Source organism: Sceloporus occidentalis, unplaced genomic scaffold (genome assembly GCF_023333645.1).
Source record: "Sceloporus occidentalis isolate IW3139 unplaced genomic scaffold, rSceOcc1.0.p SCAF_59, whole genome shotgun sequence".
Taxonomy (NCBI): Eukaryota; Metazoa; Chordata; class Lepidosauria; order Squamata; family Phrynosomatidae; genus Sceloporus; species Sceloporus occidentalis.
This window is the reverse complement of record NW_028317039.1, coordinates 432,527-576,705: the sequence shown is the minus strand read 5'-3', so window position 1 is coordinate 576,705 and position 144,179 is coordinate 432,527.

The following is a 144,179-nucleotide window of genomic DNA, read 5'->3' as shown; positions in this document are numbered from 1 at the left end:
AAAAGAACAGTGCATAAGTTATTTCTACCAGTGGTATCTACTTCTCAGGCCCAGAGCCACAAGGCTCTACTGGCAGCAGTGGACAGGGCTATGGACCTGGCTAGAGTCCTGACAATGTCTACAGATAACTCTGCAATAAACACTTAGCCACTCTTAAGTCCAGAATAGAATCAATAATATGAGTTCTTCTCACTAATTTCTCCAAGATGTATACCATAGTGATGATCTATACATTCATGTCTCTTGAAAGGACCATAAGGGCAATAGCCAGCAACCACAAAGGTTTTAGCCAGATTCACATCATGTCTGCATTCCTTAGGATATTTCAAGTGTGTCACACAATTTAGAGGGAGAGGTATTGTTCTCACCAACTTATTAATGTCAATAGCAGTATTAATTTTAGGAGGTACAGCAAGCATGCCAAATGTTGCTTTAGGAATAGAAAAGGCAGGAGTAATTACCCTGAAGGCAGACACTGACACAATGGTGGGTGTAAAAAGAAAGTGTCTCTTAAAATCAGTAAAGAACCTGGCAGATGAACATGATGCGGACCATTCCTCCTGTAGTTCCAGTGAAACTCTCATTACCCTGGTAAAACGATTAACTGCCTTCTCATCCAATGAGTCAGGGAATCTGCCATCATCATCATCATCATCTCTACATTTAGACTTATGCATTCGAATGAATGTATGAACTACAATTTTAATGAATGTTGTCTAACTTGTGAATTACTACACTCCAAAACTGAGGAGGGACCCCAACAAAAATAACAAACACAAATGGAAAAGCTCAGATTTTTTGCTTTCTTTTGTCTGGGAGCACTCCCTCTCCCATTTTCTGGGAGCATTTCCAGGAGGTTAGATTTCAAAGCTTAATAGGATGTAATTAAGTGTTGGCAGCCCTCCCAGAAAATAATTAGAACCATGTTCCCAGAGGCTACCTATAGGGCACTGGGTGGAGAAAAATATTCCAATACCAGAAATATATATACTTAATCGTATCTCAAATCACTCTCACATTTCACTTTTAATAATATGTTAAGGATTAAATATTCTATGTTAGGGCAGCTAAGTAGGGCAACATTAGCTTTCTATTCAAGCTACTTTTTGTTATTTTTGGGCTTTTTTGGAGGGAAAGTCCAGGGGTGTTGCACCACAATTTGCTATTTTGTTATATTAATTTTGGCGTGCCTCTCTACAGTTTTTCTGTTTGTCACAGTGAAGAGAACTTAACCCTAATTTCAATATGTATTTCCCTGTTGCATCTTTTTTAAAAGGAGTAAAATCACTACACTTTAACCTGTTTATTCCTTCTTTTCTTGCCGTGCGCCTGACCGGGTCCTAGCCACAATTTCCCTGGAACTGTTTAGTGGCTAGGACCTACAGGAGTGCCCTCTGAAGTTTGACCTTAGATATTTTGGGCATCCATTGCCCCACCAGAGCGCTCTTTTATGGATCTGTGCACCAATGCGTAGGTAGATATTACATATCACAATAACATCCACATGAATGGCAGAACACAAGGTTTCTCAGCAGAACATTGCCCGAAGCATCACACTGCCTCTGCAGGCATCCCTTCTTCCCATAGTGCATCGTCGTGCCATGTGTTCTCCAGGTAAGTGATGCACCCGGCCATCCACATGATGCAAAAGAAAACCTGATTCATCAGACTAGGCCACCTTCTTCCATTGGTTGTGGTCAAGTTCATGTGCTCACATGCCCATTGTAAGAGCTTTTGACAGTGGACAGGGTTCAGCATGGGCACCCTGACTGGTCTGTGGCTACGCAGTCCTATACGCAATAAACTGTGGTACACTGTGTGTTCTGACACCTTCCTATCAGAACCAGCATTCAGTTTTTTCAGCGATTTGAACTACAGTAGTTTGTCTTTTGGATTTGACCACACAGTCAGCCTTGTATTTGTACAATGTGATCAGATCCCCTCTTAGATGTCTCTTTTCAAGTGAAAACAAGTTAAGTTTTTCTAGTCTTTCTTCATAACTAAAATTCTCCATTTTTTTTTTGTATTTAAGTTTATTATACAAAACTGATTATGATAAAACAGACATCACCCTGTTTTAGCAGGAATACATACATCGGTAATATCGATACAGGTTGACGATAAGTAGTACTGCGACGCAGCGCAGGGCAATACACGTTACAGTACGACTTCAGTTACGGAAAGCTCAGTAGAAGCAGTGTACAATTACATTTCCAGACGTGGTGCATATGGTTAGCACTTGGTGGAACATAACCTGGGGAAATGGGGGGGGGGGAGGGGGCCGAGGAGAATGGGGCTAGTCTTCAGCCTCTAGACTGTCCTTGAGAGAGTAGTCTCTCAGCAGGCTGTGGATAAGCCTGCGGCAGTCACGGACTGTGACCTGCTCCCTCCTCAGCACCAGGCGGTTCCTGGCAAACCATAGAGCGTCCTTTACACAGCACATGAGACGCCATGCATCCTCAATGGCGCTCTCCGTGTGTGTTCCTGGAAAAAGTCCGTAAAGTACCGAATGGTAGGACAGGTACTTTCTCTCGATAGAGTCCTTGAGATCCAGCTCCAGCTCCAGGGCTCTGAACAAAGCCTGTGCAAACGGGCACTGCCAGAACAAGTGAAGGGAAGTCTCCTCCTCCACAATGCACTGTGGGCAGTGTCTATATCTGCACAGCCCCCTGGCATGCATAAATGTCCTTAGGGGGAGGCCTCCCTGAATGGCCATCCATGCCATGTCCTTATGCCTGTTGGTTAGCCTGCTCGACGACACGTTAGCCCAGACAGTCTTGGCTGTGGCGTCGGGGAGCCCTGGGATGTTCTCCATAGTGTCTTTGGCTCTGATGAACTTGTGGATCACACGGGGTAACCACAAATCTGGTTTAACTCCCTCCAGTTGGTGCTCCCTTACAAATTTGCCCACGTCCGAGTAGAACCAGGGCATGGTCCAATTGTAAGGGACGGAGCTGTCCCACTTTTCCCACTTGAGCTGCCTCCACAGGGGCAGCAGGAAGAAGCGAGACATGGAGTTTCCAGCAGAGCCTTTCACTACGTCTCTGAGAGTCCTGCGCACGCAGTTGCACACAAAGAAGGTCCTCAGCATGGTAGGGATGTCAGGCACTCCTTTGCCTCCCTTGCCGGGTTCCTTGTACATCACTGCGCGCTTTACTCTGTCCATTTTGGAGCCCCAGATGAAGTGGAAAACTGCTCGGTTGATGGCTCGGTGAATGGTGACCAGCAAGGGCCAGGCCTGAGCCACGTACTGCAGCACGGGAAGAATCTCGTTGCGCAGCACCAGCACTTTCCCTTCGATGGTAAGGTCTCTGAGGCTCCACAGCCCAAATTTCTGCTTTACTTTGTTGAGTCTCTCCTCCCAGCTTTTCAGGGCCGCGCCGTCTCTGCCGAACCAGACTCCCAGGATCTTTAGGAAGTCGGTTTTGACGGGAAACGGGATCGGCTCAGAAGTCAGGTCCCACTGCCCGAACAGCATGGTCTCCGACTTCCCGCAGTTGACCTTTGCGCCTGAAGCTCGGCTGAAGTCCTCGCACGTCTGGACGAGCGCTCTCACCGACCGGCGATCCGCGCAGAAGATGGTCACGTCGTCCATGTAGAGCGAGCACTTTATCTCCTTCTTGTCTCTGCCCGGCGCGGTGATCCCTCTGATCTCTGGGTTCCGTCTGATGCACTCGGCGAAGAGCTCTATACAACAGACAAAAAGAAGAGGTGAGAGAGGGCAGCCTTGTCTGACCCCAGAGAGGACCGGGAAGGGGTCAGTCTTCCAGCCGTTCACCAGCACCGAGCTGCGGATATCAAGGTACATCAGGTTAGCGTAAGAACAGAACATCTCCCCCAGCCCAAACCTCCGCAGTACCTGACCCATAAAACCATGAGACAGTCGATCAAATGCCTTCTCTTGGTCTAGGGTGACCAGAGCGGCACGGACGTTGCGGTCCTTGATGTAGTAGATCGTGTCCCTGATGAGGGCCAGGCTGTCCGCGATCCGGCGCCCTGGGATGCCGCAGGTCTGGTCGGGGTGGACGATCTGCCCGATGACTTTCTTCAACCTGGTGGCTAGTACCTTGGCGAGGATCTTGTAGTCCACGTTCAGGAGAGATATGGGACGCCAATTTTTCAGGTCGCATCTCTCCCCCTTCCGCTTATACAGGATCGTGATCATTCCCTCTCTCAGCGTGGGGGGCATCCTGCCCTCCACCACCATCTCCTCGTACAGGTCGAGGAGGTCCGGGCCGATGAGGTCCCACAGCGTTGTGTACAACTCGGCTGGGAGACCGTCACTGCCCGGTGTCCTGCCCTTCCTGAAGGATCTGGCGGCAGAGTGCAGCTCCTCCAGCGTCAAGGGGGCGTCCATGGCTGCACGACCTGCGGGATCAATGGTGTTAGTGATACCTGACAGGAACCGTTCGGCAGCCTCCGGGTCTGTGTCTTTGGGGGAGTAGAGATCTCGGTAGTAGTCGACGACCACTTTCTGGACCTCCTCCTTCCCCTGTCGTACCACGCCTTCGCTGTCTCTCATTTCCGTCAGGGGCGTGTGGGCGGAGTGGAGCTTCCTGAAAAAGAAAGAGTTACATTTCTCACCCTTCTCCAGGTTCTCCACCTTGGAACGGAAGACGATTTGCTTGGATTCCTCCTCAAAGTGCCTTTTCAGGCCCTCCTTGGTCTCCTCCAGCTCCTCGTCCACGTCCCATCCGCACTGTTGGAGGTCCAACAGGGACTGCAGCTTGCGTTGCAGCCGTCTGAATTTCCTCTTCCTCTCACACGCCTGGAGTCTTCCTTTAGCCTGAAAGAAAGAGCGCAGCTTTACTTTAGTAAACTCCCACCACTGGGCTACAGTGGGGAACAGATACTTGGTACTGACACAATCAGAATATACATTACGCAGCTCGTCCACGATTTCCTGCCTCTCTAACAAGGCACAGTTCAGTTTCCAGGAGCCTGGACCGGGAGGAAACCCTTTGCCCAGGGCACACTGGAGCCGAACAGCCCTGTGGTCTGAGAAGTAGCAGGGCACCATGGAGCACTGCTGATGCTCTACCGCTCGAGAGGTGAACACAAAGTCTATCCGGGAACGCACAGAGCCATCCGGCCGGCTCCAGGAATAGTTCACGGAGCCGGTCCCGATGGAGCCCATAGCGTCCTTTAAGGATGCCTCTGTGACAATCTCTCTGAGCAGTTTCGAAGTCACGTCCAGGTTTGTTGCGTGGGTGGAAGTGCGCCCTCCTTCCTCGATCGGGCAGTTGAAGTCCCCGCCTATCACTATGGCCCTGGCGGTGGTCAGCTGGGTCCGCAGGTTCTGGAGTAGCTCCAGGCGTTGCTTCTTTTCGGGGGAGGCGTACACGGTGATGAGCCTGACAGGCTCCCCCCCCAGGATCCGTCCACGACTAGAAGTCTGCCGCAGACCATCTCCTGGACAGCGTCCACCGTGAAGTTGGCTCCCCGGATCAGGATAGCAACCCCCGCCGACTTGCAGCCGTTCCCACCGGACCAAAAGGACGGGCCGTGAGGCCATTCCCTGCATAGATGGCGATAAGAACGAGAGAAGGGTAAAGCACATTCCTGCAACATGTACACATCACACTGCTGGGAAGAAAGGAAGGTTAGTAAACCGCGCCTCCGGAACTGGTCCTTCATGCTCCTCACATTAATGGAGAAAATAGAAATTGACGCCATTAGTTGGGAGAAAAAAAGAAGGTTAGCTCAAACAGAGGCACTAGTTACCGCCTCCTCCCCCTGGTGGGGGAGGATCTTCCCCGCCGTGGTCGATGGGGTTCACGGGGGTCCAGACGGCCTCGTCTAGCAGCTGTTCCAGGAGGGAGACCTGGTTGTCGATCTCCAGCTGGTTGAAGATCTGGGCCTCGGTCTCGGTGGCTGGCTCGTCCGACGGGGTCAGGTCCTGGACCATCTTTTCTAGCGTGTCGTCGTTGTCATTAGCGGGCTCGGGAGGAGAGGTAGAGGGGACGGTGGGGGCTGGTGGTGGCGCCCTCTTCTGGACAGAGATCCTGGTGGGGCTTGTCTCAGTCTCGCTGTCCTCGTCCTCCTCCTCCTTCTTGCCGCTGTGCTTGCGTTTTCTAGCTCCGGCTCCTTTTGGCGGCATCTCCAGGGGGTTGTCTGCAGCGGAAACAAGAGGGGGGAAAGGGTCGGGGTCTGCAGCAGCTAGGGACGGGGTTAGAGCTGCTGCAGAGAGAGGGAGGAGGGGGGGGGAGGGAGAAGGGGGTGAAGCAGGGAGGGTCGGAGGCAGCACAGGGGAGGGATGGCGCTGCCTCTGGGGGGGGGGAGGGGGAGCCTTGACAGCGGGCAGGGCCACGACAGTCTTGGCAGGGAGGGGGGCTGCTTTCTTACCTTTCCTGGGTGCCGCTTTCGGGGTTGCCGGAGGGGGTGTCTGCGGTGCCGGCGCCTTGGCTGGAGCCTTGGTCGGGGCCGATGGCGGGACCTTGGCCGGGGCCTTGGCTGCTGCTACCGCTGCGTATGACCTTGATCTTTTGGGGCAATCCTTGTAGATGTGCTCAGGATCGCCGCACAGGTTACAGGTCTTCTTTCGTGGACAGTCTTTGGTCTCGTGCCCCACCACCCTGCAGTGCCTGCAGGATTTCTGTTGGCATTCCTCCGCCTTGTGACCCAGTTGACCGCATCGTCTGCAGGTTGTGGGTTGACCAGGGTAGAATAGCATGCCTGTAGAATTTCCCAGGGCGAAGCTCTGCGGTAGGTGTTGGAGCCCGTCCGGCGAGGTGGAGTCTGCCTTCAGACGGATCACGAGGGACCATCTTCCTGTCCAGAAGCCGTACTGGTTGAGGATCTTGGTCGGTTCTTTTACGATGTGGCAGTATCTTCCCAGAAAAGTTGCCACGTCTTTTCCTGGGGTGTGGGGGTTCCGCATCGAGACCGTCACGGGTCTCTCCTCCCTGTGGATGGGGCTGTTTCCATAGAAACGGGAGAGGACCTGATCCGGTTTCGCCGCCCTGAAGGCTTCCCAGAACCTTTTGCAGACCGCCGCTGAAATGAACGTTACGTAGAACATTCCCTTCAAAAACGACTGGACGCTCAGGGTCTCTGCTGGGCTGAAGCCTGCTCCCTCGTGCACTACCTTCTTGCTGAAGGTGTCCACATCCAGGTCAGGGGTGCGGCCCTCCACTTCCTTCAGCTTTAGGACCACCGTCTGCCTCATCCAGTTCTCCAGGGGAGGTGGGCTCCCTGGGGTCGCAGCAGGCTGGACTCGGCTTCCGGTGGCCTGGCTGGGTCGTTGGGCTTCGGAGGTCTGGGTTGCCATTTTCGCTCCTCGTCGGGTCTGGCTGGGAAAGTGTGGAGAACTGAAAAAGAGAAGAGGGAGAGATTAAAAGCACAGGGGGGAGAAAGGCAGGGGAAGGCACTAAAAAAAGGCCAAAAAGAGGGGCAGGGGAAGGTACTAAAAATGGCCAAAAAGAGGGGCAGGGGAAGGCACTAAAAAAGGCCAAAAAGAAGGGAAAAAAGGCACTAAAAAAGGCCAAAAAAAGAGGGGCAGGGGAAGGCACTAAAAAAGGCCAAAAAGAGGGGCAGGGGAAGGCACTAAAAAAGGCCAAAAAAAGGGGCAGGGGAAGGCACTAAAAAAGGCCAAAAAGAAGGGAAAAAAGGCACTAAAAAAGGCCAAAAAGAAGGGGAAAAGGCACTAAAAAAGGCCAAAAAGAGGGAAAAGGCACTAAAAAAGGCCAGAAGTGAGGGAGAAGGCCGCCTCAAAAAGAGGGGGGGGCCTTTCCCAGCACCCAAAGGTAGACCGTGCGCTCAAGCCTCACGAGTGTTAGGATTTCTCCAGCATGCATCCACTCGGTGTTGGGGAGTCCACAACGGGTTTCCTAGGGTCTGCAGGCCCGGAGGCCGAGGAGCGAACGCAACCGTGACCGAATCTCGTTTCGTTCAGAAAGGCATCAGTTAGAACCCCAATAGCAGCATGTCTACATAAGTAGAAAGGCCGAGGTCCAACAACAACCAATCGTCACGAGCCTCAGGCAAGACACTTGATCTTAGCCAAAAGGCCGAGAAGCGATCTAAAATTCTCCATTCCTCTAATTAATTTTGTAGCCTGCCTCTGCACATTCTCCAGTTCTATAGCATACTTCTTAAAAACTAGTGTCCAAAATTGCACTGCATATTTAAGGTGAGGCCTCACCATTGCTTTATAAAGAGGTAAAATTATATTTTCATCTCCTGATTTAATACTCTTCTTTATGCATGTCAATACCTTACTGGCTTTTGCAACTGCTGACTGGCACTGCACTTTGGTGTTAAGTCTATGGTCTACAATTATACCCAAGTCCTTCTCATTTTCTGCTTTTCCCAATGCAATGCTCTTGAGAGTGTCAGTTGCATACTTATTTTTGGTACCAAAGTGCCTTATACTTATCTATTGTAAGGGCTTATCTTCCGCTCCAGTCCCCTAGTTTATCCAAATAATTCTGAAGAGACGCTACATCCTGATCAGACTTTATAACCCAGGGGCGTACCTAGAGTATTTGGCACCTGGGGCGGATCCTGTATGTGGCACCCCCCCCCACACACACTTTAAAATTGCATAGCTTCTTCCGTTATATACCGACGCAGACACTGAAGGTGGTACAGCATAACACTTACTGTTATCATTATATACTGAGGCAGACATTGACGGTGGTACAGCATAACACCTACCACTATATACTGAGGCAGACAATGACGGTGGTACAACATAACACCTATTACTCTATACTGAGGCACACATTGACGGTGGTACAGCGTAATCCCTATCACTATACATTGAGCCAGACATTGACAATAGTGCAGCATAACTCCTATCACTATATACTAAGCCAAACATTGATATGGTGTAGGCCTACCACTTCATTAGTAGTATGGATGCACCGAAACGAATTCTGGACTGAAACCGAAAATGCAGCATTTACCTGGCCGAAACCGAATATGACCCCCCCCACACCATAAAAAAAAATCTAACACTTTTATTTAAAGTAAGTAACACACCAAAATAACAAAACACAACAAAACAATTAAATAACAATATTAATATATATATATATATATATATATGATTGTTAACAGCAATCACATTCCTATCATGCCCAGGCATCCCAGATTCCAGGATGTACTCGCAGACTTGGCATGATAGGAGTATGATTGCCCTATCTACCCCTTCTCACTCCCTTTTGTCCTACCTACCCCTTCTCACTCCCTTCTCCCTATCTACCCCCTATCCCCCCGTCTCACTCCCTTCTCCCTATCTACCGCCTCCTAACTATCTACCCTCACCCCCTTTGAAGTTCACTTACCTTTCAGGAGTCCTGCGGTGGGGGTGCAAGGCCTCTGTCTCCCAGCTCTGCCACTGTATGGAACAGTATAGAGTGATGGGAGTTATGATGTACTAGAGCATAATTATATAATGAAAAAGACATTGGAAATGGTACAGCATAACACCCATCACTCTCACACACTTACCAATCCGCACATATACCAATCCGCACATACACCAATCCACACACATACCAATCCACACACATACCAATCCACACATATACCAATTCACACACATACCAATCCACACACATACACCAATCCAGACATATACCAATCCACACATACCAATCCACACATATACTAATCCACATATATACCAATCCACACATACCAATCCACACATATACTAATCCACACATACCAATCCACACATACTAATCCACACATACTAATCCACACATACCAATCCACACATATACCAATCCACACTCACTGAATGCTTTCCTACCTTTCCTCTTTTCTCCTTACAGCTTCTTTTCCTCCTCTTCGCTCCTCTTCTTCAGTTCTTCTGTCTTCTTCCGGTTCAGTGGGCGCGGCTTCATCGTTGTGCGCCGGGATCTGACAACAAATCCCGGCGCACAGCAGCTGTTGCCGCGCGGATCGCAAGGGAGCGATATCGGAGGTCTTTAACAGACCTCCGGCTCCCTTGAGTGATTTAAAGCCGGGTTCAAGGGTTTGAACCCTTGCGAGCCTGCTCCTCCAGCGGTGGACATTAATGTCCGTCTCTGGAGGGGTGCCGGGACCGCCCCCCCCGCCCCCCGCTAGGTACGCTACTGTTATAACCTTACCTAATTTTGTGTCATCAGCAAACACAGACAAGTGACTTCCAATATCTATTTCAATATCATTAATAAATAAGTTAAAGAGAACTGGACCCAAGACAGACCCCCGAGGCACCCCACTTAACACAGTTGTCCAGCTTGAGAATTTACCATTAACAACTAGACTTGGGCACCAGGGGGCTCTTCGTGTTCGTCTTCGTGCTCGTCTTTGTCAAAAAAAAAATCTTCGTATTCCGCGAATATTCGCCCGTTCCTGTCTTCTCTTCGGGCGAATATTCATTTTTTCTTCGTTTTTTCCGGTTAAGGGGTTAATACGGGGTTAACGCGTACCGCAGCAGCTCTGGCGCCAGTAGTTTAAATGTGCATATCAGCAACTCTATTGGTCACCAGCAGGGGGCCTCCTGCTGGGGACCAATGAGCTCACTACCATATATATAGCTAATATATTCTAGGGTAGAATATTATGCTACTCAGTGTAAAACCAACAGAGGGCAGCATTGTGTCCGAACATATATTAGCCATATGTGGCAGTGTGTTCATTTTCATTTATTAATTATTTAAATAAAATATATCCCCATGATCTGCTGGTCTCCCCGCTGCAACAGTTAAATGTCCGCACTCGCAGACATTAATTCTGTCGAACTTGCAAACTCTTTTTTTCTATTTATTTTGGGGGGTTTTTTGTATTAAACCATTACACGAAAGGATCATGGGAATATATTTTATTTGAATAAATGCAAATGAGCACACTGCCACATATGGCTAATATATGTTTGGACAGAATGCTGCCCTCTGTTGGTTTTACATTAAATAGCATAATAACTGGATTTCTTTCAAGCATATGGAACAATGCTACTTAATGTAAAACCAACAGAGGGCAGCATTCTGTCCGAAAATATATTAGCCATATGTCTTCGGAACAGAATGCTACCCTCTGTCGGTTTTACATTAAGTAGCATAATAAATAACTGGATTTCAAGCATATGGAACAATGCTACTTAATGTAAAACCAACAGAGGGCAGCATTCTGTCCGAACATATATTAGCCATATGTCTTCGGACAGAATGCTGCCCTCTGTTGGTTTTACATTAAGTAGCATAATAAATAACTGGATTTCAAGCATATGGAACAATGCTACTTAATGTAAAACCAACAGAGGGCAGCATTCTGTCCGAACATATATTAGCCATATGTCTTCGGACAGAATGCTGCCCTCTGTTGGTTTTACATTAAGTAGCATAATAAATAACTGGATTTCAAGCATATGGAACAATGCTACTTAATGTAAAACCAACAGAGGGCAGCATTCTGTCCGAACATATATGGCTAATATATGTTCGGACAGAATGCTGCCCTCTGTTGGTTTTACATTAAGTAGCATTGTTCCATATGCTTGAAAGAAATCCAAAGTTATTGTGCAACTTAATGTAAAACCAACAGAGGGCAGCATTCTGTCCGAACATATATTAGCCATCTATGGCAGTGAGCTCATTTGCATTTATTCAAATAAAATATATTCCCATGATCCTTTCGTGTAATGGTTTAATACAAAAAACCCCCAAAATAAATAGAAAAAAAGAGTTTGCAAGTTCGACAGAATTAATGTCTGCGAGTGCGGACATTTAACTGTTGCAGCTGGGAGACCAGCGGATCATGGGGATATATTTTATTTAAATAATTAATAAATGAAAATGAACACACTGCCACATATGGCTAATATATCTTCGGACAGAATGCTGCCCTCTGTTGGTTTTACACTGAGTAGCATAATAACTTTGGATTTCAAGCATATGCTACTTAATGTAAAACCAACAGAGGGCAGCATTGTGTCCGAAGTTATAGTAAGTTATTTATGTTAAATGTCCGTACCGGCGACTTTGTTGGTCGCTGGCACTGACATTTAACTGACACAGCGGGGAGACCACTGGTGTCCCTGCTGTGTCAGTTAAATGTCCGTACCAGCGACTTTGTTGGTCGCTGGCACGGACTTTAAACTGTTGCAGCAGGGTCCCAGGTTGATTTTTTTTTTCTGTCTAGCAACTAGTGGTAAGGGGCCGTGCGAGTGAGCCTATTGGTCGCTTGCACAGCCCTTTACCCTACGGATTTCTGCTCCCGTTATCCAACGCAGCATCGCAGGGGTTAACGGGAGTGGAAATCAGGAGTTAAAAAGGCCGTGCGAGTGAGCCCTATTGGTCACCTGCAGGGTCTTCCTCTGGCATCAACGAATTGGTTGATGCCAGAGGAAGACCCTGCAGGTGACCAGTAGGCTCACTCACACTGCCCTGTAACCCCTGACGACGAACCTGCGGATTTCCACTTCAGTCAACTCCCGCGATGCTGTGAAGATAAGGTAAGTTAGATGGGGAAGGGACCGGGGAGAATAGTAGATGAAGGCGAAGATTCTTCGTGCGTGAGTCTTCGTCTTCGCCTACGTTTTACCAGCACTGTCTTCTCTTCTTCATGTCTTCGGAACGAACACGAAAACGCACTCTTCGTGTTCGTTTTCATGTTCGCCCGAAGACGAATGCACAAGTCTATTAACAACAACTCTTTCCACCCTGTCACTAAACCAATTTCTAATCCAAACACAGGAATTGTCTCCAAGACCTATTTGTTCTAGTTTATACAATAACTGCTGGTGTGGAACAGTGTCAAATGCTTTTGCAAAATCAAAATAAACAACATCTACAGCAACATCCTTATCTATACATTTACTCACAAAATCATAAAATGCAATTAAATTGGTCTGACATGATCTGTTCTTCACAAAACAGTGCTGACTCCTACTGATGATATCATTGTTCACAATATATTCCTGTATGCAATCTCTTAATAAACTCTCAATTTCCCCACCTCAGATGTTAAGCTTACAGGTCTGTAGTTCACAGGCTCAGATTTGGATCCTTTTTTTAAAATGGGAACCACATCAGCTTTCCGCCAACCCTTTGGTACAAATCCCAAGAAAGAATCTTTGAAAATCAAAAACAGTGGTCTGGCTATTTCTTGACACAGCATTACCCTGCTGTGCAGCTTTTTCAATTTGTAAAAAATATCCTGGTCGCTGTTTGGGGGTTTGACCCACAATTCTTCTACATTGTCAGTAATCTGACATACAGAATCCTTAATATGAGGCTCTGGCTTAACATAAAGGCACACACCTCCCCCTTTCCCAATTCCTCTGTCCATCCTGAACAGTGTATAACCTTTAAAATGTACTGTCCAGTCATGGGATTCCTCCCACCAAGTTTCTGTAATGTCAATTATATCATAATATTCCTCATGTGCAAGTACCTCTAATTCTCCCATTTTGTTTGCCAGGCTTCTTGCATTAGCTAGTAGACAATTTAGTTTGCCATCAGTTATTTTCTCATGAAAACAATCTGCATCAGGTGCAACCTTATACTTTATGCTACTACTATCTTTAACCCATGGGCGTAGGAACCGGGGGGACGGGGGGGACAGATCCCCCCTAGTAACTCATGCGGGGGGACCGATAATGAAGAAATCCACCCAGGGCCGTAGGACTCCCCCCCAATAGAAACGCAGCAAATGCGGCCCGCGAGACCTCGAGGTGCGGCCCGTGTAAGATCGGCAGCCCTACAACAAGAGTCCTGCTACTTACCTGTGGGAGGGTCTTCTGTACTGCACAGAGGAAGCGGAAACCAGCAGAGTTCACGTGACATCACATCACATCCTGCTTCCTCTGTGCAGTACCAGAGAACGCAGAGGGAGGCCGCGCCCCCTGCTGAAGTCTGTGAGCGGCATCGAGGAGCTGCAGTGCAGGTAAGGGGGTGGGGAGGGTGTTTGAATCAGTATGCGTGATTGAGGGAATGAATCTGTGAATGAATGAGTATATGAATGAATGACTGTGTGTGTGATAGCATGGATGTGTAAGTGCTGGAACCTAGGCATGATGGGACTGTGATTGCTGTTAGCAATCGCACTCCTATCATGCCAAGTCAGCCAGTACATGCTGAAACCTAGCTAGCTGCCCCCCTTGTGTATTGATGCTGCCAGCAATATGGGGTCTGCACATCACTTACAGCCACCCTGTACCAGCATGTACTGGCTGCCTGGGTATGATAGGAGTGTGATTGCTGTTAGCAATCACACTCCTATCACGCCAAGTCATATTGCTATTTTTTTTTGTCCAATTGTGGTGTGTTACCTACTTTTATTAAAAATGTGAGTTTTTATTATTTTTAAAGGTGGGGGGTCATTTTCGGTTTTGGCTAAGTGAACTGTGAATGTTTTGGTCCAGAATTTTCATTTTGGTGCATCCCTAGAATAAATAGAACTATTTCATTTTTAATTATCCTGAGTCCTGAATTTGTAGTCACAAAACTTTCTAGGCCCAGAAATCAGTGAGAGGAAAAGTAAAGGTTTTGTGTCATTTACTTTATTTTAATCTGCATATTTTATTAAAGGCCATATTTTCTCACAGTGAAAAATGAGTGTGGCCCATGCACGTATACAATTCTGATGAAGTGTCCAACTGCAGAAAAAACTTGGATACCCCTGGGGTAGACAGTGAGAAGGGGGGGTAGGGAGAGGGTAGCTAGTGAGAAGGGGAGTAGGGAGAGGGTAGTTAGTGAGAAGGGGGGTAGGGAGAGGGTAGTTAGTGAGAAGGGGGGTAGGGAGAGGGTAGTTAGTGAGAAGGGGGGTAGGGAGAGGGTAGTTAGTGAGAAGGGGGGTAGGGAGAGGGTAGCTGGTGAGAAGGGGGGTAGGGAGAGGGTAGCTGGTGAGAAGGGGGCGGTAGGGAGAGGGTAGCTAGTGAGAAGGGGCGATAGGGAGAGGGTAATGTGAAGAACCCTGTCTGATCTTCACTGTTATTATTATTATTATATTTATGTGTACCCTGTTTGAATGTGGCTGCAGCTCCGGCCTTCAAAGAGACGATCCTATAATCTGGCCGAGGCTCTTAATCAGCCAGCACAGCCCTGTCCGCCAGACGGCACCCGCACTACAGGGGGGATAACACAGGTGGGGGAACCCATTGTATCCCTTAATCCCGTCACCTGATACATCCCCTGTATACCGATGGGATTTGTGAGGGGATGTGGCTGATAGGATTGGGGGTTGGGTTCGGTGCACAGTGAATGAAGATTGTATATAAATTCTGTGTGTTTGTTTTAACCTCAAAGCATGAAGTCCTGTCTCATGATTGAGGGAAGTGCTGGTCTGTGACTGCTTTCTTCGGACAGCCACAGCGTGTCCGCTTACTGGGAGAGGGAAGGAGCTGACGGGCGGATGTGTTGAGTCTGGGGCACAGGACGATCCGTCACAGGTAGCTAGTGAGAAGGGAGGGTAGGTACACAGGAGCAGGTTAGCAGACAAGGCCGGGTCGGTACACAGGAGCAGGTTAGCAGACAAGGCCGGGTCGGTACACAGGAGCAGGTTAGCAGACAAGGCCGGGTCGGTACACAGGAGCAGGTTAGCAGACAAGGCCGGGTCGGTACACAGGAGCAGGTTAGCAGACAAGGCCGGGTCGGTACACAGGAGCAGGTTAGCAGACAAGGCCGGGTCAATACACAGGAGCAGGTTAGCAGACAAGGCCGGGTCGGTACACAGGAGCAGGTTAGCAGGCAAGCCGGGTCGGTACACAGGAGCAGGTTAGCAGACAAGGCCGGGTTGGTACACAGGAGCAGGTTAGCAGACAAGGCCGGGTCGGTACACAGGAGCAGGTTAGCAGACAAGGCCGGGTCGGTACACAGGAGCAGGTTAGCAGGCAAGCCGGGTCGGTACACAGGAGCAGGTAAGCAGAGGTACAAAATCACAAAGGCAAAAGGGAGGTTAAGCAGGCAAGGGTCCAAAAACAAAGATCAGCAGCAAAACTCAGAGACACAGGCAAAGACCACAACAGGGTGCCTGTGAAAGGACAGCAAGGATTTTAAATCTGGCGCCAAACAGAAGATCCCGCCCCGAGCAGAGTCAAGGCCACGCCTCCAGACGTCCATCACGTCCACGGCACCAGCCAGAAGGAGTAGCTGCGCCCCTAGTGGACGGACCGGCGGCCGGACAGCAGGTAAGGGAACCCCTCTGGGAACTCCTGCATAGACAGGATTCCCGGATCCGACCCTCCTTCTCCCGTGTCGGCGGTCGGTCTGTTCGCCGCCGGCACGGAGAGAACGTGTACGTCCCTCGGGTGCCCGTGCGCCGCGAGCGGTAGTCCGCTCGCCGACCACGGGTCCGGAGAGAGAAGTATCGGGTCCCCGTGATCTGCGAGCAGACCCCCACCCGCGGCTAACAGGACCCGAGGACGTGACAGTGACAGTAGCTAGTGAGAAGGGGGTAGGGAGGGGGTAGATAGTATGAGAGATGGGGAGAAAGTGGGGATCTGATGGGGGAAAATGCTGTCCCCTCCAGATTTTTAGGGGTTCCTACGCCCATGCTTTAACCCCACTAACTGCCTTTCTATCAACACAAATATCCCCCCTCTTGGTATAAATGCTGTATCTGGAATATCTACAACAGCATAATTAGTAGTCATGGATACCCCACCCATTACTTTGCTCTGGCGATTTAAATATTTTGTAATTATGGAACAAAAGGTAACCTTTGGGCACAGCTCCAGTACATTGTTATTGTCCATAACATCAGTTACGTGCCTACAGTCTGAGCTTCCCATCCCCCCTTCTCCACCCTCCTTGTTTCTATATAAGGGATACTCCCTCTGTTTTCCTCCTATCCTATTTAATTTCCTTGGTCCCTCCCCCATTACCTAGTTTAAATACTCTTCCAACCTTCTGGCTATCCCCTTACATTCAGGTGCAATCCTTCATGACTTTATAGATTGTACCCAAGCCAAAGGCTTGCAGACAGATCCTAAAAAATTAGATGCCATCACTGCTTGGCCACTCCCGCAGACATTAAAGGTGGTTCAACGATTACTGGGTTTCGCAAATTACCGTATTTGTTCGATTATAAGATGAGGTTGTCTTCTAATCAGACCTCAAATAGAGGTCTGACTATGAGATTGAGATCCAGATCCCCTGCAGCGCTTCAGGGGACCTAGACCCTCCTGTCTAGTAACATCAGCTGCTGCCGGCACTTCCACTGGAGGTTCTATCACCGAGCGCCAGCGAAAGCGTGGGCAGCAGCGGAGGTTGTCTACGCTCATACCTTCCCCGGCTGCCAGAGAGGAGAATTTCCTCCAGCGGTGCAGGGAATTTTCTTCTCTGGCAGCTGGCGAGTGTCCGCTCGATGGATGCAGACAACCCCCGCTACTGCTGGCACTTCCGCCGGGGGTTCTATGACGGGGCACCGTCACATGATCTCCCGGTGCTCAGTCATAGAAGCACTGGCAGAACTAATCCTGGCCTCCACCTGTTGCCCGCAACCAGACACCAGGGAGTCAGAAGCACTGGTAAGTCGGGGGGAGTGTTATATCGGGGGCATAAGGCTTTTCTGGAGGCAGAGTGCCCCATGATATGCCTTTTTAACCCCCTTTATGCCACTCTGCCTCCAGAAATAGCCCCCTAAATGCCACTCTGTCCCATGATATGCCTTTTAACGTATAACGTATAAGGTATTTCTGGAGGCGGAGTGGCATATCATGGGGCAGAGTGGCATATAGGAGGGTATAAGGCATATCAGGGAGGCAGAGTGGCATATAGCAGAGTATAAGGCATATCAGGGAGGCAGAATGACACATAGGGGGGTATAAGGCATTTCTGGGGACAGAGTGGCAAGCCTGGGGGCAGATGTGCATAACTGGGGCGGCAGGTTGGCATTAAAAACAATTTTTTTTTCTCAATCATAGCTTTTGTTAAATACGAAAAAATAGTTTACATGAATTAATATTTACTAGTAAAACTTTTTTTCCTGTAGGTTTGTCTTATATTCAGGCTTTTTCTTTTTTCCTAAATTAATATTCAGATTTTGGGGGGTCGTCTTATAATCGAGCAAATACGGCATTATCATCGTTTCATCCATCATTACGCCAGTATCGCAGCGCCTATACCAGCCTTAACCCCTAAGGTCTGGCTATCAAAGCATTTGAACACGTTAAAAAAGCCTTTGTTTCCACTCCTATCCTGCAACACCCTGTCCAACAATACCTCCTGGAAGTCAATGCTTCTGAAAGTGGTGCTGGTGCGGTTCTTTCTTCACGTAACATGCTCACTTCCAAATATCATCCCTGTGCATTCTTCCCCCATGGATTCACACCTGCCGAACCGAATTATGACGCGGGCAACTGTGAATTACAGTATTTGCTCGATTATAAGACGAGGTTTTTTCCAGAGGAAATGCTCTGAAAAATACCCCTTGTCTTATAATCGAGGTCATCTTATAATCAGACCTCAACTAGGTCTGACTATGAGACTAAGATCCAGATCCCCCGCAGCGATGCAGGGGACCTGGATCCTCCTGCCCCCCCCCCAATTTACCGGTACTTCTGAGTCCCCGGTGCTTAGTCCGGGAAGTGTGTAGAGCGCTACGTGATCCGCTGCTGTGTCTTATAATCGGACCTCAACTAGGTCTGACTATGAGACTTAGATCCAGATCCCTCGCAGCGATGCAGGGGACCTGGATCCTCATGTCTCCCCCCCCAATTTACCGGTACTTCTGAGTCCCCGGTACTTAGTCCGGGCAGCGTGTACAGCTCTACGTGATTCGTGTAGAGCTCTACGTAATTCGCGTCGACAACTTCCGCTGCAGCCGGGAGGAGGTGCGGTTAGCAGCGGGGGTTGTCTGCGTCCATCGCGCAGACCTTCCCCGGCTGTCAGAGATCAGAGTTCCCCGTGATCTCGGACAGCCGGGGAAGGTCTGCGCGATGGACGCAGTCAACCCCCGCTGCTAACCGCAGCTCCAACGGGCTGCAGCAGAAGTTGTCTACGCGAATCGCGTAGAGCTCTACACGCTGCCCGGACAACACACCGGGGACAAAGAAGCTCTGGTAAGTTTGGAGGAGGGAGGGGGAGGGAGTGTTAAATGGGGGGGCATAAGGCATTTCTGGAGGCAGAGTGCTCTGTGAAATGCCTTTTAACTCCTTTAATGCCACTCTGCCTCCAGAAATGCCTTTTAACCCTCTATACGCCACTCTGCCTCCTGAAATGCCTTATACCTCCCTATATGACACTCTGCCCCATAATATGCCTTTTAACCCTGTCAGATATTTTATCACAGAAAACATGTATTTCTATATTCTGTGATTTTACACAAAATGGAGTTAGAGCCATTTTATTTTATTTAATCATATAGTGATTATTTCTTTTTGTCCTTGTTCCCTCTATAATTGAGAACAAAGGAGTATTCTTGTATAATGATGTTTCAGTGTATATATGATACAATTAATGTTATCTTCCATGAGAAAGTTAAGGAGTAGACACTGCATATCTTTAGAAATGTAACTTGGAATGGGGGATACATGGTAAGACTACCAAGACCTGAGTTACTATCTAGGAGGTAACACCTGGCGATTAGGGTGACCAAGGATAAATTCCAAACACATATGTAATGGTTTTAAGTTCATTCTTAGACCAGAGTGTCTCTCACAGGTAAATTAAGAAATTACAACGGTGTAAATATGAGTAGAAATCCTAATTATAATATTAACTATCGTGGCGATATCTATCTAATTTGAATTATAATTTTCGGCGATCTGAAAGAATTTAGGATCGGAGATAAAATATAGGGTATCTCCTTAAATTAATATTGTGGATGTGGTACTACAATATTTGGTAGTGTTGTTATTTTGTGTGTGTGACGAAATATTGGTTTTGCCTATTTTGTCTCATTAATATCCCTAACAACCCCCTAAATGCCAGAGTGGCATATAGGGGTATAAGGCAATTCTGGAGGCAGAGTGGCACATAGGGGGTCAAAAGGCATATCATGGGGCACAGTCGCACATAGGGGGTCAAAAGGCATATCATGGGGCACAGTGGCATATAGAGGGTTAAAAGGCATATCATGGGGCACAGTGGCATATAGGGGGTATAAGGCATTTCTGGGGCAGAGTGGCAAGGCAGGGGGCAGATGTGCATAACTGGGTGGGCAGGTTGAAAAAAAGGAAATAAAAACAAAATATTTTTCTCAATCATAGCTTTTATTAAAAAAAATGTTCACCTAGTTTATATGAATTAACATTTACTGGTAAAACTTTTTTCCTATAGGGTCGTCTTGTATTCAGGCTTTTTCTTTTTTTTCCATAAATTAATATTCAGATTTGGGGGGTCGTCTTATAATCGAGCAAATATGGTACTAGCGGTTAAACTCGCCTTTGAGCAGTGGCGAAATCTCCTCAAGGGTACCGAACATCCCGTCATCGTGATGACTGACCATAAGAACCTACAGTACATTGAAGGAGCTCGACGGTTAAACCCACGTCAAGCCAGGTGGTCCTTGTTCTTCACCAGCTTTAATTATGTCATGACCTACCGACCTGACTCCAAAAACACCAAGGCTGATACTGACGAGCCTGTCATACCCCAGACCTGTGTCATCTCGACTCTCTCCTCTTTTGTGATGTTCAAGATCTGCATGCAGCAGGCCCATATACCATCACCTAATCACCCTCCTCTGGGATGTCTCTATCTTCATCCTCCTTTTCGCTCTGATGTACTCTGATGGGGACACAACTCCTCCCTCGCCGGACACCCAGGTTTTCATAAAATGGAGTTTCTTTTCAGGAAAACATTGTGGTGGCCTTCTTTGGCTCGAGACATCTGCACATACATTGCCACCTGTCCTCAAGGCCTTTTGCTACTTCTTCCTATACCCAAGACACCATGGACGCATAAAGCCTTTGGACTTTGTGGTCGAACTGCCTACATCACAAGGCAATAATACCATCTAGACTTGGGCACCAGGGGGCTCTTCGTGTTCATCTTCGTGCTCGTCTTCGGGGGGAAAAAAAACCTTCGTATTCCGCGAATATTCGCCCGTTCCTGTCTTCTCTTCGGGCGAATATTCGCAGACATTCTTCGTGCTCGTTTAATCTTCGTTTCCTTCCCGGTTGCCTAGCAGGGGTTAATACGGGGTTAACAACACATCGGAGCAGCAGCAGCTGCCGTGAAGGAACGTGTGTGCAACTCTATTGGTCGTTTCGGCAGGGGGCTGGTCTGGCATCAACGAGTGAATTGCAGAACGCACTTCATTCGTTGATGGCAGGCCAGCCCCCTGCCGAAATGACCAATAGAGTTGCACACACGTACTGAGGTGTACTGTACACAAAATGATCTAGAGACAAATGCTCCAAGGAACTTGGCCTCCGTTTATCATACACAAGATCATCATCCATAGATGTTTAATAAAAGAATAGGGATTATTTTACATTTTTAAATTAGTTTTGGACCACTTGTAATACATGCCTAACATTTGCTACCTATTCACAATGGCATACTTTGCAACAACCCAACTTTTACTGGACAGGACTGGAAAAAAGCAGGACTGTCCACCAAAATCTTAGGTGTGTTGGCAGGTATGCGGATGGAAAAATGTTGGACAAGAACTAAAAAATAGCTTAGGGTTAATGTACGGTTATGTTTAAGATTAGTAGCAGTGCACTGGTTTGGTTAAAGATGTATTATGTCTAAATAATAATTTAATTTTAATTTTAATGTTTTAAAAAATTAAGGGGTTTATTTAAATGTATTTTAAAGTTAGATTTATTATTTAGTACTTTATTATATTTATTTAATGTTTATACTAGTGCTACCTACCGAGCTACAACTACCAACGTGTATTTGCATACCTAGATAGCTAAATTAGATGTTGAAAAAGTTGGGTCTGTTGGCAGGTATGTGGATGGAAAAATGTTATAGTATGAAGTGTGAGTTATAGCGTTAATGCTAGTGAGTGTAGAAGTGAAGGCCAGGACAAATAACAAGAAGGGCTTGTGATTTGTGCATTGTACGTGTATGTGTTATGTGTGTTATGTGTGTTGTCACTGTGTGTTATATGTGTTATGTGTTATGTCACTGTGTTATTTGTGTTATTGTGTGTGTTATGTTTGGTTGGTTGGTTGTGTATCAGAAGGAAAATAATGAAATGGAAATGGAAAAGGAAATGGAAAAGGCGAATGAGTGGGCAATTGGCGACCCACTCACCTGTTTCACCCCAGAGCAAAGCATCGAAACACTGTCAGTCCTAGACGTTTGGCAGCGGACTTCCAGAGCTGTAAGCTGGCTACACCGGCGGAGGTAGCAGGCGTTGCCACACCGCAAACAGACGCAGCCAGGGGGGAGAAACTACCCTCTCCATTAGGGACATTTAAGGCATGACACTAGCCAGGAAGCGAACTGGCAGAGAAGAGACGCTGGCACCACCACCAGCAGCAGCAGCATTGGAAAAGGCGAATGAGTGGGCAATTGGCGACCCGCTCACCTGTTTCACCCCAGGGCAAAGCATCCAAAGACTGTCAGTCCTTGGCGTTTGGGAGCGGACTTCCAGAACTCAGACACAAGGCCCTAGCGTATGCTGGCTTCACCGGCGGAGGTAGCAGGCGTTGCCACACCGCAAACAGACGCAGCCAGGGGGGAGAAACTACCCTCTCCATTAGGGACTTTTAAGGCATGACACTAGCCAGGAAGCGAACTGGCAGAGAAGAGACGCTGGCACCACCACCAGCAGCAGCAGCATTGGAAAAGGCGAATGAGTGGGCAATTGGTGACCCGCTCACCTGTTTCACCCCAGGGCAAAGCATCCAAAGACTGTCAGTCCTTGGCGTTTGGGAGCGGACTTCCAGAACTCAGACACAAGGCCCTAGCGTAAGCTGGCTACACCGGCGGAGGTAGCAGGCATTGCCACACCGCAAACAGACGCAGCCAGGGGGGAGAAACTACCCTCTCCATTAGGGACATTTAAGGCATGACACTAGCCAGGAAGCGAACTGGCAGAGAAGAGACGCTGGCACCACCACCAGCAGCAGCAGCAGCATTGGAAAAGGCGAATGAGTGGGCAATTGGCGACCCGCTCACCTGTTTCACCCCAGGGCAAAGCATCCGAAGACTGTCAGTCCTTGGCGTTTGGGAGCGGACTTCCAGAACTCAGACACTAGGCCCTAGCGTAAATTGGCTACACCGGTGGAGGTAGCAGGCATTGCCACACCGCAGCAAGTGCAACCAGGGGGAGAAACTACCCTCTCCATTAGGGACATTTGAGGCATGATTTCAGCCAGGAAGCGAACTGGCAAAAGATACTGGCACCACCACCAGCAGCAGCGTTGGAAACGGAAAAAGGTGAATGAGTGGGCAATTGACGACCCGCTCACCTGTTTCACCCCAGGGCAAAGCATCCGAAGACTGTCAGTCCTTGGCGTTTGGGAGCGGACTTCCAGAACTCAGACACTAGGCCCTAGCGTAAATTGGCTACACCGGCGGAGGTAGCAGGCATTGCCACACCGCAGCAAGTGCAACCAGGGGGAGAAACTACCCTCTCCGTTAGGGACGTTTGAGGCATGATTTCAGCCAGGAAGCGAACTGGCAAAAGATGCTGGCACCACCACCAGCAGCAGCGTTGGAAAAGGAAAAAAGTGAATGAGTGGGCAATTGACGACCCGCTCACCTGTTTCACCCCAGGGCAAAGCATGAAAGTCTGTCAGTCCATGGCGTTTGGGAGCGGACTTCCAGAACTCTAGGCCCTAGCGTAAATTGGCTACACCGGCGGAGGTAGCAGACGTTGCCACACCACAAACACGTGCAACCAGGGGGAGAAACTACCTTAAACATTACAGAGAAAAAAAATTAACTTTCCAAGCTAAGAGCTGGGTAACCCAACTTGGGCAGATTGAATTTAAGAAAGGCAATCTGCTCCATCAGATGAGGTGCCATGCGTGAGCGCTGTGGACTCAGTATGTTTCCAGTCATAGAAAACACGCGCTCACTTTGAACAGTGGTTGGCGGACATGATAGTAGCTGCTGCGCAACCCATGAGAGTGCAGGCCACACACTCTTCTTTTCATCCCAGTAGCTAAGAGGATCAACATTAGGCGCAGAAGGAACTTCACAGAGGTAAAGTTTGACCATTTCAGCAGCACTACTCTCCTTTCTGCTGCTAGCTCTGTCAGATGGTCCAACTATACTCCCAAGTGCCTCTTCCCAAAACGCAGCTGCTCCACTCAGCTGTTTTGTGCTGCTTGTGGCACTGCTGCTGATGCTGCTGCTAGGAGTAGCAGACCACATCATCTCTTCCTCCTCCTGCACCTCTCCCTCCTCGGACAGCATTCCCATTTTACGCTGCCAGTCACGCACCTTGTTGACCAATTTCTCCCGGTAGCTACTGAGAACATTAAATTTCAAAGCTAGCTTTCCCTTAATTCTTGGATCGCAAAGGCACGCTAGCATCATTTCGGGACTCTCTTCCATTCGTTTGTGAAGGTGTACTTTTAGCAGATCCTTCAGCTTCCTGGCTATGGCTGCTACGTCAGGATGTAGAGTGCCACCTTGAACAGCCTCACGGTTTCCAAGGAACACATCCATCTTGCTGCCTAGATGGGAGAACACTAGGATTACCTGGGCCAGACTGGCAGTGTTTGAGCTTAAATTTTCTGTGGCATCCCTGAATGGTTTAAGGACTGCCACTAGCTGGGCGATCACTGTCCAATCCTCCCTATTCAATGGAGAGGTAATCCCAATATTGTGCTCTGAGGCAAGATTATGGATTGCCCTCTGCTGCTCCAAAATCCTCTCCAGCATGTCTAACGTGGAGTTCCACCGTGTACTGACATCCTGGCGTAGGCAGTGTACGGGACGACCTGACCTCTCTTGCTCTTCTCTCAAAAGTTGGCTAGCCTTAACACTATGGTAAAAGTGCCCAGCGATCTTTCTGCAGCGGGACAGAACTACTGCTGCCACATTAGTTCCTTCTGACATTGCTGCCTTCACTACAAGATGGATGATGTGGGCTGCACAGCGCACACCAACAATATGACCATCTCGCAGCGCTTTCACCATATTGGCACCTCCGTCAGTTACCACAAAACCAACTTCAACATTGGTGCCCGCCTCTGCTCCCACCCAAAGGCTAAACATTTTCCTCATTGCATGCAGAATATTTTGGGAAGTGTGCTTTTCATCCATCACTTCTGCATGGAGAAGGAAAGATCGGTAGCCTGCTGCAGCAGCTTCCTTAGACACACCGGGCTGCCACCAGTGTGCTGTCAAAGAAAGAAAGGCATGCTGGCCGCTAGGTGCACTCCACAAATCTGTAGTGAAATGAACACACTGACCAGCAGCCTTGGAAAGCTCCTCTTTCACTGCTGCAACACAGGACCGATACAATGAGGGGACAATGTTCCTGCTGAAAGTGGAACGTGACGGAACTGTATATTGTGGAGCCACAGCCGCCATCAATTGTTTGAAAGGCTCCCCTTCGATCATAGAGAAGGATGCCCCTCCAACAGCAATGAACTGACCAATCAGTCGCTTTACTTTATTGGCCTCCTGTTTGGGCATTGACCTTTTGGATTGGAATGCCACAAATTGTTCCAGGGTGGGCTGGACATGCAGTGCTCCAACCTGCCTTGGTCTCTGGCTGCCAGCACTAGCTGCTGCTGCTGCTGCTATTGGCTCAGAAGAAGAAGCTGTTGGGGTTTTTCCACGGCCACCAGCTATGCTGCCTGCACTAAGTTTTACTTCTGCATCTTTCCCCAATAGCACAGCGTTGTGTTGAGTGCTGAGGTGATGCTTCATGCTAGCACTGGTAAAATGGCCAGACACTTTCCCTCTGCTTATTAGCGTCCCACAATGTTTGCACTTTCCATAGCGCCCTTCTTCAACATTTTCAAAGTGCTCCCAAATTGGGGCGCGCATAGCCTTGGAGTGTGCCTTGGGTGCTGCTCCTACTGCTCGGGGTGGATGAACAGAGGCAGAACTAGTGGTGGTGGGACTGGTGGTAACAGTACTGGCCATAGTGGGACTGCTAAATGCTTTAGATTTGCTAGCTTTTGCTGCTGCTGTTGCTGGTGGTGGTGGTGATGGTGATGATCGTAGCGGAGAAGGTGGAGGCTCAGGGGAAAATTGTGCACTAGTCATTTGGACACTGCTCCCTGAGGAATCTGATTCCTGACCACTCATCTCCTCTACTTCCTCTGGCTCATAGTCTAGCTCTTCATTAGCCAGATCGAATGGAATTCCTGCTAGGCTGGAGCTAAGACTGATATCGTCGTGAGACTCGTGACTAGTAGTAGTGCGAGCAGGAAGAATAGACTCTGCACTTGGCCTCTCAGTCTCAGGCTCCTCTGCTACCTCGCTAGGTGGAGTTCCACTATGTGTAACCCTCTCTCTAACTGTCTTTACAAAAATTTTGTAAGGACTTGGTGGCTTGCTAGAGGTACTAGGAGGACATGGCGTGGCGGTACCAGTGGGAACAGTAGGCGCAGCACTAGTGGTGGTAGAGGCGGTGGGGGTGGTGGTGGTGGTGGTTTTCCCTACAAAGGAATGAGATCGCTTTTGTTTGAGACCCCTCTGAGTCTTGCTGCTAATTTGGCTCTGCTTGGTACCTTGCATGCTGCTTGTGGATGGGGAAGATGCTGCTTGGGGCAAAAGGCACTTCTTTTTAGTCACTGTTCTGGTACTACTTGTGCTACCCTTTAACTTTGAACGTGCTTCTGGTGCTTTAGGCTTTCCGTAAAAAACCATAGAGCTTGTGGGCCTAGCCGCACTACTACTGCCTGCTTTTGGTGCCTTTCCTTTACTTGATGATCCTTCAAGCAATGCTTCCCCAAATGATAAGCGAGAGCTTGGCCTACTTGGCCGACTAGACTGACGCAAAGGCTGCATCTTAGAACTGGTGGTGGTGCTGGTGGTGGTGGTGGTGGTGGTAGATGGAGCTTGTCCCTCCTTAGTCCCAAAAGGAGGATCCATTTCAAATTTTGTGTTGTGTGTGTAGTGTAGTGTTTAAAAAACTATAAAAAAATAAAAAAAAAATAAAAAAAAGGAAAAACGAATTAAAGACAAAAAAATTAGAGGAAGTTCTCTTCAGTGCTACTGCTTAAAAAGTTAAACTATGTACTACTGCACTGTGCTGTTGTGTGCAATCTGGCAAAGTGCTAAAGTTATTTAAATTATTAACTCAAGATTAACTATTTAATAACTAGCAGTATTTTATTTTTAATTTGAATTTACACGGGCCTAAGAGCTTAGCCTACTACTATGCTAGCCTAAAGCTATATTTCCTTACTATAAGTCTACCTCTAGGCAGACGCTCTCAAACCCACTAAGCTAAAGTGAGGTTAAATCAGATTCAGTATGATTTATTAATTAATATTAAGTTATATAATATTAATAGATTAGAAATAATTTACTTATATATTATGTATTATAGATAGAAGAATATAGATTATGAATTAGAATTTAGAATTAGAATTACTTATATTATAGATTATGAATTAGAATTGATATTGTTATATATTATTTATAATATATTATAGATTAAGATTAAAGAAGATTAGAATTATTTTAGTACTACAGCTAGTAGCTTGAAGCTTTGCTTAGTACAGCTCGTCACAGTCAATTTTTCTTGAAAAGAATTAGAAATAAAATAAAATGTCACAGCAAAACAGTTAGCTTCACTGCTTGCTGAACAAAAACACACAGCACTTATGCGGCTGCACTCACTAGCCCAACAAGTTCACTTCACTGATGGACTGAGGTGAGCAAAACACTAAGGGTACTTTTAATAAAATTGAAATAAAATGTAAAATAAATGAGAAAATCTTTGCAAAACAGTTAACGTCACTGCTTGCTGATCAAAAAAAAAACACAGCACTTATGCGGTTGCACTCACTAGCCCAACAAGTTCACTTCACTGATGGACTGAGGTGAGCAAAACAAATGAAATAAAATGAAAGATTATTAATTAAGAAAAATTGACTTGGTCTCTTGCTGTTGCTAAAACAAAGCACAAACTATAGAGCTGCAGCACCAGTACTAATAAGATTAGCTGAACTATACGCTAGTAGTAATTAATTAATATTATTACTTTTATTTATAGCTAATTTATTAATTATATTAATTAATATTACTGATTTTAAATTAGACACTAGTAGATGAATGTCTACAGTACACTCTACACTAGTATACTATAGTATATATATATATGACTGACAAATATATATATATATAATATTATAATGAACTATTAAATTATAGACTCTATTAAATTATTATTTATAAATTCTATTTAATTTATTTAAGCAGGACAGGCAGTAGGCACTAGTGCCAGCCCAGGGCAAGGGCACCCCAGTGCCACTGAGACACTGGGTGCACTGTCAACTCAACAGCACTTACACTACAGTTGATGACAAATTAAATTAAAAAAAATTAAATTAATCAAATTATTATTATTAATTATATTAAGTAGCACTGAAGTGAGGATGAAGTACACTGTGAGAAATGGCAGGCTAAGGCTTACCAGTCTCACACAGAACAGAACAATCTCTCTGTAACGCTCGGATGCAGCACAGCAGTGTTGCCAAAGCAGTCACAGCGAAAAATGAATGGATCTCTCAGGCAAGCTCTGGTCTTATAAAGGCGCCTTCAGAATTCAAAAAACAGCAGCACAGGCATTGGACGAGACCCTTAGCGTGACGTCACAAGAGTGAGCTGATTGGACAGACGAGATCAGCTCACTCCTGTTTGAAATTTTGGCGGCTGCGCGGCAAAAACGAAGACGATCACGAAGAATCGAAGATGCCTGCCATTTCTCACAGTGTACTTCATCCTCACTTCAGTGCTACTTAATATAATTAATAATTTGATTAATTAAATTTTTTTTTATTTAATTTGTCATCAACTGTAGTGTAAGTGCTGTTGAGTTGACAGTGCACCCAGTGTCTCAGTGGCACTGGGGTGCCCTTGCCCTGGGCTGGCACTAGTGCCTAGGTTGTGAGTCTTCGTCTTCTCCTACGTTTTGCCGGCACTGTATTCTCTTCGGCGTGTCTTCGGAACGAACAAAAAAACGGCCTCTTCATGCTCGTTTTCATGTTCGCCCGAAGACGAATGCGGAAGTCTAATACCATCCTTGTGGTGATTGACAGATTATCGAAATAAGCTCAATTTTTTTGCCCTGCCTTGCCTCCCCACGGCTTCCCAATTGGCCAATCTTTTCATCAAAGACATAGTTCACCTACTTGACCTACCTCTCCATGTGGTATCCGATAGAGGCCCCCAATTCATTTCTCGTTATTGGAGCACTCTCTGTCAGAAACTGGGGGTTCAACTACACCTGTCATCTGCCTACCATCCACAGTCCAACGGACAAACGGAGCGAACCAACCAGACGGTCAAACAATACCTGCGACCCGCGGACAAATCCAGGTCGACTCCTTCAGTCTACAGGGTCGGTGACTACGTCTGGTTGTCCACCCGGTATATCACTCTCCGTCAGCCCTCCAGGTCTTTGGGCCCTCGCTTCATCGGCCCCTTCCGTATCCACAAGAAAGTCAATAATGTAGCCATGTCTCTCGCGCTTCCATCTTCCATGAGTATTCGCCGCATGCTCTATGTGTCCCCCCAGAAGCCCTGCATTTCCAACTGCTTCTCTGTACCACTCCGTCCTCCTGCTCCGGTGCTTGTCCACGGACACAAGGAACATATTGTTCACTGTATACTTGATTCCTGCTGGCATCATGGGTCTCTTCAATATCTAAAGAAAATTGAATGGTGCGCCAAAAATTATTGATATGTGAATAACAATCAAAAACAAATAACAGAAGTCTCCTTAAAGACCAAAAAATCATACATAGGTAACCGTGCCCCTCACACCAAGTGAGTGTGAAAAATAAATAAATTGATATATATAATACCAACAGAATCTTATTCAAAGGGATCCAAGTAGTATATCCGGCAAAAACATGTAAAAGAAAAAATTATAAAATAAGTTAGTGTGGTATGTCAAACAAATATATTAAATAGTAAACAAAGAGATGAACCCTTACGCTTAACCCCTTAACGACAAAGCCAGTACATGTACGGTCTTGCTGTGCAATGTAATAAAGACAAAGTCCGTACATGTAAGGGCTGCTGTTAAACAGCTGCATCGCCGTGATCGGCGGCTTTGCAGCATCCACGGAAGCCTCACCGTGACTGACCGTGGATCTGGGGAGGAAAGCCCTCCCCACAAGAAAAATGGCTAAAACAGCTTAGGAAGCGATCGGAATTGCTTCCTAAGCATAAACAGTGTTGCTGACCTGCCTCGATATCTTGGAATCAGCTTCCAATCCTTAGGTTACTTTATTCAGAGAAAGCAAAACAAAAAAAGCAACATTTCGGCCAAACAGGGCCTCTTGAGCTTGACAAAGGCACTGTTTGGCCGAAACGTTGCTTTTTTGTTTTGCTTTCTGTGAATAAAGTAACCTAAGGATTGGAAGCTGATTGGAGTGCTGGGGTTCTTTTCTGTGTTCGTACACACACCAGGACAGGCTCTGCCACACCAACACCCAAACACACACCCCAGGACAGGCTCTGCCACACGGACACTCAAACACACACCCCAGGACAGGCTCTGCCACACTGACACCTGAACACATACACCAGGACATGCTCTACCACACTGACACCCAGACACACACATCAGGACATGCTCTGCCACACTGACACACAAACACCAGGACAGGCTCTGCCACGCTGACACCCACATCCAGAGGGTTTCCACGGACGGTTTCACTTTGGTATTGATTTATGTGATGGTCGCTGCCCCCAAAACAGCTTGCCTGTGGCATGTTTGCCCCCAAAACAGCTTGCCTGTGGCCTCTTTGCCACCAAAACAGCCTGCCTGTGGCATGTTTGCCCCCAAAACAGCTTGCCTCATTTAGATATTCATTTACATATACTCATTCAGAAACATTAATTCACTCACTCCTTCACAGATACTCATTCACTCTCACATACTCCTTCATACAGCCTCCCTCACCCCCTTACCTGAACTGATGATGTACGCGCCGCTCGCAGACTTTCGCGGACAACCTGTTCTACTGCACAGGGGAAGCAGATGCGCAGCAGGGTCATGTGACGTACCTGACATATGTAACGTGACTCCGTTGGATTCCTTGGCGGTAGAAGAGACGCTACTCGCGTGCGTCTGCCAGGTAAGTAGCGGGCCCGCTACTAGAGTGGCAGGCCCGGTCGCAGTTGCTGCGGGCTTCCCTGCGTTAAAGATGGCTGCATATGCCCAGTCAGTCTGGTCCTGACTGGGCCTATTTTAAGGTAGGGGCCTGGAGCTGCAGCTCCATCAGCCCCTACGTCAATCCGGCCCTGCCGCTACCTGGCCCACCGGGCCTGATCCTCAGCCTGCCATTTCTCACAGTGTACTCTTACTGAAGTAGGATTTTTTTCAGTGCTTCTGTCAACTGTGTAGTGCTGTTGAGCTGACAGTTTGCTGCACACAGTACCTCACTGACACTGGGGTGCCCTTGCCCTGTGCTGGCAGTGCCTACAGTCAGTCACTAATTTAGTTAGTTTAGCTGAACTGTTGGTATTAGTAATTAAATAATATAATTTATAAATTTAATAGTAATAATATAATATATAATAATATTGTCATACAGTAGCGTACCTAGCGGGGGGCGGGGGGGGGCGGTCTGCACCGGGTGCCGCTCAACGGGGGGTGCCAACTTGCCGGCACCCCTCCAGAGACGGACAGTAATGTCCGCCACTGGAGGAGCAGGCTCGCAAGGGAGCGGTATCGGAGGTCTTTAACAGACCTCCGGCTCCCTTGAGTGGTTTTAAGCCGGGTTCAACCCTTGAACCCGGCTTAATATTACTCAAGGGAGCCGGAGGTCCGTTAAAGACCTCCGATATCGCTCCCTTGCGATCCGCGCGGCAACAGTTGCTGTGCGCCGGGGTTTGTTGTCAGATCCCGGTGCACAACACTGAAGCCGCGCCCACCGCTATCCGTGCCCTCTGACCCGGAAGAAGACAGAAGAACTGAAGAAGAGAAGCGAAGAGAAGGAAAAGGAACTGTAAGGAGAAAAGAGGAAAGGTAGGAAAGCATTCCGTGAGAGTGAGAGTGGATTGGTGTATGTGTGGATTAGTGTATGTGTGGATTAGTGTATGTGTGGATTGGTATGTGTGTGGATTGGTATATGTGTGGATTGGTATATGTGTGGATTGGTATGTGTGAGGATTGGTATGTGTGTGGATTGGTAAATGTGGATTGGTATATATGTGTGGATTAGTGTATATGTGTGAATTGGTATACGTGTGGATTGGTATACGTGTGGATTGGTATGTGTGTGGATTAGTATATGTGTGGATTGGTATATATGTGTGGATTAGTGTATATGTGTGGATTGGTATACGTGTGGATTGGTATAGGTGTGGATTGGTATGCGTGTGGACTGGTATGCGTGTGGATTGGTATGCGTGTGGATTGGTATGCGTGTGGATTTATATGCGTGTGGATTGGTATACGTGTGGATTGGTATATATGTGTGGATTAGTGTATACGTGTGGATTGGTATATGTGTGGATTGGTATGCGTGTGGATTGGTATACGTGTGGATTGGTATACGTGTGGATTGGTATGCGTGTGGATTGGTATACGTGTGGATTGGTATATGTGTGGATTAGTATATGTGTGGATTGGTAAGTGTGAGAGTGATGGGTGTTATGCTGTACCATTTCCAATGTCTTTTTCATGATCTAATTATGCTCCAAAAGTACATGATAACTCCCATCATTCTATACTGTTCCATAAAGTGGCAGAGCTGGGAGGCAGAGGCCTTGCACCCCCACCGCAGGACTCCTGAAAGGTAAGTGAAAGAGGGAAAGGGTAGATAGTTAGGAGGGGTAGATAGGGACAAGGGAGTGAGACAGGGGAAAGGGGGTAGATAGGGAGAAGGGAGTGAGAAGGGGTTGATAGGGTAGAAGAGAGTGAGAAGGGGTAGATAGGGCAATCATACTCCTATCATGCCAAGTCTGCGAGTACATCCTGGAATCTGGGTATGCCTGGGCATGATAGGAATGTGATTGCTGTTAACAGTCATATATATATATATATATATATATATTAATATTGTTATTTAATTGTTTTGTCCTATTTTGGTGTGTTACTTACTTTAAATAAAAGTGTTAGATTTTTTTTTTATGGTGTGTGTGGGGGGGTCATATTCAGTTTCGGCCAGGTAAATGCTGCAATTTCGGTTTCAGTCCAGAATTTGTTTCGGTGCATCCCTACTACTAATGAAGTGGTAGGCCTACACCACATCAATGTTTGGCTTAGTATATAGTGATAGGAGTTATGCTGCACTATTGTCAATGTCTGGCTCAATGTATAGTGATAGGGATTACGCTGTACCACCGTCAATGTGTGCCTCAGTATATAGTGATAGGTGTTATGTTGTACCACCGTCATTGTCTGGCTCAGTATATAGTGGTAGGTGTTATGCTGTACAACCGTCAATGTCTGCCTCAGTATATAGTGATAGGTGTTATGCTGTACCACCGTCAATGTCTGCCTCAGTATATAATGATAACAGTAAGTGTTATGCTGTACCACCTTCAGTGTCTGCGCCGGTATATAACGGTAGAAGCTATGCAGTTTTAAAGTGTGTGTGTGGGGGGGTGCCACATACAGGATCCGCCCCAGGTGCCAAATACTCTAGGTACGCCCCTGTTGTCATATAGTATAGTAGTGGAGACTAATAATGTGTTATTATAATATTAATATTTAATAGTAATTATTATTATAATTCATTTTAGCTAGCTAAATTAGCTATATTATATTAGCTTAGTGTGCTTGAGACATTCTGTCAGGTAGAAGAGTTAATTTATCCCACATAAAGATTATCCAGTCCACTACTACCCTTAAACTTAAGCCAAATGTTGATAATTAATTTAATTGTTAATTATATTAATATAAGAAATCCCTAATAATGTATTACTTACTTAGTTAATAATTTACTTAATAATAATTTTTAATTTTAAACTTAAGCTAATCTTACTAGTACTGGTGCTGCAGGTCTTTAGTTTGTGCTTTAATATTATTAATTAATAATTTTATTAAATATATTTTTAATTTCATTTGTTTTGCTCACCTCAGTCCATCAGTGAAGTGAACTTGTTGGGCTAGTGAGTGCAGCCGCATAAGTGCTGTATGTTGTTTTGTTCAGCAAGCAGTGAAGCTAACTGTTTTGCTGTTACATTTTTTCTCTACATTATTTAAAAAAAAGATTGACTGTGTGACGACAGCTGTACTAAGCAAAGTTTTAAGGTAGCTGTAGTACTTGTAAGAAAGAAAATAATTTAGCAAATTTTTGTAGACTTAGCAGAAGTAGTACAACTATATCCGTCTGCTTCTGTATCTAATTTGAAGTTTAAGTTGCTTAACCCCATAATATAATAATTAATTATAATGTATAATCTATTAATATTATTGTCCCGAGACACGAGACACTGATACAGGTAGGACACAAGGAACGGATAAGTTCAAGGTCAAGATCAAGCCAAGGTCAGGGCACCAGAGATCACAAAATACGAATAATGATAAACAAGTCGAGGGCAAACACAGAAGACACAAACCAAACCACACACTGAGGAGTAGCACTATGAAACATAGGCACAACCATCAGAGGGCAAGGTCTTGATTTCCACTGAGAGTTTATAAAGGATAAGGAAGTGACTAGGCACCAATTGGAGCTTTTGGCGGCAAAATTTGGAAAATCTGATGTCACTTCCTGTTTGGTGGAATCCGGCGACCATCTTGAGTGTGGCTAGACCGTAGCCTATAAGATAAAGTTGAGTTAATAACACCATTTAGTGGCTTTAGTTAACGTTTAAATAACTTGAGCACTTTGGCAGACTGCACACAACAGGACAGTGCAGTCGTACATAGTTTTTCTTTAATAAGCTATTTTTCCTGGTCCCCTACATTTAAACACAACATAAAATCTGAAATGGATCCTCCTTTTGGGACTAAGAAAAGGAGGGAGGGACAGGCTCCATCTACCACCACCACCAGCAGCAGTTCTACGATGCAGCCTTTGCGTCAGTCTAGTTGGACAAGTAGGCCAAGCTCTAGGTTATTATTTGGGGAATCATCCAGTAAAGGAAAGGCACCAATAGCAGCAGGGCTAGGCTGGGAATGAAAAGCATCCCTGGAAACATTTGGAGTCTAGCCCCATATAGTTTATCTTGTACCCACACACCATTTGCCATACAAATAGCTATTCTTTTTATCACATTTGTATTAAAATGCCAGAAAGCAAATGTGACGGATCGACCTGTGCCCCAGACTGGACACATCCGCCCGTCAGCTCCTTCCCTCTCCCAGTAAGCGGACACGCTGTGGCTGTCCGAAGAAAGCAGTCACAGACCAGCACTTCCCTCAATCATGAGACAGGACTTCATGCTTTGAGGTTAAAACAGAACTCTCTTTATTACAAACACACAGAACGTATATACAATCTCCATTCACTGTGCACCGAACCCAACCCCCAATCCTATCAGCCACATCCCATCACAAATCCCATCAGCCACATCTCCTCACAAATCCCATCGGTATACAGGGGATGTATCAGGTGACGGGATTAAGGGATACAATGGGTTCCCCCACCTGTGTTATCCCCCCTGTAGTGCGGGTGCCGTCTGGCAGACAGGGCTGTGCTGGCTGATTAAGAGCCCCGGCCAGATTATAGGATCGTCTCTTTGAAGGCCGGAGCTGCAGCCACATTCAAACAGGGTACACATAAATATAATAATAATAACAGTGAAGATCAGACATGGTTCTTCACAGCAAATGTGTTAAAAGGCCCTAATAAATTAACCCCTTAACGACAATGCCTGTACATGTATGGGCTTGTAATGCAACGTGATAACGTCAAAGCCCGTACATGTACAGGCTGCTGTTAAATCGTTTTTGCTGCAATCAGCAGCTTTGCAGCATCCACGGAAGTGAGGCTGACTGTGGATCCAGGGAGGAAAGCCCTCCCCACAAGAAAAAAGGCTGTCACCGTACCGATCATCAACGATATCAGCGGCGCCCGGCTAAAAGCCTACCCTGATAGCCTTGTGATTGCTCCAAAGAGCAACCACAAGTGCCATCATGCAAATGACCTTGCGCCATTCACAAGATGGCATCAACAATAGAAAAAATAATGAGTTCACAGAGAGTCTATCCAGACCCTCTTGAGAACTCTCGAGCTCCTCCCGCAGGTTGAATGCAGGTACTATGCAAGGTCAATGGAGTTCACTAATCAGTGAGATTCCCCACTGTCACCAAAAAATAAACAAAAATATTTTTTTTATTAACAAGTCCTACAATATAGGCTATAGCTTCACAAAAATTCCCACATGGAAAGAGTTAAAATATTGGCATTATAAATGCCCATAGGGTGCCTAGTTTAAAAAAATGTATGATTTGATGGGGTAAATTGAACGGGCCGGCTTCAAAGATGTCCCAAATGTGGGACGTGGGCACAGACTGACCAGATGTCTAAATGGCAAAAAATACACACCTCACAAAGGTGGCCTTTTACCTCCCAAATAACCCCCCAAAAAACATTCATGTGGGGTATCACTGCGCTCAGGAGATGTTAATGAACACATATTGGGGTGTTGTTTGACACGGACATATACCAGGAGCGGTAAATTTATACCTGAAGTACAATCTGTGTGAACAAACAAAAAAAAAATTACTACCATAAGGTTTGACAAAGGCTGGTGGGAAAATTAGTGCATGGAAAGGGTAAAAATACCAGCATTTCAAATACTTTGTGGTGTCTAGTGTTCAAAAATATTTGGTTTGATGGGGTAAATTGCCCCCCACTGCCATGTGTATTACCCCCATCCACACACCCCCTGATTTTATTGATTTTGTGATGCGAAAACCCAGCCACCCCCTCCTTTTGTATTATTCAATTTTAACATTTAATGAAGGCAACCCCCCCCTCCCTTGAATATGCATCTGCTTTCCTTTAACCCCCTAACTATACTTTGGTAATACCGGTACTTAAATTTTTGTGTTTTGTTTTTTTTGTCCTGTGCTCCTCGACGATGTGACAATCCTTTCCCTGTCACAGGGAACACTTGCCGCAGCTCTTCGTCCCACAAAACTGGGACGAAGAGCTGCGGTAGGGCCATTGGGCGGCGCGGTGCATGCACACCAGCCACTTTAATCTCATTAGTGGCTAGCAGCCGGTGGAGGCGGACTGACGGCTGTGCAATGGTCTCTTTGAATCTTGCTCGCAGCTGCTCAGCGGCTGTCTTACGTTGCCGGGCTGCGGCTGTTCTGAATTTACAACATTTACAGTAGACTTGTGCATTCGTCTTCGGGCGAACATGAAAACGAACACGAAGAGTGTGTTTTCGTGTTTGTTCCGAAGACACACCGAAGAGAAGACAGCGGCGGTAAAACGTAGGCGAAGACGAAGACACACACCACGAACATCTTCGTGATCGTCTTCGTCTACCAGTCTCCCCCCCTTCTAACTTACCTTGGCATCTTGGCATCGCGGCAGTTCACGGAAGTGGAAATCCGCAGGTTTGCCGTCACGGGTTACAGGGCAGTGCGAATGAGCCTATTAATCGCCTAAAGGGACCTCCTCTGGCATCAACCAATTGGTTGATGCCAGAGGAAGACCCTGCAGGTGACCAATATGCTCACTCACACGGCCTTTGTAACCCCTGACAGCGAACCTATGGATTTCCGCTCGTTAACCCCTTCGATGCTGCGTTAGATAATGGGAGCGGAAATCCGTAGGTTAAAGGGCCGTGCAAGCGACCAATAGGCTCACTAGCACGGCCCCTTAACCCCTTAAGGTGCAACAAGTGCACCAGGAGCCTAAAAGTCTGTACGAGCGACCAACAGAGTTGCTCGTACAGACTTTTAAAACCCCAATGCTGCAACTTACCCGGCAGATCCCACTGGTCTCCCTGTTCTATCAGTTAAATGTCCGTACAAGCGACTTTATTGGTCGTTCGTACAGACATTTAACTGATAGAACAGGGAGACCAGTGGGATCTGCAGGGTAAGTTACAGCACCTGGAGCCTAAAAGTCTGTATGAGCGACCAACAGAGTCACTCGTACAGACTTTTAAAACCCCAATGCTGCAACTTACCCGGCAGATCCCACTGGTCTCCCTGTTCTATCAGTTAAATGTCCGTACAAGCGACTTTATTGGTCGTTCGTACAGACATTTAACTGATAGAACAGGGAGACCAATGGCATCTGCCGGACAAGTTATGGCACCAGGAGTTTAACAGTCTGTACGAGCGACCCTATTGGTCACCAGCAGGGGGCTCATCTGCCATCAACCATTGGCAGACGAGCCCCCTGCTGACGACCAATAGAGTTGCTCAGAGCTGCTGCAGTACGCGTTAACCCTGTATTAACCCCTTAACCGGAAAAAACGAAGAAAAACCGAACACGAAGAATGTCCACAAATATTCGCCCGAAGAGAAGACAGGAACAGGTGAATATTCGCGGAATACGAAGATTTTTTTTCCCCCGAAGACGAGCACGAATACGAACGCGAAGAGCCCCCTGGTGCCCAAGTCTAATTTACAGCCGCTTTGAATGTTGACCGGCCGGCCCAATAGCAGGCAGACCTCCACCACCACTAGTGCTGCACCTGCTGTTTCCACCGGTGCCGCCACACCATTTCCTCCTAGCACCACCTCTAGCAATCCACCAAGTCCGTACAATATTTTTGTAAAGACAGTTAGAGAGATGGCTACACATAGTGGAACTCCATCTAGCAGGGTATCAGAAGAGCGTGAGACTGAGAGGCCAAGTGCAGAGTTAGGCTCTGTTCTTCCTGCTAGTACTACTACTAGTAGTAGTCAAACTAGTCATGATATCAGTCTTAGCTCCAGCCTAGCAGGAATTCCATTTGATCTGGCTAATGAAGAACTTGACTTTCATGGAGCGATCAGGCACCAGGGGAATGTTGTGGCAGGTCCCCACACTTTCATGGGGACCCAATCAACACACAACACCCTTCCCTGAAGCTGGCTGTTCCAGCTGAAAACGCCATTGCTGGTTTACCGGCGATTTTGAGCAGCACTGCCCCCGCGATCACCATGATTGTGACCGCTGAGCCCACTTGGGCTTGGTGCACCTGGTACGTCGACAGGTACTCAAATGTACACCGAATAAGGGTCTAAATGCCTTTATTTTGAGAACCTAAACCTATTTAAGAATATTAAGAATCAATATATTTGATAATTTTTGATTTAGCTCACCGCTGCTGTTGTGGGCTTGCTATCTGGCGCTGGCTCGCGGGTTTATTTGGTCCGCTGCACTCTCTAATCTACTCCCCGGGAGCTGTGTGCAGACCGCACGTGTTAGGCCTAGAGTGAGGTGTTACCTCCACTCTGCCTTTTTGGTTCCAGCCGCACCGTTGGGGCCGTGCATCAACATTGCATCTGGCCATTCCGCCCTCCCTGGCCAACGGGCGGGGGGCTTGGGCTCTACGCCTAGGTTGGCTCCTGGACTTTTCCGCTGTAAAGCAGTGACCCCTCCGCAAAGGAGTGATCGTCAGGTAGGCCTCGGCAGTGTAGCTGCAGGGCTGGTTTCATTTTGTTATTTTACTTTCAGACTTCTGAGGTTTTAGTTACTTTCATCAGCTATTAGTTAGTAAAGGGTACGGGAGGGTCATAGTTAGGTTGGGAAGGTTTTTTGTTTTTTTTGGTACATATTTTTGCTCTTCATCTCACTGATCATCGTAAAACCTGTCTGTTTTACCTGTGCCTTCTGGCCCCCATATTTTGTCTCCAAGTGGTCACACTTGGTTGGACTATCTGGCTATACATCACAAGCGTGTGCTGCCATTTCTTCTGCTGTTTCCACTATTGGGATCCATCATTAGTTAGATAAGGGTTAAGGGTGGGCTAAAGTTAGGTTGGGTGGTTTGGGTTCGATTTGGGAGGGGTGTGCATCACAAGAAAAGCAGAACTACAACAAGCTTCTAGTGTACAAGGCTACATAACACTAAGACTATATCTGTCTTGATTTCCTGATATTCCTGTCACTTAGTTAGACCGGGGGATAGGTTGGGCTCTAGTCAGGTGGGGAGGTCGGGTACGGGCTTCTTTATTCTTTTTGAGGGTTGTGTTCAGTTTTTTGTTTATCTGTGGTTGCTGTGCTAAGCTCTCTGCTTCTCTGGTATATTTGTACGTGTATATATATGCTCTGCTACCCTATATTATCAAAAGATCTGTGACCAGGTTACACTTTCTGTGTCCACCCCCCATACTATATTTTTTCTTTCTTGTGGTAACCTATTCTCTTCTACTCTTGGGGGTGAGTTCCTCACGGCCCATTGTCTACACATGGAAAAATATATGGTTTCGCCACCTAAAACATCCACCCGACAAAGCAAGACAAGAGATAAATCCACGGCGACCTTCAAGCCTGCGCCTCCTCTTGGGTCAAGCTCTGCTACAGCGGAGGGGCACTCCGTGTCCGGCACTTCCTTAAAAGATCAACTGACGACTCAAGACCTTATTGGAATTATATCTCCGCTCTTGGATGTCAAGCTTGAAAAATTGTCTGATTCTATCAATGCTGTTCTCTCTGAGTTGGTTTCTCAAGGACAGAGGATCACTACTCTAGAATCCAGGGTATCTGACATAGAAGATGAGAGTGTCTCCATGGCTACATCCCTCCGCTCGCAAGATCAACTAATCAAATCATTACAGGAACGTATTGATGATCTTGAAAATCATAGTAGACCCAATAACTTGCGCCTAGTTGGCCTGCCTCAGGAGGTTAACAAGATTACATGTGCCAAGTTTTGGTTTATGCAAAAAAAATGGGAGAAGCATAGCACTTTACAACTAGTGATGTAGGATTTTATTCTATGTATCATCCGTAGGGTGTTGGGGGGGGGCTGGCTGGGACCTCCCTAGACCAACATGTTCAAGCTCACTCTATGTTTTATCTTTTCCTCAATGGGGCATCGGGTGAAAAGCTGGCTCTGTTGTCATAGTAGCTATGATGCAATCAGATAGTAGGTGCGATGCACCATCTTCCTTGCGTATTCTATCATGGAATGTAGAAGGTTTAAATACACCTGTAAAAAAGTACTTGCCCATCTCAAACGTATGCGTCCAGATGTTATTTACCTCCAAGAAACCCATTGGTGTGACCCTCTCAAAAATATGCTAAAAGCTCCGTGGCTCCGTGCTTGTTACTCTGCTATGTACACCAAGAAATCCAGAGGTGCCACTATCCTACTCTCCAAAAAGCTGCCTTTTGTTGTCAAGTCAGAGATTACTGACCCGGAAGGGAGATACATTATTCTTACAGTCAAATTGTTTAATGAATCTTTCACTTTTGTCAATTTATACGCTCCGAATTCTGACCAGTCCGCTTTTTTGGCCAAACTTTATTCGCTGCTGCAGGAAATTTCGGCCCTCAACCTAATTTTGGGGGGTGACTTTAACTTAGTGGCCAATGTTTCTTTAGATGTATCCGGCCCTTCCTCCCACCCTATCGGGCTCTCCTCCCTACCCATGCTGGATCACTTCCATTTGCAGGATGCTTGGAGGTTTCTTAACCCAACGGATAAACAATATCCGTTCTGCTCTCATCCCCATAATTGCTTTTCCAGGCTGGACTACCTGGTCATACCTGAATTATTTCTACACAGGTTAAAAGATGCCCACATAGGTCAAATAGTAATCTCTGAACATGACTTCCTCATATCAGGTGTCCCGTAATTGGAGGTTTCCTAGTTATTTATATACTTCGGAGGCGCTTATGCAATTCCTGAATGGTATAATTATGCCGATGATAACCATGAACATCTGGACGACCCCGATTTATTTTGGGGTGCTTTCAAACCGGTTCTGAGGGGCCACATCATTGCTTATGTTGTGAGACGCAGGAGAGAGGCCGAAGCCAAACTTGTCCAGCTTACAGATGATCTCTCTACGGCGTATGTTGCCCATAAAACCCATCCCAGTCCTGATACCCTGAAAACATATAAAGAGATGAAATCCCTCTATGTGACGTCTTTTTTCACTGGGGCAATAGGCCCAGCAAGCTTTTGGGCAACCTTATCCGCCACTCTAAATCTAAATATCATAATGTAACTCAGCTCCGGGATAGTTCTCAATCGGTTGAACCCAGTAAAATCACACAACTCTTTGCTGAATATTTTGAGGACTTTTATTCCTCAGAATCCAATGATCCTGACATGAGGCTTTAAATATTTTGGCAGGCTAAATTGACGCCTGACAGCCGCGAGCGTTTGGTCAAACCGTTTACCCCTCCCCGAAATTGCCGCTGCCATAAAATCCCTTCCTAACGGTAAATCCCCGGAACCAGATGGCCTGGGAGCCGAATACCATAAACTACTCTACCGACACATCTTACTGATGTTTATAACGGATTTCTACAGGGGAAGGTACCCCCGAGGAATTTACAGCTTCCCGCATCATAGTCCTTCCCAATCCAAACAGGGACCCTACTCTACTCTCCTCCTATCGCCCCATTTCCCTATTAAACCAAGATCTAAAAATATATGCCAAAATCATGGCTTCTCGACTACACCCTATTTTAATGAAACTTACTCTCAAACGGGTTTTGTTAAAGGATGCCACTCTACACAAAATATTAGAGGCCTTATCTCAGTGATCTTTACTGCTAAACTTACAAATAGTAAGGCCTCTATAGTAATTAGTTGTGATGCTGATAAGGCATTTGACAGAATTTCCTGGCCCTACCTCGTTAGTTTTTTTAAATTCCATCATTTTGGTTTACCCTTTATGAAGACAAAAAAATATATATATATATATATGTACAAAAAAGTATATAAATGGAGTGAAAAAACCAGTGCACCCAAAAGAAAATAAAGTGAAAATAAAAAAATAAATATATATATATATGTATATACTTCCTCCTTCAATTCTTACAGCTTCCACCCAATCACAACACTCTCCAAATGTTGAACAAAAATATATGGGGGGCGCACATATAAGAAAAAAGAAAGAAGAATAAAAAACAACAATAATAGTGCAGACCGTTTTAACCAATAATATAATATTCCCGTATGTTATTGCACTTTTATTAACTTTTATTGTTTTTATTTAATTGATTTTACCTCTTGAATTAGGGTTAGTCCCATAATAAATAATATCTTTCTCATACAATCTGTATCGTAATGGATCCGGAGGGAAAGGAACAGCACCATCTTAAAATCCATTTGGAAATAATTATGCTGATTTGCACATGGTCGGATGTGCAACATCTTATGTGAGTGCAACTTTATTTTTATTTATTACCAGAGAAGCATACTGCACCATTAGGTTTCTGGTTCTCTTTTCCAGTATATGCCGGAGAATACAAGACATATCCAAAAAGCTTGAATATCCAATTATTTTTGTGAGTGGATCTTTTTTGCTGGTTTACCCTTTATACAGATGTTTCGAGCATTGTACCATTCGCCTATGGCTCAAGTTACAGTGAATAATGTGAATTCCCGTTGGTTCTCTCTAGGCAGGGGTACTTGTCAAGGCTGTCCCCTGTCCCCTCTACTTTTTAACCTGGGGACCGAACCTTTAATACGTGTTATTGAGTGTTCCGCCGAGCTTGAGGGAATTAGGGTAGGTGATGTTGAACTAAAGATTGCCGCCTTTGCTGATGATCTTTTATTATATCTTTCTAACCCTAAAGCAGCAATGCCATTCCTACTTAACTTATTTGATCAATTTCATTAAGCCTCAGGATTTTTAATAAATAAGCTTAAAACCGAGGCGCTTCCCATTTCCCCCCAAGCTAAACGTGGATGGGGAGGGACGTTCCCCTTCAATTGGACTCAACTTCCCTCTTTGAAGTATCTAGGCCTCATTATCCCTACGAATTTGGCACATCTTTACAAACTAAACTTTTCTCCTCTGTTGCGTCAAATGGAGGATTCTTTTAAAACTTGGTCCAAATTTAACCTCTCCTTTTTAGGTAGATGCCACTTATGCAAAATGGCCTTTTTCCCCAAACTATTATATCTGATCCACATGTTGCCTATTACCTTAAAAAAAAAGGATATCCAATATCATAATGCACTGCTGCGTAAGTTCCTGTGGTTCAATAAAAAAGCTAGAATTTCATTGGTTAAACTCCAACAGCCTGTTCGCAATGGAGGGGTGAATTTACCGAACCTATTGGACTATAATCTGGCATCTAACTATCGTTTTGCGGCAGATTGGCTGCGTGGCGGATCTAAATACACTAATGTGACTCTGGAGCAACACCTATCTCCAACCATTTCTTTGGGATCTCTTGTGCATCTATCTAAAGTTAACTTGCCTCCAGATGTTGTCTCCAACCCGGTGTATCATACTTTGAAGGCCTGGGAGAGTGTTAGATGTCGCCTGGACTTGGAGGTTCGCTATTCTCAGTTCATGCCCTTGGTTCGTAACCCGCAATTTCAGCATGGGAGGGAGGATGTTGTCTTCCAACACCTGGCCCGGGTGGGGGTCGCTCCATTGGTGACTTCCTTGACCCACGAGAGGGTAAATTATTGTCTTTCTTGCTATATCTGTCTTGATTTCCTGATATTCTAGGGACTATAGTGAAATGTTCCTTATGATCATGCATAAAGCATATGTCATCCCCAACTTCCGGTTTTTAATGGGCTTAGCAGATCACTCCCGATGTTTAAAATGCCAATTACCCAAGGCCGATCTTCTTCATGGCCTATGGTCCTGTGGCTCTATTGTCCCATTTTGGGAAGCACAACAATTGAACATCACAAACACTCTGGGCATTCGTTTTGTAATTTCTGCAGAATGGGCAATTTTGGGTATATTCCCCGAACACGTCCCCCCCCACCCGCCATAGCGAGGGCTAAATTTATTTGCTCATTCTTTCCGCAGTGGCAAGAAAAGAGCGCAAAGTCTAATATCTTTTTATTTTATTTATATAATATTTTATTAACAAAATTACAAATATTACATATTGCAGATTATACATTATCCATAATTAAATGTTTCCAATTAAAACATATTACAGATTATAAATTTTCCATAATTTTGCATTTCCAAATTGAACATTATATGAAACTATCAGTAGCCGTATTCACCTGGCTACTGCCTTCTAACATATCATTCATCCTTCATTCATTCATATGACTTATCCCCGGAAGAGGCAGTTAGACAGGGTATAGATAACCTTAGTAAAATTTTAAACATGCTTTTCTATTATTACATACAGGGTTTTTACAAGATATACTCAGGAATATTAATCTTCACTTTCCCCTGGATTGCCTCCTAAATAGGATATCCATGGTTCCCATGTTTTAAAGAACTTTTTAAAGTTCTTTTGTTTATGATACTATCCTTTTTCCATTCTATATTGGAATTGAATTTGATTGATAATATTCTTCCAATTACTTGGGCCTTGTTTTTTCCAATCTCTAGCACGGCTCCAATTTCCTCTGGGAATGAAACAATGTATTTAATAATATCTCAGTATTTTCCTTAAAGTTATAGAGTTGAGAGCAGTCCCACCACATATGCACAAAAGTCCCCAGAGAAGTGAGACAGTGCCAACATCTATCTGAGTTTGTATGGTTAATTTTCTTTAACCTATTTGGAACTAGATACCATCTATAAAGAATTTTAATGTAGGTCTCTGTTAAGTTAGTTGAATGGACATTTTTTTTTATTATTTGTAAAGGTTGTCACCATTGTTCCAACTCAAAGTTCCAACTCGAATTCTTTATTTAACTCTCGTTCCCATCTCTCAATCAGGGGATCTTTTTTATCCCTATCCATTTTCTGTATTAAATTATTTATACTCGTTATTTGCTTCTGTCTTTTATGTAAAGCTAGCCATTGGTCAATGTCTGGGTGATTTACTATTCTTATCTGATTAGTAAGATTCTTCACCCTTAAATATGTATATAGCTCTGAAGATGGGAGCGAAAATTGTTCCACTATTTCAGGAAAGGGTATTATCTTATCTTGATTCAAGATATTTTCCAGGCTGGTTATACCACAACTTCTCCATTTTCTTAAATCTATGTCTCTTATATAGTATTTTATCAAATCTATAGGAAATTAAGTTAGTAATACATTATTTAGTCTGGCTTTTCGTTTGAACCTGTCAACAGACTTAATTGTATCCTGAATAATAGGGTTCCATTTATAGACATCTTTTAGTTGAGAGGAGTCAACCCAAAAAAGGGAGTATAAATCGATATTTTCTGTATAAGATTCCTCAATTTGCATCCATATCGGATAATTATTTGATCTCTTATCCCAAGCTAAAAAATGTGACACCAAGATATCTCTAGGTTTCTCCAACCAGACAGCAGAGCTTTAGTTTTTACTAATAAGTTCTTATAATTACAATCTATTACAGATCACCCTTAATTTTAATTCCTAAATAATCTATAACCTGAGCTTCTAAGTCAAATTTATAATAAGACAGAAGATCATCTCTTTCTTTTTCAGACATGGAAATAGTAATTACCTGAGTTTTCCCTAAATTGATTTTATAATTAGATATTGAGCTATATTGATCTATCAATCTAAATAGAGCCGGAATAGAGATTCAATAGTGAGAGAAGAACATCGTCAGCATAGAGAGATATTTTATAAGGAACGGAGTTTATTTCTACACCTGTAATTTCTGAGGATTGTCTAATCGCTTCTGCCAGAGGTTCAATACTAACCACATATAGTAAAGGAGCCAGTGGGCATCCTTGACGTGTTCCATTTTTTATCAGAAACCAATCGGAATCCAGCATACGTCCAGTTACTTTGGCTGTCGGATTAGAATATAATATCATAACTTTAAAGATACCATTAATACTGAAGTTTAATAATACTGCCTCTAAATAAGACCAGTTGACATGGTCAAATGCTTTTTCAGTAGCAAGGGATAAAATTGCAGATTTAATTTGATCATTATTAACCTTATGGATTATATTCAGAATTTTAGGAGAGTTATCGTCTGCGCTTCTTCCTTCCACAAACCCTGTTTGGTCTCTGTGCACAATGGAGGGGATAACCTGTTTCAATCTTTGGGCTAGAATATTCGAATATATTTTGGTATCTAGATTTATTAATGAGATGGGCCTATAATTAAGGGTTGAACTCGGGTCCTTCCCCTCTTTCAAAATTGGAATTATAGTGGCTTGCAGAACTTCTACTGGTGGTTGTTCCATTAGTGAAAGTGAGGTAAACAGTCTCAAAATTATTGAGATTATTAGCTTTCTCTAATTTTGCTAACTTTGTATGTAGTTCAGATAAGGAAGCACCCTTTTGTCTCTTTTCTCTAGCGCCTATCCTTATGAGAACTCCTCTCATATATGCTTTAAATGTGCTCCATAAAGTAACCTCCGAAACTTCTCCATTGTCATTATTCTCTATAAACTGTTTGGCCTCTACAATTAACTCCCGCGTGTTTTTAGGGTTTGTCAATAGTAATTAATTTACTCTCCATTTATTTCTAGTTTTATATTCTAAGTTATTATTAATTTCCAAAAATAGAGGAGCGTGGTCCGACCATGTAATGTTTCCTATCTTAAAATTTCTTACTATATTCAGTGTTAACTTTAGTCAGGAAGTAGTCTATTCGAGAATAAGATTGATGGACGTTAGAGTGGAAGGTATATTCTCTCTCTAATGGATGAAAGACTCTCCAACAATCATAAAGCGAATTCCTTAAAAGAAAATCTTGAATCCCCTGATCGTAACCTAATCGACCTTTCTTATCCATCTTAAAATGACTATGATCGATCTTGGGGTTCTGGACCACGTTAAAATCCCCTCCCATAAGTAAATTACCTATCTGATGTGAATCTATTTTTGTTATCAATGAATCAAAAAAACGTAATGAGACTCTGTTAGGGGCATACACATTAACTAGAGCAGGGGTGTCCAAGTTTTTTCTGCAGTGGGCCACTTCATCAGAATTGTATACGTGCGAGGGCCGCACTCATTTTTCACTGAGAGAAAATATGGCCTTTAATAAGATATGCAGATTAAAATAAAGTAAATGACACAAAACCTTTACTTTTCCTCTCACTGATTTCTGGGATTTCTGGGCCTACAAATTCAGGATTCTGGATAAGTAAAAATAAAATAGTTCTATTTATTTTAGGGATGCACTAAAATGAAAATTCTGGACCAAAACCGGAAATTCAGGGTTCACTTAGCCAAAACTGAAACTGACCCCCCCCCCACACACTTTTAATTAAACTAAGTTACACACCAAAATTGCACAAAAAAATTATACATTATGATTGTTAACAGCAATCTCAGGCATACCCAGATTCCAGCATGCACTGGTTGGCTGGGCATTGTATTTTTTGTCCAATTTTAGTGTGTAATTAAAAGTAACACACCAACATTGGACAAAAAAATCAACAATATGACTTGGCATGATAGGAGTGTGATTGCTAACAGCAAACACACTCTTTTTATACCCAGGCAACCAGTGAATGCTGGAACCTAGGCATGATGAGACTGTGATTGCTGTTAGCAGATTACTTTTAGCAATCACACTCCTATCATCCCAAATCAGCCAATACATGCTGGTACTGGCTGATTTGGGATGACACTGTAAGTGCAGACCCCATACTGCTGGCAGCCTCAATACACAAGGGGGGTAGCTAGCCAGGTTTCAGCATGTACTGGCTGACTTGGCATGATAGGAGTGTGATTTCTAACAGCAAACACACTCTTTTTATACCCAGGCAACCAGTAAATGCTGGAACCTAGGCATGATGGGACTGTGATTGCTGTTAGCAGATTGCTGTTAGCAATCACACTCCTATCATCCCAAGTCAGCCAATACATGCTGGTACAGGGTGGCTGTAAGTGCAGACCCCATACTACTGGCAGCATCAATACACAAGGGGGGGCAGCTAGCCAGGTTTCAGCATGTACTGGCTGACTTGGCATGATAGGAGTGTGATTGCTAACAGCAATCATAGTCCCATCATGCCTAGGTTCCAGCACTTACACATCCATGCTATCACACACAAATTCATTCATTCCCTCAATCAGACATACTCATTCACACAACCTTCCCCACCCCCTTACCTGCTCTACAGCTCTCGGTGCCGCTCACAGACTTCAGCAGGGGGCGCGGCCTCCCTCGTTCTCCCCACAGAGGAGGCAGGACTGGAGCAGAGAATAGACCCTCCCACAAGTAAGCAGCAGGGCTCTTATGATCCTGGCTGCCGATCTCACGCGGGCCGCACCTCAAGGTTCCGCGGGCCGCATTTGGCCCGCGGGCCGCATGTTGGACGCCCCTGAACTAGAGTATAAGATTAGCCCTGATTAGCTTATCACTCCCATAGTCATCATTCATACTCACCATACACTCATTATCATTTAAGCACTCCATCAGGGTTACACCCAGAATATTAACTGATGTACATAACCCTAATATTCCTGTAGCCACCACAGGAACTTAGTGAAATGGGGGAGGGGGAGTTAACTGTATTACCGTTTTTTAAGAAAAAACAAAACAAAACAAAAACCACCATGTGTGTCATGTGGTTAATTAAGATAAATAAGGTGAATTATATTGTTGGTGAAAATAATCAGTGTAGTGTGAAAGTATATAAATCATTACCCTGTGAAAGTGTAACACATGTCGTGACCCATGTGGAGAAAAAAAAAAAAAAGTAGTGTTAAGATAATGTAAGAATAAATAAAAGTGTAAAAATGAATATGTGTAAAGTACATATAAGATAACTAAAATATCTAAATTTATCCAGTATGCATGTTCCTCCTTAGGCTTCTTACCCTTAATTACGTGCCGCTATTAGTGTAAGGAGTGCTTAATGTGATTATTAAATAGATATGTAAAATATCTATATTTATCCTGTGTGTATGATACTCCTTGAACTTCTTCCCATTAATTGTGTGCTGCTATTAGTGTAAGCAGTGCTTAATATAATTATTAAATAGATATATAGAATATCTATATTTGTCCAATGTGTGTCTTCCTCCTTGATTTTCTTCCCTTTGATTGTATACTACTAAGTGTGAACGGTGTTTAATGTGAGTGTTGGTTTGGTGAACCTATATATATATATATATATATATATGTATATAAAAAAAATAAAAAAATCGCAAATTATGTAACAGCTGGTATCATGCCCCAAAGAATTATTTTATCCCTAGCTGAAGCCTTGTCTCTAAAATGATATACATTATTTTTATATGTTATGATTAATGCAGTGGGGTATCCCCATCTGTAATTCACATTTTTAGATCTTAAGATTTGAGTGAAATCTTGAAAAATTCTCCTCGCTATTCTTGTAGCCTGGGAGAGATCTGGAAAAACTTGTATATTCTTGTATTGGTCCAGTTTTATCTTAGATTTTTTAAGCTCTTGCATTATTATATTTTTGGTGTGATATAAAGAAAATCTCACAATGACGTCAGGCGGATATCAGAATTTTCCGTAATCTATAATATCGTTCAAAAGGGTAAAGACCTAATTCTTGAGGTGAGATGATGGATGAAAAAAAATCTTTCAAGAATTGTTCCAAAGAGTGGTTCTGCACATTTTCTGGTATACCCCTCAATCTGAGGTTCTTTCTACGAAATCGATCCTGTATGTTTGTAATATTTGTTTCCAGATCTTTCACCTTGTTCTCTAATGTAGCATTTGCAAATTGTAGATTCTTATTCTCTTCCTGAATATTAATAATACCGTATTTGCTCGTCTTATAATCGGGGTCGTCTTATAATCAGACCTCAAATAGGTCTGACTATGAGACTAAGATCCAGATCCCCTGCAGCGATGCAGGGGACCTGGATCCTCCTGTGTATGCCCCCCACCAACTTACTGGTGCTTCTGAGTTCCCGGTGCTTAGTCCGGGCAGCGTGTAGAGCTCTACGCGATTCGCGTAGAGCTCTACACGTAATAGTGTAGTGTAGTGTAATAGTGTAGTGTAGTGTAAGTACAGTAATAGTCTCTTGTTTAGCAATTGTTTCTAATATATGAAGGACTTCTGATCTAATCTGGATCATGTTATCTTCTAGATCCTGTTTAATTTTTTTGTAGTATTGTTCCATTAGATTTTTTATAAACTTATAATTTCATGATGAACCATAGAAGGAGGACCAGTAAATGGTTCCAACTGAGCTACTTCAGGGTTTCTAATCGGAGTTGCTTCCCTATAGATACTCAGATGAGGTCTGTTAGAGTCCGGCTGTGATATACCTGATTTAGGAGACGAAAAAATACTAATTGATTTATTTTTATCCCTTTCTTTTTCTTTATCCGTTTTTTGGAGGCATTATGTCTCATAATATCCGAAAATCCTATAGATTATTTGAGATACTGAAGTAGCTTAGAGTTTTCAAAATTTCAGAACACTTTGCTTCTTCCAAATATTTCTTTTACACTCTTGAATCTTCTTATTAAATGAATTAAGGGAAACCTTCAGAGTTCAGAAGTCGCCTTAACATGATCCAAATATCTTATTTATAGTACCGTATTTGCTCGATTATAAGACGAGGTTTTTTTCAGAGCAAATGCTCTGAAAAATACCCCTCGTCTTATAATCGGGGTCATCTTATAATCAGACCTCAAAGTCTGACTATGAGATGACTAAGATCCTCCTGTCTCAACCCCCCCGCCCCACTTACCGGTACTTCAGAGTCCCCGGTGTGCAGCTGGGGCAGCGTGTAGATGTCTACGCGATTCGCGGAGACAACTTCCGCTGCAGCCGGAAGGAGGTGTGGCTAGCAGCGGGGGTTGTCTGCGTGCATCGCGCAGACCTTCCCTGGCTGTCAAAGATCAGAGTTCCCCGCTCCGGTGTGGCACCGCTGCTGACGCGGGGAACTCTGATCTCTGACAGCCGGGGAATGTCTGCGCGATGCACGCAGACAACCCCCGCTGCTAGCCACACCTCCTTCCGGCTGCAGCGTGAGTCTACACGCTAACCCAGCTACATGACAGGAGACTCAGAAGTACCGGTAAGTGGGACGGAGGGGGAGTGTTAAATGGGGGGCATAAGGCATTTCTGGAGGCAGGGTGCGCTGTGAAATGCCTTTTAACCCCCTTAATGCCACTCTGCCTCCAGAAATGCCTTTTTAACCCTCTATACGCCACTCTGCCTCCTGAAATGCCTTAAACCTCCCTATATGCCACTCTTCCCCATAATATGCCTTTTAACCCTCTAAGTGCCAGAGTGGCATATAGGGTTAAAAGGCATATCATGGGGCACAGTGGCATATAGGGTTAAAAAGCATATCATGGGGCACAGTGGCATTTAGAGGGTTAAAAGGCATATCATGGGGCACAGTGGCATATAGGGGGTATAAGGCATTTCTGGGGCAGATGTGCATAACTGGGGGGCAGGTTGGAAAATAGAAGGATATAAAACCAAAATATTTTTCTCAATCATAGCTTTTATTAAAAAAATAGTTTAAATGAATTAACATTTACTGGTAAAACTTTTTTCCTATAGGGTCGTCTTATATTCAGGCTTTTTCTTTTTTTTTCCTGAATTAATATTAAGATTTGGAGGTCGTTTTATAATCAGGGTCGTCTTATAATCGAGCAAATACGGTATATTAAAGTCATTACTCATAATATCATGTAGTAATAAGTATACAAAAAGAGATCATTTTTGAATCTGCAGCAAGATGAATAAATATTTTCAGATTCTCACCGCATTTTTGCTTCTTCCAAATATTTATCTTACGCCAATTTCGTATGTAATAATAATCCACACGGCGTTTAATCATATTAATCAATTTTAAAACGGATTTTCCACATGACCATGTCTTAATCTCTTAATCCAGCCGGATCACCTTCATTTTCCTCTGATCTTTGCTCTAATCTTTGCCCGGGAACATCGATTACCCGAATCCGCCCCTCCTGTCACGTCTGCTACACCAGAGGCACTCACCGCAGAAGTTATTCTGCCGAGAGAAACGCTGAAGAGAGAGGGGCCCTCGACAGCGATAATCCAGGACTTGATGATCCCAACAGTGAGGAGGCCTCTGTGTAGGCAGAATGTAGGTATGCACTGAGTTTTATGCAAGGTGAACAGCAATATGCGGTATACCAGCAGATCAGAACAGAAGGGGTTAATCACAGAAGAATGGTCAGGGTAGCCAGGTCGGTAACGAAGCAATTTTGGCTGGGTTTCTATTCCGTATTCCGCATCACATACCATGTGCAAACATATCTAAGCAACACTGTGAACTGTGTGAATGAGTAAGAGAATGAATTCATGTGTGGATGAATTGTGTGAATGAGTGAGAGTATGAATTAATGTGTGGATGAATTTCTGAATGAGGGAGAAAATTAATGAATTTGTGAGAATGCATTAATGAATATGTGTAAATGATTTGTGTGAATGAGTGAGAGAATAAATGATTGTGTGAATAAATTATGTGAATTTGTGAGTGACTGTGACCGTGTGTCTCATAGATGTATTATTGATTTGTGGAAATGCAAAGATGGCACAAGCAGGGTGTTTGAGCCTTGGGGACCAAGATGGCACAGGCAGGGTGTTTATGGGACAAAGATGGCAGAGGACGGGCTGTTTGGGGACAAAGTTGACTCATGCTGGGCTGTTTGAGGACAAAGATGGCAAGTCCTATGTGTGTTATCTGGGTGCTGCCAGATTCTATGTGGGCAATGTGGACACCTGGGCTGGCTTTCGGGTGTGCAACCTGTGATCTATGCCTGTAATTTAGGGGGTTTTATCTATACCTTTAATGCTGAGTTTTTATGTGAATTCCAATTGATCTATACCTGCAATGCTGTTTCCATGTGTTTATTTGATCTATACCCTCAGTGCTGAGTTTACATGTGATTTCCAGTTGATCTATAGCTGCAATGTTGGGCTTGTGTGTTCTGTTGATCTATACCTGCACTGCTATGTTTCCATACATTATTATTGTATACCAATACAGGATTTGTATGTCTGATTCTATGCCTTCAGTGCTGAGTTCACATGTGAATTGATCTATACATGCAAAGCTGGGTTTGTGTGTTAATGTGTTGATCTATACCTGCAATGCTATGTTTCCATACATTATTTATGTATACCTGCAAATATAAGGTTTGTATGTCTTATTCAGTTGATCTATACATGCAAGTGCTGTTTTATGTGTTGTTTATTTGATCTATACCTATTGTGGTGCAAGAGCGGAGTAATTGCATGCTAGGGAGCGTGGAGCAGGGCCCAAGGAAATGCTTGCATAGGGTCCAGTTTTTTCAATATAAAATGTATTGGCAGCAGGATCTAATATTGATATATATTGGCAGCAGGGGCTAATAGTAATGTATATTGCCAGAAGGGGCTAATATTAAAGAAACTGCCAGTTCAGCTGTTATTTTGAAATCAGATGCACTAGGATTTACAGATGATTTAGACTTTTTAATTACACAGGAGAGGGAACTGGAAAAGGCATATAAAAAACTGTTCGACTGTGTTCAACAGTATGCCCCAGTGTCCAGGGATTTTGTGGATGTTATAGAGTGGCCATCTGAGGATGTTGACCCAGGCGCGGTGGATGGGACTGCGGTCTCCACCCCTGAGTCACAGGGATACTGGGCAGCTAATCCAGATCTGATACCAGAGCTATGTGACTTTACACCACAACCGGATCCAGAGATTGTGGATCTAATTGATTTTACATCTGAGGATGTTGGTCCGGGAGGGCTTGCAATTGGCTTCCCTTCCCAGAGAAAGGAAGAAAGTTTTCTGGGTGTAGTGGATGGGACTGCGGTCTCCACTAGTCCCCACCCAGCTGAAGTGCTGGCAACAGGGTAGAGTTAATCAGGGTATAATTAACAGCAATCACATTCCTATCATGCCCAGGCATACCCAGATTCCAGGATGTACTCGCAGACTTGGCATGATAGGAGTATGATTGCCCTATCAACCCCTTCTCACTCCCTTCTCCCTATCTACCCCCTTTCCCCTGTCTCACTCCCTTCTCCCTATCTACCCCCTCCTAACTATCTACCCTTTCCCTCTTTGAAGTTCACTTACCTTTCAGGAGTCCTGCGGTGGGGGTGCAAGGCCTCTGCCTCCCAGCTCTGCCACTGTATGGAACAGTATAGAATGATGGGAGTTATGCTGTACTTTTAGAGCATAATTAGATCATGAAAAAGACATTGGAAATGGTACGGCATAACACCCATCACTCTCACACACTTACCAATCCACACATATACTAATCCACACATATACCATTCCACACGTATACCAATCCACACGCATACCAATCCACACGTATACCAATCCACACGTATACACTAATCCACACATATATACCAATCCACACGCATACCAATCCACACGCATACCAATCCACACGCATACCAATCCACACGCATACCAATCCACACCTATACCAATCTACACGTATACCAATCCACACATATACACTAATCCACACATATATACCAATCCACACAAATACTAATCCACACACATACCAATCCACACGTATACCAATCCACACATATACACTAATCCACACATATATACCAATCCACACATATACACTAATCCACACATATATACCAATCCACATTTACCAATTCACACACATACCAATCCACACACATACCAATCCACACAAATACCAATCCACACATATACCAATCCACACACATACCAATCCACACATACACTAATCCACACATACACTCATCCACACATATACTAATCCACACATACACTCATCCACACATACACTAATCCACACATACACCAATCCACTCTCACTCTCACGGAATGCTTTCCTACCTTTCCTCTTTTCTCCTTACAGCTCCTTTTCCTTCTCTTCGCTTCTCTTCTTCAGTTCTTCTGTCTTCTTCCGGGTCAGAGGGCACGGACAGCGGTGGGTGCGGCTTCAGTGTTGTGCGCCGGGATCTGACAACAAACCCACAGCACAGCAGCTGTTGCCGCAGCTGTTGCCGCGCGGATCACAAGGGATGTTAAAGACCTCTGATACCGCTCCCTTGCGAGCCTGCTCCTCCAGCGGCGGACATTACTGTCCGCAGATCGCCCCCCCCGCTAGGTACGCTGCTGGCGGCAGCGGTACGCTACGGTGGCGTCGGACCCCGCGGCGGCGGCGTCAGACCCCGCGGAGGCGCCCCCTGGAGTGTGGCGCCCTGTGCGGTTGCACAGGTCGCACACCCCAAAGGCCGGCCCTGTCAATGGCTACAGGGATCCAGGGAGATGTGGCAGCCGGCCCATCTCCCCAACGGCAGCTGACATGTCCAGGACCGGAGGAACCGGTCCTCCCTCCCCAGCGGCAGGCCGACCCAGAAGATTCCCTGACCCCAGCTAAAGCGCTGGCAGCTGGGCAGAGCATCGCTGGCCTCTGCCCTGCACATACAGAGATACAGCAGCCGACCCACCTCCCCAGCAGAAGCAGGGAGGTGGAACAGCCGGTCCATCTCCCCAGCGGCAGAACCTAATTCCGGGACCAGAGGAACCTGACCTCCCTCCCCAACGACAGCAGGAGCACCAGGGAGGGGATGCAGGCGGCATCACTCCCCAGCGGTACCCAGGAGATGGCGCAGCCGGCCCATCTCCCCAGCAGCAGCAGGAGCACCAATTATGGGAGGGCATTGATGGGCCAAATTAACTGACTGACTACGGAGTCAACCCCTTTGGGGTCTCCTCCTGGGTCAGTCCCATTCGGGAGGGGGAGAAATGTGACGGAACCCTCCATCACTGGGACCACTGGAGAGGCCTGACTGACCCTATTGACTATGGGCCCTGGGTTTGTAAAGACTTCTGTGGCTACCCCCAGCAGTATATCATGTCATCACTGGCTGAGGGGATTATCTCTGTCAAACAGCCAGGATCTGCAACCAGGGAGTGACTGCCAATATTTTAATTTAATATCAGGCCCCTCCACCCCATGGTGCATTATTATGTTGTATAAATCAGCCCCCCCCCATTGTATTGTTAATCCCGTTACTGCCCCTGTTGTCTCTGGGAGGCAGATTAAGGGGGCGGTTTGTATCCCGATATCTTGTTTTATGTAAATGTGTGTTTTGCTGGATATATCCAGCCCTGTGTGTCTAAAATAAATCAGTCTTCGTTTGGTTTTACCCTACACTGAGTCTCGGCTAGTGACTGGGGAACCGGGGAAAGTGTGGTGTCCCAGGCTAAGGGAGCAGAAGACAGCGGAGGTAGTCGGTCGGACTAGCCAGATCCGTGACACCAGTCATACCACCTCTTCTGCCTACGTTGAGCGTGGAGGTTAGCTCGCACCTGATCCGTTAACTTTTGGAGCCTGTCTTTGAACCCAAACACATAAGCTACCACAGAAGGATCCTCCGTAGCTAGGGCTCCCTCCCAGTGTTCCCTCAACAGGTCTAAGGGCCCCTCACCACCCATAGAGTAATTCAAAGGGGGAGAAACCAGTGGCCTCTTGGGGAAATTCTCGATAGGCAAAGAGGATGTGGCGCAAGTGGCGAATCGTGTCGCATAGTCTACCACGGTCAGAATATATTTCTTTCCCGTAGAACTGGGGCTGGTTAGGGGTCCGACAATGTCTACAGCAACCCAGCTAAAGGGCTCCCCAACTCCGGGTAAGGTGCTAAGCTTAGCCTTCCACCAATACCCTTTACTTCTGACCTTCTGACAGACCTCGCAAGTCCAACAGTACTCTCGCACATCCCCCAAAAAGACCAGGCCAGAAGAAGTTCTGAGTCAGGTGGTGCCGTAATCCCAGATGTCCAGACAAGCAAATATTGTGACTGATTTGTAGCAATTCAGCACGATATTTCCGAGGCACTACCAGTTGCCTAGTAGGAAGTTGGGCAGCCCCTCTTCCCAAACCTTTGGTAACCTGGTACAACCGACCCTGGTCCCACTCAAACCTTATGTTCTCCAAACCCCCGGGTCTGTTCCTGCATTTTGTTGTTATGGGGCCAAGGTCTTGTCCTGCTGTACCTCACGAAGTTCTCTGGGGAGTCCCAAGTCAGATCATTGTTAGGGGAATCAGGCTTACCTGGGTCTTATCTGAGTGCGGGCATTCCGAGCCTGAGAGCGGGTAAATGGTTGGCGATCGCTTTCTGCACCCAAACGGTGTTGCTGAAATGCCTCGACCTCGAGGCATTCAGCAACACCACGATCGGCACTAGGGGCCATGTCTGGCCCCTCCCCGGGACGTCAACATCCGCCATACATTGTATGGCGGCGGACGCCCATTTTAAAAGCGTTAAAAACTTAAATGGTGTCGCCGGAATGCCTCAATCAGGACATTAGACAATTTTTTTAGACTGGGTTTCAAATTGATTAAAGTCGGTGCAGTTCCTTCTTACTCTTAAGAATTGAGTTTTGGGAACATTCGAAAGCCAAGGGGAGAAATGACAGCTTTTTTGCTCTGTGTAGCTGTTGACATCCACCTTTTTAAAAAAAGTTCTAGTTTTTAATTGATCATTTTCAACATAAATTGTTTTGGTTCGGTGACAGTTTTTATTTACAAGTATGCGGCACTGCGATGGGCACTAGGTTTGCCCCCAGCGACGCTAATTTATTCATGTCATATTGGGAGGAATCTTTTATTTACAGTGGGCATGCCTTGGGGACAAACCTAGTGTCATATCGCAGATATATCGATGATATATTTGGAGAGGCACAGAGCAAAATCTTTTAACTTTTTTAAAGTATCTCAATTCAAACAATTGGGGAATAATACTTACCTCAACATATAGCCGCGACCAAGTCAATTTTTTAGACTTGGATATTTATGTTGAAAATGATCAATTAAAAACTAGAACTTTTTTTAAAAAGGTGGATGTCAACAGCTACATAGAGCAAAAAAGCTGTAATTTCTCCCTGTGGCTTTCGAATGTCCCCAAATGTCAATTTTTAAGAGTAAAAAGAAACTGCACCGATTTAAATCAATTTGAAACCCAGTCTAAAAAAATTCAACAAGACATTTTAGGAAAGGGCTATGATGGAGATCTTTTAACTAAAGATGTGAAGAAGCAGCCAAAAGAGGTAGACATAGTATACACAGTAATACTAAAACCCCCATACAGGATTTTAACAAACAGATTCCTTTTATTTGTAATTTTAGTTTTAATAGTCATCGTGTCAAAATTATTTTTAAAAGACACTGGTCTATTTTACAGAAGGATCCAGATTTAAATAGGATCCTGTCTAGTGAACCCAAAATTGTGTATAGGAGTGCACCTAATTTAAAGAAGCATTTCACTAGCAGTTACATTAAAAAGGATCCCAAGAAGCACTTTCTTAATGACTCAGTAGGTTTCTTTGGCCGCGGTGTCTGTTTGGCTTGCAGATCCACGGGAAGTGGGAAACGTCACATTTCAACGTATAAGACGGAAAACACCAATACCACTTTTAAAATACACAACTTAATTACATGTTATTCAAGAAATGTTATATACCTTATAAAATGTCCATGTAATAAGTGCTATATAGGTAGAACCACTCGTCCATTGCATATCCATATAGAGGAACACATTAGGAACATCAGAAACAGGTATGACAAGCATAGTCTCTCCCTTCACTACAAAAAGATACACTCCAGTAACCCACAGAGTTTACAATTTTGGGGTATAGAATCTGTTATTAGAGATCGGAGGGGAGAGGATTTGATTAAGAAACTTGGAGCTACAGAAATGAGGTGGATTTATAAATTATGCACTTTAACGCCTCTAGGACACAATGCTGATTTTGAGCTTTGCCATTTTTTATAACCTAACGCTAGGTTGTTTTCGACTATTTAACTGTTTTTATATAGAACCTATTTATTGCATTTTATAATGTCTTATTATAATTGATGTATGTAAATTAAAAGTATTGTTATGATTTTTAATGTATATTTTTATTTTATTTATAGTATCATTGTATTAACCCAAGTACTGCATTTATACTAGGTTTTACCACTCATTTTGTACCATTTTCATTACCTAGGTATTAAACATGTTGCCCCCCCTTACACATGTTCCCCGCAAGCTCAGCACACTGCCTTTAGTGCAGATTACTCGTGGGGATGTTAATTTGCTTCTTTCACAGACAGACTATATTTTCAACTGCGGGATGTATGCACGTATGCGCGAAAACCTCAAACTTTTGGGGGGGGCAGTGAGAAGGGGCAGAGGGGGGGAGGCAGTGAGAAGGGGCAGAGGGGGAAAGGCAGTGAGAAGGGGCAGAGGGGGGAAGGCAGTGAGAAGGGGCGGGGGGAGGCAGTGAGAAGGGGCAAAGGGGAGGAAGGCAGTGAGAAGGGGCAGAGGGGGAAGGCAGTGAGAAGGGGCAGAGGGGGAAGGCAGTGAGAAGGGGCAGAGGGGGGGGCAGTGAGAAGGGGCAGAGGGGGAAGGCAGTGAGAAGGGGGTACATAGTGAGAAGGGGCAGATAATACGAAGGGGAGGGGTAAATGGGGAGATGAGGTAGTGTGAATGCATACGAGAATGAATGAATTAATGTGTGGATGAATTGCTTGAATGATTTGTGAGACTGCATTAATGAATATGTGTAAATGATTCGTGTGAATGAGTAACTGTGTAAGTGTTTGTGTCTATCATGGATGTTTAAGTGATTTGGGGAAATGCAAAGATGGCACATGAAGGGTGGGCTGTTTGCCGACAAAGATGTCTTACACTGAGCTGTTAGGGGACAAATTTGGCTCTGGCTGGGCTGTTATATGTGTGTTATCTGGGTGCTGATCAGGTTCTATGTGGGCAATGTGGACACCAGGGCTGGCTTTGGTGATCTATGCCTGTAATTTAGGGGGTTATCTATACCTTTAATGCTGAGTTTATATGTGGTTTTCAATTGATCTATACCTGCAAAGCTTGGTTTTTGTGTTGATTCTGTTGATCTATACCTGATTTATATATAAATATGTTTCCATACATCATTTATGCATATCTATACCAAATATAGGGTTTGTATGTGATTTATACATGCAAGTGCTGTATATATGTGTTTGATCTATAGCTCACAGGGAGGAAGGAAAGAAGAGGTATGGTTTAGTGGATGAGGGACAAAGGGACTGGGAATGATTTCAGTGGAGAGGACCTCTCAAAGTCATGGTGTAACGTTCACCCTTTGCTGTATGGACTTGGTTAAACTTTGTATTACTCATTTTACGTTTTCAGCCACTAGTGGCCGCCCTTGCCACTCAGAACCACTCAGACTGGTTATCAGGTCCAGCTGCAGTTGATTTCATGATCAAGACAGCCTTTATAAACCTGCCCAGCCCTGCAGTCTGGGCCTTGACATTGAGGTTTGAGGACTACCTGCTTTGGTTCCTGCTTTGGTTCCTGCTTTGGTTCCTGCTTTGGTTCCTGCTTTGGTTCCTGCTTTGGTTCCTGATCTGCTCCTGCTTTGTCTCTTGCCGTGTTCCTGAGTTGCGGCCAGCGCCCCACTAAGTGGACTCCCAAGTCGAGTGCCCTGTAAGTGGGCAACCTGCCGTGTGCCCTGCAAGTGGGCAACCTGCCGTGTTCCTGAGTTGCGGCCAGCGCCCCTCTAAGTGGACTCCCAAGTCGAGTGCCCTGCAAGCGGGCAACCTGCCGTGTGCCCTGCAAGTGGGCAACCTGCCGTGTTCCTGAGTTGCGGCCAGCGCCCCACTAAGTGGACTCCCAAACCGTGTGCCCTGCAAGTGGGCAACCTGTCGTGTGCCCTGCAAGTGGGCTTCTAGCCGTGTGCCCTGCAAGTGGGCTTCTAGTCATGCCGTGTGCCCTGCAAGTGGGCTTCCTGCCGTGTGTGCCCCAACGAGAGGGCTTCCTGCCGTGTGTGCCCTGCAAGAGGGCTTCCTGCCGTGTGTGTGCCCCATCCCGAGGGCTTCCTGCCGTGTGTGCCCCATCCCGAGGGCTTCCTGCCGTGTGTGCCCCAACGAGAGGGCTTCCTTCCGTGTGTGCCCCAACGAGAGGGCTTCCTGCCAAGTGACTTTCTTTGTATATATATATTGTACCATCATATGCAATACAACTCTTAATCCGCATCTTCTGTCTTTGAGTTATTTCCTGCGCCTGTCTGTACCAACCCCAAGCCATCATGCATTGTGGGGTACAGACAGAGCCCCTCGTATCCCCTGCACCTGGGCTCCTTATCTACCTGTGTCCTCAGTTCGTGACACATGGTCAGGGTGAGAAGGAGGGAAGACTGTCTTCCCTAATCTGCCGTCAGTATGGCAATTTCTTTTTGGTGTGATAGCAGAGGGAGTGATTGCCTGCTAGGGAGCGTGGAGCAGGGCCCAAGGAAATGCTTTCTGGGGTCCAAATTTTTTCAATATTTAAAAAAATGTTTTTGTTACAGCAGATTAGCTGTTTTTTCATTGTATTTAATGTATATTATTGTTTCCAGTTATATGTTACTGTACTTGTTTGCACTTGCACATAAACTATCTTTAATGAAAGCTAGTTGTTTGTTTTTTTTCATTTCTTTTTTGGGGGGATGGGGGGCGCCAGAGGAGTAATCCGCACAGGGCGCCAGAACACTTAAGGCCGGCTCTGTAATGGAGTACCATGCGAGCAGCTGTTCTTTCACTCACTCATAGATAGCACAGTCATCATCAGGTACAGCCCGATACACCTTGGCAGCTTGTCCGGTCAGCTTACCCACCAGGAGAGGAACCCAGTCTGCTGATTGGATGCTGTGTAACATGCATTGGCGTTCAAGATCCTACAGGAAACCATCAATATCCTCATTGGTCCGTAAAGAAGTGTATGGTATTTTCCGCTTGCTTGTGGTGCTGGCAGTGACCAGGGATACAGAGCCGGAGGAGCCCTGTTGTATCTCCGCTAGGACAAGGGAGACTACCGTACAGTGCCAGCCCCCACTGAACCGCCCGCTGAAAATCATTCACATCCAAAGCCTCTGAGGTTGTGTTGCTGGTCCTATCGTCCTCCATCAGTTCTGAGATGAGGGCAACTTTAGGCTTGTTGCTAGCAACTTTTCCCCTGAGCTTCCAGCAGGTTCTTCAGAGTTGTCGGCTTGAGCTTCCTATAAAACTGTTCCATTGGCTGTAACTCATTAGAGGATGAGGAAGGTATTTCGGTGGTGGTTTGAATATCCCTCAGCAAGGGAGGACATCCCACTCCTGCCACCAAATGTGACGGAGACCCGTACTCAGACTGAGTAGCTCCGCCGTAGAGATCTTCCATGCCGCTAAAAGCTTAATTGCTCAAGGGATTAACCCTTCATATTCCCCCAAGCATTAGCCGAGATTTAGTGTAGGGGTAAAACAGGTATAATCCCATCAACCACCAGACATCCTGGAGCCGCCATATAGTTCTATGGCCAGCAATGCCCACCCGACAAAGAGCCACTATTTCGGAGTGATCCAGAGGGAGCCGCGTCAATCCCGGGATAGCAATGGAGAGCTCAGCGTCGGAAACATCCCTGGGAACAGTCCGCACGGTAGCCGGGCCAGAGTTCTATAGCTGTGCCTGGGTAAACCCCGGTCCCAAATATTGGTAATAAAACCAGGGTTCCCGAACGAGCTCCCTCTCTGTAACCACCACCGAGTATTGCCCACCACGTGCTTAAAGTACCCTCAAAAGAGCAACATGGTGGGTCAAACGGCGTCCGTAGCGGCGCTCTTCCATTTGTCGGCGGGCATTGTCATGGTTCCTAACCGCCACACAGTTCCATGAATTTGCGGAACTGTCGCCCATTTTGTAAAGTAGCTAAATGGTTACGTAAAGTTTACATTTGCAGTAAGAGCTCGGGAGACTGAGTAACTTTGTTGGATCTATTATGTGTTGGATCTATTATGTGAGCAACAAGTATAGTCTAGCTCTTGAGAATGCTGCGCTCTCCAGACATCCACCAGTTGATTGAACATCAATCGGCATTTAATCTTGAGTATGATATATGAGATGTTTTGCCAGAACAATCTATAAGAGGGTTAAGAACCATATTTAGGTCTCCACCCATGACTGTCAGCTCTTCTTGGAAGTCAACAAATTTGTCTAGAATATGTTTCAGGAAGGTTTTATTAGGGGCATATACACTCACTGGCCACTTTATTAAGTACACCTGTTCAATTGCTTGTTAACACAAATAGCTAATCAGCCGATCGAGTGGTGGCAACTCAATGCATTTAGGCATGTAAACATGGTCAAGAAAACTTGCTAAAGTTCAAACTGAGCATCAGAATGGGAAAGAAAGGGGATTTAAATGACTTTGAATGTGACACAGATGGGCTGGTCTGAGTATTTCAGAAACCGCTGGTCTACTTGGATTTTCACAGAAGCATCTCTAGGGTTTACAGAGAATGGTCTAAAAAAGAGAAAATATCCAGTGAGCGGCAGTTGTGTGGACGAAAAGGCATTGTTGATGTCAGAGGTCAGATAAGAATGGGCAGACTGGTTCAAGATGACAGAAAGGCAACAGTAACTCAAATAACCACTTGTTACAACCAAGGTATGCAGAATACCATCTCTGAATGCACAACACGTCGAATCTTGAAGAAAGTGGCCTGCAGCAGCAGAAGCACCAGGTGCCACTCCTGTCAGAAAACTGAGGCTACAATTCACAGAGGCTCACCAAAATTGGACAATGGAAGACTGGAAAAATGTTGCCTGGTCTGATGAGTTTCAGGTCTAGCTGTGACATTCAGATGGCAGGGTCAGACTTTGGCGTAAACAATATGAAAGCATGGATCCATCCTGCCTTGTATCAATGGCTCAGGCTGGTGGTGGTGTAATGTTCATTTTCTTGACACACTTTGGGCCCCTTAGTACTAATTGGCCAGTGAGCGTATGCTAACTAAGGTAGTTTTTGTTTTGCCCAATGTAACCTTTTAGAAAGAGGCATCTTGAAATCTCCAGAGTCTCCCGAATAAATGCTATTTTCATTTTATAAGACTGTAGGATGAACAATTATTTAGATCTTTGGGGATTTTTAACAATGTAAATTCAACCTCAATAGGCGCAATGTAGAAGGTCCAGAGGGATCCACTCAGACAGTGTGCCATCGCCGCCCACAGGAAAGATACGGAAGCGTAAAACAGTGTCCAAATAAAAAAAATAACTGAAAAAAAAAAAGCCTGGCTGAAGCATCAAAAGGTGAGCCAATAGACCGAATAAATGTACGTCTCGTACCAAAGCCCCTAATCGGGATTGACGAGGAAAGTTCGGCTCTGTTAGGGGTTGAAAAAACTGCCTACTTGTAGAAAACCCAGTTAGCTTGAGTAAATTAAATGAGAGAGCAGATATCCCGTAAGTGGTATAAAACTGAAACAGGTAAGATTAAGATACTATAAAAAAGAAAGAAAATCACCAATTCAGTGAGTGAAGAAAAGAATTAAATAATTAAGTGATGTAAATCTCCTACACGTTCTGCAGCACCCAACGAAAAAACACTCCTCATAAGTGTTCAAAACAGAATAGACTTCACGGGATTGGGGCGCAAGTACATGTGGAGAAAAATGAAAAACAACAATAATAGTGCAGCAGAAGGTGAACACTAAATAGTGTAAGTGTGCGATGCACTCACAAAAGTTGTAGTATTGGGAGCTCTTCAACAAAAAACCAACGGGCTTACAATCTTCTTTGAGTCTGGAAGCATATAAAGCAGAAACCCAAATGGCGCAGAATCTTTTTAGCCAAAATTTTAATAAAGTAAAATAAAACTTACAAGACTGGTGGCATAACTCAAATGACGTTATGCTAGATAGACCATATATTGTAAAAATCCTGAGAGTGGGACCGGAGATCAAGCATCCAAAGATATATCAGGATCCAGGAGTAGCAGCATACACAGCCATATGCTCAAATATAATACAATAAAATAGATAAAATAAAACAAGTTCTCAACGCGTTTCGCCGTGTAAAAACGGCTTCCTCAGGAGAAAAATATAAAGTAAATGAAGTCCATAGTAAAGTCCGTTATATAGGCACTTCCTGGTAGCGTAATGGCGTCATTCCGTTTCGTCATCAGGTAACCGCACTCAGACGTCCTCACGATCTTCTAATTCTATTTGTACTGTCTCGTTTTCTTTGATGAATAAAGTTTTTGTGTTGTTCTCGTGAGCTGGGGGCAGTACTCCTCCTCGCGTCAATATGGTTATGCATGAGTGGGGGATGACGAGCCGCTCGTCATACAACGGAGTGCCGAACGGAGAAAAAAGGTTTTGAATAAAATATATGTATATTATTCCAATGTATTATTGTGTTATCATTTTGAAACGATCATATAAACAATAGGATCAACGAGAGAAAGAGATGTAAGATTACAAACATAATAGAAAGTGCAAGCTGGTGAGTATAATAGTACCCATAGTATAAATAGATCAAAATAGAACCAAAAGGAACATAAAACGGGGTGTGATAATCATAATCAATTATAATCAATTAAATATGAATTAATATAAGTAAATTAGGAATATTATTTATAAGTCAGACCATTACTAAATATGATAGGAATATAATTATTTCATCAATTTAATTAATGTGGATAAAAGTAAATAAATATATTAATATCTATTAAAAATTCTTGAATATATTAATATCTATTAAAAATTTATTATGTCATTAATTATTAATAAAAAGATAAAAATGAACAAATAAATATGTGTCTAAAAGATTTAATAAATAGAATATATCCTTTTGTAAAAAGTTATATAAATAATTATTAAATATGTATAACTTAATCTCATCTATTCAATCCATAATATTATAAATATCAAATATAAAACTATAGATACTAATAAATATTTAAATGAATATTTAAATAAAAGTTAAAATATCCAAATCTACATTAAGACCATCTTTTTTAAAAGTCTGAAATTTAAAAATCCACTCTGTCTCTTTTTTTGATAGAGACTCTTTTATGTCTCCACCTCGCCAATGGGGAGATATCTTATCGATTCCTATCATTTGGAAACTTGAAACAGAGAATTTTTTACAGTTTATACAGTGTCTAGGTACACTGTGTTTTATGTTTTTATTTCTTATACCTCCTAGATGTTCAAGACCACGTATTTTTAGTTCTCTAGATGTTCTTCCTATATACTGTATTCCACATTTACACTCTAGTAGGTAAATTACATTTTTCGATCTGCAATGAATGAAATGCCGAATTTCGTACTCTTTTTTTTGTAATGGTACATATGAATGAATTTGTTTTTTTCTTCTGTAGAGTACATGTATTGCAAAACTTACATCTACCACATCTAAAGAAACCAGAAGGTTTATACGATAAAAAAGATTCCTCTCTGGTAGGGTTTTCTTTTGGAAGAGCACTGGGAGCTAGAATAGTTTTCAAGTTGTGTAATTTCTTATAAATTATTTTTGGTTTTTGTGGAAGGTGGTCTTGAAGTACAGTATCACCTAGAAGTATAGGCCAGCATTTATTTATGGCTTTTTTAATGTGATATGCCTTATCATTGAACTGAGTCATAAAGGCAAAATTAAAATCCTCCTTTCTTTTTTGTTTCTTGTTTCCATTTAAAAAATCATCCCTTTTTTTACTTTCAATTTCTCGAAAACTTTTTGTTAAAAGGTCTTCAGGATAATGTCTCTCCTTAAACTTACTTATAAGATGTTCACTTTGGGACTGGAAATCTATATCAGAAGTACAATTTCTGCGAATACGGGCTAGCTGGCCCTTAGGGATATTATCTAGCCATTGTGAGTGATGGCGACTGGAATAATGTATGAACCCATTCGCATCCGTAGGTTTAAAATATGTTTTTGTGTTAATTTTTTCGTCATTAGTCCCTATTAAAGTTAGGTCCAAAAAATCAATTGTGTGTGGATCAATATTTGAAGTAAATTTCAAATTATAAGTGTTATGATTTAAATGGGAGATGAAAGCATTCAATTCCTCCATGGAACCTTGCCAAATTATAAGAACATCATCGATGTAGCGTTTCCAGAGAACCAGATTTGCACCAAATGGGTTATTTTTCCAGATGTAATTGGCCTCCCAATCTGCAACATACAGATTGGCGTAACTTGGTGCAAATCTGGTTCCCATGGCGGTACCACATATTTGCAAATAAAATTGATCATCAAACAAAAAATAATTATGTGTTAGGATAAATTCAATGCATCCAAGAATGAATTGGTTCTGTAGTTTGTCCATCTTTTCATCATTAGATAATGTATTCAGGATGGATTGTAGTCCTTGTTGATGTGGGATAACCGTGTAGAGTGAAGAAATATCTACAGTTGCCCAAATGTAATGGTTAGACCATGTAATCTCATTTAATATTTTAATAATATGTGTGGTGTCTTTTATATATGATGGAATCAATACCACATATTTTTGCAGAAAAAAATCTACATATTGTGATACATTATTTGTCAAGGAATTTATCCCGCTTATTATTGGTCTGCCAGGTGGAATTTTTGGTTCTTATGTATTTTGGGTAAAAAATAAAAAATGGCTATTTTCGGAAAATCCACATTTAAAAAATTAAATTCATTTTTATTGAGAACCCTCTTGCAAAAGTTGTGTCAATTTATTTTTATAGACTATGGTTGGATCCTCTGATAGTCGTGTATAAGTTATATTATCATTTAGAAGGCGATAAGCTTCTTCCATATAGTACGATCTATCCAGGATAACTGTGGCACCCCCCTTGTCTGCTGCTTTGATGACAATCTGTTTATTTTCCTTAAGGGTTTTGATGCCATTTTGTTCTGCTCTACTCGAATTGTGTCGTCTCTTATTACTATGTTCAAATTTGTTAAATTCTCGAAGGAGCATATCTGAAAATACTTCTATGTGCTCTCCTTTGTTTTGTTGTGGAAAAAATTTTGATTTTGGCTTAAATGTTGTGTGTAAAAAAGAGGGGGAATCTGTAGTATTTATCTGGTTGATATAGTCTCTGTTTTCACTATTTTTCTTTAGAAAAAAACGTTTCACAGTTAATTTCCTAATGTATTTTTGTGCATCTATAAAAAGGTCAAAACTGTTTGGTCCTTTATTTGGGGCGAACTTCAAACCTTTATTTAATAAGGATAGTTCAGCCTCACTAAGTGTATGTTGGGATAGATTGACAATTTCATTTCTAAATTTTGGTAAAACAGGATCTATCTTTCTTCCCTTTCCTCTATATCCCCTGAGTACCTTCTGGTTTTTCTTTTCTTTAATGGGGAATAAAGTGCCATCGGAAATTTCTTCTCGTTCAGATACTGTGGTGGATCTTTCACTATGGGCCTTTTTCTTGGGGATAGCCCCCTGTCTAAAAAAACCTTGTTAAATTCATTATTAACATTGTATCTATTTCTCGTCAAAATAGGAGAACGTATGTTAGTGATATTATGTGTATTTTGTGAAGTATGTTTAGTGGGTGTCCTACTATGTTGCGTGTGCTCCCTAGTGTTAGTTTTTGGAGGAGATCGGGCATGTAATGTGTATCTTTCCCTATGTTTATCTGAAGAATGATATCTTTCTTTGTAGTTATCTGAAGGTATTCTCAATCTCATATGATACTGGGACTGAGTATTAAATCTTCTGTTCTGATGTGAATTATAATTGTATTTATTTCTCAAATCATTTTGATATGGTTTCTTAATATTATTATGTATTCCTATAGAATGGTCATTTTTATCTCTCTGGAGTTTTTTACTTTTAATTTTAATGATATTTTCTTCCATTTTTTGTATTTTTACTTTTAGATTTTGATTATTAGTTTCTATCTCAGAGGGATCAAATTTTTGGTGTATGATATCTTCAGTATCTTTAATCTCTTCCTCAAGAGAATTTAAATTTTCTTTTTGAAAAGAAACTAATAATTTCATCAGATCTATAGAACATTGGTCTAAAATATTGTTCTATTTTTCCATAAACGTTTCATTGTCGCTTCCAAAGGCTGGATGTTTTTGTACTCTTAAACCTCTAGGAATTAAATTGTTGTTAATATAATGTTCTAGGAAGGTAATTTCCCACCACTTTTTGAGTTCCCTTTCTGCTAATTTTTCTAGTTTATTATATAAATTGTGTGGTACGTGTTCATCAATTTTTTGAGAAAATATAGTGTTAAACCTTTGTGACCGAGAATCTCTCATGTCAATATAATAACTTCTATTAGAAGCCATAACCTGAATATGGTGAACAAATGAGGAACAAATGTGTGTATAAAAAAGAAAGAAAATCACCAATTCAGTGAGTGAAGAAAATAATTAAATAATTAAGTGATAAAAAATCAAAAAATCTCCTACACGTTCTGCAGCACCCAACGAAAAAACACTCCTCATAAGTGTTCAAAACAGAATAGACTTCACGGGATTGGGGCGCAAGAAACAAAAAAGAAAGGAGGATTTTAATTTTGCCTTTATGACTCAGTTTAATGATAAGGCATATCACATTAAAAAAGCCATAAATAAATGCTGGCCTATACTTCTAGGTGATACTGTACTTCAAGACCACCTTCCACAAAAACCAAAAATAATTTATAAGAAATTACACAACTTGAAAACTATTCTAGCTCCCAGTGCTCTTCCAAAAGAAAACCCAACCAGAGAGGAATCTTTTTTATCGTATAAACCTTCTGGTTTCTTTAGATGTGGTAGATGTAAGTTTTGCAATACATGTACTCTACAGAAGAAAAAAACAAATTCATTCATATGTACCATTACAAAAAAAGAGTACGAAATTCGGCATTTCATTCATTGCAGATCGAAAAATGTAATTTACCTACTAGAGTGTAAATGTGGAATACAGTATATAGGAAGAACATCTAGAGAACTAAAAATACGTGGTCTTGAACATCTAGGAGGTATAAGAAATAAAAACATAAAACACAGTGTACCTAGACACTGTATAAACTGTAAAAAATTCTCTGTTTCAAGTTTCCAAATGATAGGAATCGATAAGATATCTCCCCATTGGCGAGGTGGAGACATAAAAGAGTCTCTATCAAAAAAAGAGACAGAGTGGATTTTTAAATTTCAGACTTTTAAAAAAGATGGTCTTAATGTAGATTTGGATATTTTAACTTTTATTTAAATATTCATTTAAATATTTATTAGTATCTATAGTTTTATATTTGATATTTATAATATTATGGATTGAATAGATGAGATTAAGTTATACATATTTAATAATTATTTATATAACTTTTTACAAAAGGATATATTCTATTTATTAAATCTTTTAGACACATATTTATTTGTTCATTTTTATCTTTTTATTAATAATTAATGACATAATAAATTTTTAATAGATATTAATATATTCAAGAATTTTTAATAGATATTAATATATTTATTTACTTTTATCCACATTAATTAAATTGATGAAATAATTATATTCCTATCATATTTAGTAATGGTCTGACTTATAAATAATATTCCTAATTTACTTATATTAATTCATATTTAATTGATTATAATTGATTATGATTATCACACCCCGTTTTATGTTCCTTTTGGGTCTATTTTGATCTATTTATACTATGGGTACTATTATACTCACCAGCTTGCACTTTCTATTATGTTTGTAATCTTACATCTCTTTCTCTCGTTGATCCTATTGTTTATATGATCGTTTCAAAATGATAACACAATAATACATTGGAATAATATACATATATTTTATTCAAAACCTTTTTTCTCCGTTCGGCACTCCGTTGTATGACGAGCGGCTCGTCATCCCCCACTCATGCATAACCATATTGAGGCGAGGAGGAGTACTGCCCCCAGCTCACGAGAACAACACAAAAACTTTATTCATCAAAGAAAACGAGACAGTACAAATAGAATTAGAAGATCGTGAGGACGTCTGAGTGCGGTTACCTGATGACGAAACGGAATGACGCCATTACGCTACCAGGAAGTGCCTATATAACGGACTTTACTATGGACTTCATTTACTTTATATTTTTCTCCTGAGGAAGCCGTTTTTACACGGCGAAACGCGTTGAGAACTTGTTTTATTTTATCTATTTTATTGTATTATATTTGAGTATATGGCTGTGTATGCTGCTACTCCTGGATCCTGATATATCTTTGGATGCTTGATCTCCGGTCCCACTCTCAGGATTTTTACAATATATGGTCTATCTAGCATAACGTCATTTGAGTTATGCCACCAGTCTTGTAAGTTTTATTTTACTTTATTAAAATTTTGGCTAAAAAGATTCTGCGCCATTTGGGTTTCTGCTTTATATGCTTCCAGACTCAAAGAAGATTGTAAGCCCGTTGGTTTTTTGTTGAAGAGCTCCCAATACTACAACTTTTGTGAGTGCATCGCACACTTACACTATTTAGTGTTCACCTTCTGCTGCACTATTATTGTTGTTTTTCATTTTTCTCCACATGTACTTGCGCCCCAATCCCGTGAAGTCTATTAAGATTAAGATACTGACAGCCTAGATACTGTCATTAAACAATGTCACATCAAATAAGACGGGCAAATAAACACCATATAACTCAGTAGTTATAATATAGTACCTCAATAGAACCATGTAGCACAGTCAATTACCAAAGAAAAATGGAAAACTACCGGAGCTAGTAGCCCCAGATGAAGTAACCATTGCAAAGGAACAGTGGTGTCGCTACAGGGGGGCAATTGCCCCCCCCTGTTGCCCCCCCCGTCGAATTTGGGACCACCCAACGAATTGGGTTTTTGTTTATTTTTTTGAAGCGGAAGAGAGGGGCGCCTAGCAGCCACTCGGCCCCCCCTCAGTCTCCTCCACAAAGCCTCTACATCCATCGCGGTGCCGGCGTTTCATGCTGAGCGCCGAAATAGGACGTCATATCCGGCACTCAGCAGTGAAGAAGCGAGCGCCGCGGCAGAGCAGGAAGACAGAAGCCTCGTTCTCCCACCGCAGGACTTAAAGGTGAGTGAACTACAAAGGGGGAGAGGGTAGATAGTGAGTAGGGAAAGAGGAGGGAGAGGGGTTAGAAAGTGATAAGGAAGGAAGAAGGGGTAGAAAGTGATAAGGGAGGGAGAATGCGTAGAAAGTGATAAGGGAGGAAGAGGGGGTACATAGTGAGAAATAGGGTAGTAAGCATATTGAAATAAGTAAAGTGTGAATGAGTGAGTATGAATTAATGTGTGGATGCATTGTCTGAATGAGGGAGAGCATGAGTTAATATGTGGATGAATTGTCTGAATGAGGGAGAGCATGAGTTAATATGTGGATGAATTGTCTGAATGAGGGAGAGCATGAGTTAATATGTGGATGAGTTGTCTGAATGGAGGAGAGCATGAGTTAATATGTGGATGAGTTGTCTGAATGAGGGAGAGCATGAGTTGTCTGAATGAGGGAGAACATGAGTTAATATGTGGATGAGTTGTCTGAATGAGGGAGAGCATCAGTTGTCTGAATGAGGGAGAGCATGAGTTAATATGTGGATGAATTGTCTGAATGAGGGAGAACATGAGTTAATATGTGGATGAGTTGTCTGAATGGAGGAGAGCATGAGTTAATATGTGGATGAGTTGTCTGAATGAGGGAGAGCATGAGTTGTCTGAATGAGGGAGAACATGCGTTAATATGTGGATGGTCAGATTCTATGTTGGTAATGTGGATGCCAGGGCTGGCTTTGGGGTGTGCAACCTGTGATCTATGCCTGTAATTTAGAGGGGTTTTAAATATACCTTTAATGTCGTGTTTTTAAGTGAATTCATATTGATCTATACCTGCAAAGCTGGGTTATTGTGTTATTCTATAGATCCATATCTGCTATGCTATGCATTATTTATGTATACCTGCGAATACAGGGTTTGTATGTCTTGTTCAGTTGATGAATACCTGCAATGCTCTTTCCATGTATTTATTTGATCTATACCTGCAATGCTACATTTCATATATTATTATTGTATACCTGCAAATACAGGACTTGTATGTCTGTGTCATGCCCCTCTCACCCTTACCTGCTCTCCCCTGCCGTCCTCTGTTACAGCATGCCATCCAAAATCGGTAGGCCGAATCCGCGGCCTAAAGTTTCAGCAAACCCCAGGGAGGACTTCCAGGTGTTACCCAAGCATCAACACAATGCAGTACACCTGTAGCAGGGTGGTAACACCTGTAATCCTCATTAAGCATCCACCAATGAAGGCCACATACAACACTAATGAACCAGGTGCTAGGGATTTACCCCTGCCTGGCAACCAATCCAGTAAGGAGCTTGTTCAGCACAGGGGAGGAGTAGATACCTGCAGCACTATAAAAACCCCTCCAATTGTGAATACTTTACTCCAGTGTTCCAGAACTTTGGTTCCTTTATGTCCGTGGACTTCAGCTTCCTGTTCTCCTCTGCTCGCTCTGCTACAGACACTCTTCGTTACTTGACCTTTGGCTTCCCTATTGGACTACCCCATTTGCCTGTTACCTGACCCTTGCCTGGACTACCATTTATTCTGATCGCCGCCTGCCCTTGACCTATTGCTTGTTTAATGACACCTGTTACCTGTAAAGAAATATTGCTATGCTTATTCAAGTGATGAACTTTGAATTAGTAAATATAAATTAACTAAAAATGTATAAGTGATAGCATACTGATGTGACATGCTATATAGTAAACACAGTGCCAAACATAAATAAAAATACCATACATGTATACATCCGTGTATCGGATGATCAGAAACTGACCTTATGCAATATTATATAATATTAAAATAACTTTATTTGCATCTAAATACCGTATTTGCTCGATTATAAGACGAGGTTTTTTTCAGAGCAAATGCTCTGAAAAATACCCCTCGTCTTCTAATCGGGGTCGTCTTCTAATCAGACCTCAAATAGAGGTCTGATTAGGAGACTAAGATCCAGATCCCCCGCACCGCTGCAGGGGACCTGGATCCTCCTGTCTCACCCGACTCCCCCCCCCCATCATACACACACTTACCGGTGCTTCCTGCTGTGTTGCCGGGGCAGCGGGTTGACGTCTACGCGATCCGCGTAGACAACGTCCGCTGCAGCTGGAAGGAGGTGTGGCTAGCAGCGGGGGTTGTCTGCGTCCGTCGCATAGACCTTCCCCGACTGTCAGAGATCAGAGTTCCCTGCACCGGTGCGGGGAACTCTGATCTCTGACAGCCGGGGAAAGTATACGCGACGGACGCATACAAACCCCCGCTGCTAGCCACACCTCCTTCTGGCTGCAGCAGAAGGCGACGTCAACCCGCTGCCCCGGCTGGAAGCACCGGTAAGAGAGGGGGGAGAGCGGGGGAAGGGGGGGGGAGAGTGTGTGTGTGTGTGTGTTAGTTAGTTAGTTAAATGGGGGTATAGGGTGTGTGTGTTAAATGGGGGCATAGGGCATTTCTGGAGTGGCGTTAAGGGGGCATTTAATAGAGCACTCTGCCTCCTGAAATGCCTTATACCTCCCTATATGCCACTCTGCCCCATAATATGCCTTTTAACCCCCTAAATGGCAGAGTGGCATATAGTGGTATAAGGCATTTCTGGAGGCAGAGTGCTCTATACAATGCCTTTTAACTCCCTTAATGCCACTCTGCCTCCTGAAATGCCTTATACCTCCCTATATGCCACTCTGCCCCATAATATGCATTTTAACCCCCTAAATGCCAGAATGGGATATAGGGGTATAAGGCATTTCTGGAGGCAGAGTGGCACATAGGGGGTCAAAAGGCATACCATGGGGCACAGTGGCATATAGAGGGTTAAAAGGCATATCATGGGCCACAGTGCCATATTGGTGTGGCAAGCCTGGGGGCAGATGTGCGTAACTGGGGGACAGGTTGGAAAATACAAGAAATAAAAACAAAAAAAATCTTTTTCTCAATCATAGCTTTTATTAAAAAAAATAGTTTACATGAATTAACATTTACTGGTAAAACTTTTTTCCTTTGGGGTCGTCTTATATTCGGGCTTTTTCTTTTTTTCCTAAGTTAATATTCAGATTTTGGGGGGTCGTCTTATAATCGAGCAAATACGGTAATAATCACCCCAAAAAATATATAAATATATCGCTACGTCGATGATATTTTCATTGTCTCGACAGAAGGTAAAGAAAACCTCAAAAAGTTCCATAATGCATTTAATACATTTCACCCATATATCAAACTTAAAATGGACTTCTCCACAGAAAGTGTAAACTTCTTGGACACACAAGGACACACTACATACATCTCTATAAAGAAAACCCACAGACCGATCCAACTATCTGCACAAATCCCACACAAAACAAGGCATCATTCATAGCCAAGCCACCAGGTACCACCACATCTGCTCCAACACTGATGAATGAGACATTCACACAAAAGGGATACAAACCAAGGATAATCAATAAAAAAATTAATTCTGCTCTACAAACATCCTGACGCATACCTTTAGTGTCACTCCTCCGGATGCCACCGGGAGGAGGACCGGCCGCTGCGTGCTGCTGGGGAATTGATGGACGGCCGGGTGGCGTGGTTTTGGTTATTGTCCGGGAGGGGCTTGTGGAGTGGTGCCAGTTTTAAAAAGCCGGCTGTGCCTCTCACAGGCACCTTGTTGTGGTCTTTACAGTTTGTGAAATTCGGCTCTTGCTATCCCTTATCGCGTTTTGACCTTTGGCTTGCCTGACACTCCTTTTGCTCTACGATTTGGTACTTCTGTTTATTGACCCGGCTCGTCTGACTCCCCGCTCAGTGAATCTGACCCCTGGCTCGTCTGACTACCCGCTCTGTTAATCTGACCTCTGGCTCGTCTGACTACCTGCTTAGTGAATCTGACCCCTGGCTCGTCTGACTTCCTGCATTGTGTTCCTGTTACGTGCTGCGCCTTTCTGCTTCTGTTCAGAGCCTATCTCCAGCTGGCGGGAGGTTGTCCACTGTTGGGATCATCTAAGTCCTGGACTGCTGTTGCCGGGAACTTCCCTCTATGCAGCAGTAGTTTGGGCAGAAGAACTTCTGCGGTGAAGACCACCCTTAGAGTCCAGCATAATAGCGACATTTAGTAGCCACGTACAATCCTGCCCTAGAAGAAATACGTAAAATCACCAATGCTAGCAGAGGATGAGGTGTTAAAATAAATTTTCCCTGAACCCCCCATCTTGTCCTTCAGACAACCAGCTAATCTTAAAAAAAAGCTGGTTAGTAGGAAACTACATACTGAAACAACACACACAGATAATGGAACCAAACCTTGCAACAAAGCTGAATGCAAATTCTGCCAGCACATCTGTACCAGCAACACAGCCACCCACCCAGGCATTTCAATTTAAAAATTAAAGCAGAAAATCCCAAAACACTGCTTCTATCAGGTAGTCCTCAGGTAGTCCTCAACGCGTTTCGCCTTTCTGCTTCCTCAGGAGAAAATTGGTAAGTCTAGCTTTTGATCCGCAGTGAAATTTTATCATATACTTAGTTTAGCTACAACTAATACATGAATGGTTATTATACTTTGTTCTTTTGTCATGAAAGGAAAATTCACAAAAACTTAGCAGGTTCGAAATCCACAATTACTCCCACTATTTCTCTAAGTTGTATGGCAATTTCTTGCCAGAAGCTTTGTAATTTGTAACAGGGCCACCAGATATAAGTAAAATTTCCTTGATCAGCCTCACATCTCCAGCACCTCTCTGGAGCTTGCGAATACATTTTGGCTATTCGTGGAAGTGTAGTTCCATTAAGTTGAGACAATGAACTGATTCCCTTTTTTCAATGACCTATTCCAGTCTTCCCTATTGGATGATAACTTTAGGTCATCTTTCTATTTCTCCAATGCTGGACGTGTCGGGTTTTGTTTAGCTAGGGCCCGTCCCGGCCCAGAGACTTTTTTGTTTTAATTCATCAATGCTTAAAACTAATTCGTCCAGAGTAATAGAGGAATTTATTTTGAATATTATATAATTTCTGATATAATTATATAATATTCCCAAATACATCTCCTATTTCATCTGGTTTGAGAACTGTATTTGTACCGTCTTTGATTTTATCAATACACTTTTTTGCTCGCTGTTTCTTTCATCTTAATGACATTAAATTATCCAAATGTCAAGTAGCGCATTTTGCTTTGTCAATTCCTTAAACCTTTTAGCAGAACTATAAAGATTTGTATCTTTCTTTTTAATCTTAGCAGATTTTTTGTCAAGAATTGGATCAAGAACACAATTAAAGTATCATGGCTGACCCGTGAGCTAAAAAGCTGGTGGTTCCTTATAGCAAATGGCAACTCACACACACAAAGTCCGAGCGAGGTACTGAAGAAGAATCCAAATATCAAAGTCAGGTCACACGCAAATGGTCGGGGCAGGCTGCAAGGTACGCTGGTCAAAATTCACAAAAGGAGGTCTGGTACACGGGTAGATAGAAACAGGAACGCTTAGGTATAGAGGCAACAATCAGCTTATACTTGAGCACTAATTCCTGGGGGAAAGGGGCTTTTATTATTTGAATTTGGGGCCAAAATGACGTCGTACTGAGAGACTACGTGACTCCTTCGTTGCCGGCGTCTATCTGCCGGCAGTGGAGGGGGCGTGCCTGCACGAAGACTCTGCTCGTGTCTGTGTCAGCGAGCAGAGGGGGAGAGGAAACCCGATGCTGCATTCTGCCGACGCTGGAGCCGGGGAGAGGGTGTGTAGATTTATGACATAAAGTCACCCAGCACTATTATTAAGGTGCCTTGTTTGACTCTGTTTTTTTTTTAAAACCTTATTGATATGTTTTAATGGAGATTTGTTGGGGGCATAGAGATTGGTATCTCTATGCCCCCAACTGTGTATAGTGTATAGTTCTAGTGTATAGTTCTCCATTTAATTTACACACCATAATTATGTACCGTACATTCCGGCATATAAGACGACTGGACATATAAGACGACCCCCAACTTTTCCAGTTCAAATATAGAGTTTGGGCTATACCCTTTCTCCCCATCTCTTACCTTTCTCATCTTCTTTCTTCCATCCAGTTGTGGGAGCGTGAGGTCTGTCATTTCAGACCTCTGTTTACTGCTCCCTCATCAATATGCGCCAGCAATTGATGCCGAGCGCCGGGAGATGACCTCATCCCCACGCTCGGCATCAAGAGCCGTCGCGTAGTGATTAGGGAGCAGGGAATACGAGGTCTGAAGTTCCAGACCTCGAGCTCCCTAATGTTGGGCTAGTTAGAGGGAGGTCGTGATCTCCCCAACCAGCCCTGATCAGGGCTAGTTGGGGAGATCACGATCTTGCACCTACCTCGGCGCGGCCCTGAAGACCGGCCCAGGGGAGGCGGCTTCTCCACTCGCCCCTCCCCTAGAGATTCGTGGCTTCGTGGGGAATCTCCGGCTAGGTAAGTAAATATACCCGGCGTATAAGACGACCCCCGACTTTTGAGAAGATTTTCTCGGGTTAGAAAGTCGTTTTATACGCCGGAATATACGGTATATGCCTGCTGGGTCTATATTGAGGTGAATTGTTTCCAGGTCAATTGAGTCTGAAATCATAATAGCTACTCCTCTTTTCTTTTTATTCTGTAAAGCAGCACTTATTATAATTGGATATTTCTTAGACTTCATTTTGTGGGTGGGGTGTAAATTCCAGTGTCTTTCTTGAAGGGCACATATCTGAATATTTTTTGTTCTTTAGGAAATGTAGTAAGTTATATCTCTTCTGTGGGGAATTAAGACCTTGTATATTAAAAGAAGCTAACTTAATATTCTAACTTTAGACCTTTATTATACTTAGCCAACTCCCTAATCCCCAGTTATACCATGTCTTAATGAGGAAGAGCTAGACCACACCTGAATCCATATGTTACAAACTACATATAAAAAAACATAAACCCTCCCATCCCTACTCCCAAAAATAGAGCACATGTCTCTGTGGGAGTACAGCTGTCACTCGACTCTGAGCTGTGACTGTATTAAGGACACTCGCAACCCATTTGCGAGGGACCTGACAGGAGTCGCGTCGATAGAAGTATGCATATTAAGGGGGGAGAAGAAAGAGAGAGAAAAAAAAAATAAAAAAAAAAAATATATATATATATATATATAAATTGGAAGGGAGAAAAGTAAGTAATCTCTAGTACCCTTAATTCACAACCTGTACTGTAACATGCCCCTGAACTGTCCCGATTTAGGCAGGACAGGCCTGATTTTGGGTCTCTGTCCTGCCGTCCCGCCTATCCCTTCCTTTGTCCCGCTTTGCAGGGGCAGCGGAAGGGTGAGGCCAGGGCCGAACTGGCCCACTGGGATACCGGCGGCCGGAAGAGGCTTTCAATCCCCTTCGCAGCCGACAGACCAACATTCAAAACAGCCGCTGAGTGGCTGCGAATGGGATTGAAAGCCTCTTCAGGCCGCCCGCGTCTAATGAAATTAAAGGGGTTAGTGCACGCACCGCGCCGCCCAATGGCCGTGCCTCAGCTCTTCGTCCCACCCCTTTTAAGACGTGGGACAAAGTGCTGAGGCACGGCCACTGGGCAGCACGGTGTGTGCACGCCGTCCCCTTTTAAATTCATGAACGGCCTCCACCCGCTGCCTCCACCAGACATCAGGAAGCAGTGGTAGGTCGGGGGGGGGGGTGATTTAGTGTTATATGGGGGGCATAAGACATTTCTGGAGGCAGAGTGGCATATAGGGGGTATAAGGCATATAGGGGGTTAAAAGGCATATCATGGGGCAGAGTGGCATATAGGAGGGTATAAGGCATTTCTGGGGGCAGAGTGGCAAGCCTGGGGGCAGATGTGCATAATTGGGGGGGCAGGTTGGCAAATAAAAGGAAATAAAAACAAAAATTTCTCAATCATAGCTTTTATTAAATTTGAAAAAATAGTTAACATGTATTAATAAAGATATAAAAGTTTCTTACAAGAATATTGTGAAGAATAATGTGATCACTGTTTTGTTCCACTGAATAAAATTGAACTTTTTCATCTAAACATTGCCTATTTTGTGTCCCAGTCCGGGCCTGAACACCAGTATATATCTTCAGATGTGTATACTATGGGGGGCTTTGTTAGTACTCTTTTAAGTTTAATACATTTCAGCTCTCAATGAGCCTTTCTCAAGAACAATAAGTGATGCAATCTGTGGCAAATTTATAGCTGAATAAATTAAGTTAAGTGTACTAACCTGTGTAGGACGTGGTCGTGTAGCCAGGTTATGGTGTAATGTGTTCAGGTAACCAGCTGTAATGAGGGCATGCTCTAATCAAAACTGACGTGGGGTGACCGAACGTGCTGAAAAAACAGCAGAAACAAATGTGCTCAAAGGTGTAGTGGATAACTGGATTTGAGTGCTAGAGTCAGTGGTATGAACTAAATAAAAAGACTGACTAAACGAATAGTTTGTGCGTGAAAGCAATGTTACGTGGTGTGTATGTGATGAGAAAAATAAATATATAAAACAGAATAGAACATATAATACTATGTGGTATGTAAATAATCCACATGTTAGTGCTCATACATGACCCTAAGTGACAATATAATACTAAGCTAAACGAGTGTTTCAAGATACATGATACAATATCATAAAAGAGGCTGAACAATAAACACTGTCCATAATGAAAACTCCATAGGAAATGCCTATGTAAATTATATTAAAAGTGTATTCACGTGTAAAAAAACAGATGTAATTGCACCAAACACTATATGTAACTGTAATGCTAAAGAATACATACTCAAAGCGAGAAACTATTATATCCAAAATTGTTGTGATAAAAAACTTCAATATTAGAGAAACCTAGAAAAACAAATGTACTCATTGAGACCCTTAGGTGTTGATAAACGTGGGGAGCAAGGATGGCCCATGTGGTCAAATCCAACAGACGAGCTACTGTAGCTCAAATTGCTGAAAAAGTTAATGCTGGTTCCGATACAAAGGTGTCAGAACACATTGCACATTGCATTGCAGTTTGTTGCGTATGGGACTGCATAGCCACAGATCAGTCAAGGTGCCCATGCTGACCCCTGTCCACTACCAAAAGCGGAAGAAGGCAAGCTGGTGGTGATGCTTTGCGCAATATTCTTCTGGAAAACCTTGGGTCCTGTCATTCATGTGGATGTTACTTTGACATGTACCACCTACCTAAGCATTGTTGCATACCAGGTGCACCCTTTCATTGACACGGTATTCCCTTATGGATTGGCCTCTTTCAGCAAAGCAAAGCAAAAATGGTTCAGGAACGGTATGAGGAACACAACGAGTTCAAGGTGTTGACTTGGCCTCCAGTTTCCCAGATCTTAATACAATCAAGCATCAGTGGGATGTGCTGGACAAACTGCTTCTAATGTCTAGGTGCGCTTATACTTAGAAAGTGGATCTGAAAGAAAAAGGAAAGAAAGACTTCACCTTTTCTTTCTTTACCAAGTATAATACACAAGCAAATAAAATAAAAAAGATACTAGGCAACCATTGGCACATCCTGAAAAATGATGTTTTAGGAAGGATATTACCTGATAAACCCCAAATCATCTATAAAAAAGCGGACACCCTTAAAACAATATTAGCCCCAAGTGAACTACCAAAAATAATCAAAACACAGAAACCTGACAACTTACTAGGGGCCAAACCAGAGGGCTTCTTTACTTGTGGACGCTGTAACATGTGCACTTACCTACCTAAAAAGACAAATAAGTTTATAGGCATAAATACTAGACTTGGGCACCAGGGGGCTCTTCGTGTTCGTCTTCGTGCTCGTCTTCGGGGGAAAAAAAACCTTCGTATTCCGCGAATATTCGCCCGTTCCTGTCTTCTCTTCGGGCGAATATTCGCGGACATTCTTCGTGCTCGTTTAATCTTCGTTTCCTTCCCGGTTGCCTAGCAGGGGTTAATACGGGGTTAACAACACATCGGAGCAGCAGCAGCTGCTGCTCCGAACGTGTGTGCAACTCTATTGGTCGTTTCGGCAGGGGGCTGGTCTGGCATCAACTAGTGAATTGCAGAACGCACTTCATTCGTTGATGGCAGGCCAGCCCCCTGCCGAAACGACCAATAGAGTTGCACACACGTACTGATGTGTACTGTACACAAAATGACCTAGAGACAAATGCTCCAAGGAACTTGGCCTCCGTTTTTCATACACAATCACACATCCATAGATGTTTAATAAAAGAATAGGGATTATTTTACATTTTTAAATTGATTTTGGACCACTTGTAATACATGCCTAACATTTGCTACCTATTTACAATGGCATACTTTGCAACAACCCAACTTTTACTGGACAGGACTGGAAAAAAGCAGGACTGTCCACCAAAATCTTGGGTGTGTTGGCAGGTATGCGGATGGAAAAATGTTGGACAAGAACTAAAAAATAGCTTAGGGTTAATGTACGGTTATGTTTAAGATTAGTAGCAGTGCACTGCTTTGGTTAAAGATGTATTATGTCTAAATAATAATTTAATTTTAATTTTAATGGTTTTTAAAAAAAAAATTAGGGGTTTATTTAAATGTATTTTAAAGTTAGATTTATTATTTAGTACTTTATTATATTTATTTAATGTTTATACTAGTGCTACCTACCGAGCTATAACTACCAACATGTATTTGCATACCTAGTTTAGCTAAATTAGATGGGACAGGACTGGAAAAAAGCAGGACTGTCCCTGAAAAAGTTGGGTCTGTTGGCAGGTATGTGGATGGAAAAATGTTATAGTATGAAGTGTGAGTTATAGCGTTAATGCTAGTGAGTGTAGAAATGAAGGCCAGGACAAATAACAAGAGGAAAGGTCCTTGTGATTTGTGCATTGTACGTGTATGTGTTATGTGTGTTATGTGTGTTGTCACTTGTCACTGTGTTATATGTGTTGTGTGTTATGTGTTATGTCACTGTGTTATATGTGTTGTGTGTTATGTGTTATGTCACTGTGTTATTTGTGTTATTGTGTGTGTTATGTTTGGTTGGTTGGTTGTGTATCAGAAGGAAAATAATGAAATGTAAATGGAAAAGGAAATGGAAAAGGCGAATGAGTGGGCAATTGGCGACCCACTCACCTGTTCCACCCCAGAGCAAAGCATCCAAACACTGTCAGTCCTTGGCGTTTGGGAGCGGACTTCCAGAACTCAGACACAAGGCCCTAGCGTAAGCTGGCTACACCGGCGGAGGTAGCAGGCGTTGCCACACCGCAGCAAGTGCAACCAGGGGGGAGAAACTACCCTCTCCATTAGGGACATTTCAGGCATGACACTAGCCAGGAAGCGAACTGGCAGAGAAGAGACGCTGGCACCACCACTAGCAGCAGAATTGGGAAAGGCGAATGAGTGGGCAATTGACGACCCGCTCACCTGTTCCACCCCAGGGCAAAGCATCCAAAGACTGTCAGTCCTTGGCGTTTGGGAGCGGACTTCCAGAACTCAGACACAAGGCCCTAGCCTAAGCTGGCTACATTGGCGGAGGTAGAAGGCGTTGCCACACCGCAGCAAGTGCAACCAGGGGGGAGAAACTACCCTCTCCATTAGGGACATTTGAGGCATGACACTAGCCAGGAAGCGAACTGGCAGAGAAGAGACGCTGGCACCACCACCAGCAGCAGCAGCAGCAGCTTTCAGAACTCAGACTTCCAGAACTCAGACACTAGGCCCTAGCGTAAATTGGCTACACCGGCGGAGGTAGCAGGCATTGCCACACCGCAGCAAGTGCAACCAGGGGGAGAAACTACCCTCTCCATTAGGGACATTTGAGGCATGATTTCAGCCAGGAAGCGAACTGGCAAAAGATGCTGGCACCACCACCAGCAGCACCGTTGGAAAAGGAAAAAGGTGAATGAGTGGGCAATTGACGACCCGCTCACCTGTTTCACCCCAGGGCAAAGCATGAAAGTCTGTCAGTCCATGGCGTTTGGGAGCGGACTTCCAGAACTCAGACACTAGGCCCTAGCGTAAATTGGCTACACCGGCGGAGGTAGCAGACGTTGCCACACCGCAAACACGTGCAACCAGGGGGAGAAACTACCTTAAACATTACAGATAACAAAAATTAACTTTCCAAGCTAAGAGCTGGGTAACCCAACTTGGGCAGATTGAATTTAAGGAAGGCAATCTGCTCCATCAGATGAGGTGCCATGCGTGAGCGCTGTGGACTCAGTATGTTTCCAGTCATAGAAAACACGCGCTCACTTTGAACAGTGGTTGGCGGACATGATAGTAGCTGCTGCGCAACCCATGAGAGTGCAGGCCACACACTCTTCTTTTCATCCCAGTAGCTAAGAGGATCAACATTAGGCGCAGAAGGAACTTCACAGAGATAAAGTTTGACCATTTCAGCAGCACTACTCTCCTTTCTGCTGCTAGCTCTGTCACATGGTCCAACTATACTCCCAAGTGCCTCTTCCCAAAACGCAGCTGCTCCACTCAGCTGTGTTGTGCTGCTTGTGGCACTGCTGCTGATGCTGCTGCTAGGAGTAGCAGACCACATCATCTCTTCCTCCTCCTGCACCTCTCCCTCCTCGGACAGCATTCCCATTTTACGCTGCCAGTCACGCACCTTGTTGACCAATTGCTCCCGGTAGCTACTGAGAACATTAAATTTCAAAGCTAGCTTTCCCTTAATTCTTGGATCGCAAAGGCACGCTAGCATCATTTCGGGACTCTCTTCCATTCGTTTGCGAAGGTGTACTTTTAGCAGATCCTTCAGCTTCCTGACTATGGCTGCTACGTCAGGATGTAGAGTGCCACCTTGAACAGCCTCACGGTTTCCAAGGAACACATCCATCTTGCTGCCTAGATGGGAGAACACTGGGATTACCTGGGCCAGACTGGCAGTGTTTGAGCTTAAATTTTCTGTGGCATCCCTGAATGGTTTAAGGACTGCCACTAGCTGGGCGATCACTGTCCAATCCTCCCTATTCAATGGAGAGGTAATCCCAATATTGTGCTCTGAGGCAAGATTATGGATTGCCCTCTGCTGCTCCAAAATCCTCTCGAGCATGTCTAACGTGGAGTTCCACCGTGTACTGACATCCTGACGTAGGCAGTGTACGGGAAGACCTGACCTCTCTTGCTCTTCCCTCAAAAGTTGGCTAGCCTTAACACTATGGTGAAAGTGCCCAGCGATCTTTCTGCAGCGGGACAGAACTACTGCTGCCACATTAGTTCCTTCTGACATTGCTGCCTTCACTACAAGATGGATGATGTGGGCTGCACAGCGCACACCAACAATATGACCATCTCGCAGCGCTTTCACCATATTGGCACCTCCGTCAGTTACCACAAAACCAACTTCAACATTGGTGCCCGCCTCTGCTCCCACCCAAAGGCTAAACATTTTCCTCATCGCATGCAGAATGTTTTGGGAAGTGTGCTTTTCATCCATCACTTCTGCATGGAGAAGGAAAGATCGGTAGCCTGCTGCAGCAGCTTCCTTAGACACACCGGGCTGCCACCAGTGTGCTGTCAAAGAAAGAAAGGCATGCTGGCCGCTAGGTGCACTCCACAAATCTGTAGTGAAATGAACAGACTGACCAGCAGCCTTGGAAAGCTCCTCTTTCACTGCTGCAACACAGGACCGATACAATGAGGGGACAATGTTCCTGCTGAAAGTGGAACGTGACGGAACTGTATATTGTGGAGCCACAGCCGCCATCAATTGTTTGAAAGGCTCCCCTTCGATCATAGAGAAGGATGCCCCTCCAACAGCAATGAACTGACCAATCAGTCGCGTTACTTTATTGGCCTGCTGTTTGGGCATTGACCTTTTGGATTGGAATGCCACAAATTGTTCCAGGGTGGGCTGGACATGCAGTGCTCCAACCTGCCTTGGTCTCTGGCTGCCAGCACTAGTTGCTGCTGCTGCTGCTGCTGCTATTGGCTCAGAAGAAGAAGCTGTTGGGGTTTTTCCACGGCCACCAGCTATGCTGCCTGCACTAAGTTTTACCTCTGCATCTTTCCCCAATAGCACAGCGTTGTGTTGAGTGCTGAGGTGATGCTTCATGCTAGCACTGGTAAAATGGCCAGACACTTTCCCTCTGCTTATTAGCTTCCCACAATGTTTGCACTTTCCATAGCGCCCTTCTTCAACATTTTCAAAGTGCTCCCAAATTGGGGCGTGCATAGCCTTGGAGTGTGCCTTGGGTGCTGCTCTTACTGCTCGGGGTGGATGAACAGAGGCAGAACTAGTGGTGGTGGGACTGGTGGTAACAGTACTGGCCATAGTGGGACTGCTAATTGCTTTAGATTTGCTAGGTTTTGCTGCTGCTGCTGGTGGTGGTGATGGTGATGATCGTAGCGGAGAAGGTGGAGGCTCAGGGGAAAATTGTGCACTAGTCATTTGGACACTGCTCCCTGAGGAATCTGATTCCTGACCACTCATCTCCTCTACTTCCTCTGGCTCATAGTCTAGCTCTTCATTAGCCAGATCGAATGGAATTCCTGCTAGGCTGGAGCTAAGACTGATATCGTCGTGAGACTCGTGACTAGTAGTAGTGCGAGCAGGAAGAATAGACTCTGCACTTGGCCTCTCAGTCTCAGGCTCCTCTGCTACCTCGCTAGGTGGAGTTCCACTATGTGTAGCCCTCTCTCTAACTGTCTTTACAAAAATTTTGTAAGGACTTGGTGTCTTGCTAGAGGTACTAGGAGGACATGGCGTGGCGGTACCAGTGGGAACAGTAGGCGCAGCACTAGTGGTGGTAGAGGTGGGGGTGGTGGTGGTGGTTTTCCCTACAAAGGAATGAGATCGCTTTGGTTTGGGACCCCTCTGAGTCTTGCTGCTAATTTGGCTCTGCTTGGTACCTTGCATGCTGCTGGTGGATGGGGAAGATGCTGCTTGGGGCAAAAGGCACTTCTTTTTAGTCACTGTTCTGGTACTACTTGTGCTACCCTTTAACTTTGAACGTGCTTCTGGTGCTTTAGGCTTTCCGTAAAAAACCATAGAGCTTGTGGGCCTAGCCGCACTACTACTGCCTGCTTTTGGTGCCTTTCCTTTACTTGATGATCCTTCAAGCAATGCTTCCCCAAATGATAAGCGAGAGCTTGGCCTACTTGGCCGACTAGACTGACGCAAAGGCTGCATCTTAGAACTGGTGGTGGTGCTGGTGGTGGTGCTGGTGGTGGTGGTGGTAGATGGAGCTTGTCCCTCCTTAGTCCCAAAAGGAGGATCCATTTCAAATTTTGTGTTGTGTGTGTAGTGTAGTGTAGTGTAGTGTAGTGTAGTGTTTAAAAAACTATAAAAAAAAAAAAAAAAAAATAAAAATAAAAAAAAGGAAAAACGAATTAAAGACAAAAAAATTAGAGGAAGTTCTCTTCAGTGCTACTGCTTAAAAAGTAAAACTATGCACTACTGCACTGTGCTGTGTGCAATCTGCCAAAATCCTAAAGTTATTTAAATTATTAACTCAAGATTAACTATTTAATAACTAGCAGTATTTTATTTTTAATTTGAATTTACACGGGCCTAAGAGCTTAGCCTACTACTATGCTAGCCTAAAGCTATATTTCCTTACTATAAGTCTACCTCTAGGCAGACGCTCTCAAACCCACTAAGCTAAAGTGAGGTTAAATCAGATTCAGTATATGATTTATTAATTAATATTAAGTTATATAATATTAATAGATTAGAACTAATTTACTTATATATTATGTATTATAGATAGAAGAATATAGATTATGAATTAGAATTTAGAATTAGAATTACTTATATTATAGATTATGAATTAGAATATTATTATTTATAATATATTATAGATTAAGATTAAAGAAGATTAGAATTATTTTAGTACTACAGCTAGTATCTTGAAGCTTTGCTTAGTACAGCTCGTCACAGTCAATTTTTCTTGAAAAGAATTAGAAATAAAATAAAATGTCACAGCAAAACAGTTAGCTTCACTGCTTGCTGCACTCACTAGCCCAACAAGTTCACTTCACTGATGGACTGAGGTGAGCAAAACACTAAGGGTACTTTTAATAAAATTGAAATAAAATGTAAAATAAATGAGAAAATCTTTGCAAAACAGTTAACGTCACTGCTTGCTGATCAAAAAAAAACACAGCACTTATGCGGCTCCACTCACTAGCCCAACAAGTTCACTTCACTGATGGACTGAGGTGAGCAAAACAAATGAAATAAAATGAAAGATTAATTAAGAAAAATTGACTTGGTCTCTTACTGTTGCTAAAACAAAGCACAAACTATAGAGCTGCAGCACCAGTACTAATAAGATTAGCTGAACTATACGCTAGTAGTAATTAATTAATATTATTACTTTTATTTATAGCTAATTTAATTAACTATTAAGACAAGAAAGAATTATAGAATTATTGATATTACTGATTTTAGATTAGACACTAGTAGATGTCTTGAATGTCTACAGTACACTCTACACTAGTATACTATTACTAACTATAACTGACAAATATATATATAAGTTTATAATGAATTCAATTATTAATTATATTAATTAATATTACTGATTTTAAATTAGACACTAGTAGATGAATGTCTACAGTACACGCTACACTAGTATACTATAGAATATATATATATATGACTGACAAATATATATATATATAATAAATGAACTATTAAATTATAGATTCTATTAAATTATTATTTATAAATTCTATTTAATTTATTTAAGCAGGACAGGCAATAGGCACTACTGCCAGCCCAGGGCAAGGGCACCCCAGTGCCACTGAGGCACTGGGTGCACTGTCAACTCAACAGCACTTAAACTACAGTTGATGACAAATTAAATAAAAAAAATTAAATTAATCAAATTATTATTATTATTAATTATATTAAGTAGCACTGAAGTGAGGATGAAGTACACTGTGAGAAATGGCAGGCTAAGGCTTACCAGTCTCACACAGAACAGAACAATCTCTCTGTAACGCTCGGATGCAGCACAGCAGTGTTGCCAAAGCAGTCACAGCGAAAAATGAATGGATCTCTCAGGCAAGCTCTGGTCTTATAAAGGCGCCTTCAGAATTCAAAAAACAGCAGCACAGGCATTGGACGAGACCCTTAGCGTGACGTCACAAGAGTGAGCTGATTGGACAGACGAGATCAGCTCACTCCTGTTTGAAATTTTGGCGGCTGCGCGGCAAAAACGAAGACGATCACGAAGAATCTTCGATTCTTCGTGGTTGTGAGTCTTCGTCTTCTCCTACGTTTTGCCGGCACTGTATTCTCTTCGGCGTGTCTTCGGAACGAACAAAAAAAACGGCCTCTTCGTGCTCGTTTTCATGTTCGCCCGAAGACGAATGCGCAAGTCTAATAAATACGGGCATAACATACAATATTAAACACTTTATCAACTGCAACTGCAAAAATGTGGTGTATCTTTTAGAATACGGTTGTGGCTTACAGTATGTGGGTAGAACCATTCAACCCTTAAAAGAACGAATTTTGGAACATCTAGGCAATATTAGGAACAAAAGCATTAAACACAGCGTTCCCAAACATTGTAACGCTTGCCCCCGGTTCTCCCTAGAAACATTGAAGATCATTGGGATAGATTGAGTTCCCCTCAACTGGAGAGGAGGCAATAATGTACAATATCTCTCAAAAAGGGTGGTTTAAATTTAGAAATTGACATTCTAGCCTTTATATAATACGTATCTTAAACATAAAAATATCTTTCACACAACATCCACATCAGAATAACAGATACTCCTTTGAATATGTACTTTTGCGGAAAAGTAAAATGAAGCATTCAATGGGATAGAACCAACAAGTGACCACAATTCACAACCAATATTCTTTTCAATACCCTTTTAATTCACTTTTTTCTCTATTTTGATGTCACCGTCTCTATAAATATATATCTGTCCATATATATGTTTACCTATTTGTCCCCACAATATAAACATCATAGGAGAAACTAAAATTAATGTGGAAAACGTAGAACTAATATTTATTATACTCTATAGGGATGGCACCTTTCCTCTAGATGTCTATTGGTCTTTACATACCTGAAAAGTAGCCGGCCCCACACATTATAACTATCTTTGCATGTAGATCTATACTTGTCTTTTAGAGTCTTTTTAGCCACTTAAGAAACAAAATATAGCAGAAGGAGGAAACTCCAAAAATATAATTCCGTACAAACTAAACAAGAAAACAAATACCGTGGTTAATTATTGCCTTTTATTTAGAAAACAGAGAAGTTCCCCCGTTCCGTGGGCACACAAAGAAATATAGGCACCCAGAGCATTATGTGGAGAGGAGACGCACTGAGGCAACTCCGTCTATGCCGGTCTTGATATCACTGGAACAGACACAATCACGGTGGACCAGAGGACAACAGCGACACACACAGGATGCCAAAGATAGAACACGCACTACTTTCTACTGACTTTTTTTATACTTTACTTGATTTTTATACATGTATAGATTTTTTTAACCTACATTGAGGGCTGTGTCCCATAATAAATTATCTATTTATCGATCAATTTAATCATGGATCACATATATTTAATTCTATAATCCCTGTATATCTGTATTTATTCTACACCCACATATGAGAACAGAATTAATTTCACTTCTTTGATTCACATAAGCACATGCACTTTATTGAAAATAGGACATACAGCATTGGAATCCAGGAACAAAAAAGAAACATCCGGGTATTACTTCCAAAAGGAAAGGTCTATCCAGGACACCCAGGATCCAGCAAAACTTCGGATAACTCACCAGATACACCTGAGACATCCACCTGAATGTGAGTGTAACCGATAACCGCGTATATATAAGTGTAGAAAGATATCCTATGGTAGATGTTTTTTCTTTCTTCTATATCCGCCGGTGTGGACAAACTGAGTTACATAACAAGGAGATTGCGTTTTGGAGGCCTGAATTACTCATACAGATTGTGAGTGTGACCATTGGATGTTTTATTTCGCTTCCTTGGGTTATTGAACTTGCTACACTATCATTCTGCATATGTTATCTTTTTATTTTTTGAGCTACTGAGATCGGTTGGTATAAGCGCCCCTAGACGGAAGTCTTTTTCAAATCGATATTTCAACACTTGGTGGAGAGAGGTTTCTATAGGGCTGCAGCTGTACGCTCGGTCGAAAAAAGGAGAGTATGTTTTTCTCAGTTATATTATTATTTTATCTACTTTCACTGTGAAAACTGGTTTACATTTTCTTATATGCCAACGTCTAGGTGCCAGATACCACAGTATACCTTCAGAGGTCTAGTGGAGTACATGCCTTGATGGGTCAGGGCTGAATTAAGTGAGTTGGCAATTTAATTATATTTTAGTTACCTGCAATATTAAAAGTTTATATACTTATATCATAGATCATGATAAGGGATGTGAAGCAGTTTGGTGTATTCTAGAAAGGTAACCTACACTTCATCAGGAACAAGTTAATTATGTCATGAAGGGTCTCAGATTTGTTCTTAGCCATAATTCTTTTTGGTTCTGTGATCAATTTTACCTCCAAAAACATGGCCACCAGATTTGTCCAGAGCTATGCTAACCTGTTCATGGTGGCCTGAGAAGATAGCTTTATCTACACCGGACAGAAACTCAGGGGAAATCTGGTGTCCTATAAAAGTTATATAGATGACATGTTCTTTATCTGGAGTGGCGCACTCAGTAAGCTAAACATTTGTCAGCAATGTGTAGCCGCCACCATTGCAAGCCATCTTGCTGCCATTACAAGCTGTTTTGGCGCTTGTTGATGAGGTAAAGTGCGAGGGACTGTGTATAGGATGGTATATATCAATGACTGATATTTTTGGAAGAAGCAGCCAAAAAATATCTTATTGATGGTAATGGTTGTGATTCATGGGTCCAACAAGTTTTTCATTAATTTTTTCACTTTGGCCATTTACAATGGGAAGAGACAGACATTAGATATATAAAGGTACTGACGCTATTTTAACTTGCAGCAGCAGCAAGTACATGAGATGTTCATGAGAGTTGGAGTGTGAAACAGTGACAGCTTACCAGTTGCTGAGATTAATGCCGATTGCTCACCTATTATACTTAGTTATAGTTACATAGTTTATGTTACTGCAGAAAATATACTGTTGTAGGCTGGATTGGAGAAGCTGTAGTGTATTACAGGGACCACAGAGAACATGTTTTCCCTGTTCCGGAGTACAGTTTAATTGATTAACAATGTTTGCTACTAGCCAAAACTAATTTGTGGATAATTAATTTTTAATTATCTTTCTATCATATCATCTATTAGTCTTCATTAATAAATAAATATTGATGACAATAAATATTGGTGACAATATAATATATAATATTGGGGCACTCCGTCCTGCTCCACAGGGCTACATGAGCTTTTTTATCTGCCAGTGTCTGCCTGCCCAGCCCCAGTGCCCTACTAATACTGCTGCTTCTTTGACCATCTTTACTCTGGGGAAATCTTTTTTAACTTCTATAATGAAAAGTGAGTCCAGAAGGTGCCATGGTCCTCCTCCTTTGAGAACGCCCCTCGAATTTTATTCTGAATAAAAAAAAAGGCCCCAAAATTTCACCTGAGTCAAACCTCCAGGAAACTAAATTTGTTGCCCAAAAACGAATGTGACAAAAAAGAAATGAATATTTTGTCCAACACGATTTTGTTTGTTGTACACATGTCTAGTTTATACCATAAAAAAGAGAATAAAAACTGTTTTGAAGAATATTACTCTTATCTTAACCCCTTCAAGCCCGGAGCAATTTTGCCATTTTTGCATGTCGGTTCAGAGATTATTCTCTTTTCCTGTGAATAGTGTACCAATGTAAACTATATATTGGTTTTTCAAGGAGAGATAGAGCTTTCTTTTGATACCATAGTTGGATGATTAGCTGGAAATTTAGAATGAGAAATTGAGTAAAAACTAGAGAAAATTAGAAAAAAACCTGATTTTTTTTACATTTTCTCTCTGAATCCTCACAAAATTAGGTAAAGTGATGGAAAATCCCCTCCAACTTTATCAATTCAGGTGTCCTGATTTCAGAAATACCTAATTTATATAGATTTTCCATACTTTCTCAGCACCAGGGAACATATTATAAGGTGTACATTTTTTGTATAATTTTTATGCCTATGGCTTAACGGGTTTGGGGGTTGTGAACGGGGGCAGGAGGTTATAGATGAGATGACCAGCAATTGGGTATCACAAATGCAGTTGGCAAAAAATAGCAGTTTGGATATATATATATATATATCAGTGGTGAAAGAAAGCTCCAGCACGTGAAACACTGGTAGCAGGCAGACAGAAAGACGCCACATAGTCCAGAGTGGACCCAAAGAGAAAAGACAACATATTAATAAAGATAATTTCCTACGGTTTTTTTTTTTATTATATGGTTATTGTTTGGCCTGTAGGACCGTTAATAAGATGAAGACAAAAATGACATAATTTCAAATGTTACAAAAAGGAAATATAACATTAAACAACAGATTATGAGTCATTCTAAGAATGTCATATCCTGCCCCTGTGGGCTACAATATGTGAGACTCACAACCAGATCCCTACACGCTAGCAGTTTCGGAATATCCACATTAGAAATGATAAATATGTAAATATTACGTTTTATGAGGTCGCATCTTTTCATTCGGTAGTATGTAATTGATATATATATGAAGCACATTTTTGCTATCTATATTATATAAGAGGATGGTTAAAATCGCTGGACTATGTAAAGGAGGGACTTTATACTCACATCAATATTTCCACCAATTGGATGGAAGTAGCTGGCTTGTAAGGATGGAGGCAGATCTTGAGGTCACGCAGCGAGAAGCGAAACGAGTAGTGCGCATTGACGTCACTGGAAAGAGGAGACATAGATACGGAAGTTTGCTGAAGAGGCCAGTTACAGCGATTAATAGGTTTTGGTTCTTTGGGGTTTTTTTTTGGTGTTTTCCTGAGTGCTGCAGCTCAGTTAATTGAGGGGAGTAGTTCCCTAATTTTCACGTGTGTGGGTTTATCTATATAAAGCCACAACTAACTCACAGAACTTGCTCACTTGGAGTTGCTTCTACATAAAGATAGCCAACTTCAAAAGAGACTATTTTACTATATAACATATATATATATATTGTTTTTGTACTTTTAGCTGTTTGTTTTCAACGGTTGGTTTTTGTTTTAACTGTTTATTTTTTAAAAAAATTTCGCTATTTGTTCATTTTTTGTGCAGGCTAACAGATTTGTCCGCTTGAGTGAATATGTTGGGTGCATCAGCTCAGGAGTAGCCGTGTTGGAGGAAGCTGTTCCTTCTTACAGCCGAGTGAACAGCCCCTCTAGTACGAGTGGGGTTAAGAGTGTAAGAAAGGCTAGACAGGTTGTGGTGGTAGGGGACTCTATAATTAAGAGAGTAAATAGGGTAATCTGCCGCTCTGATTGGCTCAACTGGACAGTTTGCTGTCTCCCGGTGCTCGGGTCTGGCATGTTGCTAATAGAGTGGATTATTGGGAAGACCCGGCTGTCATGGTCCATATTGGTACCAATGACAAAGTCAGTGGAAAATGGAAGGTCCTAAAGAATGATTTCAGGGAATTAGGAAGTAAACTGAAGAAAAGGACCTCTAATGTAGTATTCACAGAAATATTACCTGTGCCATGCGCAACAGTAGAAAGGCAGCGGGAGATTAGGGAGGTTAATGTGTGGCTAAAGTCATGGTGTAGGAAGGCGGGTTTTGGTTTTTTAGAGCACTGGGCTTATTTGGGTACTTGGGTACAATCATTATAGCTGTGATGGACTGCACTTAAACAGAAGAGGGTCTGCTGTGCCGGGGGAAAGGTTGGCTAGAAGGTTGAAGGGGATTTTAAAACTAGTGGTGGTGGGGGGAGGGACACAAAAATCTAGAAAATGGAGATTGCACAGAAAGGGGGGCTTTAGATCAGAACAAGGGGGGCAGAGATGGGGGGGCAAGATCAGAATAGAGGATAAAAATAATATAATAATAATAATATTATAAAGAATAATAATAAAAATTCACATCAAATACAAGAGACTCATGATAATATTAAATGTATGCTTACTAATGCAAGGAGCCTAAATAACAAAATGGGGGAACTAGAGGCAATAGCATACACTAAGCAATATGACATAATAGACATAGCAGCCTTAGACATAGGTTGCCTATACGCATCGAGCAGCCGTCCGCCGGCTGCCTCCACTAGACACCAGGGAGTCTGGGGGTGCATTGGTAAGTCGGACGGGCAGAGTGGCATATCCTGGGGGCATAAATCATATCAGGGGAGCAGAGTGGCATATCAGCGGGGCAGGGTGTCATATCTGGGGGGGTCAGAAAGCATATCTGTGGGGCAGAGTGGCATATTTGGGGGCATAAAGCATATCAGGTGGGCAGAGGGTCATATCTATACCAAAAATTTTAGATAAAATATTTTTTTCCTATTACACTTGTGTATTTTTTCTTTAAAATAAATTTTTCTTTAAAATAGCACCAAACTTTAAGGGTGCGGCCTATAATCGGGTGTGGCCTATAATCGAGGCTATACATTAATATTCAGGGATATAATTTTTTAAATGGGAAACAGCTTCTTGATCCAAGGAGAGATCTGACTGCCATTCTGGGATCAAGGAGGAATTTGTTTTTCCCAGTTCGTTGCAAAATTGGAAAGAGCTACAAACTGGATTTTTTTCTGCCTTCTTTTGGATCAACAGCAATTAACAGATGTGGGAAAGGCTCAACTTTAAGGATGCATGTCAGCCTAAGTAACGTAGCAGTGCTGCTTAGGACCAAACTGCCAGCCAGCAGCCACCGACTTCTGCAATAAACTTTATGTACGAACTGATATTTTTTTTAATTGAAGTTTTATTCGTTTACTTACCTTCCGTGTTCTGCCTTCTGATTATTGTTTGAGCCTTTAAAGTCCTCTTTCGTGATAAGCTAACACAGACTTATTACACTGTATGTGTGCTTTTTGTTTGTGTTTTCTTTTTATGAATGCATCTGATACAGACAGATATATTCTGATTTACTTCAGAAGGGTATCGATACAGTATATTGAATCCTATTGTTTTATACTATTTGTGTGTGCACAGTCACTCTTTGGTATTGGAGCTTTTAATAATTGCCCTTTTTTTCTAGATTTAAGTCGTAATAAATAATGTGGTATATGTATGAATATAGTTATAAAAGAAAGACATACTTGTTTAAAAAAAACAATACAGAAATGATGTGGGTATATTAATATGTAAAAAAGGTTTCATGTTTAAGTAACTATATACCATATAAGTGTATATATTTACATGAACTTTACGTTTAACCAAATTAGGATTTTTCTGTTGCAATATTTTTTTTTTTGCAATTATATGAACAAAACCTTATCTGTACTATTCTCTTAATAAAATACAATTTTAACAGTTTTTAACCAATTACTATATGTCAGAGAAAAGCTAGCTAGTTCACAAATTGGAGACAATTACATTGGACATTTGAACTTAGCCAGTGAAAAGTTATACCCGGGACCAGGAAGTAGGATTGGTTTCTGGCAGACAACTGAAAAATGTATGTATTGAAGAGGATTGTAAGTGCCAGGGCTTTGCTGAGTTGTAGGCAGATTTGACTAAAAAAAATTTGATTTATTTAGACTCTTTGGGGGAAACGTCAACTGCATTCAGTCATACAGGAATTAAAGTTTGTTGATCTGCACGATAGGAAGTGTAAGTTACATAAATTTGGTTTTAATTAGAGGTCAATTTCACATAGTCCAAGACCTGCAGATTCATGTAACAATAACAGCTACTAAAAGCCAGAACAATTTACCAAATGTACTTTGTTTTGCTTTTTTTGTTTTCAATTCACTTGGGTTAATCAATGTAAGTTATCTGTGATGCAAAATGTGTGATGCTTTCTCTCTTTAATTATTACAGTCATATAGTGTGTAAACTCACATGCAGGACACTTACACTTCTCCTGCAAGTAAATCAGTGAAAGTAAATGTTAATCAGTGTCAGATGCACATCAGAGCCTGTTGACATGGCTGGTGTTTCAATCTCAAACTCCACTTGAGGCTACACTGTCAGCGAGCATCAGCTGAGCATCAAAGCATTCTGGTAGATGGAAAAATCAAGTCTATATCAGCAATCACTATACACTGCTATGAAATAGTACATATTCCTCCTTTTTGAGAAGAGAAAGCTAACAATGGTTGAAAAAATGACTAGTGAGATATACACAATCTGTCTTGCGTTCCATGCTGAGTGCTTTTAACTTTTGGCAACAGGGACATTTCAAGAGAACTCTCAGTTTGGTCTAAATGGAAACAAAGGTGGTCTTAAAATGTGTCTGAAATTACCCATACAGAACAGTTCTCTGAATCCCACAGACAAATGCACAGGTGCTCTTTAGAACAAACACAATAAAAGTTGTCCTGTTGCAGAATAACACTTAATTTCTTCCTTCCTTGTATACATCAGACAGTTATTAAAAAGAGAAAGAAAAACAAAAGATCCTGTGAATATCGTAGCCAAAGACTTAGCGATAGAAACAAAATAGCTCACTCATGGAAAAACATCGTATGTCTTTGTTATGTTGGGTATACTTTGTGTCCTTGGTTGGAAGAGTGATAGCGTACAGTCAGATAAAATTATGAAACTATAGAGAGAGACGCACAGAAACCATTGTGCAAAAAAGAAATTAAATTGCATCTACATTTGGAAAAAAATGTTGCTGACTACACACAAGATGGGGAAGTAAACCAAATGTATTAGCTAATCTTCACCTAACAATCCCATTAACAAATTAAAATAAAATTAATAACAGTTAAAATTCTTTCCTAACAGTGGCCTGACCACCTATGCAGACAGCAGGCTGGAGAAGTGGCAAGGCTGAAGGTCACCAATGTTGAAATCTGCGTTCAAGTCTGGGTGTAGTGAGTTCCTGAAATCTCACCTTCCTCTACAGGAGCAGCCTCTGGGTGCTTTGTTACTGATTTGTCAGGATACCATTGGTAAAAAGTCTTTATTAGATGAGGGGCATGAACATCCTCTGTTTGCTCCCGTAATCTATCCTCCTCACCATAGCCTTTTTCGAGTGAATGAGATACTCATCTTCACCATCCACCAGGAATAGCACTGGGGCAGGCAAGGCTCATCCAGGGAAATGATTTTCATGAAAAGGTTTAAGCAACGCAGTGTGAGATACCGGGCGCACTTTTATGGAATCTGGGACTAATACACGGAATTGATCTGAGCAATGATGTCAATGTATTTCTGACCTAATTTTCGAGAAGGAATCTTAAGCTTGAGATTCCTTATGCAAAGCCAAAACTGGTCAGTGATGCCAGCTCTTTTGTGAAATTCCTGAGCCTTCAAAAGTAATTGGAAGACTCACTGAAAAAGTTGGATGGTAAGCAGAATTAATATACAAAAAAGGGGGGAAGTTGCTTCCAAACAAATAAGTAAAAGCCAGACCCAAATATATGAAAATCATGAAAATCTTCTTTAATATCACATGTGAAAAGAGGAAAAAAATATTAAATCGAATGGAGGCAGATAATGATACCATCCATGCTGGTATGTCACCTGACGCATTCTGTCCAACTAATGGATATTGAAAAAATATTGATGAATTCAAATATACAATGGGTTAAAATCAATAACAGCATGATCAGGTTGAATTAATTTCATACAATAAATTAAATACACGATAGTACCATATTTGCTCAAATATAAGACAAGGTTTCTTCAGTACCCCTTGCCTTTTATTTGAGGTCGTCTTATAATCTAACCTCAAATAGAGGTCTAACTATAAGCGTAAGATCCAGATCCCCCGCAGCGCTGCAGGGGACTTGGATCTTCCTCTCTGGCATCCGGTGGACGTCTGCACGATACGCGCAGACAACCTCCGCTTCTGCCCCGGTACTTCCGCTGGGACTTTAATGATGGAGCACCGGCTCAACATGACCTTCTGGCGCTTTACCGTAGAAGCCCCAGTGGAAGTACCGTGCAGCAGCGGAGGTTGTCTCCCCCCGCGCGTAGACATTCACCAGCTGCCAGAAAGGAGGATCCACCGCAGCTCTGCAGGGGACCTGGAGCCTCTTCTCATGTGTAGATATGAGGTTGTCTACATGCAGCGCGCAGACGTTCACCGGCTGCCCCCACTAGACACCAGAGAGTCGGAAGTCAGTTGCTTAATTAAACAGAAAAAAGAAACATCAAAAAATATATAATAAATATATAATAAAACATAATAATATAACACTCCTAATCAATATTGGTACACGGTTCAGGCTTAATAACTATGAAGTCCCATATAAGAAAAACCTATAAAAAATTGTATCCAACTAAAAAAACTTTGTAGCTATTGTCCTGCAACATAAATTTGTATCAACAGTATTTCAGCACTGAATAATTCAAAACATCGTGCTGATGGTATGAATCCCTTGGGGTAGGCAGTAAGCACTATGTCTTTATAGAATCACTCTCCCTCATTACCAATTGCCCCCCCAAGACCGTCCCTTTTCTGTCACCTGAGCAAGGGGGTGGGAGTAGGGGTTCAGCAGATTAACATCCTGAAGGCAGGTTACATCTGCTCAACGTTTGCCTGGGATCACATAATACCCAGAATGACACTCGCTGAGCTTGGCATAATTATGACACCAGGATTATCATAATTTCTTTTGTGCAGTCAGTTGGAGTATATATGGAGTGCTTTTCGTCTCAAATTCTGGTTAATCTTTCGACCAGAATCACAGATTTTCACATAAAAGAGAAATTAAACACACTCACTTTTAATAGAGCAGATTCACTGCTCAGTATGTGCGTATCTGTAATTCTGGTGGGTTTTTAAAAAAGAATCTTAAGAAAGTTACATCTGCTCTGGAGTGGAATAAGGTTTAACAGACCTCTGTCACGCAGACGTTGCTTATATTGTTTGAGCTCTTTTCTGTCAACGACTGTTCCATCGGATGCTAGGACACGATCTGGGGACCCTAGAGAGTGCTTTGCAATTTGGGGTTTACCCTTTTTACTCTTTTGCTTCTTTGGAGTGATGGGAGTCCTAATCATACAAACAACCTTGGTGTTATCAATCATGGCTGTGTCTGTTATATCTGCATCAGAAGCATCTGTCCATATCAGACCATTCATTTACATCTGACATGGTCTGGAGATCATCCGACATGGCTACAAATGTGCAGAATTCTCAAGTGCTGTGGATTGGGTATAGCCAGGATCACTAGGTTGAGGAAGAGGCAAGGTTTGCTCCTGTTTTGAGCACATGCTGGTCTACATGGACAGAATGATATTCGGGGGCCTTCCTCTCCACAATAGCAACATAGATTAGCCTCACACATCTTCTGCTTTTCCTTCTTAAAAAGAGGCTCAAGTTTAAAGCTGGACCTGGATGTTTTCTTACAGTGTGTCACGTCTTATCCTAGGCAGTAGCGTACCTGGCGGGGTGGGGGGCGGTCCTCCCTGGGTGCCGCTCATCAGGAGGGTGCCACGGGCTAGGGTGACCACATGCCCGGATCCCTGGCAGCCTCGGAAACAGCGGCAGAGCAGAAAGACGGAGGCTTCGTGCTCCCACCGCAGGACTTCTAGGTGGTAAGTCCAAAACCTTTAACTACAAAAGGGGGAGAGAGTACATACGGGTCTCTAACGAGGGAGAGGGGGTAGATAGAAACGAGGGAGAGGGGGGTAGATAGGGGGGTAGATAGTGAGAAGGAAGGGAGGGAGAGGGGGGTAGATAGTGAGAAGGAAGGGAGGGAGGGGGTAGTGAGAAAGAGGGTAGTAAGTAAATGAATAAACAGTGAGAATGAGTGAGAGAATAAATGAATGTGTGGATGCATTGTGTGAATGAGTGAGAGAATGCATGAATGTGTGGATGCATTGTCTCAATGAGGAAGATAATTACCGTATTTGCCCGACTATAAGACAAGGTTTTTTCCAGAGCAAATGCTCAAATAGGTCTGACTATGAGACTAAGATCCAGATCCCCCGCAGCGATGCAGGGGACCTGGATCTTCCGTCCAACTTACCGGTGCTTCTGAGTCCCCGGTGCTTAGTCTGGGCAGTGTGTAGAGCTCTACACGCTTCCCGGACTACGCACCGGGGACCTGGATGCTCCTGTGTTACGCCCCCCGCCAATTTACCGGTGCTTCTGAGTCCCCGGTGCTTAGTCGGGGCAGCGTGTAGAGATCTACGCGATACAACTTCCGCTCAAGCGCGTAGAGCTCTACATGCTGCCCGGACTAAGCACCAGGGACTCAGAAGCACTGGTAAGTTTGGAGGAGGGAGAGGGAGGGAGTGTTAAATGGGGGGGGCATAAGGCATTTCTGGAGGCAGAGTGCTCTGTGAAGTGCCTTTTAACCCCCTTAATGCCACTCTGCCTTCAGAAATGCCTTTTAACCCTCTATGCACCACTCTGCCTCCTGAAATGCGATATACCTCCCTATATGCCACTCTGCCCCATAATATGCCTTTTAACCCCCTAAATGCCAGAGTGGCATATAGGGGTATAAGGCAATTCTGGAGGCAGAGTGGCACATAGGGGGGTCAAAAGGCATATCATGGGGCACAGTGGCATATAGAGGGTTAAAAGGCGTATCATGGGGCACAGTGGCATTTAGAGGGTATAAGGCATTTCTGGGGCAGAGTGGCAAGCCTGGGGGCAGATGTGCATAACTGGGGGGGCAGTTTTTTCAATCATAGCTTTTATTAACAAACAATTGTTCACATAGTTTACATGAATTAACATTTACTGGTAAAACTTTTTTCATATGGTAGTCTTATATTCAGGCTTTTTCTTTTTTCCATTAATTAATATTCAGATTTTTGGGGGTCGTTTTATAATCTGGGTGCTGGTCAGGTTCTATATGGGCAGTGTGGACCCCAGGGCTGGCTTTGGGTTGTCCAACCTATCATTTATGCCTGTAGTTTTATCTCTTGCTATGTTTCCATACATTATTATTGTATACCTGCAAATACGGGAACAATGTGAACAATAATAATAACAATATTTATATATATATATATATATATATATATATATATATATATACACACGATTGCTAACAGCATATATAATCGCAATCACACTATCGCAACCAGTACATGCTAGAACCGGGACATGATAGGAGTGTGATTGCTGTTAACAATATATATATATATATATATATATATATTGTTATTTAATTTTTTTGTCCTATTTTGCTGTGTTACTTACTTTAAATAAAAGTGTGAGACATTGACGGTGGTACAGCATAACACCTATCACTATATACTGAGGAAGACATTGACGGAGGTACAGCATAACACCTATCACTATATATTGAGGCAGACATTGACGGGGTTATGCTTTACCACCGTCAATGTCTGCCTCAGTATATAGTGATAGGTGTTATGCTGTACCACTGTCAATGTCTGCCTCAGTATATAGTGGTAGGTGTTATGCTGTACCACCGTCAATGTCTGCCTCAGTATATAATGATAACAGTAATGCTGTACCACCTTCAATGTCTGTGCCAGTATATAACGATAGAAGCTATGCAGTTTTAAAGTGTTTGTGGGGGGGGGGGGTGCCACATACAGGATCCGCCCCAGGCGCAAATACTCTAGGTACGCCCCTGATCCTAGGCTTTGGTTTCTAGCACACTTCGCACTGATTTGCATATATTACATTATATTTATTTATAAAGCGCCGGCTGATTCCACAGCGCTGTTACATTCATTAGAACAATTTATAAACACGTATAATAACACATACAATAACAAACTGGTGCAAAGGAGGCCCTGCTCTTGTGAGCTTACAATCTAGTCAGTAGTTGAGGGGAGTGAGACAATAGGAGAGGACTGCTTGGATGGGGATGAGTTGATCTGGTTGTGATAATGTGTTGAAGCTGTTTGTTCCGATGGCTCTGATTAGGATGATGGTTGGGAGCACTGTAAAGGAATGTTGTACGCTTTCCTGAACAAGTGGATTTTCAGAGAGGTTTTGAAAGTCGCTTAAGAGGCAGAAAGTCTGACGGAACGGGGAAGGGAATTCCACAGGAGGAGAGCGGCGCGGGTGAAATCCTGAATACGGGAGTGGGAAGAGGTAACAACAGTAGAAGAAAGCCACAGGTTGTGAGAGGAGCGAAGAGGGCGGGTAGAGGTGTATTTGGATAGGAGGATAGAGATGTAGGGTGGTGCCGAGTTGTTGAGGGCTCTATAGGTCAGGGTTAGAAGTTTAAATTTGATTCTGAAGGGTATGGGGAGCCAATGAAGTGATTGGCATAGTGGAGCAGCGGATGAGGAGCGGCGGCAGAGAAAAATTAATCTAGCTGCAGTGTTGAGGATGGATTAAAGCGCTGAAAGGCGGGAGAGGGGGAGACCGATTAGTAGGCAGTAAGCAATAATCCAGGCGGGATATCACAAGGGAGTGGATTAGTAACTTGGTGGTGTCTTGCGTGAGGAAAGGGTGGATTCGGGAGATGTTTTTCAGATGGAAGCGGCAGGATTTGGTGAGGGACTGGATGTGAGGGATGAAGGAGAGAGCAGAGTCAAGGGTGACATCGAGGCAGCAAACCTGGTCTGTTGGTTGGATAGTGGAGTTATCAACAGTAATAGAGATGTCAGGACGTGGACGTAGCAGACGGCGGGATTACCATGAGTTCGGTCATAGAGACGTTGAGCTTTAGGTAACGGGACGCCATCCATGATGTGATTCCTGATAGACAGTCAGTGAGGCGAGTTAGAAGAGAGGGGGAAAGGTCAGGAGCAGAAATAGAAGGTGTCATCTGCATAAAGGTGGTACTGGAAACCAAAGGAAGAAATAAGTTTTCCGAAGGAAGAAGTGTAGATGGAGAATAGCAGAGGCCCAAGAACTGAGCCTTGAGGAACACCAGTAGATAGGTGTAGGGGAGAGGAGAAAGCTCCAGTAAATGAGACACTAAAAGTACGGTTAGAAAGGTAGGATTTAAGCCATGAAAGAGCCATGTCATGGATGCCATGATTACGGAGGGTCTGTCGCAGAAGGGGGTGGTCGACTGTGTTGAAGGCTGCTGAGAGGTTGTCACGGAGCTCGATAGTCCGACCGACTACCTCCGCTGACTTGCGCTCCCTTAGCCTGGGACAACACACTTTCCCCGGTTCCCCAGTCACTAGCCGAGACTCAGTGTAGGGTAAAACCAAAACAGATCCTGGCTGTCTGCTGGAGTTAATCCCCTCAACCTGTGATGAGATGATACTGCTGGGGATAGCCACAGAAGCCTTTACAAACCCAGGGCCCATAGTCAATAGGGAGGAGGCTGGCAGTCAGGCCTCTCCAGTGGTCCCAGTGATGGAGGGTTCCATCACAGAGGTCCAAGAGAACAACCAGTGACAATTGGCGTTTCATTTTAGCTGTGAGGAGGTCATTAGTAATCTTAGTCAGTGCAGTCTCTGTTGAATGCTGTGGATGGAAACCAGATTGTAGAGGGTCAAGTAGAGAGTTTGACGAGAGAAAGTTTGTTATTTGATTGTAGGTTAACCGTTCCAGCAGTTTGCAAGCTAGCGGGAGAAGTGAAACTGGACGGTAGTTTGATGGGGATGTGGGATCAAGGGAAGGTTTCTTTAGGATGGGGGAGATGATAGCATGTTTGAATGAGGATGGGAATACACCAGAGGACAAGGAGAGATTAAAGATGTTGGTTAGGGTTGGGGTAAGGACACTAGAGAGGGGTGGTAGGAGATGTGAAGGTGCAGGGTCAAGGGGACAGGTGGTGAGGTGGGCAGACAACAGGACCTTGGAAACTTCGAGTGGTATAACTGGGCTGAAGCAGGTGAGGATGGATTGAGGTGAGGAGGGAGGTTGAGGTACCATGTGATTGACACTATGGGGGGGGATGTTATCCCTGATAATGTCAATTTTGTTTTTGAAGTAGGTGGCAAGCTCTTGGGCAGAGAAGTTGGAGGGCAAGGGAGGTGCTGTGGGTCTGAGAAGGGTGTTAAATGTGGAGAATAGATGTTTAGGGTTATGGGAAAGAGACACACTCAGCCAGGATTTCTAGGACAGAGGATTGCAGTGGCCTTTGAATTCTGTCAGGACCCGGGCAAGCAGGTAGGAGTCCAGTTGCAGGGGATACCAGGGGCTCTGTCTGTACCCCTTGATGCATCATAGCTGGTAGGTAGGTACAGACAGGCACACAACAGACAGAAAAGCAGGACTGGGACTGGCAAGGCTGATGCTGAGAAAGAACCAGGCAGAGACCGAAGTCCTCTGGCAAGCCACTGCACTGGAAGCCCTCAGGCAGGGCACACTGCTTGGAAGCCCTCAGGCAGGGCACGCCACTTGGACAGGTAGGTGAGTCAGGAACATTCAGAATCTAACCGTTCTAAAACAGATAGATTAGATGAATTTAGGCCAAGTTCAAGAACTGATAGAGTAAATGATTTTTGATTAGGAATTCATTCCCAGGTTAGATCAAGGGGCAGAGACAATATCTCAAATCAATACAATATATGGGGAGGAGATAATAATAATACAAAACATACATTGTTCAACCAATTTTTTTAGAGCGGGAGCAAGGCCCACACATTAGTTTACCCCTAAAAGAACAGGTTTTCAATACTAGAAAACTCACCCAACAAGAGAAAGAGAGGTGGAGAAAATCCTAAAAAGAAATTAAATTTACCTAAGGAGTAATCCCTAGAGACCAAGGCCCTTCAATCAAATGATCAAATAATTATTAGAGCAGTAGACAAAGGAGATGGGATAGTGATCTTAAAGAGAAACACATATTGGAAGGAAGCCTTTACAATGTCGGGTGATAGTACAACCTATGGAAAACTAAAAGTGGATCCCACAATGAAATTTAACTGCAAGCAGCAGTTAATAATAAAATTGTCAATAAGTAAACCACACTCTTTGCGTCCTATGGCAGCATTTTAATTATTTGGGATTCTGAAATTTTAAATGAATTCACTAGCAATCTAAATCACAATAATTATAATTTACTGTATGTTTCACAACTGTTATGGAAAATAAAAGTATTTTTTTAGATCTCACACTGTCACGTACAAGTAGTAAAGAGACACCGTAGTCAGGTAGGACTCCAGGACAGAACAGTTCATACAAGCCGAGGTCAGGATTCCGGAGAGCAGGATAGTCGATAAACTTAGCCGAGGTCAGGATTCAGGAGATCAGGATAAACAATAAACGAGCCGAGGTCAGGATACAGGAAAACAACGTAGTCTGGCAAGCCGAGGTCAAACACAGGAATCAGGAAGGTAAATGCTATCTGGGTGCTAGCACAAGGCATAGACGACCATCAGAAGGCAAGGTGTGACAGGTCTGAAGGGTTTAAATGGAGAACCGCGGAGGAAGTCTGAATCTCCCATCAGCCCCTCATGACATCACTTCTGGTGTCTGCCTCTCCTGTGCAGCACTTCGGAGGACGTCAGCGGAAGTGGCCGTGCGGTGGAGGGGGGTCTCCCTCTGCTTCGTGGCGGCTGCTATGGAGGTGGCCGTGCGTTGGAGGGGTCTCCCTCTCCTTCGTGGCGGCTGCTGTGGAGGTGGCCGTGCGTTGGAGTGGGGTCTCCCTCTCCTTAGTGGCGGCTGCTGTGGAGGTGGCTGTGCGTTGGAGGGGGGTCTCCCTCTCCTTCGTGGCGGCTGCTGTGGAGGTGGCCGTGCGTTGGAGGGGGGTCTCCCTCTCCTTCGTGGCGGCTGCTATGGAGGTGGCCGTGCGTTGGAGGGGGTCTCCCTCTCCTTCGTGGCGGCTGCTGTGGAGGTGGCCGTGCGTTGGAGCGGGGTCTCCCTCTCCTTCGTGGCGGCTGCTGTGGAGGTGGCTGTGCGTTGGAGGGGGGTCTTCCGCTCCTCCGCGGCGGCTGTTGCGGCAACGTGGGAACCGAGGACAGGTGAGTAACACACACTCATTATATTAAGAATAAATTAATTCACACCAAAACCTTTTTTACAACCCAAGCAAATATAATTAAAAATAAATTCAGAGAAAAAAGTTTGATGAAGAACTATTAGATAATACTATAAAGGTTATTGGTAAACTGGATAGAAAGAGACTGGTTGGATTTAATGGTGACACACAAACTAATAAGCATTCTGATTTAGCATTCATCACGCCAAAATCTGAATATTAATTTAGGAAAAAAAGAAAAAGCCTGAATATAAGACGACCCTTTAGGAAAAAATAAAAGCTATGATTGAGAAAAATATTTTGTTTTTATTTCCTTTTATTTTCCAACCTGCCCCCCAGTTATGCACATCTGCCCCCAGGCTTGCCTTATACCCCCTATATGCCACTGTTCTCCATGATATGCCTTTTAACCCTCTAAATGCCACTGTGCCCCATGATATGCCTTTTGACCCCCTATGTGCCACTCTGCCTCCAGAGATGCCTTATACCCCTATATGCCACAATAACATTTAGAGGGTTAAAAGGCATATTATGGGGCAAAATGGGGGGTTAAATGGGAGGTATAAGGCATTTCTGGAGTCAGAGTGGCTTTAAGGGGGTTAAAAGGCATTTCATAGAGCACTCTGCCTACAAAAATGCCTTATGCCCCCCATTTAACCCCCCCCCCCCGCAAACTTACCGGTGCTTCTGACTACCAAGAGGTCAATGTCCAAACAGCAGGCCACTAAAGTAACCCGACTTATTGGTCAGTTCATTTCTGTTGGAGGGGTATCCTTCTCCATGATTGAAGGGGAGCCTTTCAAACAATTGATAACGGCTGTGGCTCCACAATACACAGTTCCGTCACGTTCCAATTTCAGTAGGAACATTGTCTCCTCACTGTATCAGTCTTGTGTTTCAGCAGTGAAAGAGGAGCTTTCCAAGGCTGCAGGTCAGTGTATTCATTTCACAACAGATTTGTGGAGTGCACCTAGTGGGCAGCATGCCTTTCTTTCTTTGACAGCACACTGGTGGCAGCCCAGTGTGTCTAAGGAAGCTGATGCAGCAGACTACCAATCATTCCTTCTCCACGCACACATTTTTGCCTTTGCGTGGGAGCAGAGACGGCCACCAATGTTGAAGTTGGTTTTGTGGTAACTGACGGAGGTGCCAATATGGTGAAAGGGCTGCGAGATGGTCATATTGTTGGTGTGCGCTGTGCAGCCCACATCATCCATCTTGTAGCCAAGGCAGCAATGTCAGAAGGAACTAATGTAGCAGCAGTACTTCTGTCAAGCTGCAGAAAGATCACTGGGCACTTCCACCATAGTGTTAAGGCTAGCCAACTTTTGAGGGAAGAGCAAGAGAGGGCAGGTCTTCCCGTACACTGCCTAAGACAGGATGGCAGTACGCGGTGGAACTCCACTTGATGCTGGAGAGGATTTTAGAGCAGCAGAGGGCAATCCAAAATCTTGCCCAATATTGGGATTACATCTCCATTGAATAGGGAGGATTGGACAGTGATCGCCCAGCTAGTGGCAGTCCTTAAATCATTCAGGGATGCAACAGAAGATTTAAGCTCAAACACTGCCAGTCTGGCCCAGGTAATCACAGTGTTCTCCCATGTAGGCAGCAAGATGGATGTGTTCCTTGAAAACCGTGAGGCTGTTCAAGGTGGCACTCTACATCCTGACATAGCAGCCATAGTCAGGAAGCTGAAGGATCTGCTAAAAGTACGCCTTCGCAAACGCATGGAAGAAAGTCCCAAAATGATGCTAGCGTGCCCTTTTGCGATCCAGGATTAAGGGAAAGCTAGCAATACCGGGAGCAATTGGTTCAAAAGGTGCATCACTGGCAGCATAAACTGGGAATTCTGTCCAAGGAGGGAGAGGTGCAGGAGGAGGAAGAGATGATGTTGTCTGCTACTCCTAGCAGTAGCATCAGCAGCAGTGCCACAAGCAGCACAACACAGCTGAGTGGAGCAGCTGCGTTTTGGGAAGAGGCACTTGGGAGTATAGTTGGACCATCTGACAGAGCTAGCAGCAGAAAGGAGAGTAGTGCTGCTGAAATGGTCAAACTTTACCTCAGTGAAGTTTCTTCTGCACCTAATGTTGATCCTCTGAGCTACTGGGATGAAAGTGTGTGGCCTGCACTCTCATGGGTTGCGCAGCAGCTACGATAATGTCCGCCAACCACTGTTGAAAGTGATCGTGTGTTTTCTATGACTGGAAACATACTGAGTCCACAGTGCTCATGCATGGCACCTCATCTGATGGAGCAGATTGCCTTTCTTAAATTTAATCTGCCCAAGTTGGGGTACCCAGCTCTTACCTTGGAAAGTAAATTTTCCCTAATGGTCAAGGTAGTTTCTCCCTGTTTGCGCTTGTTTGCGGTGTGGCAACGTCTGCTACCTCCGCCAGTGTAGCCGACTTATGCTAGGGCCTAGTGTTTGAGCTCTGGAAGTCTGCTCCCAAACGTCAAGGACTGACAGTGTTTGGATGCTTTGCCCTGGGGTGAAACAGGTGAGTGGGTCACCAATTGCCCACTCATTCGCCTTTTTCCTTTCCAATGCTGCTGGTGGCGGTGCCAGCATCTTTTGCCAGTTCGCTTCCTGGCTAAAGTCATGCCTCAAATGTCCTTAATGGTCAAGGTAGTTTCTCCCCCTGTTTGCGCTTGTTTGCGGTGTGGCAACGTCTGCTTCTTCCGCCGGTGTAGCCAAGTTACGCTAGGGCCTTGTCTCTGAGCTCTGAAAGTCCGCTCCCAAACGTCAAGGACTGACAGTGTCTCCATAATTTGCCCTGGGGTGAAACAGGCGAGTGGGTCACCAACTGCCCACTCATTCCCCTTTTCCAATGCTGCTGGTGGTGGCGCCAGCGTCTCTTCTCTGCCAGTTCACTTCCTGGCTACAGTCATGCCTCAAATGTCCCTAATGGTAAGGGTAGTTTCTCCCCCCTGGCTAGGTCTGTTTGCGGTGTGGCAACGCCTGCTATCTCCGCCGGAGTAGCCAGTTTACGCTAGGGCCTAGTGTCTGAACTCTGATAGTCCGCTTCCAAACATCTAGGACTGACAGTGTTTGGATGCTTTGCCCCGGGGTGAAACAGATGAGTGGGTCGTCAATTGCCCACTCATTTACCTTTTCCATTTTTCAATCATCTACTTTTTCTCAGCAAATCTTTTATTACATTTTTTTCCGTCTGATACACAACCAAACATAACACACACACATGTACAATTCACAAATCACAAGGACCTTTCCTCCTGTTATTTGCCCTGGCCTTCACTTCTACACTCACTAGCCTACAATTAACGCTATAACTCACACTTCACCCTATAACCACATTTTTCCATCCGCATACCTGCCAGCAGACCCAACTTTTTCAGGACAGTCCTGCTTTTTTCCAGTCCTGTCCCGTAAAAGTTGGGTTGTTGGAAAGTATGCCATTTTAAATAGGTAGCAAATGTTAGGCATGTATTTAAAAGTGGTCTAAAATCGAATTAAAAATGTAAAATCCCTATTTTTTTTATTAAACATCTATGGATGTGTGTGTATGATAAATAAATAAGCCCCGTTTCTCCCAGGCCAAGTTCCTCACGGTGTTTGTCTAAGTCTCAGACAACTGCTCGGAGCAACTTAGCCCTCAGTTTAGGGCATTTGTATTTGTGTATAACTCAGATTGCACCATGAAGGTACCTGTGTGCGACTGTATTGGTGGCTGGCAGGGGGCTCGCCTGCCATCAACGAATGAAGTGCATTCTGCAGTTCTGCAATTCATTCGTTGATGCCAGACGAGCCCCTGCCGGCGACCAATACAGTCGCACACACGTACCTTCACGGCGCTAAAGTGTCTGCTGCTGCTGCTGCCCCTATGTGTTTCTTAACCCCGTATTAACCTGGTAGGAAATCGGGAGAAAAACGAAGAGAAAACGAGCATGAAGAATGTCCACGAATATTTGCCCGAAGAGAAGACAGGACCGGGCTGATATTCGCGGAATACGAAGATTTTTTTTCACCTTAGACGAAGACGAAACCCCCCCGGTGTCCAAGTCTAATTTACAGCTCCTTGTATATGTTACTGCCAAACATCTCCTGAGTGCAGTTATAGCCCCATGCATGGGTTTGTTCAGTTATTTGAGAGGCACAAAGGGGCCATCTCTGGCCCCTCCCCGGGGCATCAACATCCGCCATACTTTGTATCAACGATCGCCTCCTAAACTTAAATGGTGTCGCTGGAATGCCTCGATCAGGAGGCATCCAGCGACACCAAACACTTACCTGGGGATGGACTGTGACCGCTCCGGAGAACGGTCACAGCCGCAGCTGCCGGTGATCTTCGCCATCTGCAAGATGGCGGCGGTCCGGGAAAATTCAATAAAGAAAAACAATAAAGTCTAAAAAGTTCGCTAGACGGTCTCCTGACCCTCTAGAGAACTCTGGCTCCACTTGCAGGTTGAATATAGGTACTGCATTCAACCATGCAAGTCACAGTGTGATTAGAAAAAATAAATTAAAAATAAAATAAAATTAATAATAATTAGAAAAAAAATAGTAAAAAAACAGTAAAATGTAAAAATAATTTCCCACTGATGTCACTATCAGGGGAACCTTCAAGTTGAAAAAAAGTAAAATCAGCCTTTGTCACGAAGGGGTTAAAGATCACTCAGGAGAGTGATCTTGATTTGCTTGGTCAAAGACAATGTTTATAAACATTTGTCTTTGACCGGTAAAGATCTGCCTCCCTCCATCACTTGCTTTTAGTGAGGGAGAGAGACAGATCGTGAGAAAGCAGGTACACTTTGATAAACTCTTTTTTTTAACCCCTTCCTTACTGTTGATCACTGCATAGGCAGTGATATTGCACAGCAGCACTTTTTTGCTGTTTTTGCACTTTTATTTTTAGCCACATTTTTTATACTTTATATTTTATATTATTTCATATTATTTTTAGGTACCATTAACCCCTCCTTGGCTGTAGATCAGTCCTTAGGGATTGATCCCATAGCAGCAGCACCTTTTATCTTACTGGTTTTTTTTGTTGTGTTTTTTTGGCTAAGGGTTAATTATTTTATAATGCAGCGCGTGTATACTGCTGAGGAAGCATATGCATTTTTGGCCTCTAGTGATGTATCTGTGGCTGCTGGGTCCGCTGCCACAAGTAGTGGCATTGCACCCGAGGAGTGGGTAGTGCCTAATAGGTATACACCAGCTATCCCTCCTTTTACTGCAATTCCTGGCATCAGTATTGATGTTACAGGATTTACCCCATTGCAGTTTGTGCAGATTTTTTTGGGAGAAGATGTCTTGGGAGACATTGTCTCCCAATCCAACATCTATGCCCAGCAGTGCCGTCCTGCTAGCCCTGACTCCTATTTTTCAAAGCAGCCATGGACCCCCATAGACGTGCCAGAATTTCCTAAATTCTGGGCATTAACTATGCTAATGGGAATTATAAAATAACCCTCCATCCGCTCCTACTGGAGCACTAGCCCCATCTTTAGTACCCCCATTTACACCCAGTCCATGGGTAGGAGAAGGTATGAAATGATTCTTCATTTCATGCATTTTAGCGACAACAGCTTGTGCACCCCCAGTTTGATAGGCTCTATAAAATCCGCCCCCTGATTACCCATCTCGCTGCCAAGTTTGCAGAGGCTTATACACCTTATACTTCCCTGATGAAGTATAAAGGAAGGTTGGGATTCAAGCAGTATATTCCTTCCAAGCGCTCCAGGTATGGCATAAAATTGTATAAGCTCTGCGAGAGCGGGACTGGGTATACTCAGGCCTTCCGGGTATACGAGGGTAAGGATAGCCACCTTGACCCTCCAGGTTGCCCAGAACATCTAGGCACCAGTGCCAAGATTGTGTGGGACCTAATATTCCCACTTATGAACAAAGGCTACCACTTTTATACAAGCGTCCCTTTGTTCAAGTTGCTGTATTGTTTCGATACAGTAGCTTGCGGTACTATTAGAAAGAACCGCGAGGGTTTTCCACAACGTCTGGCACGAACCCGGCTAGGAAAGGGGGAGATCTCAGCTCTACGTCAAGAGGAGCTTTTGTCATTGAAGTTCAGGGTAAGAAAAGAGGTGTGCATGCTGAGCACCATCCACGATGAGAGAACTGTGGAGGTTTCTGTCCGTGGCAGAGCTGGGGTCACTAGAAAACCAGTGTGCATCAGGGCCTATAACAAGAACATGGGTGGAGTTGATCTGTCAGATCAACTCCTACAGCCCTACCTCATTTTGAGGAAGACAAAGGCCTGGTACAAGAAGGTTGCAATTTATCTAATGCAAATTGCAACCTACAATGCTTTTTTGCTGCATGAAAAAGCAAATCCCGGAATGTCTTTTTTGCGATTTCAGCTTCGAGTAATTTCGGATATCTTGTACCAAGATGCACCTGGTACCCGGGCGGTGATGGAGTCTAGCAGAATTGGGGCTACCCATTTTATTTTTAAAATTCCTCCTACAGAGAAGAAGCAGAATCCCCAAAAGAGATGCAGGGTATGCTACAGCAGGGGGCAAATAAAGGACACTCCATTCTACTGTCCAGATTGCCCTGGAGAACCTGCACTCTGCCTTGGTAACTGCTTCAAGCTGTACCACACGGCTGCCCATTTTAAATTTTTTTTTCCTGCTCTACATTTGTATTTTTTTCACCATTTACTGCTATTTAGATGTTTTTTGCTGCACCATTTTTTTTGCACTAATTTGCACTGACAAGTGACCCCTGTGTCTTTCCCATGGCATGAGGGAATTGCTTAAGGTGCTAGATCAAATCCCTTCTTGGAGAAAGGCCAGGCTTTCTTCTGCCCCATCTGAAAGTTGACCGGATGTTGTAAACAGTGAATTACGCATATCTCAAATGTTACAGTTTAGCCCCCACGCAACCTGCCAAACCCATGCATGTGGGGTATCGCTGTACTCAGGAGATGTTGCTAAATACACATTGGGGTGTTGTTTGCCAGTGACATATACCAGAACCTGTATATTTTTAACTAAAGTACAATTTATGTGAAAAACAAAATTACTATTACAAAGTTTGACAAAGTGTTGTTGTATAATTGGAAATGCATGGAAAGGGTTAAAATAACAGCATTTGGAATACCCTGGGGTGTCTAGTTTTCAAAAATATATGGTTTGACGGGGTTAAATTGAGTTAACCGGCTTCAAAGATATTCCAAAGAGGAGATGGAGGCAGAATGACCAGATGCTAAAAGTCTGTGTTGAAAACCTGAATTACGCATGCCCCAAAAGTAGCCTTTTACCAGCCAAACAATCTGACAAACCCATGCATGTGGAGTATCGCTGTACTCAGGAGATGTTGCTGAACACATATTGGGGGGTTGTTTCACAGTGACATATACCAGAACCTGTATATTTATAACTAAATTTCAATTTGTGTGAAAAAATGTTTTTTAAAAGAATTACTATTACAAAGTTTGACAAAGTGTGATTGTATAATTGGTGAATGGAAAGGGTTAAAATAACAGCACTTGAAATAGCCTGGGGTGTCTAGTTTTCAAAAATATATGGTTTGACGGGGTTAAATTGAGTTAACCGGCTTTATGATGTTCCAAAGAGGAGATGGAGGCAGACTGACCAGATGTATTAAAAAAAGGTTTGAAAATCATAAAACGCTGCTTCTAATTATTGCCCTATAACTTACAATAAAACAGCAAAAAACCATAAAAACATTGGGTATTTCTAAACTCAGGACAAGTAGTAGAATCTATTTAGCTAGTTTTTATACTTGCTTTTTTAGGTGAGTAAAAGATTTTTCAAATAAAAGTCATAAAATTTGTTTTTTTTTCAATTTTTCACCATGTTTTTTTTTTTTTTATAGTAAATAAGATGATATGATCAAAATAATGGTATCTGAAGAAAGCCCATCTTGTCCTGAAAAAAACAATATATAACTTGTGAGGGTACACTAAATGGGTGAGGAGAAAATTACAGCTGAACACAAGCACCACAAAAGTGTCAAAACAGCCTCGGTCCCACAGGGTACAAAACGAAAAAATGAGCCCGGTCCTTAAGGGGTTAAAGGATTCTTTCAGTAGTTGTTTTCTAATTCTTAGTTACAATACTAGGCACTAAACTAATCCTAGCTTCTTGGCACTTAACTAGCCCAAGATGGAAGAGCAGCTTTCTATTTCATACTTTTTCTCTGGCAAACTTTCACAGCTCCCTTAGCTTCTGCCATGCTGCTTCCTTCTTGTCCTTCCAGTCTCTTCTGCCCCTCCTCCTTCTTCCTGGAGTTCCTGATATCCCATTGTTCCTGGCATAGCCCACATGGCTTTTCATGTAGGTAGTCATTATCCATGGTCTTAGATAAACAATAGATGTACACATCACTCACTCTCTAGTGCTACCTGGTGGTAGAGGTAAGGTACTTCTTAAACAATAGAACTAATTGATATTATAATGTATGCCACAGTTAGGGGAGTGGTTTATCCAAAGGGAGATACAGATATTGCGTCTGTGACGTGAATCACTAACATTGGACGATGCAATCCATGTCCACAACACCATCCTAAATATGCAAACTGGGCAGGGCTGGTGAAATGATGTTTGCCACCTTAGGCAAAATCTAATTTTTCTGCCTCTTTACTTCACCCCTTGTATCCTCCCCCCACACCCTTTGTGCCCAACTCTTATGAGCAAAGTCATGTGAGCAAATAATGCATATGATCCCCCCCTCCTGATTGACAGTGCTAAAGTCTCCCTCCTCCTGTGACAAAATGAAGGAGCTGGAGCAAATACATATTAAAAGCAGACGCCCAACACACTAGTAGAGTGCTGCATCGCTCGTTCAGACGGCAAGTGTAAGGCACCTACCTTAAACGAGTCTCGGACGTCCTCCTCTCCCTCCCGGTAGAAACGCCGGCACCGCTATGGCGACGCAGGACGCGTTCACGTCCCGGACATCAGGGAACGCCCCCCGGGCATTTTAAACCTCATTCTCCCTTCCACCAGTGCTCAGTTATACTGGTGCTTCCTGTATCTCGTGAGCCCCTCCGTATTTCAAGTTATTATTGTATCCTGTGTATCCTGTCTATCCTGGTATCTGACCCTGGTCTGCTTAACGGTTCTCGTGTATCTCTGGCTTCCTGACCCCGGCTTTCTCAATGGCTCCTGTGTACCTCTGGCAGTCCTGACCCTGGGCTGCTAAACGGCTCCGTCCTGACCACCCGTGCTTATAGCTACACTGCCAAGTGCCCTGTTACCCTCCCCAGGCCCCTTGTGCGTGTTCTGTACTGAGCAAGTGTGTTCCATTCCTGCATTCCGGATTCCTCCTGGTAAGACGAACCTCACAGCAAGAGACTTTCTTGGCGCTCCCTCATTCACAGCAGCATCTCTCTCACCCCTCCATGTTGGGACACAGCACCCGCAGGGCCAGCCTTATGTGTTCGGGTGCTCTGCGCATGCAACCCCCGCAACTCCTTCAGTAATCACCCGAGTGTCTTTGTCCCCTCTTTCACTGTGCTATACCTCTCTTTTTGTCTCCCATGTAGTTCAAGTATAGCTCAAAAGACATCACATGTAATACATACATTCTCCAAATCTCTTCTCTTATTCATTATCTCTCCTCTTTGTTCCCCCTTTCCCATCTCTCTTCATTCTCATTATCTCATCATATATCTTTCTTTATCTCTCAATGATTTTTTACTATCTATTCTATACTATCTCTCCCCTTTCTCCCCGTTACTTACCTTTCTAAATTCATGTGGTGTGAGTGTGTCTTCATCTCACAGGCCTCTGAGCACTGGGATGTGATGTCAGTGATTCCCTTGTTATGCTGTCAGCAATTGATGCTATGAGACTGGCTACAATGGCATATTCCTGTGCTCAACAGTGAAGTCAGGCACACCACCTGCTAGAGAGAGATCCATAAATCCAACTGGCCCTGCTCCTCCAGCAGCGAGCAGTTCAGTCCAGAGGAAGCGCCTTCAACTGGTCTACGCTGTAGGCCAGCGCCGACCTTGCCTATAGGTAGCGCTAGCCGTGAAGCTAAAACTGAGGCAATGCATAGCCGATTCCGTAGTGAAAAGGGACTAACTTTCCATGTATTTAGTGCTGTATAAAAACAGTAGCAAATTCACCTTAGCTAGTATAGCTGCTGCTTCACCTACAATGGACATGTGAGCATAAGACCTGAACTACGGAGCAATAGAAGAAGGTGGCCTGGTCTGATGAATCACATTTTCTTTTACATTACGTGGATGGCCAGGTGTGTGTGTGTTGCTTACCTGGAGAACACATGGCACCAAGATGCATCCATGGAGGCCCCACCTCACAACTTACAGGACTTAAAGGATCTGCTGCTAACATCTTGGGGCTAGATATCACAGCACACCTTCAGAGGTCTAGTAGAATCCATGCTTCGACAGGTCAGGGCTCTTTTGGCTCCAAAAGGGGGACCTACATAATATAGGCAGGTGGTCATAATGTTATGGCTGATGGTGTATACCATGGGTGTCCAAGTTTTTTCCACAGTGGGCCACTTCATCAGAATTGTATACGTGTACGGGCCGCACTCATTTTTCACTGTGAGAAAATATGGCCTTTAATAAGAAATGCAGATTAAAATAAAGTAAATGACACAAAACCTTTACTTTTCCTCTCACTGATTTCTGGGCCTAGAATGTTTTGTGACTGCAAATTCAGGATTCAGGATAATTAAAAATGAAATTGTTCCCTGAAATTATTCTAGGGATGCAACAAAATGAAAATTCTGGACCAAAACCGAAAATTCAGGGTTCACATAGCCGAAACAGAAAATGACCACCCACCGGTAAAAATAATAAAAAAAAGACTTCCGGTCGGCGGCCATACCTGGAGGCAGCACATCAAGAGGGCTCTCCCGCACTTGACACAATCCAGGGTGTATCACCATTGCCGAACGCCATCGCCGCTCCCTGAGGATGCTGTGAAGTGGCGGACACTCTCCGCGAACTCACCAGCGCTTGGTGCAGAGAGGACACAGCGGGGGACCGCCGGCAGTTGAGGCCTATTGTGCCGAACACGCGGCCAACTTTCTGCCACACCGAGGCCTCGTTCCGGTGACGTTGGAGACGGGGTTGGTCGGCTGCCATCCCTTGAGCTCCTCGGTTCCAACATACACGCTGCAGACGGTGGAAGAGGTGCTGTCCATCGCTTTCCTCAAACCATCCGGAGCGCCGCGTGGCCGCCACCTGCTGTAGGATCCTTGGCCCATCGTTACACCATACAGGCCTGTATACCACCACAGCATACATACTTCTACAGTGAATGAACATTGTACGAGAAAACAGCTTTTACTTATATATTGATATGCTATCAGAAGTAAATTTATTGTATGTATTCTTCATGATGTTACCCTGGGCCCGATCCGCCTAACGGCTCCATTAATTTGATATATAGCACATTGCATGGGGCTCATATCAGTCTTCACTCTAAAAATGTTGTACCTTGTCAACGTTATCTTCAAGTGCCAACTTCAAAAATTCAAATTAACCCTTTATACATCGACAGCTCATCAAATCCAGCAACGATTTAGGCGTTTTGGCCTTAAATACAAGATCTCTGCTCTGGGCTGCTAATATATGATACATACTTGAATTTTATCACACAAATCTCCCTTGCACCTGTGCTGAATACCTGCTGTAATTGGAGCCTTACTTCCACGGCAAAGCGTGGCTCAGTATTGATTTTATTCTCCACGTTCTTGTGTATAATCATCTAAAGCCTGATTCACTTACTGACAACACCGTGGGCAACAACACATCGTGTGTGACGTTCACCAATCTTCACCTTGAAACCCATATGCCTCATTGGCAATGTTCTTACCTAGCAAATTATACTGTCCACACTGACTCTTTTTGTGCCACAATGTCATTTCCTATTACAGTGACTTATTCTCTTCCGCTTATAACCACTACATTGTTCAAGAAAACCAGACAAGGAGAGGTGACAAAGATAACGGCAACCACGCAAAGATGGATAAGTTCCTCAACTCTTCGGGTAAAGCAGCCGGCAAATCCCCTAAAAAAACGTTTAACTAAGCTGCAGTCATCCCAACCGACAAGTGAAGACTCGCAGTCTCTTTCTCCCAAAGCTGTCTTCTTTGAAGAGGATCCAGGGGACAGCGCTGCCCCTCCTCAGGCTCTGGCACTGGTGAAAGCAATCTCTGACATCATGATGCAAATGCTGGAGCAACGCTTCCAAGACCTCAACGAAACCTTACTCACTATACGACAAGAAGTAACAGATCACACTACCAGACTCACCGCGTTAGAACAGCGTCAAAGTGACAGCGAAGACCTCATTGCCAAAATGGAAACTGACCTCTCCACTTATGCCCAACAGATTAAAACACTCACTGAAAAATTGGATGATCTTGAAAACAGAAGCCAAAGAAATAATTTGAGATTTGTGGGTATCCCGGAGTCTGTCAAGCCATCCTCTCTACTCGCGACACTTCAGAACTGGCTCCCGGGAGCGCTGCAGCTGACTTTGGACAACGGCTTACCCCTTCAAATTGAACGAGCCCATCGTTTGGGCCCTGAGAGACCGACAAACAGTAGCCGACCGAGACCTGTCATTATCAAGCTGCTGAACTTTGTTGACAAAATCAAAATACTAACAGCTTATCATAATATTCCTGATCTTTGATTTGAATCCAACAAAATAATAATTTTCCAGGATTACTCGGCTTTGGTGGCGGCCAGGCGGCGCAAATTCGCTCTGATATGCAAGCGGCTGATCGAAGGTCAAATAAAATTTACCATGCTCTATCCGGCAAGACTCCGCTTTACAATCCACGATACAACCTGGGTCTGCGACTCACCCCAAGAAGCGGCGCTGCACCTGGACGCAATGACGACTTCACCTACTCCATCTGCTTCACACAACTCTCCATGAACTCTGGACTGTTCGTTCTACATTTACACGTATACCTATCTTGTCTGCGGTACTCTGAAGATCTGGCGATGATGGCACTTTTAAGGTTTTATGGTTTCATTTGTTTTGTTTAATTTTTGTACTGATCCTGCGTGGTGTGTGCGGGTACACCCGCTTTTCCTTTATTTCTCCTGTTTTTGGTTTGCCCACAATACCTAACCTCCTGTGTGAGCTGGGACACACAGGGATACATATTGTTCCACTATCTTTTCAACAACTATTTAGCCCCTCTCTATCCCCATTTCTAGATATCTATGACTTCACCATCTAATCAGACCCACACGCAACGCCCCTTAAAATTGGTGTCATGGAACGTGGCGGGACTTAACACCCCTGTCAAAAGATCTAACAGTGCTACGAAGGTATAAGCCCCAAATAGTGTTTCTCCAGGAAACGCACTGGAAAGTGGGCTCCCAATCAACACTAAAGGATTACTGGATCGAAGCTTGCTACTCAGCCCCTTATAAAACTAAATCTCGGGGAGTGGCAATCTTAATTATTAAATCCTTACCTTATGACATCCATAATACAATTATTGATCCTAATGGAAGATACATACTCTTAGATTTCACCATACATCACCAGAGGTTTAATATTGTTAATTTATATGCTCCTAACTACCCAACTTTATGAAATGCTTATCACTCTTTCTTTCCCCTCCAACTTCCTCATAGGCGGTGACTTCAATACAGTTCTAGATGACAAATTGGACAGGATGGGACGGACTGCACACTCGATGACCCCCTCGGAAGGTATTTACCTGTTCACCACTCATTACACCTAGTGGACCCATGGCGTGTCACACACCCTACACATAAAGAATACACTCATGCTTCTAGAGTACACCACTCTTTCTCTAGGATCGACATGTTTCTTGCATCATCTTCGCTCTTACCGTTTATATCTGACACTCACATAGACACAATAGTAGTCTCGGATCATGCACCCATTCATCTCACGGTCAAACTACCCAACACACAGAGATCACATAGACACTGGAGATTCCCTGCCCTTTATGCCTGCAGAGACGATTTTACCACCATGTTACAAACATCTTGGGCAAATTATCAAGATGACAATTTGGAACACATTGATAACCATATGCTCTTCTGGGAAGCCTCTAAAGCAGTGATAAGAGGTAACATCATATCTTACGAGGCAAATCAACGTAAACGCTGGTACCGGAGATACGACTCCTTACTTGCAGAAGTGCAACGCGGTTTTCTTGACTACTCCATATATGAAGATGACTCTCACAAAATCAAATACACGGAATGTAAACAACTCATTATTCATAAAATCCTTACGGATGCGGGAAATAGCGTTTTTCAACCTAAAGATATTAATCATGCATTCTCCACTTTTTTTACACGCCTATATACCGCAGCACATGATAACACAGAGTTAGGCATACAATTATTACAGAAGGCAAAACTGACAAAACTTACCAATGAACAAAGGGACAACTTAAATGCTATCATAACAGAAGAAGAGGTTAAACACACTATTCACTCCCTATCCAATGGTTGTGCTCCTGGCCCAGACGGCTTCTCCGCTGAATACTATAAAATATTTTCACCTTGTGCCATCCCTCACTGCATTATATATATATTATTTTCAAAATAATTGCCCTATACAGTCTTTGACACGTTCCACCACTATATTGATACCAAAACCATATAAAGACCCTACAAAAGTTCAATCATATCGACCCATCTCGCTTCTCAACCAAGACTTGAAAATTCTCACTAAATTAATTGCCTCCAGACTGCAGTCATTCCTACCAAACTTATTAATTCATCACCAATTGGGTTTCGTAAAAGGTCGCAATTCAGTCAGGGGTATCCGTACAGCCTTAGCAGCTGTGATAACATCCAGCTCTGACCCACGTCGCCATCCTCGAGCCTTATTAAGTCTAGACGCAGAAAAGGCTTTTGATACTGTAGCTTGGCCTCACCTCTACAGGATCTTAAAAAATCGTTTCTTTGGACAAAACTTTTTAAACTTTACACGCAATTTATATATATGTCCAGAAACAGTTATCATCACAAATGCAATGGTGTCTGAGTCTTGGGCCGAGGGGTTAGACAAGGATGTCCTCTTTCCCCTCTCCTCTTTGATTTGGCCTTGGATCCCCTACTCCGTATTCTTATCTCTTCCAATGATTTTCGAGGTATTACTTTTGGTTCGCTGGAACACAAACTGACGGCTTTTGCTGATGACATCCTCTTATACATCTTTGACCCTAAAACATCTATCCCACACATTTTCTCTTTACTACACACCTGGGGGGTGGTGATAGCTTTTAAAATTAATATCAACAAAATGGAGGCGCTCTATTTAGGCCCCTCTGTCTTGCCTCCGGATAGCCCTAGTTTTGGCTTTCATTGGGCGACAACCTCAATTAAATATCTAGGCATCACTCTGCCAAAATACCCACGTCAACTCTACAGATTAAACATTTCCAGAATCAGTAAGGAGGTTACGAATGAACTGAAACTATGGCACACATTACACTTGACACTGACGGGTAGGATTAATCTAATTAAAATTGTCACGTTTGCTAACACCAAAAGCACTCACCGCAGGAGATCTTCAGAATAAGGAATCACCAGGAACTCAGGATGATCCCAACAGTGAGGAAGCTGCTGTGATAGCTGAAAATGGTGGATACTGAGCTGAAGCAGCGAGGTGCAGAAGCAGTAGATATGGGAGCAGCCCAGGATCAGATATACGATGCCGGAAGTCAGACGAGCCAGGGGTCGGATACACAATACGGATAGTCAGCCAAGCCAGGGGTCGGATACACGATGCGGATAGTCAGCCAAGCCAGGGTCAGGTACACGATGCAGGTATTGTATCGTTTCCGCTATCTCCTGAGGTGGCGATGTTTGGCCCAACTGGTCATTCCTTTAAAAAACTCACACATATTGTTATTGCTGTGGCTCGTAAATGTATACTTCACCACTGGATCCGACCTCAACCACCCACTCTCACCCTTTTCCAAGACAAATTGTTCCACCTGTTTCAGATGAATTGGGTAGATGCCATGCTGACAAAAGAAAAATATACCAGTAAATGTTTTGACACCTGGGGCACATTCATTTCCACATTGAAACCAGACACGCAATTGCTGATCCAATCCGCTTTTCAACATACCTCGTGGTACAGCCTCCAATTCTTGCAAGGCAGAACTCCAATTGTACCTACATAGGTTCTGACGTCGTATGCAACCTGATTTTTAATAGTGGGCAAACCCCCCCCCTTCATATGTTTTAATTTTTATTTTTTTTACCACCACGCAGGATGAGCAGAGGGTTTATATGTTCTTGTTTGTTATGTTATGTTTCACAGATTACATTTATACACGCTCACGTCTATGGATACACAGAATCATATTTACCTCACGACGAGGGACTCTACACCTACTCATATTGTTGACATACACATCACCACTTCACCTCCTCTCAGTGGATCTCTATCCGATACTATGTTATTCACCCTCAAATATTGGGAACTACTCATGCTTTTGAAGTCTTGATGCACTGCTGTTACCTCTGTTACATATCCTCAACTTATATGTGTTCTTAATTATATTTATTCTGAGACATCCATGTTGTAATGGCTCTGTACCCATTCATATACACTGTATGAATGTACCTTTTTCTTTCTGTATCCTTGATGTGAAAAACAAAGAAAACACAAAAAAGGAAAAAACTTGAAATAAAAATAAGTTTAAAAAAAAAAAAATAACCCCCCCCCACTTTTAATAAAAGTAAGTAAGACACCACAATTGGACAACAAAATTCAACAATATGACTTGGCATTATAGGAGTGTGATTGCTAACAGCAATCACACTCCTATCATACCCAGGCAACCAGTAAATGCTGGAACCTAGGCATGATAGTACTGTGATTGCTGTTAGCACTCCTGTTACCACAATCACACTCCTATCATGCCAAGTCAGCCAGTACATGCTGGTACAGGGTGCAGAGTTATGTGCAGACCAAATACTGCTGGCAGCATCAATACACAAGGAGGGGCAGCTAGCCAGGTTTCAGCATGTACTGGCTGACTTGGCATGATAGGAGTGTGATTGCTAACAGCACAGTGTGTGTGTGTGTGATATCATGGATGTCTAAGTGCTGGAACCTAGGCATGATGGGAGTGTGATTGCTAACAGCAATCACAGTCCCATCATGCCTAGGTTCCAGCACTTAGACATCCATGATATCACACACACACACACTCATTCATTCATATACTCATTCACAGATTCTGTACTGCACAGAGGAAGCAGGACTGGAGCAGAGTCATGTGGGTTCCGCTTCCTCTGTGTAGTACAAAAGACCCTCCCACAGGTAAGCAGCAGGGGTCTTGTGATCCCTGGCTGCCGATCTCGCGCAGACCGCACCTCAAGGTGCCGCGGGCCTCATGTTGGACGCCCCTGGTGTATACTGTGCCTCACGTTCTTCAAAGATGGAGTACTGGGATACAGTAGCGTACCTAGCGGGGGACGGGGGGGCGGTCCGCACCAGGTGCCGCTCATCAGGGGGGTGCCAACTTGCCGGCACCCCTCCAGAGACGGACAGTAATGTCCGCCGCTGGAGGAGAAGGCTCGCAAGGGAGAGGTATCGGAGGTCTTTAACAGACCTCCGGCTCCCTTGAGTGATTTTAAGACGGTTCCCTTGAACCGGCTTAAAATCACTCAAGGGAGCCGGAGGTCTGTTAAAGACCTCCGATATCGCTCCCTCGCGATCCATGCGGCAACTGCTGCTGTGCGCCGGGGTTTGTTGTCAGATCCCGGCGCACAACACTGAAGCCGCGCCCACCGCCGTCCGTGCCCTCTGACCCGGAAGAAGAGAGAAGAGGAGCGAAGAAGAGAGAAGAGGAGCGAAGAAGACAGAAGAAGAGGAAGAAAAGGAGCCTACTGCTGTAAGAAGAAAAGAGGAAAGGTAGGAAATCATTCAGTGAGAGTGACAGTGAGAGTGGATTGGTATGTGTGGAATCTGTGGATTGGTATGTGTGGAATCTGTGGATTGGTATGTGTGGAATCTGTGGATTGGTAAATGTGGATTGGTATGTGTGGAATCTGTGGATTGGTATGTGTGGAATCTGTGGATTGGTATGCGTGAAATCTGTGGATTGGTATGTGTGGATTGGTATGCGTGGAATCTGTGGATTGGTAACTGTGGATTGGTAAGTGTGGATTGGTATGTGTGGAATCTGTGGATTGGTAAGTGTGGATTGGTAAATGTGGATTGGTAAATGTGTGAGAGTGATGGGTGTTATGCTGTACCATTTCCAGTGTCTTTTTCATTATATAATTATGGTCTAAAGTACATCATAACTCCCATCACTCTATACTGTTCCATACAGTGGCAGAGCTGGGAGACAGAGGCCTTGCACCCCCACCGCAGGACTCCTAAAGGGAAGGGATAGGGGGTAGATAGGGAGAAGGGAGTGAGAAGGGGTAGATAGGGCAGAAGGGGGTGAGAATGGGTAGATAGGGAGAAAGGAGGGTAGCAAGAATATTGAAATAAAGAGTCAGAATGAGAGAGTGAAAATGAATGGATTAATGTGTGGATGAATTGTTTGAATGAGTGAGAGAATTAATGAATTTGTGAGAATGCATCAATGAATATGTGTAAATAATTTGTGTGAAAGAATAAATGATTGTGTGAATGAATTGTGTGAATGAAAGTGAATTAGTGAGTGTCACGGAGCTGTCTAGTCCGACCGACTACCTCCGCTGTCTTGTGCTCCCTTAGCCTGTGACAACACACTTTCTTCGGTTCCCCAGTCACTAGCCGAGACTCAGTGTAGGGTAAAACCAAACGAAGACTGATTTATTTTAGACACACAGAGCTGGATATATCCAGCAAAACACACATTAACATAAAACAAGATATTGGGACACAAACCGCCCCCTTAATCTGCCTCCCAGAGACAACAGGGGCAGTAACAAGATTAACAATACAATAGGTGTGTGGGGGGGGACGACTGATTTATACAACATTAAACATCAAAGAATGGTGGTCACTCCCTGGTGGCAGATCCTGGCTGTCTGCTGGAGATAATCCCCTCAACCAGTGATGAGAGGATACTGCTGGGGGTAGCCACAGAAGTCTCTACAAACCCAGGGCCCATAGTCAATAGGGAGGAGGCTGGCAGTCAGGCTTCTCCAGTGGCCCCAGTGATGGAGGCTTCCGTCACAATTCTCCCCCCTCCGAATTGGACTGACATAGGATGAGACCCCAAACGGGCTGACTCCGTAGTCAGTCAGTTTATTTGGCCCATCAATGCCCTCCCAAAATTGTTGCTCCTGCTGCTGCTGGGAAGATGGGCCGGCTGCGCCATCTCCCGGGTACCGCTGGGGAGGGATGCCGCCTGCATCCCCTCCCTGGTGCTCCTGCTGCTGTTGAGGAGGGAGTTCAGGTTGATCCGGTCCCAGAATTAGGTTCTGCCGCTGGGGAGATGGACCGGCTGTTCCACCTCCCTGCTTCTGCTGGTGAGGCGGGTCGGCCGCTGTATCTCCCTGAATTCCTGCAGCTTTGGTAGGTGCTGGGCAGAGGCCAGCGATGCTCTGCCCTGCTGCCAGCACTTCAGCTGGGGTTAGGGCATCTTGTGGGTCGGCCTGCCGCTGGGGAGGGAGGGCCGCTTCCTCCGCTCCCGGACATGTGAGCTGCCGCTGGGGAGAAGGGCCGGCTACCGCATCTCCCTGTAGTGATTGCAGGTGTGGGGCAGAAGCCAGCAGCGCTCTGCCCTGTTGCCAGCTCTTCAGCTGGGACTAAGAGATCTCGGCAGACTGCCCAGCATTTTGAGGACCCAGGTGTGGAGACCGCAGTGTTATCCACCCCTCTTGGGTTAACATCCTCAGACAATAAATCAAATAAATCCCCAGTCTCTGGTTGTGGTGTAAAGTCGCACAGCTCCAGTATTGGATCTGGATTAGCTGCCCAGCATCCCTGTGACTCAGGGGTGGAGACCGCAGTCCCATCCACCCCGCCTGTGTCAACATCCTCAGCTGACCACTCAATCACATCCACAAAATCCACACAATCCCTGGACACTGGGGCATTCTGTTGAACGCGTTCGAACAGTTTTTTATACGCCTTCTCCAGTTCCCACTCCTGTGTAATTAAAAAGTCTAAATCACCTTTAAGTTCTAGTGCATCTGGGAGGTCCCACTCCCTGAAATCCCGGATGTCCTCAATCCGCCACTCCGCTGTGCTGCCGAAGTCCGGATCCTCCTGAAGACTATCCCATAATAATCCCAGGCCACCGAAGTCATAGCCCTCTGGAGAACATTCTTCCGCAGTTCCCCAATATGCTTGCTCTGTATACCACTGCAGAGCCCTATAGTGATCTTCCAGCTCTACCTCCTGTTGGACCAGCTTGTCCAATTCGGATACCCATTGCTCCTGGGGTTGCTGTCCCAGGAATGACATCCGTAGTTCCCGCTGGTCTCTAATCTTTTGTTCGGAGCTTGGAAGACACTGACCCCGGCGTATAACAGCCCTCTGCCATACTGACCGTCGAACCACTTGCCTCAGGTTCTGGTATTGTTCTGTAGGCAAAGCAGGTGTGTAGCAGGAGAGGATGACCCGCAGCAGCCTCTGGAATTCTGATACCACATCCATGTCCTTGTCAAGGCGACCGAAGTCTGCCGTCCTGTCGGTCAATCCCGGTAGAAAGTAAGTGTCCCTCAGACTAAGAAGAAATCCCACTGCTTGCCACCAATGTCACGGAGCTGGCTAGTCCGACCGACTACCTCCGCTGTCTTGTGCTCCCTTAGCCTGGGACAACACACTTTCTTCGGTTCCCCAGTCACTAGCCGAGACTCAGTGTAGGGTAAAACCAAACGAAGACTGATTTATTTTAGACACACAGAGCTGGATATATCCAGCAAAACACACATTAACATAAAACAAGATATTGGGACACAAACCGCCCCCTTAATCTGCCTCCCAGAGACAACAGGGGCAGTAACAAGATTAACAATACAATAGGTGTGTGGGGGGGGGGGACTGATTTATACAACATTAAACATCAAAGAATGGTGGTCACTCCCTGGTGGCAGATCCTGGCTGTCTGCTGGAGATAATCCCCTCAGCCAGTGATGAGAGGATACTGCTAGGGGTAGCCACAGAAGTCTCTACAAACCCAGGGCCCATAGTCGATAGGGAGGAGGCTGGCAGTCAGGCTTCTCCAGTGGCCCCAGTGATGGAGGCTTCCGTCACAGTGAGCGACTGTAAAAGTGTTTGTGTTAATCATAGGTGTATAGTTGATTTGTCAAAAAGGCAAAGATGGTATAAGCAGGGTGTTTATGGGACAAAAATGGCACAGGCAGGGTGTTTATAGGACAAAGATGGCACAGGTAGCGTGTTTATGGGACTAAGATGGCGTACACTCGGCTGTTTGGGAACAATGCTGACTCATGCTGGGCTGTTTGGGGGCAAAGATGGCACGTCCTATGTGTGTGTAATTTGGGTGCTGGTCAGGTTCTATGTGGGCAATGTGGACGCTGTTTTTTTTGGAGGGTTATTAAAGAAAGCACTATTATATGTTCAGTAAATGTTATTTAAACGTATTTATTTTACTTATAAGTTATTAATTTATTTTTTCTGATTTCTTGTTGTTTACAGTTGACATACAGTTCACAAATTGGTCTTTACATTTGGTGGGGGGGGGGGTGCCACTTACAGGATCCGCCCCGGTTGCCAAATACTCTAGGTACGCCCCTGCTGGGATATGAAATAACATATGACATTATAACCCGGTGTTCTGTCTTCTTACACGTTCACACAGTGTGCAGTCTGACATTCAGTATAAACCATTCCTGTCTTCCAAATAAGAGGACTGTTCTTTGTAGTTTAAAATAGAAAAAGGCTCCAGGCACTCAAGGGTTCCATCAGACAGCTTTATTGGAGGAAACGGACAACAACGTTTCGACCTCACAATGAGGTCTTTATCAAGTTGACCACACAAGTAAAGAGTAAAAGTTTAAATAGCACATACCAATAAATGAATAACCAATCAAAAGACCAATCTAATCTAACACCATGTGTAGTATAATTGATAATCATGTATTAACATAAGTAAATATTCAAAAGTATACATCACATAATAAATAAATAATACTTGCAAATATTAAAAGAAACCAGTGAAAAATAAATATATTGAGATCCATATGTCTTAAATAACCAAAGGGAATATATTAAAAAAATACCCATAAAGTATGTGCAATCAGTGTCTGTGATAGACACTTACAGGGATTTAACTAGTGCAGTTCCATGTAAACACAATCAGTGTTAATACTCCAAAAAATGTGTGAATCAAATCAAACCAAACAACCAAATTGACAAAAGCAAATATGCTGATTAAAATAAGAAAAAAAAGGACAAGCATTTGTCAGCACTAAAACGTGGTGATGCTCTGCGCATGCGCAAGCTTACTCCATGCATGCGCAAGAGCATTATCTCTGATAAAATGGTGCAGGTGTATTCATAAAGTGCAATAGCATTACCAAATGCATGTATCATCAGATCGCCATCTGTTATCATAAAGACCAGACAAATAGTAAAAACGATCTATTGTGAAGGAATAAATAGTTATATGACACATATTGTGAATAAAACAAATAAAAATCACTGGTTCTTATAATATAGATAAAAAACTTAAATATTTGCAAAAATCAAAAATGGCAAAATCACCATAAATTAATATACAATAGTATATTATAATGTAGCACAATCAAATAAAGTGCAAAGTAGATATAAGATGTAACCAATTTTAAGAAAGTTAATAAAGTGCATTGATAATAGAGGTCAGCAAAAAAGTGTAGCACATTCAGTGATGTATTTTAGAGAGGAAAAAGTTTTATTTTGCACAGAATCCCTTAAAGTGACACAGTGCTATTAAATTATCAATGAAATCATGTGAATTATGAGGGTCTAAAACTAATATAGAACGACATCAGCACATGTAGAACAGAGAGTAAAGAAGTTGAATCTAAAAAGAAAAAGAAAAATAGAAATTAATCATAGAAAATGAAAACTAGAGAAAAAACATAAATTTTAAATAAAATCAAATAAGAGGCATCAAATCAAATTCATAATTAAGACCCCTAGGAAAGATGGTATCCAATTCTTTAATCCAAAACGCCTCCCTATATAATAATTTTTTCACCCTATCTCCCCTTCTGATAGATTCTGGCACCATATCAATAATTTGAAATTTTAGTTGTGATATATTATGTCTCTTCTCTTTAAAATGTGCAGGAATGGGGAGATCAGTAAGTCCAGTGCGTATAGTGGATTTATGCTTTGAAAATCTATCTTTAAAACGCTGTGTAGTTTGTCCAACATATACTAAACCACAAGGACATTTTAAAATATATACCACAAAGGTGGAATTACAAGTAACATGATATTTAATTGTATACTTTTTACCATCATGAGGATGAAAAAAATGCTTTCCAAGGATCATTGAATGGCAAGAGACACAATTGTAACAGGGTACATTACCTTTGTGTATTCGTGTGTCTATGGATTCAGTAGTAGAAATGTCAGCCTTGACTAGTTTATCACGCAAGGACGGGCATCTTTTATATGCCATCATCGGGGGCCGACTAAATTCTGGGATATTTGGAAAACTCTCAGAGAGAATATGCCAATGTTTATAAATTATTTTTTTAATGGAGCAAGATTGTTTACTAAACGTGGTAACGAATGTGAGTCTAGGTTGTATAACAGTCCTTTTAGAAGGGTTTAAAAGAGATTCTCTTTTCAAATCATTCACTAATAACAGTTGTGACTCTACAATTTCCTCTGGGTAACCTCTCTCATAGAATCTTTGTGACATCTCCTGCAACTGATCATTGACCTGCATTTCCTGGGAGACAATTCTCTTAACCCTAAGGAATTGGCTCTTTGGAAGTGATTTAAGCAAAGCAGGTGGATGAAAACTTGAGTAGTGTAGTAAGGTGTTCCTGTCAAGAGATTTTCTAAATAAATTAGTCTCCAATCTACCATTCTTTTTATAGATCAAAATATCCAGGTATGTAATAGATATAAAATCATAAGACATTGTAAACTTAATACTCTCCGAACAAATGTTAAGGAACTCAAAGAACATATCCAAGGATTCCAATGTGCCACCCCACAGCAACAACACATCATCGATATAGCGCCACCATTTGACGGCACATTGTTTAAAAAGGTCATTGGAGTAAATCAATTTCTCTTCCAGATCTGCCATATAGATATTTGCATATGTGGGCGCCACATTGGAACCCATGGAAGTTCCCTGGCACTGTAAATAGAATTTATCCTGAAATAAAAAATAGTTATCAACCATAACCAGTTCAAGTAATCTCATCAGAAAGGAAAGGGTATCACCTGTGTATCCTAGATGTTTGAGTGCAATTTCTGAAGCACCCAACCCTTGACAATGTTTAATAGAAGTATACAAACTAGTTACATCCAAGGTAACCAAGTAAAGACCCTCTATTTCTGATATATTATTCAGTTTGTTCAAGACATCTGAAGTGTCTTTCACATAGGACTTAGTTTCATATACAAAAGGTCTTAATACATGGTCCAGGAATGTAGCAATGGGTGAGAGAATAGAGTCAACTCCAGACACAATTGGTCTACCGGGAGGGTTTTGCAATGATTTATGGACTTTAGGCAGGACATATAAAACAGGGACCACAGGATTAATTTTAAATAAAAACTTATTCAGATCACTGTCAATAATACCCCTCATACAAGCATCCTTAAGTAAAATTTGAACTTTGTTTTGTAAGTCAATAGTAGGATCTTTTGGAAGAATTTTATAGGTGTTACTATCATTCAATTGCCTCAAGATTTCTTGTATATAATCAGTTTTATTCTGTAACACAATAGCACCCCCTTTGTCCGCTGGTTTAATAACCAGATCACAATTTGTTTGTAATTTTTTAAGTGCTAACCTCTCACCTTTAGTCATATTAGGGGGTGTATTGTGTGCAGGATAGTAAGTACCAGCCCTCTGGATATCTTTTTTAACAAGGTTAACAAAAGTTTCCAAAGCATGATCTACTACTATAGGATTAAACACACTCTTATTCTTGAGGCCAAAATGTTTCAGAGTAAGTATAGACCCTGTAACAGATGACTTGTCAGTGCATGGAATTTTTTCAAAAAATACTTTTAGTTTTAAATTACGAAAGAACCTTAATAAATCAATGTCCAAATCTACACGATTGGAAGTATGTAGAGGAGAAAAGGACAGACCTTTACCCAAAAGTGACAGTTCATCAGAAGAGAGTTCAATGTCAGATAAATTTATTATTGGAATTTCTTCCTTTTCGATGCTCCTTTCTTCTGTGTCCATAATGGGGGTAATTTCATGTTTTTTCTTCTTACGTCTTCTGCCCCTTCTGATTCTTCGCTTGATTCCCCCTTCAATAGGGGGGTAGTGCCTAAAAAAGAAGAGGAGGTACTTGGCTGTTCTGAAGTCCTATTCATCCGTGATCCATCCATTCTTTTCATACTGGGTTTCTCTTTAGGAGGATCTCTTCTGAAATAACGTTTGTTACGGAGATTATCTTGTATTCCAGTCTGTCTTTGCCATCTATAGACATGCCCATTTTTATAATCCTCAAGGTCTCTCTGGAATTTATCACGTTTCTTATTTTCAGTCTCTCTTCTCAACATTTGTATATTCCTCTCCAGTTTATTTTTAGCATTTATTAGTTCATCACCTTTTAGGGTGGTTGATAATTCCGATTCCAATCTAGCACATTCTTTTTTAGTTTCTGTTATAGTCTCTCTCAGAAATTCAAGATTCAGGAGTATCCAATCAGTTGAACATTTATTCAGAATACTTTCAAGTCGCTTACAATAGTCCTTGTTGTCTCTAAACAATGTTGGCTGGACATTCATCCTCATACCACGAGGAATACGTTGTACTTTAACATATTCAGCTAAGGTGACACTGTGCAAATTATAACTGAGAAGTTTGTTTTGGCATTTCTCCAACATCTTAAAGGTAGCATCAGAACAAGGGGTTTGCAAGAAGGAGAAATTACCTTCAATAGATGACAGAATTCTCGATGCCTCTTCATCAGAATATGAAAAGGTGCTAAACGTCGTGTCTCCTTCCATACTGCCAATGTATGTTCAGAATCCCACACAGGGATAACTAGAAATACAGATGGGGGTGCAATGACTTCCACGATAGGCCCAAATTAGCAAGTCACCAGAATCAGGAATCAGCACTCACTCCCCACAGGAACTCAGGTGCTTAGCTGTGCTGGGAAGGGCCAGCTCCCTAGTAAATCAAAATAGAAAAAGGCTCCAGGCACTCAAGGGTTCCATCAGACAGCTTTATTGGAGGAAACGGACAACAACGTTTCGACCTCACAATGAGGTCTTTATCAAGTTGACCACACAAGTAAAGAGTAAAAGTTTAAATAGCACATACCAATAAATGAATAACCAATCAAAAGACCAATCTAATCTAACACCATGTGTAGTATAATTGATAATCATGTATTAACATAAGTAAATATTCAAAAGTATACATCACATAATAAATAAATAATACTTGCAAATATTAAAAGAAACCAGTGAAAAATAAATATATTGAGATCCATATGTCTTAAATAACCAAAGGGAATATATTAAAAAAATACCCATAAAGTATGTGCAATCAGTGTCTGTGATAGACACTTACAGGGATTTAACTAGTGCAGTTCCATGTAAACACAATCAGTGTTAATACTCCAAAAAATGTGTGAATCAAATCAAACCAAACAACCAAATTGACAAAAGCAAATATGCTGATTAAAATAAGAAAAAAAAGGACAAGCATTTGTCAGCACTAAAACGTGGTGAGCAAATTCCTTAGGGTTAAGAGAATTGTCTCCCAGGAAATGCAGGTCAATGATCAGTTGCAGGAGATGTCACAAAGATTCTATGAGAGAGGTTACCCAGAGGAAATTGTAGAGTCACAACTGTTATTAGTGAATGATTTGAAAAGAGAATCTCTTTTAAACCCTTCTAAAAGGACTGTTATACAACCTAGACTCACATTCGTTACCACGTTTAGTAAACAATCTTGCTCCATTAAAAAAATAATTTATAAACATTGGCATATTCTCTCTGAGAGTTTTCCAAATATCCCAGAATTTAGTCGGCCCCCGATGATGGCATATAAAAGATGCCCGTCCTTGCGTGATAAACTAGTCAAGGCTGACATTTCTACTACTGAATCCATAGACACACGAATACACAAAGGTAATGTACCCTGTTACAATTGTGTCTCTTGCCATTCAATGATCCTTGGAAAGCATTTTTTTCATCCTCATGATGGTAAAAAGTATACAATTAAATATCATGTTACTTGTAATTCCACCTTTGTGGTATATATTTTAAAATGTCCTTGTGGTTTAGTATATGTTGGACAAACTACACAGCGTTTTAAAGATAGATTTTCAAAGCATAAATCCACTATACGCACTGGACTTACTGATCTCCCCATTCCTGCACATTTTAAAGAGAAGAGACATAATATATCACAACTAAAATTTCAAATTATTGATATGGTGCCAGAATCTATCAGAAGGGGAGATAGGGTGAAAAAATTATTATATAGGGAGGCGTTTTGGATTAAAGAATTGGATACCATCTTTCCTAGGGGTCTTAATTATGAATTTGATTTGATGCCTCTTATTTGATTTTATTTAAAATTTATGTTTTTTCTCTAGTTTTCATTTTCTATGATTAATTTCTATTTTTCTTTTTCTTTTTCTTTTTAGATTCAACTTCTTTACTCTCTGTTCTACATGTGCTGATGTCGTTCTATATTAGTTTTAGACCCTCATAATTCACATGATTTCATTGATAATTTAATAGCACTGTGTCACTTTAAGGGATTCTGTGCAAAATAAAACTTTTTCCTCTCTAAAATACATCACTGAATGTGCTACACTTTTTTGCTGACCTCTATTATCAATGCACTTTATTAACTTTCTTAAAATTGGTTACATCTTATATCTACTTTGCACTTTATTTGATTGTGCTACATTATAATATACTATTGTATATTAATTTATGGTGATTTTGCCATTTTTGGTTTTTGCAAATATTTAAGTTTTTTATCTATATTATAAGAACCAGTGATTTTTATTTGTTTTATTCACAATATGTGTCATATAACTATTTATTCCTTCACAATAGATCGTTTTTACTATTTGTCTGGTCTTTATGATAACAGATGGCGATCTGATGATACATGCATTTGGTAATGCTATTGCACTTTATGAATACACCTGCACCATTTTATCAGAGATAATGCTCTTGCGCATGCATGGAGTAAGCTTGCGCATGCGCAGAGCATCACCACGTTTTAGTGCTGACAAATGCTTGTCCTTTTTTTCTTATTTTAATCAGCATATTTGCTTTTGTCAATTTGGTTGTTTGGTTTGATTTGATTCACACATTTTTTGGAGTATTAACACTGATTGTGTTTACATGGAACTGCACTAGTTAAATCCCTGTAAGTGTCTATCACAGACACTGATTGCACATACTTTATGGGTATTTTTTTAATATATTCCCTTTGGTTATTTAAGACATATGGATCTCAATATATTTATTTTTCACTGGTTTCTTTTAATATTTGCAAGTATTATTTATTTATTATGTGATGTATACTTTTGAATATTTACTTATGTTAATACATGATTATCAATTATACTACACATGGTGTTAGATTAGATTGGTCTTTTGATTGGTTATTCATTTATTGGTATGTGCTATTTAAACTTTTACTCTTTACTTGTGTGGTCAACTTGATAAAGACCTCATTGTGAGGTCGAAACGTTGTTGTCCGTTTCCTCCAATAAAGCTGTCTGATGGAACCCTTGAGTGCCTGGAGCCTTTTTCTATTTTGATTTACTAGGGAGCTGGCCCTTCCCAGCACAGCTAAGCACCTGAGTTCCTGTGGGGAGTGAGTGCTGATTCCTGATTCTGGTGACTTGTTCTTTGTAGTTTAACTTGTTTATTGGTGAACAGGTTGTCAAGTATATATGGCAAAACAGGATTGTAGTGCATAAGCGTGAGCACGTACATGTGATGTGATGTGGTAAAACTATAAGGATACAAATAACATGTATAAGTACAAGGCACATGAAATGCATGTATAATGACATTACATAACAGTTAAGTACATGGCAAAATGGCTGCCTATACATAGAATGACATGACTAGCTAACAGTCTAACAGTTAACTTTCCTGAGTAATAATACAAATAACTGAACAGCTCTGAATACTATAATGTCCCTGAAACAGAAGTAAATGTCTCACCAGATATGCTATTACACAGATGGTGGAGTTTTGGAAGGAGACATACAGAGACAGCTCTGATGATGAGTCCTGGTGACTGAAGACTGTAAAATGGAGGCTCCTCCCTCCCAGAATGCCTTGCAATCACCCACAATGCATTATTCTTTAATTAGAAAACAAGGTGTAATACAACTTAACACCGCTAGATGGAGCTATAATTTACTAAAGAAGTCTAAGGTGGCAAAAAGGTGAACTGTAAAGATTCTCAAACCCTGCTGGGCAGAACACCCGGCAATCAGCAGTAAGGATGGCAGTTACAAAAGGGATGACTAGGGACAGGGCCGGCCCGACAATGGAGCCGAGTGGGGCAACCGCTCCAGGCGGCACTCTTGAAGGGGCGGCACTTCGCTGCCCCAAGCCCTTTTTTTTTTTTTTTAAAGCGAAAGAGAGAGAAAGGGGCGCCGCTGTCAGTACCCGCTCGGCGCCCCCTCGCTCTCTCCTCTGCGGCGAGTCTCCCTGTTCGGTCTCGGTGCTGGCTTGTAATGCTGAGTGCCGGAAGATTTCCCGCGCTCAGCATTACAAGCCGGCACCGAGACCGAACAGGGAGACTCGCCGCAGGACTGCTGAAAGGTAAGTACAAAAAGGGGGGGGGCGGCAGGGACGGAGGGAGAGGAAGGGTAGATAAGGGGGGGCGGCAGGGACGGAGGGAGAGGAAGGGTAGATAAGGGGGGCGGCATTTTGCCTTGGGCCGGCCCTGACTAGGGATGCTTCTTTGGATCAGTTGTCGAGAGCTCCCAACATATACATACCTGTATGTATAATACAGTCACCCATTTACTTGTTATAGTTTTCTTTTGTATACTTCTCTTAGGTCTCTGTCCTTCTCTTCCTATTACCTACTACAAAATTAGTAATAAAAAAAACAGTGAAAATAATGGTTAAAGCAATGTGATTGTAATGCAAAAAGGAACTGAGATATACAAACCCCCAAAATGAAATGTTTCACCAATGGGCTTGCTTGACGCTACTTCCGCTACTGTAGCCTTTAAGCTCTTAATAAGGTTGTATGCAGGCAGCAAGTCATCGAGTAACATCACATGACCTGAGGCGCCTTAGACGTGTCTTCAATCTGCCAGTTTAATATTTGTGGGCGGTATGGTCTGTGGGTCTATATTAATGCTGTTGACTGATTTCATTCAACCAATTCATTTATTTGTATTTTTTTCGTTTATAGTTTTTTCTGTATTACATAAACAAGTGATATACTATAGTTTATTGTTTATTTTGTATTATTAGAATACACCTTCAATGCTAGCTGCACTGCTTTTTATATGATTCAGTTTTTGTCAGTTTTATTTGAATTATTTGACTATATATATATATATATATATATATGTGATTGGCCGTATTTGTGGGCTGAGTCTAGGGCCTATTTAATCCCAGTTGATGACAGTTGTTTCGTTTGGATGTTACTTACCTGTGGAGCAGCATCTATTCACCGTAGTTTGCTTTGTTTCCCATGTGTCTCACGGTTTACTGGGCAAATTCATCTTACCGCAATTCATTTCTCTAAATCTTATGAAAATCTTTTCCGTTTGCTAAACACCTTCCCTATTTACTCCTTCTATACGTCCTTCATATGCACTTTGATGCATTAGTTATGTGACTACACGGTGACTGGGTATTGCCTCACTGAGTGGTACTTTGATTTCATTAAAGGTGTTGATATAGTGGGCTGTGCTGGATGAATTATATACATCTTTTGTACTTTTACGGAAAGCTATGTGTGGATTCCTTTCTTTCTTCCCTTAACGGTCTGATCGCCATGAACGGACACACCTGGGTCAAAAGGCAAGGAGTGCAGCACTGAAATTTAAACACACACTTCACAGCAGTGAAGCGCCGGCACCCGAGACAAACCAGCAAATTATAGAGCTACAGATAAGTGTTTTAACTTTGTTTGCCATAGGTATCTGTATGTGAATCTATTATAATCAGTAATCTATTTGTATGTTTAGGTCCAAGTGAGGAGGCTGCTTTAAGATCAATACTCGTTTATATTCACCCATTTTGTTACAAGTACTTACTATGTTTAATGGTGTCACTCCATATTTCCAATCTCTAGCTTTAAATACAGCTGTAAGGTGATCAGTAGAGCAACTTTCAAAGTTGTGTACACTTACAGTGGCTTTATTAGGGTAAAGTGATTTATTGACTAAATGACTGTTAGCTCAGGTATTTCCTGGTTTACCCACTAGGGGTCAGTATATTCTTGTTATGTATCGTATTATCGTATTTGCTCGATTATAAGACAAGGTTTTTTCAGAGCAAATGCTCTGAAAAATACCTGTTGTCTGATAATCGAGGTCGTCTTATAATCAGACCTCAAATAGAGGTCTGCCTATGAGACTAAGATCCAGATCCCCCGCAGCGCTGCAGGGGACCCGGATCCTCCTCTCTGGTAACCTTAGCTGCTGCAGGGAATTCCACCGGGGCTTCTATTACCGAGCAACGGCGAAAGCACGGGCAGCAGCGGAGGTTGTCTGCGACCATCGAGCAGACGTTCGCCGGCTGCCAGAGAGGAGAATTCTCCGCAGCGCTGCAGGGAATTCTCTTCTCTGGCAGCCAGCTAATGTAGCTAATGTAGCCAGGTCTGGCAGCCAGCTCCGCTACTGCTGACACTTCAGCCGGGGCTTCTATGACGGAGCACCGGCGTCACATAATCTTCTGGTGCTCAGTCATAGAAGCCCCAGCGGAACTAACACCGGCCTCCACCCGCTGCCCCCACCAGACACCAGGGAGTCAGAAGCACTGGTAAGTCAGGGGCAGTGTTATATGGGGGGGCATAAGGCTTTTCTGGAGGCAGAGTGCCCCATGATATGCCTTTTAATCCCCTTTATGCCACTCTGCCTCCAGAAATGCCTTATACCCCCTATATGACACTCTGTCCCATGATATGCCTTTTAACCCCCTATATGCCAGACTGGCATATCATGGGGGATAGTGGAATATAGGAGGGTATAAGGCATTTCTGGGGGCAGAGTGGCAAGCCTGGGGGCAGATGTGCATAACTTGGGGGGCAGGTTGGCAAATAAAAGGAAACAAAAACCAAAAAAATATTTTTCTCAATCATAGCTTTTATTAAATATGAAATTTATTGTGAATTAAGGGCAGCACTCATTAGGGCCTGCACTATACCTAAACTAGAGGCAGAATTACTGAAGTGTGACATAGCTTACCCAGCTACATATAGAAAGGCTGAACTATTCAGATTGGTGTTCCCTACTAGTGCACATGCAATGACTTCAGAGCAAGTGTCGGTATAGTCCGTGAATACGTCTCTGACTCAGATCCACAAAGTTCTTAATTCCATCTCCACATCCGTGCTGCAGCTCCAGCAACATAGACTCACTACAGTATGTCCTGGTTTTCCAAGCTAGTTCCTGCCAGCAGCCTCCGGCCACTCTGCCTTTAGGTACTGGCCCCCTCCCCCCCTACGATCACCCCAGTTCATTTTGTGCCCGCATATTTTAGGAAAGGTGTTTGACGGGAGAAACATGTCGTTTGCTACACGTCTGCTCCATCTGTTATAGAGCACACCCTAAATCAGCCTGTATTATTAAACCAGCACATAGCTGACTAAGCCGGATCAAAGTCAACCAATTAGCCAGGTATCTAGACATCACCCATCCCAGCAGCCTAAAGAATTCCTACTAACTGGTTTCACTGTAGGCTTTCATACGGGTCCGATCAACTTCCCCCAGTCCACTCTCGAAGGGCGCAATCTGCTGTCAGCAGAGCCATACCCACAGGTCACCTATGAACTGCTTCAGTCCGAATTGGAGAAAGGGTTCGTCATAGGGGCATTATCCGAACCCATACTTTCATACTTGGAGGGTCCACCCCATTGGCATAGTTCAAGGCAAATTTTCATATAAATTCCTTTTGTTTTATGACTTGTCTACGCCTCATTCTTCCCATGTTTCTAGTCTTAATTCCTTGACTCCATCAGAAGAGTTTTCATTTAAATATTCATCAGTTGACATGGCCGTACAGAGCATCATGCAGACAGGTATGGAAGCTTGTCACTGTGGCAATATATGGTATAAGGTGGGGGGGAATGTATTTCTTTGTCACTAAACTTACTTTGGGGTCTAAAAGCAGCCTCTGACTTTTATTTCCAGGCTGCTAGCCTTGCTACCATTAGCCTCTGATGCCGTCATCCGTTTAGACATAGCGGTCCAAGCAGACTTGGTCATGTGGGATAATTTCTTATGGCTTACGGTGTTTCTATGTTCATTCCACAGGCATCTGAGGGTTCTCCGCATATCCTGTCTTCGCTAATCGTTGGCTGGCGGGCCGTTGGCCTGCATTCACACAAACATCAGCCCTGTTGGAATATATCCCATAGTAGCAGCTGCTCAGGTTTGGGGTCACTTATGGACCGATAAGACGGTGGTTTTTCTCACAGACAACCAGGCCACAGCATTCATTCTTCATAAGGTCGTTCCAGGTCCCTGATTATTATGTCTTCCATGCAGAAACTGATTTGGTTATCATTTCATCATCAGTTCCATTTGTCTGTGTCACACCAGGGGTGGATAACGTGGCAGCAGATGCCCTATCCTGAGCTAACTTCCCTATGTTCTTTTCAGAGACCAGAAGCAGACCCTATAGCCTGTACTGCATTTCTCCCATCTCACCATGAACTAAAAGTTCATATGGACAACGCCATTTCCCTAATTAACAGCTCCCTGTCTCACATACTTTGGAAGGCTTATACTACAGCATGGAGTACATTCTCAGGGTTCCAGGAGCTATGCCCCTGCCTGGATACTCATAACACGGGGTATATACTAGCTTTTATCTTGTATAACCATACTGAGTTACCCTATCATTTTAAGTCTCTAGCTAACCTTGACATTCACTCCTTGTTCGCTTCCCACCCGATCAAAGCAGCTTTAACAGGGTTACAGAAGTTACAACGGCCGTCATTCATTAGACTACCTATTTTCTAGCAACCAGGTATAGGGTATCTCTTCCGTGCTCAGTAGTTCTCCATATGGGGTGCTGCAGAGCCTGGTTACATAGTTACATAGGCTGAAAAAAGACATGCGTCCATCAAGTTCAGCCTTTCCTACCCCAGTTTGGCTCTTTCCAATTTTGCACTAACCAGGGAAAAAATTCCTTCTTGACCCCAAAATGGCAGTCAGATTTCTCCTTGGATCAATAAGCCGTTTCCCCATAATTAAAGATTATATCCCTGAATATTATATTTTTCCAAGTATCCATCCAGGTGCAGTTTAAACGTCTGTCATATATAACAAGGTAACATATACACAGAGCAGTGGGCAGAGTGAGGAGTGTGAGGCACTCGCCTCAAGTGCAGCTGTGAGGGAGTGCCCGCTGTAGGATAAGCAGCTGCAGCCTGCAGGACTGGTTGGGAAGATCACAAATCTCCGTTACCACCCCAACATTAATCTAGTAGCCCCTATTCCTTCCCGACTCCAAATATGGCATCAACGTTCTGTCCCTATTAATCTAATATCCATAACTTGTAATATTATTGCTTTCAAGAAACAAGTCCAGGCTCCTTTTGAACGATTGAGTTTACCATTACCACTTTCTCTGGCAGAGAGTTGCATAGTCTCACCGCTCTTACTGTAAAGAACCCCCGTCTGTGCTGGTGTAGAAACCTTCTTTCCTCTAGCCGTAAAGGATGTCCCCTTGTTATAGATACAGTCCTGGGTATAAATAGGTCCTGGGAGTGATCTCTGTACTGTCCCCTTATATATTTATACATAGTTGTAAAGTCCCCCCCTAAGCCGTCTTTTTTCTAAACTAAATAACCCTAATTCTGATAATCTTTCTGGGTACTGTAGTCCTCCCATTCCCCTTATTACTCTGGTTGCCCATCTTTGAACCCTCTCCAGCTCCACTATATCTTTGTTGTACACTGGTGCCCAGTACTGTACACAGTATTCCATGTGTGGTCTGACTAGTGACTTGTACAGTGGTAGAATTATTTCCTTGTCGTGGGCATCTATGCCCCTTTTGATGCACCCCATGATTTTATTTGCCGCAGCAGCAGCTGCCTGACACTGGTCGCTACAGGTAAATTTACTGTTAACTAAAATTCCTAAGTCCTTTTCCATGTCAGTCGTCCCCAGTATTTTCCCATTTAATACATTTTCACAGCCTGGATTTTTCTTCCCCATGTGCCTAACCTTACATTTATCTGTGTTGAATCTCATCTGGCACATCCCAGCCCAAGCCTCCAACCTATTAATAACCACCCTCTGTTTCCTATCACTGAGCCAGTTACTTACCCACATACACACATTCTCCCCCAGCCCAAGCATTCTCATTTATGTACCAGCCTTTTATGTGGCACCGTATCAAATGCTTTGGAAAAATCAAGATATACGACATCCAGCGATTCACCCCGATCCAGTCTTGAGCTCACCTCCTCATAAAAGCTGATCAGGTTAGTTTGAAGGAACCAATCCCTTGTAAACCCATGCTGATATGGAGTCATACATTTATTTTCATTGAGATATTTCAAAATAGCATCTCTTAGGAAACCCTCAGACAGTTTACATACAACAGAGGTTAAACTAACAGGCCTATAATTCCCGGGTCACTTTTTGTCCCCTTTTTGAATATTGGCACAACATTTGCTATGCGCCAGTCCTGGGGAACAGACCCTGTCACTATAGAGCCCTTGAATATTAGAAATAGGGGTCTGTCTATTACATTACTTAACTCCCTTAGAACGCGGGGGTGAATGCCATCTGGACCTGGTGATTTGTCTATTTTGATTTTTTTTAGGCGGCACTGCACTTCTTCCTGGGTTAGACAGGTGACATGTACTGGGGCGTTTACCTTTTTCCTGATCCCCGTCTATAACTTCTCCCTCATTACTTTTTAAGGGGCCAACACTTTCATTTTTAACCTTTTTACTATTTATATGGTTAAAGAGACCCCTGGAGAGGTATAGGCAGAAGGGGTTACATGACCCAGCCATGCATTCAGGAAGAAAATATTACTTGGTCCTTGCCTTAAGCTTGCTACCTAAGTCCCTGAAATCATTTTTAAGGAATCTCCGCCTACCTCTTACTTTGTCATTGGTACCAATGTGCACCATGACTGCTGGGTCTTCTCCAGCCCCTCCCAGTAATCTGTCAACCCGATCCGCGATGTGCCGATCTCGAGTGCCAGGCAGACAACACACTGTTCGGCGATCCCAGTCTTTGTGACAGATCGCCCTGTCCTTCCCCCTAATAATTGAGTCCCCCACTACCAGCACCTGTCCTGCGCTCCTCCTTCCCTCCTTACTAGAGCAGACACCCCTCTGGCGCTCAGAGGCAGTGACTTGCTGTAGTACTGCTAACTCTGAACTAACATCCCCC